Source organism: Leopardus geoffroyi, chromosome C2 (genome assembly GCF_018350155.1).
Source record: "Leopardus geoffroyi isolate Oge1 chromosome C2, O.geoffroyi_Oge1_pat1.0, whole genome shotgun sequence".
Lineage (NCBI taxonomy): Eukaryota > Metazoa > Chordata > Mammalia > Carnivora > Felidae > Leopardus > Leopardus geoffroyi.
In genome coordinates this window covers 146,639,196-146,767,409 of record NC_059333.1, presented here as the reverse complement: position 1 = coordinate 146,767,409, position 128,214 = coordinate 146,639,196, and the positions used below count along the sequence as shown (strand labels likewise).

Below are 128,214 nucleotides of genomic sequence, written 5' to 3'. Positions count from 1 at the left end.
ATCATTTTGAACTGGGCAGCACCAAATAAAAAGTAGTTGTGCTCTACCAACGAGGGCTAGAGGTAAGATTCTATAGAGAAGACACAGAAGCAGAAAAGGAAATTATTTGATTGGCTACAGCTTAAGTGATTGCATTATTTAGGAAACACTGGTTTGCTGTTTATGATTGCTTGTTCTTTTTAACCTTGAGGCATTTATAGGAATTAACTCTGGGTTAAGTTTTGGTTTGCCTACTAGACTCCCAAGGCATTTCAGCCACCTCAATCTGATGGCATCTTTGTTTGATTACTTTAACATGTGATAAACACTACAAGATTGATATGTATCCACATAGATGGATTTCAAAAACATAATCTTAAGTAAAGAAAATAAGGAAGTAGAACAACACGTATACAGTTCCACTTCTGGAAATTAAAAATTATACACAGAAGATAACACTCGATTACAGGTACTTGCATAGGTGGGAAAGATCCACATTTAAGCCGTAATAGAGGGGGACCTGGGAAGATGGGTAGGAACAGGGATTAGGAACTAAGGACAGCTACCAAGATTGTGGTGACATTTATAGTATTTTGTTTCTTTTTCAAATGAAAGGCTAAGTTCTGAATCAAATTCAGAACCAGTGCATTTATGAAGTCTGGATATATGGTATAGGCCTGGGTATATGCTGAATTATTAATATTTTCCTAATAAAAAAATGAATGAGAACAAAAACAGCATGAAGAAAACACCACCGACAACAAATAACAAGCCATAATGTTAACAAAAATTCTGGGAATTGAGAAGTATTAACATTAATTAGAAGTAACAGTATCTATAGCAGCCTTGCACTGAAACTTGGATAATGGAGCAAAATAGTACAGAAGTAGTTTCTATTACAAGGACAAATATACTGGATCCTGATGGAAATAACACAAATCGATCATAAATGAGTTTCTTGCCCTCATCTATCTCTTGAGCAATTAGAAAAAATATGATCTTTCCAGAGCACCTGAGTGGCTATCAGTTAAGCGTCTGACTCTTGGTTTCGGCTCAGGTCATGATCTCATAGTTTGTGAGTTTGAGCCCCACATCAGGCTCTTTGCTGACAGTCTGTTTGGGATTCTCTGTCTGTCTTTCTGTCCCTTCCCCCACTTGTGCTCTCTCTCTCTCTCAAATAAATAAACATTAAAAAAATTCTAAGGGAAAATATAAATAATCTTCCCTCAAGCCCACTCCATACACCTAAATACATTCTAGAGAAAATAATTACTAAAAGATAATGTCACAGAAAATCTTTAAGAAAATAGCGTCGGTTCTTTATTGGCTTTTTGGAAAGACGGTTGCTTTCTAAATATGAAGGCAGGAGAATTCATAAGGAAGTAGAGTGAATGATTTAACTCTATACAAATTTTAAAATTTGTATATATTAAATACACATTAGCAAAATGAAGAGGGAAATAAAAGCTGGAAAAGTATGGCAAATACTATAATTTTTAAAATCATTTAGGTGTAATAGATAAATATGTAAAGGGCATGACAGATAATTTTCTCTCTTTTTTTTTTTTTTTTTGGATTTGTCCCTTAGTTTTTTTGTTTGTTTTGTTTTGTTTTTAATTTACATCCAAGTTAGTTAGCATATAGTGCAACAGTGATTTCAGGAGTAGATTCCTTAATGCCCCTTACCCACTTATCCCATCCCCCCTCCCATAATGCCTCCAGTAACCCTCTGTTTGTTCTCCACATTTAAGAGTCTCTCGTGTTTTGTTTCCCTCCCCATGACAGATAATTGTCAATGATAAAAGCATAATCTCTAAACAGACATATGAAAAGAATTCAACCTTTTATCAATAAAAGAAATGCAAATATCAATGATGATGTATAATCACAGAATATTAAATTAACAAAAAATGATAATATGTAAAGCTGGTGAATGTGCTGTTAAACACATGTTCTTGTGTACTGTTGGTGGGAATATAAACAGACACAATTACTCTGGGAAATATTTTTGACAGAGATGACAAGACCCATGAAAATACTCATAACTTCTTATAATCTATTTTATTTTTATTAAAAAAAATTTTTAACATTTATTTATTTTTGAGAGACAGAGAAAGAGCATGAGCAGGGGAGGGGGAGAAAGAGAGAGAGATACAGAATCTGAAGCAGGCTCCAGGCTCTGAACTATTTGTTAGCACAGAGCCTGACGCGGGGCTTGAATTCACGAACCACAAGACCATGAACTGAGCAGAAGTCAGATGCTCAACCGACTGAGCCACCCAGGTGCCCTAGTTCTTATCTATTTTAAAGAAATGGAAAATATACGAATGCTAACTTATATAAAGATATTCATTGCACCAATATTCATAATGCTGAAAAATGGCAATGTGAGAATGGGAAATTCATGAGTACAGGTAGATGTGAAAGACACACAAAAAAATTTAAAACAGGGTAAAAGTATGTTTTCCATGATTCTTTTCCACTTGACCTTAGGTCATGCATAGCAGTCTACATAACATGATTCTCCTCTGACTGTAATTTACTCAATCACTTCTATAATATTGACTGTTAAATTTTGAATGTCCAATGTTTGAATTTAGACTGAGGATTAGCCTTTTAAGAAATCACATTTAGTATCAGTTACAGAAGATTTATAACTTGTGAATGATTTAATGTCTTTACACAGTGCTAGAGTATGAATGATTTAATTTCCCAACACAGTATCTTTATTGTTAATACAATACTTGTCTCCTAAAACAAAACCACAAGGTATTGCCTGCATTAACAGCTTTTTCCTGTCCTGTGTGTGCCAAAAGCAATGATATTCCTTCCAGTAATCGTGACTCAGCATAGTCCACTGGAAGCTAGAGTGAGGAGGCATTCTAACCAAACCAGTTGTGTTCCAGAAGTAGGGTCTTATCTAATATCCCAACCAGGAAAAGCGGAAGAAAGTATATTGCTTCCCGAGTTTGGAAGATTCTCAGCGGATTCCATTCAGTCCCAAACAAGTTCAAGTGTGGAGGCTGAGAAGCTGGGATTTCAGCTAAATACCACCACCATTATCTTTCCAGGCATCCAGTGCCTTCCACTCCAACCTGAAGGGCTCCTGAGTGCCCTGGGAGTTGTAGTCTGTACTTGACTTTAAAATACTTTAGTACGTACATTCGAGATACATATATGACGTAAATTAACTTGAACATATATTCCTAGGATGGATGGCTGCTCCAATCTCAATAAATATTACAAGGATGATTAATTCATATGTAATTAAATGGCACACTTCACAGACTGACTACAAGCATTTCCCCTACCGTTATTTCATGAGAGCAGAGGTTTTGTTAGTTATCATAATGGATGTACAAATGAGCGTTCGTTGGTGAAATGGTGGTGTTCAAGATGTGTGAACAGACTAAAAAAATTCTGAAGCTTCTCCCTGTCTTCCTGTGAACAAAAATCCAACTGGCTTAGAAGTCTAGCTCCTTCAGACTGTTATTTGAGGTAGGCTTCTAAAACAGTGTTCAGGTACTGATTTTGAAAATTCTGGTTGTTGGGTATCATTATAAAGGTGCTACACCCGCGCCCCCCCCCCAACACACACCTCTGGAATGTCGCCAAGTATGGTGACAGCACTAAGAAGAGAGATCTGGGACTTTTTTTTTTGAGGCCATGGAGCAGTTTGTGACTCCTTTTGTACCATCTGAGACTTGTTTTCATTAAAATCTGCTGGTAAGATTGTTGGGGAAACCTGTAGCCTCAATAAGCTGTTAACCATCAGAAGCTACCGATAGCCAACAGAGTCTGATAATTATGGCTGGCAAAATTACTCAGGTTAACTCGCAACAAATGAGGCCTAGGAAAAAGCTCTTGGGGGCCCAGGGGCCACTCCTTGTTGACGTTCAGAGGCCAATAGACTGCTATGGATAGGAGCTTCTCACCAGATTCTTAATGTGAAAGACTATTGATATAATTCCTTGGCACAGAAGGCGTGAAGTACTCACTAGAGTAGACCCTAGAGGTTCTAGAATTTCTGACTCTGTATCCATGCTGTTCCATAGGCGGACAAAATGTCACACTAATGGGGACTGGGTGTCTTTAAATCATTCAGTCTCTCAACTTCAGTCTGTGTGGTTCCTCCAAGATCTCTAGCACACTGGTCCCAGGCCTGGACATTTATTCTCCTCATTGTTCTTTTGTCTCCCCTAGACTGAGGAATTTTGACTACACTTGGTGGTATAATGACAAGAAGTTTTGTTCTGCTGATACCTGTCTTCCTCTTTGCTTTGAGTCCACCGTAAGCTTTTGAAATTTGAAATTGCCTTTTCTTCTCTTCAGCTTTAATAACCATACCCTGAAATCATGCTTCACTATATCATGCCCCATGATCTAGTGTGAATGGGATGGGCATACAAAGAAATATCATGATTAAGAAACTTACTGGTATGTGTATGTGTGTGTGTATATATGCATATATGGATAAGGTTTGGGAGATATCTCCCAACATATGTAAATATAGATAGATAGATCTCCATATATATATATATATATATATATATATATATATATATATATATATTTTTTTTTTTTTTTTTTTTTCCTCTCCCAAACTTTATCCAAAACCTCTGGAGTCAGATTGATTTAGAAATCTAGACTTTTGGGCAATTTTAGAAAGATAATAAGATGAATGTTACGTGACACCCTAAAGCATAGTACAGGTGACAGCCCCAAAATCAAACATTAATATTTCTGCCACACAACATAAATATTTACCCTAAATGGGATAAATAATGACTATAAGTCAGGTTTAGAAACCAAATGAGTTAGGAAATTTATTCATATGTTTCAGAGGTTTCGGATTTGAAATGGCAAATAAGGGATTATGGACCTGTATGGTCTCATCCCAACAGTAAATACCAGATCCACCATTTTGTTTTCTTTTTGGTATTTCTTCTATGCTATCAGCCATGAAAGAGACTGTTGTCCCTCAGACCCAGGAGGTTTAGGAAATGGTTGCACACAGACTCAAGAAAACTATCAGATGGAAGTTTGAGTCCCTTTATTATACTGGAGGATATACAATGCATATAAATAAGGCTGATATATTCTTCTGTGTCAAGATGTGAACATCCACTCTTCTTATGGAAAAATAATCAATTGGTTTTTCACTTTGTGTTTTTTTTCTTTCTTCTTCTTTGCTTTCTCTGAAGCATTAGAAGAATGGAATGCAAATATTTTCTTCTCCAGGGAAAGTTTGAAGATTACATGAACTAGTTATTTGGTTGCTAATGATTCAGACTCCCAAGTCGATAGGCCATCAAAATCTAGTAACAAATGGGCAGGAGCGGAGCTTGGATACAGGAAACATGGAGGATAGAGAAGTCCTAGCACCTGAAGGAATGACAGTTGTGTTAGTCTCTGGAGCTGAGGACCGGAACCTGAGGATATGGTAGGTTTTAAGGGAGTAGCCCAGGTGTACCAGGAAGCAAATCTAGACCCATGGCACTCAAGCTTTCCCAAGAAAAATGCCAAGTCGCCAGCAAGGCAAGGCACCAGAGGAAAGACAGACCTGAACAAACCCAGCAAATGGGATAATGGGCATCTTGGAAGTAAATCAGGCTTCACTGATAACTGGGAACCAGAACTATCCAACCCCTTGCTCCTTGTTCTCATTGCAGGAAGCCTGAAACAATGGTAAATCTCCAGGAGTTAGCGGGGAGAATAGCCCCCCCCCCCAAAGGGCTGGATTTCCTGCCAGTCCAGCAGGATAGGGGCTCAGAATCAAAGTTAGGTTTCTTACTTATAGAAAAATAAGACACAGGACATGTCTGGCACACTCAAGTTTGTAATCTTGAGATGTATAACCACTACAGTTGAATTAGGAGATTAACTTTTACTACTACATAGCATGTTTAGTTATAATGGGAACTGATGCCTCTTAAAAATAAGATTCCAGAATGTCCTTCTGGCTTGTTTAATTCTGGGGAAAAGTTTCCCCATACATAACACATACACAGACAACATAAACACCACACGTAGAAAACAACTCTAAAAATACGGAGAAGACTAGGAAGTCTATTGGAATGGAAACTTTTCTCTCTTTTCCCCCTAATTTTATGTAATATGGTTATTTTGTGACATAAAGGAAAGGAAATATTTTTGAATATATAAATATTAATGTGAGTCCATTAAGATAAATATAGGAAAGTACTTCATAAACTCTGAGAATTTTAAGAAGAATCTTAGAGATAATGTGGTTCCATTTTACAGATGAGAGACTGAGACCCACATACAGTAAAGTACCTGTGGTAGTTTTTAGGCATTGCCTAAAATTGTCACTTCTCGCATTGAGAGGTTTAAGACCCTCCCCTTGTCTTTGATTTCGAGTTACTTGCAACTGCTTGGTTCAAGAGTATGGGAAAAGTGATGTTATAAGATTTCCAAGAAGATGCCATAAATGTCCATGCAGTTTCTGCCTGGTTCTCTTGGCCCATTCACCCTACAGGGAGCCGGCTGCCGTGTAAGAACACTAGTGCCCTGATACCCCCAGGTGGAAAGGCCACCTGGTGTAGCTGTGCTAGATGATGGTCCCAGCTGAGCTCCCAGCCAATAACCAGCTTTAACTGCCAAGTGAGGTATCTTAGCCGTCCAGCTCAACTGAGCCATCAGATGATTCTAATGAGTCATGAGTCAATGGGATCTAATGATCTAATGATCCCATGAGTCAACATGGGAGTTCAATGGCAGAAGAGACCCCAAGGGAGCTCTGTCCAGCCCCAGCTTTCCTCAAATTTCTGATCCACAAAATTTAAGTAAAATGGTTGATTTAAGCCATTAGGTCTTACAGTCACTTGCTATGCTAGAATAATTACTAGAATACCCAAGCTCATGGAGGTAAGGGACTAAGAAATAGGCTAGAACCTGACTGACAAGGTTCTCATCCTTTCTGACTTCAAAGGAATGAGATGGGGCATTGGAACAAGGCAACTGAATATTTTCAATTGTCACAGTTTATTTCTAAGTTTGGCACTGGTGTGAAACTCCATAATATTGTTGGAGAACCATGAATTGCTCCCTACATGGTAGCAGGGGCTGTTAAACACAGGGTGGCATCCAAGGGAGGTATAGTGGGTGGGAAAAGAGTTGCCAACTTCACCTCATTCTCATATTTCTGGAGGACAAAATTCCTAACTGCTAGAAAAATGATAGGTGTATAAAAAGGATATGAAGTCACTGAGATAAACAGTAATCCTTAAGTGATATTTTAATTACCGTATAGTATAAACATACCGTGTGTGTGTGTGTGTGTGTATGTGTGTGTGTGTGCACACGGCATATGTGTGTGTGTGTGTGTGTGTGTGTGTTAAGATAGAAAATGAAACAAATGAAATTTGTGAATCTGTCAGGGTCATCTTTAGGAATGCTTCAAGTGACCAAAGGGAGAGTGTTGGACTTGAGATCTTCTCATCTTGGCAAGAATTGATATCAGAGGAATTGGCTAATGCTCTGTATTGGGTTGAATGATGGTCCCCCCCACCCCCCTCCCCCGCAAATGTATCCATGTCCTGATCCCCAGAACCTGTGACTGTGACCTTATTTGGAAAAAGGGTCTTTGCAGATGGAATTTAGTTAAGAATCACGAGATGAGATCATCCTGGATTACCTAGGTGGGCTGTAACTCAAATGAAAACAATACTTACAAGACACACACAGAGAAGCAAATAAAAAGGTAATGTGAAGATTGAGGCCCACTTGAGTGTCGTGGCCAAAAGCCAAGAACTGCCATGAAATGCCTGGGGCCAATGGGATCTGGACACATCAAGCAGTTAGTCCTAACTATTCCCTAGAGACTTCAGAGGGAACGCGGTCCTGCTGACACCTCGATTTTGGACTTCCAGACTCCAGAACTGTGGAAGAATACATTTCTGTTGGTTCGGATTGTGCACATTTGTTACAGCAGCCCTGGGGAACTAACACAAGCTCCTTGAGAGAGAGTTCTTAGGGAATTGAACGAGCAAGTCCACGCTGTCAGGGATAGCCATGGTGGCTGGAGCATTTCATACATGGCAGATAAGGGACAGCACTCAGGCTCTTGCTAAGCAGTTCTCCGCAAAACCTAGGCATTTTTGGCCTCAGGCTATTTCACTCCAACAGGCATTACGAATTAGGACCTCCTGAGCGCGTGCTGTTTATTTGAATGTCTGTGTCTTCTGTCGGATTGTGAACTTCCAAAGGCCAAGAGGCTTATTTTCTTCCTTCAGTGAAAGTTATTGAACAACTGTTATGTGCTCCACTCTGTGCTAGATGCTGGTATAAAACGCTGAGTAGCAACACATAGTTTTTGTCTTCAAGCTGCCAGCAGACCTTGGGTGGTACGCTATTCTGCATTCAATTAACGTATGCTGAATGAAGGAAATAAATATGGACAAAACAGCTTGCCGGAGCGGATGGTTTGCACTTGGGAGAGACTGGGTGTAAACTGTAAACTTGCACAAGATACTTATTTCCATTTCCTTAACTGCAAAATGGAAAAAAAAAAAAAATAATTCCTCCCTTCCAGGATTGCTGGCATGATGATCGTATACACATATAATGTTATTAACAAAAGAGAATCTAATGTTCCAGCAAAATCTCAGTGTATCTCTCCATGTCCAAAAAAGGTAATAAATTCCTTCTTGCATCAATACTATCCGGTACTTTTCCCATGCATTTTTACTTATTATGTCATTTGATTCGTCTCCAGCTTTCTACTGTGGGCAGGACAGGGAAGAGCCTCAGGTGAGTCTCAAGAGCAAGAGACCAAAGTCATGGACAAACAGGGCGGTGGCTGGTGAAGCCAGACTAGACCCCAGGCTTTCCTGCCTCCCAGAGCCCTGTATTTACCACCACAGCCGTGCCAGGCTGAGTGAAAATCTCCTCAACCATATGGGGTGGTCTGCTCATAGTTACAGATGTAAATAGGGCTCGTCTTCCTCAAGAGACCATTTTGCCCCCAAATTTGGGGCACAGCATGTCTGGGAAATATTATGACAGAGCTTCATTTTAAAGCAGAATGCAAAAAAAAAAAAAAAATGATCATCATCCTAACAACTAGTTCTTATGTGCACCAGGCTCTGTTCTTTTTTTTTTATTATTATTAAATATAATTTATTGTCAAATTGGTTTCCATACAACACCCAGCGCTCATCCCAACAGGTGCCCTCCTCAATGCCCATCACCCACTTTCCCCTCTCCCCCACCCCTCATCAACCGTCGGCTTGTTCTCAGTATTTAAGAGTCTCTTGTGGTTTGCCTCCCTCCCTCTCTGTAACTCTTTTTTTTTTCCCCTTCCCCTCCCCCCTGGTCTTCTGTTAAGTTTCTCAGGATCCACATAGGAGTGAAAACATGTGGTATCTGTCTTTCTCTGCCTGACTTATTTCACTTAGCATAACACTCTCCAGTTCCATCCACGTTGCTGCAAATGGCCGGATTTCATTCTTTCTCATTGCCAAGTAGTATTCCATTGTATATATAAACCGCATCGTCTTTATCCATTCGTCAGTTGATGGGCATTTAGGCTCTTTCCATAATTTGGCTATTGTTGAAAGTGCTGCTGTAAACATTGGGGTACAAGTGCCCCTATGCATCAGCACTCCTGTATCCCTTGGGTAGATTCCTAGTGGTGCTATTGCTGGGTCATAGGGCAGATCTATTTTTAATTTTTTTGAGGAACCTCCACACTGTTTTCCAGAGTGGCTGCACCAGTTTGCATTCCCACCAACAGTGCAAGAGGGTTTCCCATTTCTCCACATCCTCGCCAGCATCTATAGTCTCCTGATTTGTTCATTTTAGCCACTCTGACTGGCGTGAGGTGGTATCTGAGTGTGGTTTTGATTTGTATTTCCCTGATAAGGAGCGACGTTGAGCATGTTTTCATGTGCCTGTTGACCATCCGGATGTCTTCTTTAGAGAAGTGTCTATTCATGTCTTCTGCCCATTTCTTCACTGGATTATTTGTTTTTCAGGTGTGGAGTTTGGTGAGTTCTTTATAGATTTTGGATACTAGCCCTTTATCTGATATGTCATTTGCAAATATTTTTTCCCATTCCGTCAGTTGCCTTTTAGTTTTGTTGATTGTTTCCTTTGCAGTGCAGAAGCTTTCTATCTTGATGAGGTCCCAATAGTTTATTTTTGCTTTTAATTCCCTTGCCTTTGGAGATGTGTCAAGTAAGAAACTGCTGCGGCTGAGGTCAGAGAGGTTTTTCCCTGCTTTCTCCTGTAGGGTTTTGATGGTTTCCTGTCTCACATTCAGGTTCTTCATCCATTTTGAGTTTATCTTTGTGAGTTGTGTAAGAAAGTGGTCTAGTTTCATCCTTCTGCATGTTGCTGTCCAGTTCTCCCAGCATCATTTGTTAAAGAGACTGTCTTTTTTCCATTGAATATTCTTTCCTGCTCTGTCAAAGATGAGTTGGCCATACATTTGTGGGTCCACTTCTGGAGTCTCTCTTCTATTCCATTGGTCTATGTGTCTGTTTTTGTGCCAAGACCATACTGTCTTGATGATTACAGCTTTGTAGTAGAGGCTAAAGTCTGGGATTGTGATGCCTCCCACTTTGGTTTTCTTCTTCAATATTACTTTGGCTATTGGGGGTCTTTTGTGGTTCCATACAAATTTTAGGATTGCTTGTTTTAGCTTTGAGAAGAATGCTGGTGCGATTTTGATTGGGATTGCATTGAATGTGTAGATTGCTTTGGGTAATACTGACATTTTAACAATATTTATTCTTCCAGCCCATGAGCACAGAATGTTTTTCCACTTCTTTCTTTCTTCTTCAATTTCCTTCATAAGCTTTCTATAGTTTTCAGCATACAGATATTTTACATCTTGGTTAGGTTTATTCCTACGTATTTTATGATTCTTGGTGCAATTGTGAATGGGATCAGTTTCTTTATTTCTCTTTCTGTTGCTTCATTATTGGTGTATAAGAATGCAACCGATTTCTGTACATTAATTTTGTATCCTGCAACTTTGCTGCATTCATGTATCATTCTAGCAGACTTTTGTTGAAGTCTGTCGGGTTTTCCATGTAGAGTATCATGTCAGCTGCAAAAAGTGAAAGTTTGACTTCACCTTTGCTAATTTTGATGCCTTTGATTTCCTTTTGTTGTCTGATTGCTGATGCTAGGACTTCCAACACTATGTTAAACAACAGCGGTGAGAGAGGACATCCTTGTCGTGTTCCTGATCTCAGGGGGGAAAGCTCTCAGTTTTTCCTCATTGAGGATGATATTAGCTGTGGGCTTTTCATAAATGGCTTTTATGATCTTTAAGTATGTTCCTTCTATCCCGACTTTCTCGGGGGTTTTTATTAAGAAAGGATGCTGTGTTTTGTCAAATGCTTTTTCTGCATCTACTGAAAGGATATGGTTCTTTTCTTTCATTCATGTGATGTATCACATTGATTGATTTGTGAATATTGAACCAGCCCTGCAACACCAGGCTCTGTTCTAACCACTTTTTTTTTTTTTTTTTTTAATTTTTTTTCAACGTTTATTTATTTTTGGGACAGAGAGAGACAGAGCATGAATGGGGGAGGGGCAGAGAGAGAGGGAGACACAGAATCGGAAACAGGCTCCAGGCTCTGAGCCATCAGCCCAGAGCCTGATGCGGGGCTCGAACTCACGGACCGCGAGATCATGACCTGGCTGAAGTCGGACGCTTAACCGACTGCGCCACCCAGGCGCCCCTCCACTTTTAAAACAGGAGCGCTACTCTCACGGCAACCCTTACTGCTCTCCCAGGAAGGTCCTATCGCCAACCCCATTTTACATGGAAAGAAGCCGAAGGAATACAGTGGTTAAGAGGCTGGCACCAACTTGTGTCGGTGGTTGGTGGCAGAGCTAGGATTTGAACCAAGAGAGTCTCGCTCTCGAGGACCCAATTTTAATGATTTTGTTATGAATACTTAGACGCAACATGAAAATTCAAAGGCATTTTATCTTTTTTGATGACCCAATGGCATCAGGGCTATAGTCATTCTGTCATTTGCTATTGTGGGCATGGGTGGAGAGAAGGCTCTGAGGACATTTGCAGAAGCTGTGTACTTCACAGGCTGCACACAGAAGAGATTTTTAAGGACCACTTTGTGTGTGTGTGTGTGCGCGCGCACGTGCACTCATGTGCATAGAGTGAAAGAGAACAAGCATTTCAGTGTGTACAATTTCAGCTTAATTAGAATAGGAAGACTCTTAGGTTATTTTTAAATGCAGCAAAGATCTGGAGGTGTGCTAGAATGAAATTACACTGTGTGAGGGTGACTGGCAGGCCATGTATTATGGGAAAGTTCACAATCTTGTCTTTATCAGCACAGTTTGCAAAACAGGCCTGAAAAGCCACGGCCCCAAACCCATCGTCTGGAGCTATAATTATTCAAGTTAAAAAAAAAAAAAAAGGAATTGGAAATGTGATTAGCAATGAGTAGAAGGCCTATTTCAGGAAGAAAATGAACAGAATGAGAGACACCAACGGCGGTGAGTTTGGTGAAAAAGGACGGACGCACTGGTTTAAATGAAGTTTCCTGTCACCTAGGGGAGGGATTTCCCTCAGGACCGTGCCATTAGCGAGTGTCGTTTGCAAAGAGGGCTTACAACAAAGCCCCCACCCCAAAACAGAAGCTCGTGGGCTCTGAGAGTGCCTGCATTCAAAAGCTGGGGACTGGCGCAAGAGACCATGGGTCTGCTGAGGGCGCTTGGGGACTTTCGGCCAACCAGGAAAGCGCCTGACCTTGCAGTAACCAGAACTGAAATAACCCCAGCAAAACGGAGCCTGCGAAGGGGGTCAGAAGACCTTGGCTCCTGTTTTGGCCGAAGCTCTTGGACTGGAGCCCAGAGTCCATGTGACTTTGAGGAATGGCTTTCTCTCCCTTGGCTCCCTTATGGCCAACCCCTTGCCCTCCAAACTGCACCTTACTCTTCCCTAGTTTAGGCTAACGAATCAGACCTTGGAGCATGCCAGAGGCTCCCCCTTTCTCTTTTACGCCACCTCTCTTTCGTGTTCGAGATGGGAGGATGGGCTCTGGAATCTCATCGCTTCAGTTCAAATCCTCGCCTAAGGATCGCGAACTGTGGAACTCTCTGGAATACTTCACGCTCTGCCTCAGTTTCCTCACCGCTAACATGGAGGTAAGGCTCCCTCGCAGGTTTGGGGCGAAGATTAAAGCAGATAAAGAAGGTAGAAGAGAGAACAGGGTTTGGTGCTTGTGAGTACTCCATACATGTTAGTGATTAATATGGATTGATATTTGTGAAACCCGAGGCTTAAAGTGTTAATTTTTGCCGCTGACTGTATGTTAAAATAAGAACAGTATAGGGGCTCCTGGGGGTCTTAGTTGGTGAAGCGTCTGACTCTTGCTTTCGGCTCAGGTCGTGATCTCACCGTTTGTCATCCGGCTACGCGCTGACGGTGCGGAGTCTGCTTGGGATTCTCTCTCTCCCCCTTTCTCGGCCCCTCCCCGCCTGCTCTTGTCTCTCTCTCAAGATAAACTTAAAAAAATCTTTTTTTAATTAAATAAGAACAGGCCCACTAAAACCACGTTTTTAAGGGTTGTCACAATCTAGAATCATCTGAAGTACCAGTGTCCGTGCCACACATTAGGCAACGCTGTCCACACATATTCATTCATCTTCCAGTTCTCATCAAGGCTTTAGATGACATTTATCATGTGGGTGGAGAGTCAGTGGATTACATAGATGAAGCAACATTTTCCTGATCTCCACTGAGCAGTCAACTCCACGGGCAGGGGAGATGAGAACAGTGACCATGCTGTGTACGCGGAGGAGAACATTTCATCATGGGATGGCCCTCTTGTTCCAACGTACAAGCCAGTTCCCTCAGGAGACAGTATGACTTGGAGAAAAGAACCAAGCATTATTCCAAATTATTCCAAATTCTAAGACAACTTGGCCCGCCACCCAGATCCTACCCCTGTGAAACCCTAGGCTTCTTTCTTAAGTTCTGTCAGGATGATTTCTCATCTGTAAAGGGGACATACTATCTACCTCAGGGCGCGGGTGGGGGATTCAATTTGATGAGATGGCAGGTACTCAGGGAATGGGAGCTCGCCTCAGATTATCGACATACAGGCCGGGGAGCACGCGCCCAGGTCTCTTCGGTGATGTTAATGCTCTCTAGGGTCTACCTCAAAATCTACCTCATTGGGAAAGCAGCCGTTGGCCTACTATACCAATTTAGTATTGGCCAGTATGCACTGCAGGCTTTCCAAGTTCAAGACACAACTCCAAAAGCTTTTGCGTGTATTCCTATCACAATGGTATACTGTATAGGATGAGGTCTGTAAAATCCCATTTTACATTTGAAGCTGAAGCATGAAGCATATAATTATGCAGGTCACAAAGCTGATAAATGGAGGAGCAGATAACCACTAAAATTGTCGAGCTACTAGTTAACATAGGACTATAACTCATGCCCACAGGACTATAGGACCACATCATCTAGTTCAGTGATTCCAAGAGTGATTTTGTTCCCTAGGGGACATTTGGCAATGTTTGGCAACATTTTTCGTTGTCACAGCTGGGAGGTGGGGGCAAGGGATGCTGTCTACAATGCACAGGACAGGCCCACTCCCCAAAGAACTATCTGATCAAAACATCAGTAGTGTTGAGGTTTAGAAACCCAACGTAGGGGGCAGGCACCTGGGTGGCCCTGTCAGTTGAGCAACTGACTCCAACTCAGGTCATGATCTCGCGGTTCATGGGTTCGAGCCCCACATCGGGCCATGTGCTGACAGCTCAGAGCCTGGAGCCTGCTTTTGGTTCTGTGTCTCCCTCTCTCTCTGCCCCTCCCCTGCTCATGCTCTCTCTCTCTCTCTCTCAAAAATAAACATTAAAAAAATAAAAAAAAGAAAGCCCAATATTTAGAACTGTAACTATTTAGAACTCAGTTAATAACTTAGAAGAAGCCATCGAATCTCTGAGATTCCAAAACCGGAAGGCCAAAGGTTGGGCAGCAAATCACAGACATTGTTACCAGAAATCCTTCCAGCAAGGACCTGGAGCCAACTGCCTAAGGCATAGTCATCTGGTGATGAAGATAAACTGATTAAAAGCCCTAAGTAAGATGCTGTGGATGAGTAGAAAGGAAGAGGGAGGAAGCATAAGTGACAATAGTCAAAAAGATAGTCAAGGGCCTGCTATGCGAGGGAAGGAGCCTAGAAGACGAAGTCATGTGAATGGAGGCAGTTTCTGGAACAGGCAAGATCGTAGCCAGGAGACGTAGAGACTTCATGTCCCGACCACCAATGACATTTGGTGCATCTCTTGTGATGGCACTTTTGTGATTGCGTTTTTAAAAAAAGGACTTGAGACTGCCACTTGAAGAAGACAACAAATTGGAAAATTTGTGACTTTTCCCACAATAACCGAGTGTGGTTAAATGGCTTAATCACGATGAACAGGATCAAAAGGTAGGAAGCTGACCTGAGTATTTTTGCTTTATTCCATCTAATAAACATTTTATTTATATAAAAGACAAACGATGCATAGAATGAAAATAAGTGCTTGAGACATTTGATATAAAGAGTATATAGCATTCACATTCCTATTTTAATACATGAGTACTGAAGTGTTCCATAAAAGAATAAAACTTTCCCTTTATGTATAGTAGTAAAAAAAAAAAAAATCAGTATTTTTAGGAACTACAGAATGTTATTCCTTGGTCTTTTTCTTGACAAGGAAAAAAAAAAAAGCCACAGTATCATCTGACACTACATTCCAGTTTATGCTGATGACCACCCAGAAGTGATAAAGCTCTTTTGAATCTTGGAAAATCCCATTAATGGACCAGTATTCTAGAAATTCACCACTAGAGGTCAATGAGCAACAGCTATTGGGACAGCATCTAAGCCCTAAGGTGCAAAGGAATTTCCGGGCACTTCCAAGGTACTGCAGACAGACTGTCCCGAACTCTCTCAGCCCACCCCCACTGAGAAGGGTGCCTACAAGGTTCATCTAATCCCAAATCTCAGCCTATCTGCTAAAACTTCAATGAGAGGAGACCTTCCAAAATCCGAATGGAACTGATTTGCTCACTGCCACTCCTAATATTCCTATTTGGCTGAAAATAGGTAGCTTCAACATTAAAAAAGAGAGATTATTTGCAGCATTAATATTTGTGGATTAACAAATTCCTATGGAGTATTAAAGCTCATTCTTTGTTCTTGCCCATTCGGACACAGACTTCCTAAATGCAAAAGGGACTGTGTCCCACATTCAAGTCCTTGCTAGCAAATCCTGCAAAGGGCGGGGAAGGCTGGTATGGTGGAGAGACTGATAACCCTGGCAAAAGCTTCTAGGTAAGAGGTCCCCTCCGTAATGTGCAGGGGAAAGCTCTTAACATATAGGCAAAATAGATTTGGCTTAACTGGGACCACTTGAGGGGGTCCCCTTCAGTCCAGAAAAACCCACCAACTTAAAATCTTAACACCAGACCAGGAAGAGAGAGGCAATCAAACTCCTATGATCTAGCCAGAGAATGGCTGACGTAACGCACATTTCTTACAAGGGGCCTTGGTTACGGGCAGGTTTAATTCCTAGCCTGGGATGGGGTGGGCAGTGGAAAATGCCAACGTGTACAGCGAGAAGTAAAGCAGCTTTAAAAGTGTGTCCACACCTTTGTCTTGTGAATAATGTGGACTGGGGAGAACTGGAAACCATCTGCTATCTGTCTTCACTTGGGAGGATCCAGATTTTCTGTTTTGCAAAATCTCCAAATATTTAAAAAGTGGCTCAATTTTGTTCAACGCTGTGCTGGCCAAGCAAAACACATGTTCAGAGTGCCTGAGGAAACAGCTCTGACCATGGCAGTGTCATGCAGCTCGAATCCTTCTGACTAGGCCAACATGTACTGAAGCATCCAGGAGCCCAGAGAGATGGAAAACTCTTGGCGTTTGCACAGAAAGCTAGAGACTCAAACCGAGCCTGATGAGAAAATGAACACAACGAACCCTCGACAGGAGACGTATTCCCTTTAAGGAAAGGGAATCTGGGTGGGAGGAGAGAAGAGTAACATAGATATGGCAGGGGGATTAACAAACAGAAAGAACGATCTGTCATTAGAATATGCGGCCACTTCCTAAGTGGGGAAATCTGTTCTGATTTTTATGCCCGTGAAGCCTGGGAAGCTAAAAGCTCTTGGAGATGGGACAGGGTTTCTGAGCTGGTCGAGGAAGGTGACTCACAAACCGATCGTGGGCTTGAAGCTCAAGTGAGAAGTCCAGGAGACCCAGTCTCCCAGGATCTGGTCCCCAAACGGCGTGACTCTAATTAGCTCCATGGCCAGAAAAGGAGCTAATTCCACGTGCACAGAGTTATTAGTTTGCAAAAGCGAGTGCAGCGTGGCCACGGCTGGCTCGGAGCCTCGGAGCCCCTCTCCTGATGCAGAGCCCCCACCTTGTGTAGTCAGAGAACCAGCGCACGTGTGATTGTCAAATGCTAATGCTGTCACGGATCCCTTCCTTCTGTGCCTGGTTCCGGAGCGCTCCAAACAAACCAATTTCCTGGGATGTTTGATCTTTTTTTCCTTGTCTCTTTCCAGAGTATGGCTGTATATATATATAGATATAGACATATATAGATATATATAAAACATAGCTATTCCATATTTATATACAGGCATTAATAAAGTGCACGTTATTGGCTATTGTAAAAATCAATCTCATTTCCTGAGGAAGTGCTAACACAGCTTATCCTATGACAATGTCAAAGGCGTAGAATGCTTCATGATACCCACTCCCTGCTGCTGGTGTTTCTGCTCACGCCCACAGCTCACGGGGAGGGGAGTGGCCCCCGGGGCCTCCAGGAAGCATTGGTTCAGGGTCAGGGGCAGCTTCCCGCTGCCTCTGTTCTTTGGTGACAGGGGCAGCCTCTTTAGATCAGCGCAGCCTGCCCCGAGAGAGCTATTTGGTAGTGTTCAACGAGCCATCTTCGGGAATCTTCTCCTCGGAGCAGCTCCTCCCCGAGAGCCTGTCCAGGTGCTGCAGTTCACTGAAGCGCTCTGCCACGCACTGGGCCGTGAGCCGGGCCTCCGGGTCATGGTCCCAGCACTCGGTCAGAGTCTCGCACACCATCTGGATGCCCTGCGGTGGGAGAGAAGTCACAGAAGTCACGGTCACGCGGAGCTGCTGGTCTGGGGGGCTCCTGCTGACCTCGCCCCTGCGGTGCTGGCTGGTTGTGCCAGCCCCACGTCCCGACTGAGCACCCACGAGGCGGGGCCGGCCACTCGCCTGTGGAACAAAGGGGCGTGCGCTGTCCCGGAAACCTGCTCTACCCATCCGCTCCTGCACCGTGGCATCACGACAGGTCGTGAGATGGAGAGCCGGCACGTCTGATCGCGACAAAGACTCTCCAGGAGGCCTCTGAGGTGCAGTAGCATCCCCGGTACCGGAAAATGCCCATGAAGTGGCCCCTGATACCCTGTCGCACCTTCCTATTTCTTTAGAGCGGTTTTTGGCCTTATTGTTTAGGGTGGTCTTAGGTTCATAGCAAAACTAAGCGGAAAGCACAGAGGGTTTCCGAACACCTCCTCCCCTGACACGGATAGCGTCCCCCACTACGGACATCTCGCATCGTGTGGTACGTTTATTCCAGTCAAGGAACCAACGTGGACGCATCGCTACCAACCGAAGTCCGTGGTTTATACCGGGGGACGCGCTGGGGGTTCTGCCGAATGTACGACGGCACGGAGGCACATGGTCATAGCCCACCGAGTAAGTTCCCTGCCCTTAAAGTCCCCTGTACCCCACCACCCCTCCTTCCTCTTTCCCTGAGCCCCTGGAGACCACTGATCTTCCTGCGTCTATGGTTTTGCCTTTTGAGAGCGTCTTATAGTTGGAATCACAGACACCCTTCTATTTAAACAGGGTTAAATACCCCAGTCAGAGTAAAGTCCAAACCTTGGGCTGGTTTCCTCCTGTGAAGTCCCACGTTCTCTGGCCAGCTTCCGGCAGCTGCCAAGGATGACCCCTCGTGCCCCGCTCCTCCCAGCGACATCAGGCTGCACCCTAGGAAGCAGCTGTCTTTGTAAGTCAGCTGTGCTAGACTCCAGGCTCTGTCAGGTTTCGTCCAGCCCCATAAAGACGCCGTTCAAAAGGGCCATTCAGGGGCGCCTGGGTGGCTCAGCTGGCTAAGCGTCCGACTTGGGCTCAGATCATGATCTCACGGTCCGTGAGTTCAAGCCCCGAGTCGGGCTCTGTGCGGACAGCTCGGAGCCCGCTTCAGATTCGGTGTCTCCCTCTCTCTCTGTCCCTCCCCTACTCGCACTCTGTATCAAAAACTTAAAAAAAAAATTTTAAAAAAAGGAGGGGGTGGCATTCAGGAAATGCTGCCCAGTACGGTGGCAAGGGTCTTCTCTCACGGGTGTAATTTTTATTTTGCAGTGCAAACACGTTTATCATTTCAAGTCCTTTTTGTCAACCAAGCAGGCAGGGGTTAAACAGAGAGGCAGACGTAGAGCGTGCGTCTGACAGTTAGAGGCTCCCCATGGTCACTGGTGATCTTTGATACAAGTGGCCCAGGTGGGACGGATATATACCCCAGCACCTGCCCCGAGAACCGGCACGTTGCTGTTGAGCATCTACCACAGGTAACTTTCCCAACACACCTAGGAGCCTCTCCTTCCCTTCCTGCCCTGTGAGTGAATTCATGATGTTGAATTAATTGTAAAATTCACCTAATTGACGGTATTGATTGATGGCCTGTTAAGAGTGCAGTGGTACTGTTGGTACACAAGTAACATTTATTTTATTCTGGCCCTGTAATTACAGGCAGTAAATTAAATTAAATATTAAGCATTAACGTGAAATCAATAGGGCAACAAATCTCATTAAAAGAAAAAATGTATTATGCAAATTCTTTCCAGAATTTTATCATCATGAATAATGGCTTCATTACAAGAACCATACAGCAGAGGAGGCAACGGGGTTTGAAAGAAATAAGCCCAGTGCCTGCTGACTTCGGAAAGAACACAAAACAGCCTTGCATTTTCAGCCAAAGAGGGTTTGCCCGAAACCCCGGGGAAGCCCTGGGCTACCGGGGCCTGGTTCAAGCTCTACCCCGACTTTATTAGGGACTGTCGGCTGAAGTGGCTCCGGGCCAGGATTGGCACCGACCAGGCTTCTGGCTCCATCTGTCTTCCTGATTGTGCGTGATTTGTGGTTTCTGTTGCTTATCTCAATTTGCCTTGCCCTTCGGAAAACCTACGACTTAGCCCAGCCTTCACTGGATAAGGGAATTCTTCCAAAGGAGGCCATCAGAGGGTCTACCCAGGAGAAAGATCAGCTCTGTCCGTGAGACAGGAGCACATGGCTCCCTCTCGTCCTTCCTTCACGCTCTCTCCCGCGTCTGTCACACAGCTCTCTTGCCCTGGCAACCTATCGCTCACTTTCTTCTTCTTCTCTGATGACCGCTCTCGTCAAAATGCCCCCAAAGGATCTGGACGGTTCACCCCGAAAGTCCAGAACCGCTGCCCTTCCACAGATGCCCTTGCCTACCACCTCTTGGAAAAAGAAAAGAAAAAGCAGCAGCCCTGAGGATGCTCCCCACAGACAGATTTCCTATTTGTTCACCTGGACCTTCCTACTTCTCCCGGCTTTCTTTTATTGCAGAGCTGGTGTCCTTCCAAACCCAGTGTGCGCGGCCTGCACACGGCCATGAGCACACGGCACCCGCCCCCCAGTCCCACTGGGGGACAGATCTGCTTGCTTCTCACTCTTAGAGCGGAAGATTCCCAGGAGACGACACTTGGAACCCAGAAGGGGACAAAACATAAACACGCTACGTAAAGGCTTGGGGGGGGGGAGGGGCAGAGGCTGCAAACAAAATATTTTAACGCCAGACCCAAGCGGGCTTGCGTAATGGGACGATGGCCTGCAAACGATTACTGGAGAGCCCTCTTTGAATGGTGTGTCTGCCGTGTGAGTCCACTTTAGTGACGTTTTCTCTAGAAACCAAACCTAACAGGATCGTGGAGCACCAAGCGACCCGCCCTCCGACTGAAGCCCAATATCCTAAAATTCTCTCCTCTACTAGAGGCTACTTCAGACAAATCTGCTTCTCCCTTCAAAACAGCAACTCCTTACCTGGTGGTTGAGCCAGGAGCTGGGAATTTCTGGTCGTCCTCGGTCTCTCAGCACATTGTCCTTCATGCTCTCAACACAGGGATGCTCCCGCACCTTGGAACCAAATGGAGGCTCGTACTCTTTCACCTCTGTTAAAGAGAGCAGGTGAACAAGGCCGCTGAGAAGGGCGTGGGCAGCTTGGGGACGAGAACAAGGTGAGCAGCCTGGCTGAGTACCCTGAGCCACTGAGCATCAAAATATACCTGTGATTCCTCTGAGAGCAATGCTTAAAGAAGAGTGGATTAAAATAAGAAAGAAGGAGTAGTTGTGGAAAGAGCCAGAGAAATAATGGATAATTGTTGAGCTCTTGCCACGTGCTAGGGACTGTGCTAATGGCTGCGGACAGTGAAGAATGGGACCAACAAGGTCCCTCAGCTTACATTTTCAAGCAGGCATTCTCAGGGGGATGATGTTGCCCCAAGAAGGCAACACTGGTTCTTGGGAGGTGGAGAAATCTTACACATTACGATGGTTTGTAGCCCTACAAAGGTCCCTAGGACACACACAGGTTTAATAGGTGGTGGCAAACTTGATGGGGATACCCAGCCTAAAAATGAATGAAATTCTCACACAAGTTACAAAGTAGATGAACCTCAAGCATATTATGTTAAGTGAAAGAAGGCAATCCCGAAAGGAGAAATATCATCTGATTCCATTTACATGAGGCACCTAAAATGGACTAATTCATAGAGACAGAAGGTAGACTGGTGGTTGCTGGGGACTGGGAGGGTGCGTGTGTGTGGGAGAGAGATGGAGGGTTATTGTTTAATGGGTACAGAGTTTCAGTTGGGGAAGATGAGAAAGTTCTGGAAATAGGTAATGGGGATGGTTAAACATCACTGTGAATGTACTTAGCGCTAGTGAATTCTACACTTAAAAATGATTGAGACAGTGAATTTTAGATTATGTATGTTCTTCCAGGAAGGAAAATCACTGATGCAGAGTAAGGATTAAGAAAAAAAAAAACTGTTGGGGCGCCTGGCTGGCCCAGTCGGTAAAGCATGCGACTCTTGATATGAGGGTCATAGTTCAAACCCCACCTTAAGTGTGGAGCCTACTTAAAATTAAAACACACACACACACACACACACACAAAAGAGAAGAAAAGAAAAAAAATGTCTATAAAGACTCCTAAGGCCAGCAATGATGACAAAAACATTGAGCAATGCTGTTTAGTGGGATCGCAGAGGAGAGAGGTTGACAACACATCAACAAACAAAATTTAAAAAGGTAATTTTCCTTTAGTGGTACATGTGACAAAGATGATCAGAGAGGATATGCTGTACTCCTTCCCTAGGGCTTCAGATTTGAACTAAAGTGAATCTCTTTATAGAAACTTCCTTGAATATCCTTCAAGACATTCCTGGCTAGATGTCCTGGGCAGAGCTCTATGTTAGCATGTATCATATTTTGCTATAGTCAAATTTATTGGTCTCATCTAACAAGATTGTGTGCATCTGAGAGTAGGTTCAGACTCCCTTTGGTCATCCTTGTATTCCCAGCACCCCTGGTAGGGCCTCCTCTACAAGAGGCTCTCAATTAATACTTTGTTGAGGGATGGATGGATGGATGGATGGATGAATCTTAGATCCCGTCCAAAGTGGCAATGCCTAAACTCTAAGTGAATACTAAAACAACGCAGTAAGTGGGTGGGGATCCCCTACATGTCGGTATGGCACAGGACAGCCTAAAAGGCTGAAGACACTCCTGTATTAAAACATATCTGAGGGCACCTGGGTGGCTCAGTGGGTTAAGCATCTGACTTCAGCTCAGGTCATGATCGCCTGTGAGTTTGAGCCCTGCGTTGGGCTCTGTGCTGACAGCTAGGAGCCTTGAGGAGCCTGCTTTTGGCTCTGTGTCTCCCCCTCTCTCTGCCCCTCCCCCACTCGTACTCTCTCTCAAAAAAATGAATAAATGTCAAAAAATAAAAATGAGTAAAACATGTCTGTGCTGGAAATGGAGGATGGGCTGGATCCAACATTTTCCCGACAGAAACCAGGACCTTGGGCTTTTAGCAAAATAATCTTGTTTAATGAGTAAAACTTTCAATAAGTTGCCCTTCCAGGCTAAGAACTGAAGAAGCTTTTGAGGCAAATGACATTTTGAAAATGGATTGCCTGTTCTTATTTGTTTGTTTTCTCCCCTTTCCCAGAACCCTACTTGCAGATTCATCTTCTGTGGCACCCCCTCTAGCCCCCAAATAGAAGATCTTTTTTCAGGAAATTTGTGATGAAGGCTTCCCATCACATTGAGGTGAGCACAGACCATCCTTTGGGGTGTCCACTTTTGCCCCTCCAGTGCCACAGCACTTAACCCTTACTGCTCTCGAGGTGAGACCTGAATTTTGATCTGCATAATATTTCTTTCTTCCATTCCCTTATCTTCTTCTACAGACTGTACATTCCTAAGGCCCAAGGCAGAGGCTGAGTCTAGTGTCCTCTGATTCTCTGCTCAGTGCTACAAATTGTGCCATATACATAGCAGGCATTCGACAGATATGAGTTGGGTCGAATTCTAGAAGCCGAGGACTGGTAATCAGAGCTGGTTCTCAGTACAGTTTACTCTGATCTAAATATTGTCTTCTATAAAAGGAAGGGGCTGAAGTGGATGACCTCCCTGTCGCCCTCTGGATTATCTTGTAATCCAACCTAGTCAAATAATATGATGCCCTCTTACTTCCATGTCTTGAGGTATGCATCTTCTAATACAATATAATGGGATAGGATTTGTATATGATATAAAGTATTCCTTAGATAATGTATCAGTCCACACACTCTCCATTTCCAACTGTTTTGGCTGCCATAGCTGGCATTGTTGGCTCCCTGGCTCTATACCTTAACCAAGCCGAGAGCACCAGCCCCCAGCTGCCACAGGTGTTGAGTCCTAAGAGGCCACAACTTCACCCTCCTCTGGAGGATTGCCCTTCGCTGATGAGAGCTGCCTGGCCTAGAGATTTCCAGAAAGCCTCACCCTGAGAGACAGCCGGCAGCCAATGATAAATTAACGTGGGAGTATTAATAGTCTAACCCTCTTGCCTCTGCAGGGAGATAACCATGGTACAGTTCATACTCTAGAGTTCCCCATGAGATGAGGCTGAGGCTAGACCTCTCCTGAAACTACAGGCTTCCTGGGGTTCTCCCCTTCCCTCACTCCCTTCTCCTGAGACCTCATCCTCAGTAAACCACTGCACAAAACTCTTTGTGTTAGATTAGTTCTAGGAAAGCCAGCCTAAGACAGCAGTCAAAGAAGTGTTTTCTCTTCAGGTCAATCTCTCAGCTAAACTGCACCACCGGACCCTGGTTGCAAAGTCACCCTGAGGAAGCCTTGACAGGGCTTCTTCTTGAGAAAGTGAACGTACTAACCCATCAACAATTCCCACGGCAGAGTGCTCAGAAAGGGGCGGGGGATGACTGCAGTCAGGGAAGGAAAATGGCGGGATCAGAATCAATCCCAGGTGTGGAGTTCATGGCTAAGATTCCTAGAGAACAAAGAAAAAAAGGCTCCAGAGTTGAGGTGGTTATCACCCAGGGCCCATTTATTTAATTTCCAGTTCTAATCTTCAAAGTTCCGCAGACCGCAGGTTTCCATGGGGGAGGGGGGCGAGCTGAGGATGCATTAGGCTCGGGCTTGTTTTCTGCTTAAAGAAAAGGTAATGAATGCCCCTCTGGAAAAGAAGACAAAGGCAACAGTCCTTTCCCAGAGTGAAGAGAATTTTAATGGGATTACTTCCTCCGTTTCCTAAAGCCTTGGGAAGCTGTGAGATTTGTCAGATTCCCTGGTATCCCTGAGAGGTAGGAGTCTGTGACCTGTGGGAGATAACGTAGGCAGGTGAGGTCAAGGGCAGTCTGAAGGTGGCTGGCAAAGGAATGGATTCTCTGAGCTGAACTGGGAGAGTGTGGATCTATGAATCTCCTTTGAAGTTTAAATTAGACAAGTCTGCGGGCGCCTGGGTGGCTCAGTCGGTTGAGCGTCCGACTTCGGCTCAGGTCATGATCTCACGGTCCGTGAGTTCGAGCCCGCGTCGGACTCTGTGCCGACAGCTCAGAGCCTGGAGCCTGGTTCAGATTCTGTGTCTCCGTCTCTGTCTCTGTCTCTCTCTCTGTGTCTCTCCCCCGCTCATGCTCTGTCTCTGTCTCAAAAATAAATAAAAACATTTTAAATAAATAAATAAATAAATAAGACGCGTCTGGGGCACCTGGGTGGCTTAGTTAAGCGTCTGACTTAGCTCTGGTCATGATCTCACAGTTTGTGAGTTCGAGCCCTGCACTAGGCTCGCTGCTGTCAGCGCAGAGCCGGCTTCGTGTCCTCTGTCCCCCTCTCTCTCTGCCCCTCCCCCACTTGCACGTTCTCTCTCAAAGATAAACACTAAAAAAAAAAAATAGACAAGTCTGGGTGACCATGCTGTGACCCACACTGGCACACCCCCATCCCTTAATAAGGAGGTAGTCTTTCCAGTGAGGAAACGGGATGGAGACTTAAAGTATATGCATGTTAAAAAAAAAATAAAACTAAAGTGTATGCATATTTTCAGCTGACTTTTCTTCAACTCCTGGTGAATGTCATATTTACATAACATGTATTTTTCAAAACAGCTAAGCGGGCTTTTTGTCTTGAGGATTTCTGCAATTCCTCTTTCTTTGCTTTTCGCCCTCAGTTTAGACGTACGCACTCCCACCCAGTTTTTTAAATCATGCCCTATAACACGTAAAGATGACCTGTGCTTGGCAGCATTTGTCCCTCTGCCTCTCGGTCACCGGCTTGAATCTCTGATCGTGGAGACCACTGTCTGCCAACATTCTTTTCCTTTTTTTCCCTTCTGTGGCTGTGAAGGCAATGCCTTCTCAGGTCTCTAATCAGGTTGTGGAGGATGACCGTGGACAGACATTGTAAGAGAGGCTGTTTCTTTCTTCCTGGAGGCCAGGTGCTAACTGCTCCTCGGGTCTGCTCAGAGGCCCTCAGGATACCGTGCATATTTTCTTTGCTTCAGCAGGAGGAGGCGGCCACAGAGACCGAGGTGGAGGTCTAAGCCCTGGGGCAGGTGGTTGAGGGCAGGAAGCCTCTGTCAGCCAGTTGGGCACCAATGGTCCTTCCTGGGATGAAACCTCGAGCACTGAAACCCAGACGGTCCGGGGACTCGAGCAGACGTGGTGACTGGCCAAACCAGAGGTTGGTTTTCAGCTCCAACTTTCTCCCACGGTTTCAGGCAACTAGGGGCTGAGATGCTTCATCCACTCTGGCAAAATTGCTCAGTCCAGGTTACATGTCTTTTATCCCCATCTCTTTATCTTTTGTCCTTATCTGTTTTTCATGTTGGTGCTTAAAATGCTTTTATTTTAGAAAATGCATGTGTTTAAAACTCCAAAATTACTAAGTAGATGGATATAGGCAAAAGCAAATCTTTGTCCCACTCCTCATCCTTAGTCTCACAAAAGTGGCTTAGGTGCGATGCCGGGATTAAAAGTGATTAAGGGCATCTGGGTGGCTCCGTCGGTTAAGCATGTGACCCTCGATCTCGGCTCAGGTCATGACCTCACGGTGGGTGACTTCAGGCCGAGTCTGGCTCCATGCTGACAGCATATAACCTGCTTGGGATTCTCTCTCTCCCTCCGTCTCTGCCCCTCCCTGCTCACGCAAATGCTCTCTCTCTCAAAGACAAACTTCCCAAAAAAGTGATTTAAATTTGCCTCTTACTGTTTATGATGAGTGCGTCTCAATCTATCTCTTTTTGATAAAAGACTAGATAGATGTTTTGCCCCCCAATTCACTGGGGACTGAAGCTTGGGTAAAACACTGTAGAAAATTACAGTAAGAAGGAATGCCATTTGGGTGTCCTGGGCAACCCCAGACTGCTATCAGAGTCACTGCACCCCCGCTCTGTCCTCATCATGTCGCAAATCTGAAACAACCCGTCCGAGGGCCAGCACCCTCTGCAGCCCATGCTCTCAGCAGGACTGTTGTACGTGTTTTGCAAGGAATGGGAGTTGCGTCTTGACAGAGGAACTGAATGCAAGTTACTAAACATACTTTCAACATTTCAAATGAGTCAGACAGAGAATGCTGAAGAAGAGTCTTGAGAGATGTGATCCAACAGTTCATTTTCCAGTTGCGAAAACCGAGGCCAGAAAGCACGCTGGATTCCGCGAAGAACGCTCAGAATCGCGGGCTGTATTACTGTTCCTCTGATGAACTGGCTTTGCCTTTTTAGGAAGCCTGCATGCTTTCTCCTCTCTACTAAGCGTTTCGGTGAGTTCTTTCTCCCCCCTGGCCAGAACAAGCCCAGCTGGGGCAGCCCCAGGTGGGAACGTGCCTGTCACAAATGTGACAAACGTGTCCCTTCCTGCCTTGGCCGGCCCCTCCGCACCGCATGGCTCCGAGAAGGGGAACCTTATGGAAATCTGTCGGATGGTTACGGTGTGTAATTTCTAAATGAGTTACACAAAAGAACAAAAGAGCCAACGAGAAAACCCCTCACTGATGGCAACGAGCAGCCTTCTCCCTAACTGCTTTTATTGACCAGCATGAAACCCAAACGCTGATCCATTCTGGGTTTTGGCGAAACAGGTGGGCTGGTGGCGGTAGAGGTGGGGGAAGAGGACCCCATCACAACCTGTGCCGCGAGCACCAGATCAGGGCGGTGTTGGCCGCGGCGTCAATGCGTGATTTTCTGGAGGTGCCGTCTGTGCATCTGAACAAAGGATGCCACGGCTCAGGCCTCCCTTCTGCGAGGAACTGTCATCACGCCAGTTAAGGGGGGAGCGGGCTCCCTGCACCATTACTCCATATACTCCCAGAAGGCCGCCGGCCACGCGGCTGTCCACGCCCGCTGGCCCAACACAGGTGGAACCCGCTGGGCAGGTTGTGTTCGCCCTTCGGACTCGCCCCGGGAGCGACCTTGAACCCACGATGGATGGGGTTTGGGAGGAAAACGGCCGGCTTGCCCGTGGGTCGGACGGTGTGCTCCCGGGGCGTGTGTGTGTGTGTGTGTGTGTGTGTGTGTGTGTGTGTGTGTCTGCTCCCGGAGTCCCAGGCAGGACTCTGTTCCAGCTGCCCGCAGCGATGGCCTGCTTGATGACCTGCCATTTCCCGGCTTCCTCCCCTTTCCTGACTCGCTTCTGCCTTCGCTTACTGGCATTTCCTGGGATCTCTTCCCAAATAAACCACTCAGGCTCAATTCTTGTTCCAGGCTCTGAGGCAACCAACCCCAGGCAGACGTCCCCATGACAGAACTGTTCACTCGGACCCAGTCTCCGTCCCACCCTCAGGCTGCTTCCCACGCCAGGCGCACCAGGGCCCGACAGGACACCTCGGGATCTCCCCGGCTGACTCAAACAACATCTTGTCTGCGGAACTTCTTTATGGTGTACGGGGCTTGCTCTCCTTTCCGGCTCCCCTCTCCCAGGCTTTCCCCAGAGTCTTTCCACTGATGGAAGCCATCCCTCCCAGACCCTGGCAGCTTCCTTTCATGTCTCTCAGGAGGCTCTTAAGAGAAACCACCCTTGCCTCTCCCCCCTCCCCCCGCCCCCCGGATTTTGCGCACGCAGAGGGCAAGTCTCTGGGACATGATGCTCTTCCTCTGGAAGTCGGCATCTGGAACACAGCTGTTGTTCTGATGCAGTTCCAACTTCACAGAGCAGGCTGACAGTGGGCCTCGAGGCAGCACCCCTGAGTTTTGTATCTGCTTCTAAATGATGCTCCCCTGAAACCCAGGAAAACTTCGAGCGCCTCTTATCCTCTCTTCAGCCCTCCTCCCCCACCCCTCTTCGTTGTTGTTGTTGTTTTTCTCTTTTGCCTTTCTTTTTGACTCATGTGACTTTCTGTCTTCCAGGCCTGTGGCAGGCAGACAGGATGCTTAAGAGCTACGTCTCTCCCCTTGTTAAACGCCCGCTCCGCGGGCTGCCATGCGTCAGTTTCTATTCAAAGACCTCAGTGGCCAGGGATTTATTTGGAAGTCGGTTTTCTGGTGGGTCCATTTTGGCTGGGGGTGATGTGCATATTGTGTCTGCTGTGCTCGCCAGAGGGGGGCCCCCGAAAGGGTCCCCGCCGTCCTCCGCCTCCCACGCACCGCAAACGCTTGCATGAACACCGAATAAACCAAAAGCCGGACAGAGATTTCTTTGTAAAGCAGGGCCCATCTCCGGGTCTGTCCTTGCCGAAGGACGATTTCACGACTTCCCTCCTTTCTAAGACAGTCACAGACCAATCACCTCCTGCGATCGGCTCCTTCTTCAAACAACTCTGAAAGACCTGTTTTCCTGACTTCCGTGTTCTTTCAGGTGATCCGAGTGTCCGAGATGATGCGCTCTGTCATGATCTGTCCCTCTTTATTTTGCTTTCTAAATTCATTATCTGCCTACTCCCACCCCGGTGCTGTAATCACATATCTGTTTGTTCATCACCCCTCTTTCTACAATATTAGTTCTTCACAGACTCCTTGTCTCTGGAGGACAGAGAAGGCATTTTTTGTTTCTTTTTTTTCTTGCCCCCCCCCGCCACTGCTGTGTCCTTAGCATTTGAATAATGCCTGCCCTACAACTGGTACTCAATAAATATTTGTTACGAGAAGGAATGAATGAATAAACAGATCTTCAGAGAAATAAGGATAAAGAAGTTATCTCAGACTTTAAGGCACTGAGTCGGTAACATGCTCAGAAATTAAGAGCTTTAGGAATCTGTTAATAGAGATGCACCCAGAGGAGATGGGAAAGTCCATCCCTGGAGACTTTCACGAGTGAGGCCATCACTGAACGTTCCTCAAGTGTGACAGTCTTGCTGGCTACTTCCAGAAAGACATTGAATTAGAGGCCAGGATGCACAAGGTAGCACTGGCTGCCCAATCCGTGATGTCCTTTCTTTACGACGTCCTCCACTGGTCAGGCCAGCAGTGTCGTGGCCACACGGCTTTCCCACTTCCCGAAGCCTCAGTTTTCCCACCTGTAAAATGCAGCATTTAATACCAGTGCCCGAGAGTGCTCGGTAGGCTGGACGAGCTGACCCATGAAGCAAGTGCCCAGGGAATGGTGGCTACTGCTTCGTGGCTTTCTTCATGATCAGAGCTGCTTCCACCAGGACGCCTTTCCACTTGGACCACCCTCTTCAATGACTGCAGCCCACCTCTCGAGCTCCTCCGTGTGAAGGGGGCTGTACCAGTTGGCTTCGGAAGAGTGCTGTGATCAACTGCTGCCATTCTGTAATCTGATAAGAAAGACTTGACTTGTCCAGTGGGGTGGTAGTGCTCTTTCTCTGTTCCCCTCGGGCCACTTCGCAGAGACAGGCTGATAAAGAAGTAACTCAAGAGGACAGTCCTAAGTCTTACGCATCCTTCCAGAGCCCTCCCTGCCCGACCCTACTGTCTCGCTCCCCTCAGCTGACGTGGGCTTTTGGGGCCCCGCGTCCTTGCCTTACCTTCGTTCAGCACTGGTCACAACTGACCTGCACTTGAGTGTTTAGAAGTCTACTTCGGTCCCAGTCAATAGCACGAGACAAAGCCTAGGGTTGAGACCTAAAAGGCATTCACAGAAGACGTGCCGTGTGGAATGACAGTGCTATGGGGAGATGAGGCTAGAAAGGCGAGCGAGGGCCAGGCTTAGCATTCACATGAAGAGTCTGGGCTCAACCGTAAGAACAGAATGGCGTCCCTTAACGGCAGGACAGCTGGGGTTTCACATTCCCTACAAGACTGTCCCCTAATGGTTAGCATCCTTCCGCATGCAGTTAGATGCCTGCTACTCAGAATAAAACTCGATGGAATGGAATATTAGTTGACCTATGTGGCAAAATACAATCTCAATCTCTAATTCGCCATACCAAGTTAAGCTTCAGATTCCACATTTCCTTTTTTGAAATCAGATGGTCAGTAAAAGATAGTAATTACACACATTGCATTTCAAGTGAGAGAAAAGAAGGTTTAAGCTTAAGGAAAGCTTTTTCCACATCCCACCCTCTTTCTTAGACCTTCAAAATTAAAGCCTAACATCAACTGGGGGGAATTATAATTGATTTTATTTCTAAGGCAAGAAATTGATGAATTTGTAAATTTTTTTTTAAAGTAAAGAAAAAAAAAAGTCTGTCTCATCAGTCAAGCTTCCTGAGGGCAAGACCTGTCCTTCTACCTGTGTCTCTACAACAGCTGGGAGGGAATGTGTCTATCTGCCGACTCTATGTTCTTTCCATGGGACTCCTGAAATACAGAAGAAAAGTCTCTGAAAAGCACCTGGGTGGCTCAGTCAGTTGAGCATCCGACTTTGGCTCAGGTCATCATGATCTCATGGTTTGTGAGTTCAAGCCCCGCATCGGGCTCTGTGCTGACATCACAGATCCCGCTTGAAATTCTCTCTCCCTCTCTCTGTGCCCCTCCCCTGCTCGTGCTCTCATGTTCTCTCTTTCTCTCTCTCAAAATAAGAAAACTTAAAAAATATTAAAAAAAAGGAAAAGTCTCTGAGATTAAGATGAAGCAAAGAATCTGTCTTTAATGTTTTTAAGATACATTCCACCCCCTTCGAAAAAAAACAAAAAACAAAAAACCTCTAAACCAAAAAAACCCAAAAAAATCCACAATGCTTTCCAAAAGAAGGTAAAGAAAAGGGCTCAATACGTGAGTTCACACGCTAAATCAAGTGAAGGGCTTTCAGCTGGATCCAAGTGAGGAGAGATAAATAACTTGAGTTTCTGCAGCCTGAGCGGAGATGAGAGACGCAGGACTGTGGGCTTAAGATCAAACAAAATGAGAACCGGGATGGCCTCTTTCCGGTTCCCCAAAACCCATCCGTTCTTATCCTGAAGGTTATGAAAGGTTTTCTGAGACTAGCTGAGCAAATGAGATCCTGTTCCTTCCTTGGGAAAACTTGTTTATACTGTATCCATTTTTAGACCTCGTAAAAGTTGGTGAACTCAGTTCTTCCCCATTAGCCCGAATTCTTCCACACTCAGCAAATATCAACAGGAAAGGGCTTCAGTCATTGATAACAATGAAAGCAGAGAGTTCACATAGGGCCTTAATAAGCTGGCTGCGCTGACAGAGGGAAAGACAGAGACACAATCTCCAGCTCATGTTTATAGAATAACGGGTTTGAAAGGATAGAAAAGATACCGAAATCTAGGTAAATTTATTCTGACGGTGACAACAGCACCGTCTCTTATACAACTCATACTGGTCGAAGGATTCGTTTTGGAACTGTCAAAGCTTTCAAGCAGAAAATTATTCTCAGGGGCTGAAACTTGGTTAAACAAATTTCACTGTGCAAGGAAAAACCAAGTTAGTTTTGGATGTGCCACGGGGGGAAGGCAGGCAGGCAGGCAAGCAGCAGAAAATAACGGGGTCGGTCGGCCAGACAGGAAGTGCCGTCCCCACACAGGGACCCAGGCAAATAGGTGATGGGTTTAAAAACCTTCAAGTATAAAAACAAACAAAAATCCGATATTTTTCCTAACAACATGATCTATTTGACAAACAGGAATTCTTATAAATATTACTAGTGTTCATCTCTTGCCAGATATTTAAATATCCGTGGAGAGATGTGTCGAGAGAAAAGTAATTATACTGTAAAGAAGGGGGTAGAAAGCCTTCTGCTCCAAACATGGTTTTCAGCTGAAAAATCTAGGCTTTTTAGCACAATTCTCAGTCATTCTGGAACGGCTGTGTCCTAACCGATCTCAGCTAGCTCTCACTGTGGGGTTAACTCTGTCGTACCCCTGGAATCACGCTTGAAGCGAACAACGTGACATCATTTTGAAGACACGTCTACCCCCGCAGTATGAGAGGGGTCCATACATACCTCCCACCGCATTACAGCGAGATGTCATTTCCCAGAGGACCAGAGCCATGGAGTAGACATCCGTCTGCTTAAAGGACTCAACATTCTCCAAATTCATCCTGGACTCTAGGACTTCTGGAGCCATGTATCTTGCAGTTCCCACCTAAAGCAAAAATAGACATTGAGGCCCATCGTGTAATCCAGCTGCATTTTTTATTCTAAAAATATAACTGATGTTTGTTCTCTACACATGCAGATGATCTTTGAAAAGCACACCGCTCATTTAAATAATGAGACTGGTACAGAAAGGGACAGCCTCTGAAATTGTTTTTAAAAATAGTTTTTCTCTCCCTGAACACAGTTTTAAAAATATAAACAAAGCACGCCAAAATAAGGAAATGTCAAACCCCAGGGCTGCTTTCTCTCACTTCATGATATATGTCATTGTATTATACAATAACATCCTCACAGATAACTGGGGAGACGACATCTGTGATATGTTAGAACTTTATTTTTGCTTTTGCAAATAACTATTTTCTCATTCCTGAAACACCAAGATTTATGACGAAAGTAAGAATAATCGCCATTAGTTTCTGTCACTTAAGGACGGCCTCAATATTCTTTGTTTACTCCGTGGTACATTCTAGTGTGCCAAGAATGTAGTGTACCTCCATAAAATCTCTACTAAACTAAGCTGCGTGACAGTATCTCTATAGTAGAAGGCCAAATCTAGATCATTTTATAATTGTGATGAGTATGCTATGCAGTCTTCTTTGGACAATGGCTGATAATGCAGAAACAGTGGTAAACACAGGAAAAAAGGAGAAAGCTATTTCTAGGGAAGCAATCACTTAAATGTCTGATTTTGCAGTATCTACAGCTTAACTAAATAACAGTGAGGTCCTTACCTTTTCAAGAATCTAGGGCAGGTCATGTGAATTGATATTACTATCCCAAGGAATGTTTCTTAATCGTGTGTATCAGAGGGAATTCTTCTTTTCAATAGGTCATTGCATGACTCACTACCCTGCCATCTTAATCTGTCCATGTTGCATTCCATATGTTTACCTCGACAATGCCTGTGCAGCCATGGACCCAAGAGGCCAGACCGAGGAGTAACTGAATGCTTCAGAAGCACATACCCCCACTTTCTCAGAGGAAACAACGGTGCTTTCCAGACTCTACTATCATCCACATCAAGCTTCCAGTGTGTGAAAACATGGAGCGCCGTCATTCGTGAAGGATGGCCTGGTGATTTCTAGTGACTTTCCAATACCTCCTTACCCAAAAAGGTTTCTATTTTCATCTATGAGATGCTTCAAAAAAACTGGAGAACTGTATATTCACTCAGTCTGTCAACTCACTCAATAAGTCTCTATTGGTCACTTTCACTGTTCAAGGCTTTGTGCTAGATATGACCAAATGGATGTGCATTTGGGCTTCAAGGAGGTTGCCTTCTAGAATGGTAAAAAGAAAACAATGTGGCCACCAACAGTACCGAGTAGGAAGTGCTCAGCAGAAGAGTGAGAGAGGGGGAAAAAATAGAGGCAAAGCACTAATGGTGTTAGAAGCAATGAAATGTACTCTGCAAACGGGAGAAAAATGAAGACCGACTCGAGGAGAAGAATGTCTGTCGTGAATTGGAAGAGGTCTGCAGAAACAGGAGGAGAAATGCTGTCCATTAGTAACGACACCCTGGCAGAAGACAGTGGGGCATTCCCAGGGCCAACTCCCGACCTCGGCTACATTCCCTTGACAGGTGTGCAGGGCACAGGGCCGTTGGAGACGAAAGACACGGGAGATGGATGGAGAGGTAGGGCGGGGCCCCCTCCAAGTAAGGGGATCCAGGTCTAACTTACCTGCCCGCTGTTGGCCAGGTCATCCACAGACAGGGTCGGGTCCAGACGCAGGGAAAGCCCAAAGTCACACAGGCAGCAGGTCAGATCGTTCTTGACGAGGATATTGGAGCTCTTGAGGTCCCTGTGCACGATGGGCATCTTGGGCCTCCCGCACAGGGTGTGGTCGCTGTGCAGGTGGGCAATGCCCCGGGCGAGGGAGCTGCCCAGCGTGCGCAGGTCCTCCCAGCTGATGACGTGCCGCGTCAGGTACTCCTGCAGGTTGCCCTTGGCGTGGAAGGCCGTGATCAGCCAGTACTGCTTCCCCAGCTCCGTCTTGCGCTCCTCGGCCGTCAGGAACTGCAGTATGTTCTCGTGCTTCAGGTTGATGTCTGAGAAAATGTCCTTCTCCGTCTTCCAGGAGGCGTACTCCTCGTAAGGGAAGATCTTGACCGCCACGGTCTCGAACTGTTCCGAAGTGTTCTGCTTCAGCTTGGCCTTGTAGACCTCGGCGAAGCGGCCTTTCCCCACCAGGGTGTCCAGCTCAATGGGCAGCAGCTCTGTGTTGTGGTTGATGTTGTTGGCGCAGGTAGAGCTGATGTCAGAGCGGTCGTCTTCCAGAATGATGGCAAGGTGCTCGCTGAACTCCATGAGCTTTCGTGGCTTGCTGGTATCCCAGGATGGGCTCAGCTTCTGCTGCCGGTGCACACGGTAGCAGTAGAAGATGACGATGACGGCTATGGCGATCCCCAGCGGGGGCAGGAGGCTGACGCCTGTCACTTGGAATATGACTAACAACAGGTCAGGGTTGTTGGTGGCGTATTCTGATGCGGAAGCAAAACAAGGGAGAGAAGAAGTTGGGTTCAGCGGGTATACACGGTCAGGGAGCGGGTCCACGCCTTAGGCATCTAGAGGGTTTGACACCTGCATTATTGGTGTGGATAATATATCGTGACTTTTTGTTCCAGGGATGGGTGCATCTGCGCAGTCTTCCCCGCCTCTGGCCACCTATTCAATGTCTCCCACTCATCCCTCAAACTTCAGCTTCGATGTCACTCTCTAAAGGAAATCCAGGAAAATGTGGGAAAACGTTTTGTTTTATATCTTCTCATGACGCTCTACGTTTTTCCTATGCGACAACTTAGCACGATTTGAATTAAATAGCTATGACTTTGGTTACTGGTTTCACATCTGCCTTTCTCTACTTCCCCCACCCTCAGTGGACTGAGAACTCCATGCCGGCAGGGGCCGTGTCTTTCTCCGGCACTATTGTAAACAGTGCCTAGCACACGTCAGGTCTCGGCAAGTGCTCACTAAACGGACAAAGCATTTACTGAGGATTAACTAAGCCCAAGGCTGAGCAGGAGGCTTCGGTAATATAGAAAGAATGACCTTTGTTCTTTTCTAAACAAAGAATGTCTTTGTTCTTTTCTAAACTCTAGCTTGTCCTGTTCTGACCGACACCCAAGCCATCCTTAAACACAGGTGGTGGGGAGAGGAATCGATGCAAAGGGTCTTTTTGGAAGGCAGGTACCTTATACCCACCCAACATCCCTCTTTTGAACGTGCATGTGAGGTGCAGTTTCCTAGAATAGGGATTCTTACTAGCAACAGTGCAAATAGTCTTTTAAAAAAAAAAAATTAATGTTTATTTTGAGAGAGAAAGAGAGAGCAGGGAAAGGGCAGAGAGGGAGGGAGAGAGAAGACCCCAAGCAGACTGGTGCTGTCATTGCAGAGCCCAATGCGGGGCTCAAACTCACGAACTGTGAGATCACGACCTGAGCCAAAATTGAGAGTTGGACCCAGGCGCCCCACAACAGTGGAAATATTACTACAAAGCTGAGAAGAGTAAAAAGAAAGGCAGCCATTTTTCTAGCTTGGACCACTGAAGCATGCCTGGGGATTGATGGAGGGGAGTCCTTAGCACCAGCTATCTGACCACATACAATGTCTTGTATGTCAAACTCTGGGTCATGTGCTAGCCTGGCCTGGCTCTGGGGAGAAGAGCATAGATGGAAATAATCCGTGGCAGAAGACAGAGAAAGGCAGTCATGGTTCAGTGAGACCTTTGTGTTAGCTTGTCTCCACTGGACTAGAATGCCAGAATTCTACTGGTTTTATACGTCGTTCGTTCCCCTCACAGGTACCTGTGAAGAAGCAGTCCTCGTGATCAGAGACTAGATTCACTCATTGAACACAGCACTGTTGGATGCCACTGTGGGCATGGCGTTGCCCTCAAAGAGGCTATAACCCAGGAGAGGATTAGGGCACGTGGACAGATGCATAGAGATAATACAGCAAGCGGGGACGGGGCTAAATGTGTGCTACAGTCTATGTGTTGGCAGAATATAGAAAAGCTTGGAGAAACAGGGAACCGCAGTGGCAAGGACTACCTTTGAACTGGTCAACGAAAAATGGGAAAAAGTGAGTGGTGACCAGAAGAAATGTTCTGTTAAAAAATAAGAATATATGATTTGAGGAAGAGTAGTTTTCCCAAACCAATAGCTCCACACAAGGAAACAGAAAGAAAAAAGGTTGGGTAGGTGACACGGAACCGGAGAGCACGTCAGAGAGAGTACGTATAGTTGTTCAAATGGCAGTTTTCACCTACTATAGGCGTTTGATGAGAATACAGTGATGAGAATACAGTTCAGGTACGAGGGAGAGAACCATCACCTTTCAAAGAGAATCCATCACCTAAATCATGTCTGGTATCGTCCGTCAACAAAGCTCAGTGAGAAAGGAAGCTTGTAGCAAGCCAGTTTGGAGTGGTTAGGTTTCACACGATGTACCGCTGAGTCTTGAGGTCAGTTCTGAGTGGGAACACCAACTTCAACTGCCTGTATGTTCTAGATGAAAACTTCAGATCTTAAGGAGATGCCACAAAACGCTGGAAGAGCAACCCCACACATCTGAATTTCAGCAACCAAGAGGGGAAAAAAAAAGTCACTCTTTTGGGGAAAGGTCTCTTGGTGCATTTAAAACAAAATTTTTTTTTAACATTTATTTATTTTTGAGACAATGCGACAGAGTGCAAGCAGCGGAGGGGCAGACACAGGGAGACAGAGAATCCGAAGCGGGCTCCAGGCTCTGAGCTATCAGCCCAGAGTCCGACGCGGGGCTCGAACTCATGAACTGTGAGATCATGCCCTGAGCTGAAGGTGGACGCTTAACCGAGCGAGCCACTCAGGCGCCCCTGGTGCATTTTTAAAAAAAGAAGAGGAAAAGGGAAACAATATGGCAATTGACTCTTGCAAACCCAAATTCTTGCTCATACTGGAAGGCATGAATAGGACAAAGGACAGGTGAGACACCGTAAGGGACAGTGGCACAAGGCAGTGGCAGAAAGGGCTGGAACTGCAAGCGAAGAGAGTTCCTGTGGAGTCAGTACAGACTGTCCCCATCTTTCAACAAAGTATGAGCCTGGAGAGCAAGGTTAAGGAGGGGGGGCAGATGAAGGAATAGAGCAGAAAACAACATTCCCTCCTGGTAACTCTGCCTCTATTATCTCAAGTATCCCATGAATGTGTCTGCTTCAAGCACCCACTTGTCTGTAACTACACGATGCCTTATGATCATAGATCGGTTTGATCCCTGCATCGCTGGTTTCCCCCAAGAGAAAGTGAGCTCTTTATGGGTAAATCTATGTATCGATCGCCGTCCTTATACCCAGTGCCAGGCTGAGGAAGGGGCACTTACACTACTCAGCAAGTGTTGGCTATAGAAGCTGGATGGATGACGACTTCACAGGACAACAGCCCTCACACGTTTTCCGTTCTGCAGCAGGGGCTGGCAAACCACAGCCCAAGGCTTATTTTTGTACAGCCCTGTGGGCTACAGACATTTGTTGCTTTATTTGTTTGTGAAAGAGTTGCTTAGAAAAAGAAAGAGACTAACAAGTGCATGCAGCGGAGATGATATCTGGCCCAGAAAGCCTAAAATACTTCCTACCTCGCTCTAAAATAGACTAAGTTTGCGGGCCCCTCTTGTGTGGGTGTTTTTTTTTTTTAACGACCTGTAAGACACTGGCGGAATTTGGGGAGAGTTCACTTTGGCCCAAGGTGAATACATTCTGTTTTACATATGGGGCAGCAATACAATTATAAAATATATAAATATAAATTAATATATAAATTATAAAACATATAATTATATATATATATACATTAAAAATAGAAAATATAAATATAAAATTTTTAGAATATTTTAGAAAATATTTTAAAATATTTTATTTTATTATTTTATTAAAATATTTTAAAATATTTTAGAAAATATAAAATATTACAAAAACAATTTTTTTTAATGTTTATCGTAGGAGAGAGAGAGAGAGCAAGTGGGCACGAGCAGGGGAGGAGCAGAGAGAGAGGGAGACACAGAGTCCGAAGCAGGTTCCAGGCTCTGAATTGTCAGCACACAGCCCAATGCAGGGCTCATGAACCGAGAGATCATGACCTGAGCTGAAGTCGGCGCTTAACTGACTGAGCCACCCAGGTGCCCCTAAGATACTTTTTATAAAATGTAAAAATATAAATACTGCATATTTACTTGGCTGTGTCTTCAATTCATCAAAGTGTGCAAAACATTCAAATGAACTGTTTATTTATTGCTGATGATTTTTTAGAATTCCTGGCCATAGATGAAAAGGATCTTCCTTGCTAATTTCTATTCTTTTCCAGGCTAAGGGAAACACAAAAACAGAAATCCCCTGAAATTTATGTCTGAAGAAGATTCTAGAAATCCCCAACCGCGCCCCCCCCCCCGCCCCCCAGTTCAGTGTCAGAAACCAAAAGTTTTACTTTCCCCTCAAATTTCCTGTGATTTCTTTTTGAAAACCTACATGTAAAAATTTGATGGGGCGGGAATTACTGAATAACATCTGTCAATCTTGAAACTTCAAAGAGGTGGTGGAAAACCCTAACAATAGCAAACAGGGTTAAAAGGGAGCTCTGGGATGTGGTTTTATCTAAATAGGAGCCACCCACACCCTCTCAGTATTAACCCTTGGGCTGCTACAAAAGCAGATTCAGGTATAGGCACAAGCTGGCATTTCCTTTACTCAGAGACTACCAGGAGATGGTATTTCTTTTCACCAACCCTCAATTACACAAGAACTAAGATACTGAATACTTAGTATGAGCCTGGCTATGTGCTAACTTTTATTTATTTATATATATATATATATATATATATATATATATATATATAATGTATGTACATAATATATATGTGTATATATAATAAAATATATATATAATATAAAATATATATAATATAATATATATAATATATATTATATATATATTTTTTAATGTTTATTTATTTTTGAGACAGACAGAGCATGAATGGGGGAGGGTCAGAGAGAGAGGGAGACACAGAATCTGAAGCAGGCTCCAGGCTCTGAGCTGTCAGCACAGAGCCCGACGCGAGGCTCGAACCCACGAACCATGAGACCATGACCTGAGCCGAAGTGGGATGCTCAACCAACTGAGCTACCCAGGCGCCCCAATTTTATATCATATTTTTTTAATCTACAGAAAAACCCTAGGAGGTAGATATTACTATTATTATAAGCCCCATTATACAGATAGGGAAGCTAAGGGTTATATGGATTAAATGATTTCCCAAGATCATAAATTGAGGCAGCAGCAAAGCTACTATGTGAAACGAACGGTCTGATTGGAGCCCCGCCATGTTGTCTCTACACTTCACATTGGTGAAAGCCAATGAAGAATGAATTTATAAAACCCCTTAGCTTGATAAACTCGTTGCCTTCAATGGGCACTAGGCGATTTTAGAAACATCTATTAAGTGATATTGGCAGTTCTTAGATAACACATCCCAAACGGCATGTTCTAGATGTGCAGGTGATTCTCTTTGGTTTGTAACTAAGAACCACAGTTGAGTAGTGTCCCCATGAATATGTGTCTTTTCCCTGCCTGGGAAGAAAAGTCTTACATGAGGGAGAACCTAAAATCTCTTTTGTCAGAGTCTACCCCAGGGCCTTTGACAACATAGGACGCTCAAGATGTAACTGCCGAACCACTGGAATTTCTACATAATAAATTGTTGCCTGGATGTCAGGTAACTAGTGCCCTGACAATCCCATTGCGCTCCCTTGTCATGTACCATCCAGTTAGACACAGGTGTTCGCTACTTCTTAAACGTTCCTGTTAAGTCACTGGCTTTTTACACAAGATCTACACTAGTACCTGTTTATGCTAACTGAAAGAAATCCAGAGAGTATTCTGACTTCTATGAAAGAAGGCAAAAAGAGAAAACAGCATCCAGTGTGTGTTTTGAAGTGAGCTGTTGTAGAGTAGGCACCCCCACCCCCGACCCCCACCCCAGCAGTGAGACCAGCCCTGCCAAGCCCCTTCCCTGGGAACCACACTCAGCAGCTCAGCCTCAGGCCGCCATAGCTTCGAACTCTGTGAACATCTGTGCTTTATCTCAATTTATTTTGTGCATCTGTTAGCAAGATGTGTCCCACAGTATCAGAAAAGCCTGAAAAGTGATTATTTGGGGGAACGTGGAATGCTCAAAAATGTTTCCAAATAAGTTAATGGTAATTGCTTCTTTGCTTTACGTCATTTTGGCTTACGAAAGGTTTCATTGGAATGCTCTGCTTTTGGGTGGTGGAGGAAAGCATATACTTCTGGGAGGGGAGGAGTGCAAATAAGAGAATTTCTTTAAGATTCATAAAAAATAAGTCTCTACACTCTAATAGAAAAGTTATTAACCTGGGCTCAATGGACAGAATTCAGTAGATCTGTGAATTTAAATGGGCAGAAATAACATCTTTTTATTTTCTCCAACTATTGGCTAAAGTAACATTTCCTACGAGTAGCTGTAGCTATGACTTTGTTACCAATAGAAACCACAGGTATTTTCATGCCATGTTGCATTTATCATAAGATGTCTTTGTATATCATTTATACTCATCACTTAATATACTTCAGTGTCTTAGATCTGATGCTAGATCTTGTTAAAGCATTATTACAGAAGCACATATTACTATATCACAAATGTAGTTTTTAAAACATTTGATAATTATATTTCAATATCATTAATTTTCCTTGGAATCCTGCATATTATATTTTATGCATTTAAAAACATCCTTTTGAGAAGCGGTCCACTGGGTTCACCGGACTTCCAAGAAGTCTATGGACTTTTGTCCGTGGCACATGCACAAAAAAAGCAAGGAGCCCACGGCAGAGGGAAGTCACTGGAGCACCAGTATCTGCCAGGATTTCCTAGAGCAGTGATTCTGAGATTGGGCTGTTTCTCCAGGAAGTTACTAAGGGAGGAAGCTGGTGCCAGTGATAGATCCTAACTCCGAATTCCATCAGAGCTGCTGTCTCCCTTGCCCCGCATGAAGGGAGGTCTGCAATGGGTAATGGTGGGAAGCCCTCCATTGGAATCCCAACAATAAGGAAAATGATCATAAAATGTGCTTTATTGAACTAGGCACTGAGCAATTCACTTTATAAGCACCATTTCACTTTATTTCTCCAACAACCAAGTCAGGTTCCCTTAATAGCCCTGTTTTACAGACGAGGTTATTGAGCCTCGGTTGGTTCTACAACATTCTTTTAGCTTACCTAGAAAACTAAGTAAAAGTTGTCCCTAGTATCAAGTTTCCTGCCAATTTTCTCTGGCACAGCCAAAGCTGAAGTATAGTTATTAAAGAGACACATTTTTTGCTCACCATCATAATGCTCACAGCCAGACACAAAGATAAGGAGACAAGTCAAGTTTGTTGAGTGAATGAATGAATGTATGTGATGAATCAACCTGATGAGGAATATTTCTGCAAAGCTGACTGCCTCTTCTCCAGAGGTCAAATTCCATGAGTGAGCCAGACCTGACTCTGCTCACATACAGTCTCCCTGTAATTTGTGCATGGCATGTGGGGACTGTTAGCTTGAGTACCTGGAATGTGGTGCGAAAGAAGGAGCACTAGATTAGAGATCAGGAGACTGAGACTGAGATTATATTCCTGTATCTGTCATTAATCACCCATGAAATCCGAGGCAAGTCATTTCACCTCACAAGGACTCAGTTTCCTATGAAAGCTATGGTTCTTGGTTCCCACTTGAGGAAAAAAGAAATGCCTCATCAATAGAAGGCTTCCAACAGAAGACATCTTGGCTTCTTGGCAAAATGGCCAATTCTAGGTCTGGGACTGGAAATAATAAGTTTGGAATATTTTGTTATACCACATAGCAAAGAGGTGATCACAGACTACTCAGGTCATGACCAAAGGACCCAGAAGCTATCATGAAGAGACTCTCTGACCAAGACAGGATAATGAAGATTTTTAAAAAGCAACACACTGGGACTCAATTAAGTACGTTTCAACTTATGATATAAGAATGATTGACACATAAATTTATCAACTTCTGAGGGCAACAGGATGTCAACTCATTATACTGAAAACTAGAACATGAAGAGAAACATCAAGCATGCATCTTGCCATTTCCATCAGACCACAGCACTGGATAACCAAAGAGCTGAATAAAGCATCTCCTTGTTAAATTATTCTAGCAAATGAGTGCAAATGAGTTGGAAGAGACAGATGATCCTTTTTTTTAACCCTTTATGAATTAAATGGATCTAGGCAACAAGCATCCACGCCAACCAATGTAACAAAATCAGAGATGGTCGGATATCACCCCTGATGGAGGAGAATAACTGTACCTATAGACTTGCCAAAGAGATCTAAGTGGGGTCTGATGAAACCTCCAGATCCAGCTGCCAATTTTCAAACAATACAGCGAATGGAGAAATGCTATGGATTGCACCATGAATGCCACCAGCAAAATCCGCACTGTAAAATAGTACAGGTCAACGTGGTTCTTCAATAGATACGATGTAGGGGAAAAAGGAACTGGGGAGAGCAGATTTAAAAAAAAGAACCTGTAGGTATATCAAATTACCAAAATAATAATAAGAAGAAGAAGAGGAAGAATAGGTAGGACTATGCTAGTGTTTGCCAGATGCAAACGTGGATGATAAAGCTATTTAAGAAAACACAAGTAAGTGATGATTATAGAAGAAAAATAGCGGTTACTTTGGAGGGAAGGAGGGATCTATGATTGAGTTGAAGAACACATAGAACTTGTAGGATATCTGGCAAAATTATTTATTTTTGGCCTGGGCAGGGGTTATAAGAATGTTAGCCCCATTTGCTAAGCAGGACATTTGTTTTATGTGCTTTTCTGTGTTTGTATTTTATTTTATTTTGCAAGATTCTTTCTCTTTTCAAAAGAGAGAAATCAGAAGAATAATTGTGGACGCCACACCTTGCTCCTGGGCTAAGTAAATTATTTTGGATGCTGTTAGGGGAAAAGAAAAGGGAAGATAAAACTCTTTTTTTTTTTTTTTTCTGGAGCACTTACTATGTGCCAAAAATTTCAGATACATAATCTCATTTGATATTCAGAACACCCCTTCAAGTATTCACCCCATCTTAGGGGTGAAGAAATTAAATTCCTTGTCCAAATATACCATAATATATTTATCCATTCTACCACTATTGGTCCTTTTGAGCTATGACTGATGTTGCCAGAAACATTCTTGTAATGTGGAGGGAGAGAGGGAAGGGAGGAAGGAAGGGAACTTGAGAGTTATGATGAATCACTCAAGGGCAAATAGGGGAGCCTGTTTCTCTCAACTTTGAGTGACCCCAAAGCCTTTGTTCTTTCCATGCCACCAAACTGTCTCCCTAGAAATGAACCCGGAGGTCTCTTTAATAATTCTGAAAATTTCCAACCAAATGTGCCCCACATACAGAGCCCAGACTTAGTTGCAAATAAGGAACCATTTGCAAATGTCAGAGCCTTGATGATAAATATTTTTTAAAGACAAATGTCAAAGATAAATGTTAGTATGCCATAAAAAAATACAAACTGGCAGAAAACCTCAAGGGGAAATTTCATGGTATACATTCCTTTGGAGTGATTTAAAAGTAAACAAGTTGCCTAGTAACACACACACACACACACACACACACACACCAATGAAGACAGGTTGTCCCAGCCTCTTTCAAGTCCTTTGTTATGCCCCAATCGAACACTGGTTACTAAAAGGAACTTAAAAGTAAACCTCTATAATTCACAGTTTCAAAAGAAAAATCAAACCGTAACACAGACAATAAATAAGACCAATATAGTAAAAAAGCCACAGGTGGGTCAGTTAATGTGTCTTGAGAAAAGCCAAATCACCACAGATGAATTTGAGAGATGGGCTCCTATTTTAATATTTGAAGTAGTTTTGGCAATTCCTCCACTTAATGAGGGAGTTTCAGGCACAACTTTACCAAGAAACTAATTTATCCAAGCAATACAAAGGGATAAGGATGATTGTTCCACACACTCCTTGCTGCATGGGCTTACGAATGAACACCACAGGACAACCCTGAGATTCTTGAAGCTGGTGGTAGGTAGCAGTCTAACTGCTAAGCTTTCACACGCCAATACCGTCTAAAGCAACAGGATATACATGCAACTGGCCCAGATCCAAAGAAGGAAACTGCTAGAGAGAGAGAGGCCTGTGGGGGGAGGGAGAACTTCCTGTCTTAAGTCATTCTGTTCACTATAATGGTGACAAGCCCAGCACTCGTCTACTAAGCTTCTACTTAATGCCAAACACTATGTTTTATACCACAAATTATGTTGAATCCTGCAGCCACACAGCTAGTTATGTAGTATTTATTTCCACCTCGCAGAAGTGGGAACTGGGAAAATGTACAGGAAGTGAGCTGGGATCAAAGCAGAGGAGCTCTGATGGCAGGTAGGGGTGCACACGGAGGGGTGGGCTTCCCGAAGAGGGATGCTCCTGGCAGCTCTGGGGATCTTTAGCCAACACAGGGTTCCACACAGAGAAGAGGGCACGAGCTCTAGGAAGAGCCTAGAAAGAGGATGATGTTAGAGAACCGAAGGAAAGAATAGTGAACCTAACGATTGAAATCGTGAAGCAGGAATAAAGACACAAGGGGCAGGGATCAACAACACCCTAAATTGGTTGTGGATACTGACTAATACAGTATGCAAGCCTCTGTGCAGCTGTTAAGGCAAAAAGGCAAAGGCACAGAGGGGGTGTAATTACAAGCACAGCAAAGATTCAAAGGATCATGAGACCTTTTTGCTAATAAATTTAAACACTTAGACAACAATGGTCATAAGTCCTGAAAATAATATATGTGTAATTTACCAAAACCGACCCAAGAAAAACTATGAGACTTGGATAATCTCATAAATATTAAAGAAACTGAATGAGTAATTCAAAATTTTCCTAATTTCTGAATTTTTTTCTCTCTCTTCTTTTGTAGCCTTTCACTATCAAATTAGCTTCCTTGGTATTAACACGTCTGAATACACATCTCAGAATACGATTTTTCCGGAACTGTCAACCCCCTCCCCACCCCAAACTTTCCTACAATAAAAACACCAGTAGAATCCTTACAGAAATGTTTGGTTTGAATCTAATCCATCTCAAGGAAATGAAACACTATCTCTAAGAGACAGATGCACCCCAGTGTTTATTGCAACATTATGTACATTATTTAATGTTCCAAGACGTGGAAACAACCAAAGTGTCCATCAGTGGATGAATTTATAAAGAAAACACGATATATCTATATAAATATATAAATACACACTCAGTAGGATACTATTAAGCCATAAAAAGAAGGACGTCTTGCCATTTATGGCAACATGGATGGCCCCTAAGTGCATTGTGCTCGGTGAAACAAGTCTGACAGAGAACAACTAGTACTTTATCGTTTCAGTTACATGTGGAATTAAAGAAACAAAACAAAACTAAACCCATAGATGCAGAGAACACACTGGTGGTTGCCAGAAGTGGGAGGTATAAGGTAGGATAAATGAGTGAAGGTGGTCAAGAGGTACAAAGTTGCAGTTATAAAATATGTCTGGAGGATATAATGTACACCCTAGTGACGCTAGTTACAAATACTGCACTGCATATTTGAAAGTTGCTAAGAGAGTAAATCTTAAAGTTCTCATCACAAGAAAAATATGCTTGTAACCACGTGCCGTGAGGAATGTTAACTAGACTTACTGTCATGATCACTTTGCAATATATACATACAATGAATCATCATGTTGTACACCTGAAACTAATATAATGTCAAGTGTCAATTATATCTCGATCAGCAAAAAGAATCTCATTAAGCAGGAACCGTCAGACAAATCCAGAATAAAATAAACGGGTCGGCCTGTTCCAAGTCAATGTCATGAAAAACAAGAAACAGGTGGATGAGGTAAAACAACTACATACAATGTGTGGTTCTTGCCTGGATCCTGAATTTAAGCAACAGCAGCAACACCACAGCTTTGGGGAAACTTGAATATTGACTACGATATACCCATACGCACGCACGCGCGCGCACACACACACACACACACACACACACAGGCACACAGAAACGAGGAAGTAGTAAAATGTTAACACAGGGTAAATACTGAGGAAGGGACAGGGTATACAAGTGTACATTATGCCACCCTTTCAACTTTTCTACAAGTTTAAATTTTGTTTAAATAAGAGGTGGGGGAAGGGTGCCTGGGTGACCCTGTCAGTTAAGCGTCTGACTTTGGCTCAGGTCATGATCTCACGGTTTGTGAGTTCGAAGCCCGCATCGGGCTGTCTGGTGTCAGCACAGAGCCTGTTTCAGATCCTCTGTCTCCCTCTCTCTCTCTCAAAAATAAATAAAACATTTAAAAAAAAAAAGGAAAAATATGAAGTAGGGGAAAAAAGTAACCGAAAATATTTGAGCAATAGTGTCCCCCCCCCCCCCACCGGCAAAGCCCTAAACTCATACCAGTCCCAGCTGAACCAAACTTGTGAGGAACAGACCCATTCAATATCACACAAACGCTTGCAGAGAACAGGAAAGATTGTACCATGGTTCAATTCATTCCATGAAAATAGAACAACCAAAAGCAAACAAGGAGAGTATGAGAAAAGAGAATTACAGAACAATCTCACTCACGTACTGTGATTTAAACAAATAATTCTAACTAAACAGCAAGCCAAACCCATTAAAGGATATGAAAAGATAAGAGGGGCACCTGGGTGGTTAAGACAACTGAGCATCTGATTCTTGGTGTTGGTTCAGGTCATGATCCCAAGGTCATGGGATCGAGTCCCACGTTGGGCTTCGTAAGCTGCTTAAGATTCTCCCTCTCTCTCCCTCTGCCCCTCTCCCCTGCTTGGGCTTGCTCTCTCCCTCTCTAAACTGAAATAAAAATAAATAGAAAGATAAGACAGCAGGACCAGGTTACCAGGAGAGCATGTTTTAGCACGAGAAACAAACAAAACCACCTACTGTCACTTACCCCATTAATAAATTACAGCAGAAAAACTACATGATCAATTCAGTGGACACAGAGGAAGTATATGATGACGCTGAACACCTTGATAAGGAAAACATACCAATGGTCTTCAGCAAACTTGATTCTAACGGGGAAATGGCAGATGCATTTCTTTTAAAAACAGGAACAGGATGCCAACCACAGCTCTCTCTACTGAACATGAACTGGAGATCGGAACCAGCACAGTGAAACAAAATGGAGGCATCTGTGTTACAAGATAAAGAATTTTTATAAATCTACAGGCTCATCCAGCTCAGTCCTTTACACCTGGGCTCAGTGACTCTTGGTGTCCAGGTGTCCCCATGCTAGTTCAATCTGCTCTACAACCAGATGCACGGACATGTGGCTTCTTTTCTCATGAAATAACACACACGCAAACAATGATGTAGGTATCGGGAAGGACAAGTGGTTCATGGCATGAAAAGGACTCTTTCTTCCAGTCAAGAAACTATTATTTCCAAACAGACCAACACAGAGTACATTTTGTTGAAACAGCTTATTTGGGGATTTTTATCCCAAGTCTCCCAATGTAACCCAGAATCACCTTTCTTTGCCACGCCCTTTGCTGCCTGGGATTTAAGGTCCCTTTTCTTCCCTTAAACTATTTAGCAGTATCTCCTACAGCAGCCACCACATGTAAAATCCTGAAGTCCCTGCTGCTTTGGGAAGGGGAGTTCTTTGGAGTGTTCCAGGATGAAGCGATGGACTAGTAGCTTTCATGCTACTTTACCTTCTAGACACCACACTGACCTGGGATCCAGTGCCGTGACTTTTTCCAAGTCCATGCACGCTGAAAAGCTGACTTTGTTTGCAATCTGCAGGGGGTATGGGGGGGGGGTGGGGCGGAAACTAGCTCTAGATTCAAACTAGTAACACTTCACCAGGCAACAGAAAGCTCCCAAAACAAAGTAGATCCCGAGCCTGAAAAATTTACATGAAAAGCAGCATAACTGGGTTTTTAAAAACTCTGCAACCTGATTTTACGGCCAGCTTTGTTTCTTTCTGCCTCCTCACCTGCAGAATGAAGACAACCCAGAAATAACCCCACTAGGTTCTTTATAAGACTCACAAGAGATTTCTGGCAATCTCATAAGTATCTGTCAAGCTCTTTAAGTTAGGTAAAAAAAAAAAAAAGAAAACATTCGATAAATATGTTTGTATTATTTTGTGATAAACTCTAGCCAAAAAATAATAGTTCTCGTTAGTAACATATTTCACAGGTTTCCAACCAGAAAAAAAAAATCCCCATCTGGTAAAGAAGCATTAAAATTTCACTAGGTTTGTGGCTTGACTGCAGTTTTGCCTGGCTTCTTTTTGTAACATGTCCTATGATAATGCTGCTTTTAGAGAACCCATTTCCCCCATGACTATCTGAGCTGTGAGATTCTCTTTCTTGAGAAAGTGAAGCAATATGCCCTTGTCAGAAATAAGTTTAAGAGAGCGTATGCTGACGAGTTTGAAGTGCAATAGCAAAAAGAAGGTGGAAGGCTTATTTAGGGAAGTCGGAAGACAGTCTGGCTGTACTGGGAAAACGGAGGCATGCGCATTTGGGTTTGGATGTTGTCCTCCCAGGGACATAACTCGGTTGAACCATATGTCTAAGGAAGTTGGACCCGGTTACAATAAAGAAAAGGATGAAAGTGAACCAAAAATACGGATGTCTCCTCTTCATTCATGAATATGTTTCGTGCATGTTCATTCAATATGCAAGGGAAGCATTACTGAACCACAGCACTCTCCAGGCACAGACACGCCAGGGTCCCCAGAGAACAAGATAAGGGACTGCATAAGAAGCAAAACAGATTGCATCTCTTTATTTGTTACATTGCATATCCGTACAGCTTTCCTCTGTTCTTGCCCCATCACATACACCAAGCCACCATATTTTATACACACACACACACACACACACACACACACACACACACACTTGCTAATTGAGGAGTTCTAATATCTTACCAGCATTTTCTGTATCAAAAAAAAAAAAAATCTGGTGGCATGATACAGAAAGACTCTCTTGGCTCTCTGCTGCTCAAAGGGTGTTCCCAGTTGTACACCTGAAACTAACATAACACTGTATGTCAACCATACTCAAATAAAACAACGACGACAACAAAGTGTGTCCCCCAGAGTAGCAGCCAGGGCAGGCGTCACCTGGGGACGTATCTGAAATGCAGAATCTCAGGCCTGTCCTAAATTCCTGAATCAGAACCTGCATCTTACAAAGTTCCCTCCTGCTTCATTTACACAGTAGACCTTGAGAAGTGGGGCTTCAGCAAACATGGAATAAGTTCCTTGGTCCTCTGCCACAGAGAGGTTTCCCTCTCCCATAGCAAATTCGTAAAGGACCTGTTTGCAAAGCCCTCGTAGAACTGTATTCAGTGTTAGCCAGTGAGAAAAGGGTCTCTGAGAATTTACTAGTGGAATCAGCTGCTGCAGGAGACAGGATTCTTCATTCATTGTCTCAGTAAAAAGCAAACAACTAGATTCAGGCAAACAAAAAGAAATCATTCTAATTAAACAAAAGAAGGACAGTGAGCTCACTGGGCATAGACGACTGAATTTAACTTCTAGAATATTGACAGGACTGTCTGACATTCTGGACAGACGCTGAGGATAATTCTTCCTAAAATAATGGAAGATGTCTTCCCTCCAGGCCACGTGGTTGTTTTATTCCAATTACACATATTTCAAAACTAAGCCATTCCCTAGCCCTTGCACCCCTTCTGTGGTCTCCCTTACATTATTTCCTTCCACCTCTCTCCCCAACAAAAGGGCCTTATTGGTAGTCTCCTTGGGTATGACCACCTCTTCTGGAATATTCTCGAGAGGTAGAGATAAAACCTCTAGTCAAAATGTCACAACAGAGAGACCCCACTCCTCTGTAAATCATTCCATAATCTAATGCCAATAGATCCAGCTGGAGATCTATTAGGATAAAGTCTGAACACTGGGATAGTTTATTATTTATTCTTTATATTAAGCTTATTCTTTGTATTAAATCAAATGTGGCCATCTATTTACTGGTTTTCATGCTGTTCTCTAGAGTAAAAGACAACAGAATGGCTTCTTCTTCTATGGGACAGATGACAGCTCTTAAACTCTTGGTAAGTATGTCACCCTCTTCCCTAAATCATTTCTTTTTCAGGTTGAACATCTCCGTTTCCTTCAATTGCTCTTCAAAAGATCTATGTGTCAGACTCTAAAGTCGGCCTGCCCAACATATGGCAGGCACCCAAGAAATGCCAGGTCCTTTTTCTAAGTGTGAAGTGATGTATTCTCTGAAATCATTCTTGTTATTCATGATTCTCCATGTTTCTCTAGACCCAGCCACAATACTTGGAATGTTATCTGTGTCGCAAAGTTTAACTGGGACTCTCATGCCCCTTCCTACGAGCACAGTTGAAGACTTGTTGGTTAGTTGGTACTATGGTTTTGTTTTGATGCTCTCGGTCAGATCAGCCTGAATTTAATGTGACCTTAACTCACCTGTAAACCCTGGGGTCTTTATCACATGAACAGATGCCAAGCCAGCTTTTGGTAAGCTACTTTTCTGCAATCAATCGCCTGGACCTATATGCCTGACTTTACATGGATCTGTTAAGTTTCATTATTACTGGCCATCCCAGGCAACTAAAACCCTGATTCTGTTTCTGCTGCGGTAGACAGGCACTCCTTCCACCATGCTCATCGTCCTTCACGTTCCTCCTTGGGATACAGATTCCTGCTACTTCTGTTGCTGTGGCTTTAGGAGGGCAACCAACATTAACAGAGAGCCTAAGTCATGCCAGGCTTTGCCCAAGAAATGATCACCTGTCGTATGAATGCCTGTTTCTCCCCGGGCAGAGCCTCAACCTGACAGATGTTCCATGGGGCCACATTTTTCTTCGTGTTAGTCTTCCGACCACTTTGGAGAAGCATGTTAATTATTCACACTATCAATCCCCCTTCGGTCACTTGAAACACAACTTGCCTCTTTTTCTGGCTTTTTCCACGTGAACCACAGCTTGTTGCAGTTCCTCCCACCTGAGGGTCTCCACCTCCTCCAACTGTGCACACCTCCCCACCTCCCGCCCCACCTTGTCTTTGCCGGGGCAGCGGTACCCCAGTTTTCCATCCTACCTTCCAGTCACACTTTGAGCTTTCAAATGATGCCGTACAAGTTCACCAGTTCTAACACCTCGGATGCCTCCACCCAGTAACGCGCTTGGCCGTGTTCGGGAGTAGCTGCTTGTAAGTTACAGAGAGCACGGTATTACCCTGTGTTAGAGAACCCTCCTGTTCCTCAGGCATGTGGTAATACAGGTATTTTGTTTGGTTGTTTTCCTCTTCCTCTAACCTACAAGGCTGCATTTTAGCTACTTCCTGTGGTGGTTGCCATTCTCTAATTGTTACCATTCTTTTCCAGGTTATATGAGGTACATGGTGAAAAATAGAAAAAATATTTGGCAGAACAAACTGTCTTGAGTTCAGTGGCTCCCAACACTGGCTGCATATTAGAATATCTTAGGGAGTTGTGTTGTGTTTTTTTTTTAATCCTGATACCAGGACTCAGACCAATTAAGTCTGAAACTACAGGGCTAAGACCCAGTTAATGAGTGGTTTTTAAAGCCTCTCAGGTGTTTCCAAAGTGCAGCCAAAGCAGAGAACGACTTCAGCTGGATGGGAGAAATAGGTATTCTGAATAGGATGGGACCTGGAAAAAGAAGGAATGGAAGGAGTTTTAATGCCCACATTTAGGATCAATTGGATTTTTTTAAACTATATTTTTTAAATTTATGTTGAGAGAGACAAAGAACAAGCAGGGGAGGGGCAGAGAGGGAGAGAAAGAATCCCAAGCAGGCTCAGTGCTGTCAGCGTGGAGCCTGATGTGGGGCTTGAACTCACAAACCGTGAGATCATCATGTGAGCCAAAGTCAAGAGCTGAACCCTTAACCAACCGAGCCACCCAGGTGCTCCGGATCAATCGTTCTTGACAATGGAACATGCTATATCCTAATGAGGCAATGCGAGGTACATTTTTTTTTTAAGAAAAAACATGAGTTATGTCCTTAAACTGATGAAATGTTACAATGGATGGACCCCACTCCTCTGTAAATCATTCCACAATCTAATCCCAATAGATCTAGCTGTAGATCTAGGATAAGGTCTAAACACTGGGATATTTAAAATTTATTCCTTACATGAAGTCAAAGTGGACTTCCTGTACATCCACGTATTGGTTTTCATACCGTTCTCTAAAGCAAAAGATAAAAAAAAAAAAAAGGTTCCTTCTTAATGAATGTATAATGATTGCTGGTAAATTTGATATTTACATAATTAGCACCATGCAGGAGTGATTTCAGGATCAGAAAAGGTTTTACAAAATCTTGTCAGCCAGATGTCCAACTGGTGGTAAATACAGCCTCTGGAGTTTCGTATGAGCGGAAATGAAAGTCAATTTCATGGTGGTTAGCTAGCTTCCTGGTGTTTTTCCACTGGTGGGGCGCTGAGACACTTGTAAAATAGCCAAAGGGTCTCTGCGGACCCTTTTCACAGTCACCCATCCATGTGTTGTTTGTACAGCACAAGGAGGTGGTCATGGGGGTGATGAGAGACTACAGACGTCCCACCTTATTGGACCAAATGTTTAACTGGTCACTCACATCCAAGTGGATGGGATTCGAGATTCCACTCTGCCATGATTCACAGTGGAATGAGGTTCCAGTGTAGACAGATTCACAACCAGCAACCACATCCAACCTCAGAGCATCTTTGTTTACTTTGCTGCTTAGGGAAAAAAAAAAAAAAAATCTACAAAGGCGAGTTGCTTTGCCCGGAGACGCCACAAATACATTCTAAGCTGCACTTGACTGAGTCACAATGCCCTCTGGCATGTACGATCTTTATTATTTCCTTGGCCAGACATAGGCCGTATTCACAGATTCAGAGGATGCTTTCTAACCTAGCTCATTCATAACCAAAGGCTCCTTCAGCACTGAATCATCACCTCAAATAACTGACTTCTCTTCCCAGGAATGAAACCAGTGAGTTTAATCCATAATTTTCCTCCTCTTCTAACAACTCTTCACAACCATATTTCCACACTTAACTTTTTTCTCCTACATTGAGACCAGAAAGTAAATCTGGTTTGCTTCTCCTGCAACAAAAACGCACAGCTGGCGGGCCAGCTATTTTGAGTAGCGACTGCACAGTTCAAAGGCAGCACACCCAGGACTCACGGAGCTGCCAAAGCCCCTTTATTCTTCTCATTTCTTCCACGTGAGAACGAAGAGTTTCCCCAAGAAGCCAGCCCCGTGATGCTGGGACGGAACAAACACAAAGTGGGATTTAAGGGAAAGGGGGCGGTGCTCCCAGGTCCTCTCCGACTCAGAAACCGATACGAGTCAATAAAGTGCACGAGGCATGGGATCGATACACGGAGTGCGTGTGCTGGATGGCGCGAGGCCATGTTATTAAGGTCACAATAGGTCCGGGGGGAACCAGCTGGCTGAGATGTTCTGCTAGCAAGTTAAACACAGACAGGAAACCGCGTGTCTGATACTGTAAAAAAATCATTTGTCTTCCTGCCAGAGTTAGGCTTGCAAACCGAAGAGGCTGTTTTCATTTAAAAGAAATTCTACAATGAGAGAGGAAGGAATGGAACTCTGTGGCTACCGGGAGCCCTGGTCTCTCTTCTCTCAGCCTCTCAGGTTCAAGGGCATGCTAACTGCAAAAGTCTGCACGTAGCTGGCACGTCAGCAATGAGACAACACATTGGGTGGCAGCCTGTATCGGACGGTCTGTTTCTCTGTTTAACCACATCGGTTGAACTCTGAGTCAGAAGTGGTTTCTAGAGTCCTCGTTTCTAAGTTGATGACAAATAATTGATGTGTTTACTGATAGTCCCATCCTGTTTAACAACAACAACAACAAAAATCTCATGTCACCTACAGATAGAGACAGTAGGGAAAGAAGACAACAAAAGTAAAAGGCGGGTTGTGGAATGAAGGTAAACAGAAGATAAATGTGGAATACAGGCAGGCAGGGGTGGTGTCAGTAGCCACATTACTTGCTAGATGCTCAACTCAGTTGGTACTGAAGGGGGGTGTACGAAAAACACGCTCTCCATCAGGGGTTGAAGTCTGTTTCTGTAAATGAAGTGTTACTGGAACACAGCTGCATCCACTTGTTTACAGGCTGTCTCTAGCTGCTTCCACGGCAGGACCGAGCAGCCGCAGGAGGCAGACTCTGTGGCCCAGAAAGCCAAAAACTATTTCCCAACTGGTCCTTTAGCAAAAAAGTTTGCTGACCTCTGTTCTATATGCCTCAAAGTGTCCATAAGATCAGACACAAACGGGGCCCCAGAGGGGAACGGTCTTTCTAAGGCAGAGAGCTGAGAGAAATTTCTCCCAGCTTCCTCCTGAAGATACCACCACCATGCAGGGAACAGTTTCCCCAACAGCATTCCTTACCGTGAACATATCACCCTGATTTCAGTGCACAAAGCTCCTTGATCATCTGGCTGAATCCAATGATAAGTAATAGTAATATTTACAGACAACGTTTATTGAAGACTTGCTCTGATCCAGGTACTATTCTAAGTCCCCTAAGTGAATGAAGTCATTTATCCTCACACTTATCCTGGTCATAGGAAACACTATTTCTATCCCTATTTTTCAGAGGGGAAAGCCGAGGCGAAGTAGTCCACTCAAGGGACAGTTTAGAAGTCGCTTAGTTGGGATGTAAACTCGGATCATCTTACTGGGGGGGAACCATGAGCTTCTCAAGAGATGGGCATCCTGCTGGCCATTCTTTACGTGATAAACGTTTCTCACAAACCCACGAACAGTGGAAGCCTGAGGTTGTACTTCGTGCCAAGGACTTGCTGAATGGTGACTGTGTATTGCAGTTCAGTGACCAGTCATGTGCCCACAGAACAGGCAGCCCCTTATGTGAAGGGTGCAAACTTGCACGGGTGTAAGCCTGATTTAAAAAGCATACACGACCCACCCCACCCCCAACCAGACCTGACTGTGGAAGGGTGAGGGCACTCCCTGAAGAAGAGACGAGATTCTCTGATTCTCTGTGGGTAAAAGCTGGAGAACCAACGGTGGGATCTTGGGAAATGCATGCTACTCTCTGGAGACCCATTTCTTTGGGAGTAAAATGAAAAGTGTAGATAAGCTTCTTTCATAGGACTCATTTCAGCCCAAAAAAAAAAAAATGTGACTCAAAAAAAATAGGAGAGGACAAGCACTGGCAAGGAAGGAGAGAAAAGGAAAATGTTGGGACTGCTGGTGGGAAGGTAGCAGCCACTATGGAAAACAGTACGGTGGTTCCTCAAAAAATTAAAAATAGAAATACCATACTATCCAGCAACCTGACTTTGGGGTAAATAACCCAAGGAAATAAAAACAGGTTCTCAAAGACATATCTATACTCCCATATTCACTGCAGGATAAATCCATAATGGCTGAGATATAGAAATAACCTGAGTGTTCATTAATGGGTGACTCAATAAAGAAGATGTGGAATATATCCATATACAGCCATAAGAAGAGAATTCTGCCATTCACAACAACATGGATGGACCTTGAAGGCATTAAGAAAAGTGGTTGCCAGGGCCTGGAGGGTCAGAGAAATGGAGAGAGGTTGATAAAAGGGTACACGTTTTCAGCTACAAAGTGAGTAAGGTCAGAGGATCTAATGTAAAACACAGTGAGTAGAGTTGAAAATGCGGTCTTGAATAATCGGAACTTGCAAGTAGCGTTTAAATGTTCTCACATACAGACAAATAGGTGGGGTATGGATGTGTTTAACTAGATGAGAGGAATCCTTTCATAACGTATGTGTATATTCTAAATGTCTTACAATTGTATTTGTCTATTATGCTTCAATAAAGCTGAAAAAAAATGATGGCAGAAAAAAAAAAAAAAATAGGACTCTGGGAAACAGGACAACATCCCTGCAAGTGGTTAGCCCACGTGGCCAACCGACAGTAGACTCTCAACCCGAAGCAGTGATCACGGCTGCTACTGTTCTAACTGTTCTATGAATTACCACGGCCTGGGCCTCGGACAAGGCTTCAGCTTTCTGGCTCTTCAGTTAAGGAAGGCGTTGGGTCTCTGGCCTTAAAACCAAACTTTTCAAAGTTCACGACTTGAGTTTAATGCTAATTCCCTTTCCTGCAGAGCTCATTTCTAGAATGAGCAGCTCAGCTCCAAGTCAGGACGAAAGGTGGGATGGCCAGGAGCCCAGTCACCTGGGACAGGAAGTTCCTATAAGTCACTTTCTTGTTTTTCAGGTACCCAACTCTGGCAGATGACCATAACAAACAACTGAAGAAGAAACTGATTCAGGTAAACTCTTTGTAAAGTTACTCTATTACTTGTCCAGGGCTCCCCGGGGCTATTAAACATCTCCTCTGTAGACCCAATTGAGAACAACGTCTTAAAAGCATTCCTAAATGTCTTCTTGCTTTGGGAAGTATTAGGGGACAAATCCCACAGACAAATTAGCATAAACATTATCATGCAAACGAAAGAAATGTTACCTAAAACGGGCCTGGTATCTACAGGCAGACGCTAGCACAAAGTCTGTGGAGCGAACAAGACATCAGGTGTGTAAGAAGGTGTATCAAGAAATGAACTTTACCATCACTGTTGAAAAACACTCACATTTCCCTGAGGAGTTCCGTTACGCGATTCATGAATGGACCGAGTACAGTATATTTAGCTCATTTCCAAAGAACCAGGGTTAAGACCAAATGCACTCCTCTTGGGCTGATTAGCTCAGCAAGTTGCCAGCATGAACTTAATGAGACCCATCTCTGGTGCCGTGCCTAGCTGGGTGATTTCACACCAGTGCTTTTCACACTTCAGCGTGCAAACAAATCACCAAGGACACCGTTACAGGGCAGATGCTGATGCAATAGGTCCCGCAGGCTGTGTACATCTAGCAAGCTCCCTGGTAATGCTGGTGTGCCAAGACTCCGTGTATGAAAGGTTTCCACCATGCAGGAGAGCTGTGCTCCTTGGCATGGGGTTCTCCTTCCCCAGGGAGGAAGGAGTAAAACAGAAGGTACCTACTGTGCGCTGGCTACTGAGCTGGGCCCTCCCGGCACCACCTGTAACTCCCAGCCACCCCAGGCCACAGGCCCCCCACTATCAGCACTAGGCGGTCAACAGTGGCAGGCCATTCAGCGAGACGGGCACGTGGCCCCAAGCAAGCGTTGGGCTGGAAAAAAGAAGAGGGGGTGAATCCCTCTAGCAAGGACAGAGTGTGATTACCCTCATCACTAATCTGAAAGGCACTTGTGAGTCTTCCTAGTTTTATTTAGCTGCCTCCTGCTGTGATTCTGAGTCAAAACAGGAACAACGTGCCTAATTTGTAATATTATCCTGCGATGTCAGGGCTGTGGTTAGCTTTGATTAGAAATCCTAGACCCAATACGCTCCCCTTCCTCTGTGAAGGCATGCGGACGATGAGGCTCAGAGTCCAGCAAAGCAAGCCCCTCCGTGTATGCGAGAGGGGTCTCAATGCTCTGCTGGCATGCCATGGTCAAAACCCGACCGCACGACCTCAGTGCCGGAGGAGACCTAGGCACCGCACAGTCCTGGCCCAGGTCTTAACCAAAAGTGCCAAACCTGTACAAAAAGCCCAACGAACTCCAGCAGCGAGGAGTGACTCCCCACGCTGTACTGGGCACTGACGTAAGGGCTCCGCACGCACGCATCTATTCAATTCTGACAACATCACAACACCGCCCCAGCCCCCAACCCTGCCCTTTAATTTCCATTTCATACCCAAGAGGGCTGAAGCAGGGAGACATCAGGTAACTGGCCCAAGGTGGCAAAGCTCATAAGTAGTAGAACAGGCCATCGATGCAGGGAACCCACCTCGGGCTCCCACTCTTAACCAATTACACTACACTGTTTCTCTTTCCTAAAACAGCAAAAAAATCATCTCCTTGCTCTAAGCGCTGAAATTGAGTGTCTTCACTGCACTTGGAAACCGTTTATGGAATGAATAAAGCCGAGTGGTTGCGTTTGATTCTTAAAGTTTCAGTGGGAGATCGATCACCGCGTAATGTCTCTGCAAAGTGGATGTGTCATCTGCAGATAAACAGGACAGCTGTTTGCTCAGGGTTCCCTCCTCCCACATTCTATGCTCGGTCCTGGAGCCTCACAGGTCTCCTCTGACTAGCAGCTGTCACGAGGCCATCAAGAAGGACTAACACAACCACCCGCTCTTCTAGCTGGAATCTTCGGTCTGGGGGAGTCCAGGGGCGGACTGGGACTTCTCGGAATTCTACACAACACCTTTTAGCAAGACAGAATCTTTCAGAGACAGGATTCATTCTCGCTGAATGTCAGCTATCGTGGCTAAGAGCCCTGGAAATAAGATCTACATTTAAAAGGAAAACCATGGGGCTTACTTTTTGCCCTTAAATATTTAAGAACAATGGAAGGTGTGAGTAATTATCACTCACAGTGTTTGCAGATCAGAAATCTGGCCACAAGAACAGAGCACCGTACGAATAAAAATACAGCATAAAACACTTTATAGTGTTTGTGTTTGACATCTTATTTGACATGGAACGGAGAACTAAAAATTGCTTCAAGACATTTCATTCCTCAGCATAAGAAAGAGATGGTGGCAGTAAGAAGGGATGTGGCTCCCCAAATGTTGCTAATTATGTGGCGTTTTACATGGAGGAATTATCCCACTGCAGAGAAGGGAGATGCCTCAAAGGCAAACACTCCCTGGAGCATTTTAAGAGACTTTGAGGTCATCCAGACAATCCAGTCATCAGCTGTGCTGGATTTCCTGCGTTGTAAATGAGAAACTGCCTTTATGCTGATTATCTTACCTCATAAGGAAAGAAACAGTCTGATAATGAGTAAGAGGGAAAGTACAGACATGGGCCCATGATGATCACCTGAGTTGAAATATACTGCAAACTGAAGCCATTAATATCTTCTTCTTCTTCTTTTTTTTTAAAGAAGAATTTTGGCCCCTCTTTTTTTTTTTTTAATGTTTATTTATTTTTGAGAGAGAGAGAGAGAGAGAGAGAGAATGAGAACACAGGCTGGGGTGGGGCAGAGACAGAGAGGGAGACAGAGGATCCAAAGCAGCCTCTGGGCTGTCAGTGCAGAGTCGGATGTGGGGCTCCAACCCATGAACTGTGAGATCATGACCTGGGCCAAAGTTAAGACACCTAGCTGACTGAGCCACCTAGGCGCCCCTGAAGTCATTAATATCTTAAGAGCTTATAGTAATACAACTATATATTCAACTTTGAGGCCATTTACTAACTTTTGTCCCTTCTGGACAGAATAAACTCTCCCACTGTGGATAAACCAGTTTGCAAAAGGAGAGAAAAGTTTCATCGATGGCAATAAACCTGTTTGGATATTCTACTATTAGAGATTAATCCCTTAACCTTAGACTGGGAGTTCTTTGAAAAGGTGAACTACTTGGGGAAGGTTCATGTGTTAAGTCAGTATATCAGGTGTTACCATGCTTTAGTGTGATTTAACACAGTTATATCTTCCCACCTAACTCAAATTACACAAGAAAAATGAGACAAATGGATCATAGGATGAGAAAATAGGAGGGAGGGGTAATTTTCGACAGTGTTGTGCTGACAAGATGAACGTGTCTGACTCTGTACAGAGAATCTGGAATAGGTAAGGGGTTAGACAAGAAGAGGGGAATGGGGGTTGGCGAAAGACACAGAGAGAGAAAAAGGTGGGTCAGCAGTGCTTACGAGCACCATACACAAAGCATGAGACCTCGTTTTCCATCGCTGCGATACACATAGCAGCAGGGATGCTGCGTAAACCCAGAACTTGTGTTCTAAAAGGATTTTTTATTGAATCAGACCTCCTTGGGGCTGAAATCTATCTTACAGAAATATTAGCACAAATGTACAAGACATTTTTGCAACGATATTCAACGTAGGATTAAGTGGAAAAATGGAGACAACTAAATAATCTACCAACAGGGAATGGTTAAATCAGTCATAGAAGATAATCCACATTATGGAACTTCTAGACAATAATTAAAAGGCATGCAGTATATCCATATGTATTGTCTTATTTAAAAGGAGAAGTAAGGGGGCTGGGTGAAAAAATACTGTCAAAAATATTTATAGTATGATCAACTATTTGCACTGAAAGGTGAATGAGGGTATGGGATGGATAGATGGATGGATGGATGGATGGATGGATGGACGGACGGATGGACAGACAGATGCATGGATTGAAGGAAGGAAGGAAGAGAGAGGGAGAGGAAATAGGGAAACAGAGGAGATAAGGAAGGATAATATGAATGGATGACAGAGACAAGCATGCATCCAACAAACTATTCATATTGATTATCTACTGGGTTGGGAGTGAGGAGAGGAAACTTACGTACTTCCATTTAAAATTTTGGGGCGCCTGGGTGGCTCAGTCGGTTAAGCGGCCAACTTCGGCTCAGGTCATGATCTCGCGGTCCGCGAGTTTGAGCCCCACGTTGGGCTCTGTGCTGACAGCTCAGAGCCTGGAGCCTGTTTCAGATTCTGTGTCTCCCTCTCTCTGACCCTCCCCCGTTCATGCTCTGTCTCTCTCTGTCTCAAAAATAAATAAACATTAAAAAAAAAAAAATTTTACAGGCTGTGGATTGTCTGAATTTTTGATAAGGAACACATACTATTTTTGTGGTTAAAAATCACTGAATAGTGGTTTAAACTGAAGGAGTAGTGTGTGCTCTCTTTTTAAGCTGAGTGAATGTTGAACTTCAAAGATGGAGGCAAGACTCTAATCTCATCTTTCCTTATAAACCCTGGGTCATTATTTTCTGTCTGCATTTCAGCTCTCCTCAGAGACGGGGCATTAATAAGCACCCTTCAGACAAATCCTGAGAACAGGTACACAAAACTTCTTGACTTAATTTAAAGTAAGTCTTCAAAGTAAGACAGCCTCCTCCAATCTCTAGACCAGTAGTTCTCATATTTCAGCGGCATCAGAATCGCCTGGGGGGCTTATTCAAACACAGATTGCAGGGCCCGCACCCAGCGTTTCTACTTCCACAGTCTGGCGTGGGGACCCGGAATCTGCGTCGCTGACAAGTTTTCAGGTGATGCCGCCGCGGCTGCTCCAGGGACCGCACGGAGAGCCACCACTGTCGGGGAAGAAACTACTGGTTGCAGGCCAAGAAGAATGTGGGCCCTATGAGCCAGATTGGCTGTGGGCCAGGACCAGCCCTGTTACTCCTTAAGCACCTCGTCCCGCCAGGTGCCTGGTTCCTAATCCACAGAGCGTAAGCTCCCTGTCTAGTCCCAGAAGGATGGAGCCTGAGACTCTGGACACAGAGGAAGCGGGGCTCCAGACACTTAGGGGAAGAGGACTCACCTTCTGAGAAGATGATGTAGTCATTGCATTCATCGGTGCTACAGGAACACATAAAGAAAGTCTCGCCCAACACCTTTTTTTCCTTCATAATACACTTGGGAGAAGCAGAGTCTTCAAGAGCAATTCCATGGTAGGTAACCTTGGGGTCATGGCAAAGCGTCTCTAGGGTTATGTTCTCATCGTTCTTTCTCCTAGGGTGCAAAGGAGAGAAAAAAGAGGACGGATAAATACGGTCTTCTGGGCAGAAAAGCGATCTGGCCTGTGTTGCCTTCACAAAGTCGTTCTAACAATGGCAGCTGGTTCCTGTTCTCCAGCATTAACAGGCTGTCCTCCAGTCCCCTGTGCTTTTTCTACTCATTTTGGTTTTTCCATTGCGTAGTCTCAAAACCCATTTATGTCCGTAAACACGAAGGCTTTCCTTGGAGGCCGTCCTGCTGGAGAATTGTACACATTATGTCTTAATTAAATCAGTAGAAAGGAAGGCACGGTAAACGGAAGATTGCTAGGGACTCAGGATTAAACCTTCCATCCTGAACGCACCACCGGGCTCATGCCGTATCCCCAGTTTATCTGGCAGGATGAGGGTCATGTCTAGCTTCTACAATGTTCTCACCGGGCCCCAGAGCACTATGAGCGAGGGCGTGTTCCGTGTCAGCCGATTGCTGGGCTGAGCAAACGGAACAAACTTCCTAGAGGAAGGACTGGCAGTTTCCCGACTCATAGAAAGGGACAGAAGAGGGGAAAAAAAAAAAAAAAAGAAAACACACAGGAAAGAATTGCAAGGTGTTCTTCATGTACAGTTCGGTGAAATAGTTTATGCTGTCTTAAACAAATTACTTCTACATTTAGTATCCCTTCACATCACATATTTGAAGCTTAACTCAGTGAAGGGCTCAGAGAATCTCCCACGTGGCATTTTACTTAGGCCCTAGAAAATGCTCAGCTGGCTGTATGTGTACATTTTTTTTTTAATTTTTTTTTTAACGTTTATTTATTTTTGAGACAGAGAGAGACAGAGCATGAACAGGGAGGGGCAGAGAGAGAGGGAGACACAGAATCCGAAACGGGCTCCAGGCTCTGAGCGGTCAGCACAGAGCCTGACGTGGGGCTCGAACTCATGGACCGTGAGATCATGACCTGAGCTGAAGTCGGACGCTTAACCGACCAAGCCACCCAGGCGCCCCTGTGTACATTACATTTAAAAGTGACATGATTAATGTCCACTGTTATAACTGCAAAAGCCAAAATAAAACTCTGGCATCCTTGAAAATGTGCATCATTCTCTGCCTGTTTCAATCTGCTCCTCATAAAGTTGCCATCTTGGAGGACTGTGTCCAACACCAAGGTTGGTTTGACCTCTTTCCTCCCATCTCTGACCTCTTCAGATGCAAAATACGTGTGGTCTTGAAAGGTAGTCTCTATATCTGGAGCGGGGGTTGTCTAGGGGTGGGTCTAGGGAAGGCCTCAATGACCATCAATTTGCAAATATAATCTCCCGTGGGAAGGATTCTGAATGCGTGCGACTGAGTGCACACGCGTGCCCACATGCCCACACACACTCACCAGCTGCTCCCCTCCCGGCAACAAGCTCACTGCTTGCAGCAAGGCAAATGGGAGGCAGGTTGGAAGCAAGAAGCAGCTGAGGTACAGCCCTCACCTGGAAAACAGGTAGGCCATGTCCACAGGGGAAGAGCAACTTTAACAGTACCACCGCTAGGGTATTAAATTCCAGGACACTAATGGGCAATATGTCAACAAGGATAAGAAGAGCAGAAGTAAGGGTACAGACAGAACGGTCCAACCAGGAATACAGACAGCGCGTCTGGCATCCACGCAACCTAGGGTTGGCTCCCGCAAACGCAAACTTGGCCCTTGGCGAGAGAGCTCAAGGGTTCTGGAACTAACACTCCAGCAGGCACGAGAGAAGCACGCCCTTGCTGAGCAGGTCCCTCCTGGTAAAGGAAATGCCACAATCGGAATCCTTACTCTAGGGTGGCTAGCAGGGAACAAAGCGAAACCCAACTTGGCATGATCACACAACGAACCATGCCTATTTAAAAAACCCACTTATCCTTCACCCCAAAGCTACTGAAAGTCTTGGCAAAAATGGCAGGCATGAACCAAGAGCACCTCCCTCCCTGCCCCCACCGCGAGGGGGGGTGTGTGTTGTGTGCGTGCCCAGAGATGGTTGCTTTTTGGTTCGGGTAACAAACTGAAGGCTGAGTCTTCTGTGCCCCCCAAGGAAAAGTATGGTGTCTCTTCCTTGTGAAGCTTCTAGAGCCCAAGGAATGGAATGAGGAAGGAACTGTGGGCCGTGAAGGAAAGCTGCTGTATAATCCCTGGGCAGCTCTCTGAGCCTCTTGCCTGTCATCTCCTCGATGCTTAGAGAACTAAAATTGCAGAGAGGAAATTCAATTAGAATACTTGAGTCTGGGGAAAGTCCTTAACTGCTTTCTCCACTCACTCCTGTAACAGTGCTCCCTGGCAGGCAAAGCCGACTCTGAAAAACATCTTTAGATACAGTTGAGCATAGGAAGGGAGAATACGATGGAATAAATACAGACTTCTTTGTGCTGAAACATTTGCTCTGAGCCATTAAAGGGGTTTGTCAACATCCACTCAAAAACAGAAACACAATAATGAAATTAACTTTGGGTCCAAATTATTTTTATCCTTGGCAAGAACGTACGCGTCTGACACGGTATGGGGGCGCAGCTGACATCAGTTAAACGAACAAATGAGTCAATGAACGAATGAAAAGAACACCGCGACGAAAAAGGCACTGGCATGCACGAGCAGGGGTACAGCCTTTCCATGTCCACATCTGGCTGTTAGCTGGGCTTCCCTGGAAACGGACCTTAAGGCGAGATTTCTGCGAGTTTCTGGAGAGGCACCTGTAAGGGATGAAGGAAGGAGCACTTCCCACAGCAATGCTGAGCCACAATGCAGGTCACAGCAAATGACTCCCTGATCCCTCGGAAGATGTAAAGCTAAGATGGCCAGTCAGGGCGGTCCCAAAGGAGGCCACGTGGCCTGGCATTTTGGACCCTGGCGTCAATCGGTCACAGGAGGCTGGCTGCCTATGGGGAGGGGCAAACTTGAGCAGAGGCCAAGTGAGGGCAGAAGCTCCAGTCAGTGGAGGGAGGGAAATTAGCTGGAGGGACTCGGGTGATCCCTCAGCGGCGACTGGTGCCAGCAGCTGAGGGGGTGAGGGCTTCAGTGCGGAGGAGGGTGGGCAAGATGTGCGACAGCACCTCTCACTTCCCTTTCTCTTTACCGACACTCCACCCCCACGGGAGTATTTGTCTTTGCTGAGACAGGTAGAAAAACAACACTGGCTGTATTAACTCTTCATGGTGGGCACACCGAGGAGACAGGGAGGTCTCCTCCCCGCTACACGCTCGCATCCTCTGAGGCAGCGAGTAACGCCTCGTTCCAGAGATTGGAATTTCACAGAGACTCGATTCACGTGCCATCAGTGGGGCTTGGACCACAGGTCAAAATATCTATCAGATGAGCCTGTCTGGGGTCGCAGAAGTAAACTCTCACGTCACGGTGGAGATTTAAGTAAAGGTGATCAGCAGAGACCAGACGCCAAGGAGGAAGCTTTGAGGCCATAACAATCTGGTGCCTCAATCTTTCCTGCATTGGACTCGACGGGTAGTCCCCCAGCCGCCCCTGCACTTTGACTCCTCAGACGAGGAAGCCTGTTTTGCTGGTAGGAAACCACAAGTGTGAAAATGTTCACACTTATACTGCAGGCCGATCCCTTGTTCATCTGACGGATCCTCTTTCTGCCCTTCAGAATTATGGAGAACGAGTTTATTAGAGTTTCCCCTTGAGCGGCCATCCAACGTCTCTCAACACAACCCATGTCTTCTCTTTGCTGGACTCACCACGTCTGATTGGGAGGAACAGCTGGCACATCACAAGCTTCCTAAGCCTGCAAGCGGCCCCTCTTCCTCTGAACACGATCTTTGTCAAAACCCCTTTCGCAAAGACGGTGCTCAGAACTGGACCTGATGAGGTTGGCAGGTGGAGCAAGCCGTCACCACAGCTACTGGCTGTTAACATTCTTAAGAAACTCGTTCATCCCCTGGTATGTATCGAAATTTGCAAGCTTTTCAGATCTATCATCAAGGCTAACTGTATGTGGTCTGGAGAAAGTCTCAAAAGACTTTTTCTCCAAAAGGCGGTGGGGTGGGTGGTGGGGGGCGGTGCAGGGAGACATTTGGGTTTATCTTCTCATTCGCCGGGATGCCGGGGTGGCTCAGTCGGTTAAGCGGCCAGCTTCCGCTCAGGTCATGATCTCACACGGTCTGTGAGTGCGAGCCCCGCGTCGGGCTCTGTGCTGACGGTCAGAGCCTGGAGCCTGCTTTGGATTCTGTGTCCCCCACTGCTCTCTGCCCCTCCCCCACTCGCGCTCTGTTTCGCTCTCTCAAAAATAAATAAATGTTAAAAAAAAACTAAGAAAATAGATAGATAGATACAGATATTCTCATTTGCCAACTGGCCAGGAAACACATAGGTTACTTAAGAAAAAATTGGCTGACAAATTTAAAACATCAGAGGAAGTCTGCAAATGCTGTATTTCATTAATGAATTTATACATTTTATAAAAGAGGACTCTTTTAATCTCTATTTTCCTTTTATCTCTTGCTCTTACTACCAATCCCAAACTATGAATGAATCAAAGGATTTATGAGCACCGTGTGTGTGTGTGTGTGTGTGTGTGTGTGTGCATGTGTTGAAGAGGGAATGAGAGAGAGAGAAAGAGAGAGAGAGAGAGAGAATATGAAGGGAATGTGATCTAAGAAACAAGCAGTTCTGATCCCAGAGCAAGATGGATTATGTAGCCCAGTGGTGCTGTGAGTAACATGGCCAGGACTTCTGACTAATGAATGGGCTGTTTTTCTGGTTCTCCTAAGAACTTCCCTGTTTTTGACAAGGTCTTTCCTCTTTACACGGCCACCTTTCATCCCCTCTCCTCCCATAAAACAAGACTGACATTGCCTCAGAGAAACAAAGCTCCTGGTATCACTCTGGGGTACCGAGCGGGAGGTTGTCAGTTAAAACGACAAGTGGCAAATGTCTCTCCTTCATACAAGGAAGGGGTCCCAGACTTATTGTAAATATTTAAGGCCATCTTATACACTGTCACACCCACATGTAAACAGATCCACAGGGGTGTGTATGTATCTGAAAACATACAGAATATCTCTGGAAGAGAGGCTGCCCGAGGGAAAGGGACAAGTCAGGGGGCCAGGGGACACCCTGACTTTACGCACGGCAGCGCGCATCCCTTAGAAAAGAGTGAAAAGGCAGATTTTTAGAGGCCACCTTACCAGACGGCCAGACAGACTTCGTGTGGCCTCTCGCAGATGGACGTGATGCTGCAGTTGCTCAGGCAGGATTTCTGGCTGTCGCAGGTGGAAGATCTCACATCACAAAATTTGCACAATTGCGGAAACTTGATGATACCGTTGTTGTCGGTGACCATCATGCCATTGTTAACTGGGGAGGGAAAAGCAGGACACATTAAATGAGTATCTAACTGCTAGGCAGCCTGCCAGCGAACCCCTGATGATGTGTTGCAATTTCGAATGAAATAAAAGAATGTCTTTATGTCAGAGCAGAATTTCCTTCACACAGGTGATTCGTAATGAAAGCCATTTCAGGGTGGTGGTGGCCGGGGTGGGGGGACGTCTGAGTAACTTCTTGATTTTGTCAGGGGTTACCTAAGGCACTCTATCTACAAACAATCATTCCATCCAGAAACAACGAACTGATCAGTCTACTGCATAGTTCTGGGTGCTGGAAGCACAGAGAACACTACCTTAAAGAAACCATCATTTAGCTGAGTAGATAGACAAGGAAACAAATGAGGGTAGGGTAACCCAAAATAGAAACACAGAAGATACAGGATCCTAATGAGGGCCACCAGTTAGATGGGTAGAGAGAGGTCAAAATGGAGCAGAGTTGTGCGCTACAAAAGCGTGTTGGCCAACTCAGAGGAGACCCTGTAGGTGAGGCAGGACACTGCCGTCATTCTCCTCACCTGCATGGGAAGAGCTACAAGGGCGTTCTTTGCAAGAGACTGGTTCTAACTTCTCCCCATTGCCTTGAAGGAAATCAGCTAATCAACCAACACTGACTGTCTCTGAGATAGAATCCCCAAAATTGGCAAGGCTCCAGGCACTAGAGTCCTGCAGGTGAGTGAAAGGGGAGTTCTACCTCAAGCATGTACCACCTGCTACCTCTCTGACTTTATCCACCGCCACACCCCCACCAGCCCCTTTACCCCTTACTCGTTGCCTTTTAAGACCCATAGGCCTTCCCCGGAAGAAGCCAAGTTCTTTCCTCCCCAGAGCCTTCCACTTGCTATTCCCTTTGTCTGGCTTTCTGTCACCTTCCTGGGCTCCAGTTAATGTGAGCTCTTCATCCTAAAGCAACCCACAAGTCACTACCACAGAATTCTGTTGTATCCCCTGCACAACTATCTCCGTCACTTACTTGCTTACAATCTATCCACCAAGATGCAAGCTCCGTGAGCTTTCATCTGCCCTGTTTACACACTGTATCTCTAGTGCCAAGAGGACGACCTGCTACATAGAAGGTATCCAAAGTATTTATCAGATGACTACGTGAAGAATGAATACACAAAGGACTAACCATAAGAAGTTCACATTTGGCTCTGTGTATCAAGTGGGAAAGGATACATAACTTCTTCCTTCAGATTGGGGAGTGGCGGGTGTGATTATACATGCAATATTCATTCACAGTCATCAATAACATATTGAAGACAGACTGTTCTTTGCAAGACACATGCTGCATGTTAACAGACCATTAAAAAGGGGATAACACTACCTTCCCCTTATTCTTCCTGCATGAGATCCATTTCTACTGGCAAAAGTGGAAGTTCAATGGATGAGTTTGAGAGTCAAGAGAAGTAAAACAAGGCTACTGCGGGTTGCGGGGGGAGGGCGCCTGGGTGGCTCAGTCGGTTAAGCGTCTGACTTCAGCTCAGGTCATGATCTCACAGTTTGTGAGTTCGAGCCCCACATCCGGCTCTGTGCTGAGAGCCTGGAGCTTGGAGCCTGCTTCAGATTCTGTGTCTCCCTCTCTCTCTGCCCCTCCCCCACTTGTTCTCCCTCCCTCTTTCTCTCTGTCTCTCAAAAATAAATAACATTAAAAAAAATAAAAAATAAAGACAAGGCTACTAGGCATTTGGTCAACAAACATGAACTCAGAGACACTTATCAACTGGACTAAGAAAGATTAGGTGCCTAGACCACCTGTAGCACCATAACAGTCACTGGCCATTAGGAAGCTGGGAGGTACGTTTCTCCCAGGGATTGCCCTTGGAAAGGCCTGAGGAGAGCCTCCCCATCTCCTCCCTGTGTCAAGCATGCTCCTGCCTGAAGCCAGAGGAACGACTTCATCACCCACCCCCTGTCTCTCCCTGTCCTATGAATTTCAGATTTCTGTCATCCACACTTTGCCACGAAACCCTCTTCATCACTTGGGCACAGCACCTGTTTCCTGGGTCTCTAAAAATACAAACATATATAAATTTAAGATTTGCTTTCTTGTGGTAACATTAAATATAGAAGAAGAAGAAGAAGAAGAAGAAGAAGAAGAAGAAGAAGAAGAAAAAAAAAAAAAAAAAAAAAAAAAACAAAAAACCCATTCATCCCTCTCAGGCCTCAAGTTCATTTCAGGAAGTATATTTTTAGGCAACAAACTATTTTGAAATTTGTCTCCCAGACCCAGAGCTCTATGCTAAGCTAAAAATACAGGCTAAAATGCTTTCTGAACCTTGTGTTCAATTTGGGACTAACACGACAATGAGTGTATATATATATATATATATATATATATATATATATATATACATATATATATATATATATATGTATATACACACACACATATATTTGCAATAGTTAGATTTGGTTATATTTATGAAATAACTAACTTAACCCTTTAGATTTCCCTATAAGACGTTTGTAAAATAACAAAAAGCTGGAGCATGTTGGAGCATGTTGTATTTATGTGAATTTTTTTTTTTTTTTGGTATAGAGTATGTTTCAGACAGACAAACATGCATTTGCCAGAAGCTTTGTTCTTTTTAAATATAAAATGAAGCCTCCATGAAATGGAATTAAGCCTTCTAGCATTTTAGGATTTTAGCCTGTATTAGCGGTTACCGACTTTGAGGGCATGTTAGAATCAATCACCTATGGAGCTTTTAAAAGATAATGAGGCCCAGGTCCCACCTCCAGATACACTGATTTAGTTATGCTGGAAGGCAGCCTGAGCATCAGGATTTTAAGAAGCTGCCTGGATGATTCTAACGTGCACCCAAGGCAGAGAATCCTGACCTAGAATTAACTGAAAACAACATGACCGGCGCAAAACAAAACAAACAACCCTCCCACCACACACGCACACACACTTGCGCGCGCGCACACACACACACACACACACACAACTTCTGTGACCGTAATGGAGCAGCCCCTCCATAAAGCCAGGAGTACCAGCCCCTAAAAGGAGTCCTTCTCAGGGATGGCTAGTGCTTTTCTAACACAAGCTAAGAAGTGTGAGAAAAGTCAGGAGAGGAGTGCAAACAGTGAGTCCACTGTTGGAAGCCACCAGGGCAGCCGCAGACCTGTTGACAAGTAGAAGTGCTTTAGATCTGATGCCTACAAAGCACAATCAACAGTGAAGACACCAAAGAGGGCCATCAAAGAAGAGAAAGGCTAGAGAAGGGCCGCCAAGCCACACAGCCCTGGGGGTGGCATTCCGACCGCAGTCTGTGCAAACGGGGCCCCTGGAGACATGCAGGTCTACAAAGCCGGCTGCCTACGGCAAGACCCAGAAAGGGAAGGCCTTTGCAATGAACCCTGAGAAAAAGGCAAACAGCCAACTTCACTCCCTACTTGGAGGTACAGGTGTGTGTGTGTCGCGGGGCGGGGGGGGGGGTGGGGAAAGGGACAGTTTACAGTGGGGATTCATACACATCAAACACCTACTGTGCACCAAAGGATGTTAAGTTATCACATATCGCATCGTAAGTACCCAGTGAAGAGGCCTCATCTTTCTCTTTATTATTGTAAAAGTGACCACTGCTAAGGTGAACAGACTTTTTAAGGTTGAGCAGCTGTTTTTTATGTTTTCGTTTTTCTGAAAAATTTGAAAGCCTTTACCTGGGGCATACTCACTATAATTTCTTGCCCTCCCTTCTCCAGCCAGCCACTCGCTATTCACTGACCTCAGGAGGCTCCCTACCTTGACAACTCCAGCCAGCCAGTAAGCATCAGCCTCTGCTTTAAGCCAGTGTTCTCCCTTGTGAATACGTGGGTTGGTGGCATAGAGCGAAATGTAAGGGGCAAACCTTCTCTTAAGCTTTGTTGGAGGTCATCTAGTCTTGCTAAAAACTTTATGAAGTCACTCTGAAGAGATGGGGGAGACATACTTGGGACGTTTTGGTTATCATTTCAGAGGGCTGACTTACAGACTCCCTGAAGACCCACAAGCCCCCCACGGCCGAAGATTCCAAGGACTAGCCCAGAGTCCTCAAGAATCACCGATAGCACCCTAAGTAGCACACCGCTATTCAGAGTTGGGGGGAGGGGGGTTCCTGGGGGGGGTGCAGGAAGGGCCCTAGTGGCTATTCACCGCGTGCATGATTCCATCTGTGCATTCCAATCAACAGAAGAAGTTACCATTGCAACCTCAGGTATCAAACATCTTGTGTTTGTGAATACGTGTTTGTGAAGCCAAAGTAATGAAAGGTGAGTGGATATATGTGAATTGCCAGGGACAAAGATATTACCCTAAACACCACAATAAAAGCCACCTAATTAACCCCACAGTAGACCCTAACCAACTTCCAAATTACTTCCAATTCGGGTTAAATTACCCTCCTGCATCTTTAGTTAATATGTTCTCATATTAGTGAACATTTTTAGCGTCTCTATGCCCTCTGTGCACAGCTGACCATCTTCAGGGAATTTTCTACCCATACCAGGCAAATCAGCTATTCATAATGTCCCCCGGAAAGAGGTTCCAATAAGAACATCTCTCACCTAGAAAGTCATTCGCTAAAGGAAGTGAGCCTGGGTAGCCTCCTTCAGCATATGATGGGGTCACATGGCACACCGCATTTCACTTCTCTTCAAACAAACCCATGAGTAATACCAAGACCTTCAGTCTAGGTCATACTGCCTTCCTCATTTTAGGGCACATTTTCCCCAAACTCATTGCCTGGAGACACAAGTTCCAGGTCTTGAGAATATGAATTGAGTAAAAGCTTAGCTATGTCTATTTCTGGAACAACACTGTTGTCTTTGAAGGTTAGTGATGAGCAGCCTAATAAGGCTTAGACTTATTCCAGATAAATATTAGATATGACTATCGGATAGGAATTCTTAGTCCGTTATCTTTGGAATGGTGGCAACTGTTAACTGAAGTACTAGGTGAAATCTCAAGATTCTACACATAATCTTAAACCCTTTGCCAGAAATGCACTCCCGTATGTTTGAATTCATGCATCTATCTCTTGTTGCCTAGTGATGCGTTTTGGGGGGCACCTAAGAATGAATTCGTTCTACAAACACCTGTGGAGGTCTTGTTTAGTGCTATTTATTTCAGAGCAGGACCACTAAAATTGATACAATTAGCTGCAGCATCTCAAAGAATAATCCATGACAACTGGTGAACAGAACTCCACATGCTTCTGAGAAGTGCTTCTCAGATGTTACGGTGGGCACAAAGATTTGGGGAATATGTTTAAACCCCCAGGTGTGGGATACTGTATTGGCTCATGCAATTGTGGGGCTTGCAAGTCCAAAATTTAGAGGGCAGGCCAGGGCTTGGAAACCCAGGCAAGAATGAATGCTACAGCACTGAGACAGAATTTCTTCTTGGGGAAACCTCTTCTGCTCCCAAGGCCTTCCAACTGGTTGGATGAGGCCCAATCACATCACCCAGGGTAATGTGACTTGACTTAGAGTCAACTGATTACAGTTGTTAATCACATCTGCAAAGTACCTCCACAGCAACACCCGGGTTAATGTTTGATTGAAGAGCTGGGCCCTGTAACCTAGCCAAGTACTCATTAAACTGAGCATTACAGGTAGAAACTGAGACCGTTCCCAGATTCTGCTGATGCCGCTGGTTCACGTGTTGAGTAGGAAGGCTAGGGGGAGCCCAGTTTTTGCCTGGCCATTATTTCCCCTTCTCCACTCATACTGGATCCAGCAAAATTAAATACCGTTCCTCACCTTTTTTACAGGCATGTCTCATCTTACAGTTCTTTCCATCTGCTTTTCTCTGGAGTCTGGCCTCTTAAACGATCACAGGCCCAGAGGCTCTGATCACCATATGGGCCCAGAATTGAAAGACTTGTTCTCTGAAAGAAGGTTTTTAATTGCAGTTGGCATTTCGGAGTCAGACACTGAGGCGACCATCTGGCAGACAGCCGCCATGGTCTGTGATGCTGGCAACAAATGCCCCACGGCCCCCGAGACCAGGTGGGACAAGTGTATTGGCCCGTCACACACGTCCTCCCCCCAGAACAAAGCAGCAAGTCAAGCAGCCTCAGAGCAGACCCTTCATAACTCTTCACGGAAGAAAGACATTTCCAAGGGAATAAAATACTTTGGCCTATGACTATAAACAAACAAATAACACCTCGTGATTAAGTCGAAGATATTTTAGGAATATTTTTCTTCCCTACAGCATAGCTGGAAATCGTAACACGACACAATGCCTTCTATTTTAGTTTTCAAAGTATTTTAACCGCCATTCCCTAAGCAATTGTAAATATCTGGAGAGGAGGGGAGGTGGGCTCTTCTTCAAGTGATAGTCCCGTACGATCTCTGACGGACCAGGATGAGTCCTAGAGAAACCATCACTTAGTTAACTTGGAGACCAGAGTATGGGCAGGAAAGAAACAGAGACAAGTGGCCTGAATACATCAATTCTTTTCGCGCAAATGTTCTATGATAATACTTTTAAAAAACCTTCCAAGGATGACCGAAACAATACTCGAAAATCTCTCTGAAATGGCGGAAAAAATCATTCTAGTCAAAAACCTAATAAGAAAAGATGTATCCTTTCACATTGAAATTGCCTACCACATGGCCAACCTTTAAGGATCTGTCAAGCGTCTGTGATATTCTCCACGTCCCAAGAGATTTAAAACAAACATCTGCCCTCCTGGGGCTTACCTTCTAGTTGGAGAAGCAAAATTATCAAATGTAACTGACTTGTCTTTAAATGCAGGCATGAGGTCAAAAAAAGGAGAGAGACTGGCACAGGAATACCCAGTTTTGTGGGGGGTGGGGGGTGGGGGGTGGGGATCGGTCCCTGAAGAATGGGTGGCTTTGGCAAGGGAAGGACAAAAAGGCACTCTGGGGGCGCCTGGTGGCTCAGTTGGTTAAGCGTCTGACTTCGGCTCAGGTCATGATCTCATGGTCCGTGAGGTTGAGCCCTGTGTTGGGCTCTGTGCTGACAGCTCGGAGCCTGGAGCCTGCTTCCGATTCTGTGTCTCCCTCTTTCTCTCTCCTCCCCTGCTCATGCTCTGTATCTCTCTTCTCAAAAATAAATAAACGTTAAAAAAAAATTTTTTTTCATTTAAATAAAGGCACTCTGGGCTGAGCAAATAGCTCAGACCAGGAGAGTCTGAGCAGAGATGAGATCTCTGAAGACAGAGAATCATTCATCAAATAGGCATCCTGCATTTGAGTGGCACATGCATGTTCTGGTATGTATGCTATTCACAGGACTGGCTCGATCAAGTGAGATTTACAAAAGGCAAGGAGAGTTGGGAAGGCAGAGCAAAAGCCCCGGGAGCAGAAGCACAGGAGGCAAGAACTGAATCTCAGATGTAGTCTGCCTCCTCTCATAATAGAAATATTCTAATCTAGGAATGAACTGAAGAAACTCCAGGACTGGTTTAAAAACTTAAAAGTCAGGGGCTGGCAAGTAAACTAATGAATCTGGACAGCTGTCAACCATCCTAATAAAACTCCAGCCTAAATTCACTAAAAAGTAGGTAACTGTGAATAAATCGGAGAGGAGGTGTGTGTGTGTGTGTGTGTGCGTGCCTGTGTGTGTGCGTGTGTGTTCCCTCCCTTTTTGATTTGTTCAGTGGAGGAAGTTAGTTTTGAAGGTTTGGGTTTCTTTATTTATTTTTTTCTTTAGCCTTTTTGGCTAAAATGAGTCGAATTGTTCACTATGGATTGTTTCAAGGAAACTGCATAAACCAATGTAGGAACTTGTATTCACCAAACAAATAAATGAAGGGATTAAGCTATGTTTCAAAGGGATTAATCCAATAGGGCATTTTACATTGAAAACTTGACTGTACCTTTAAAGGAGGATTTTAAAATTCTGATTTACAGGGAGATTTTTTAAAGCCATATATAGACTAAAACAAGTTGCAGCTGAATGGAAAAGTAATTGGCATTTTCTAGTGACAAACATAAAATAACCGAGCTAGAGTTTGATTGCAAACTTCTCAACTGAACACTCCCCAACCCCTATAGTTCCAAATAGCTCCCAATATGCACACTCTGTTTTCTTGCTTAGCCCTGAATTTCTTGGATCACTGAGGATGAAGTGCAGCTTGAGTTCTCCGAAAACACTTGCTGCATTTGCTTTTTGGGGGGAGGGGGTGGCGGGTATATGTCCCAGAATCAGGCCACGTATCAGGTGACAAAACCCACACATTTTAAATGACTCTTGCAGATGGAAATATCTATATTACTGCCAAAGGCAGTATTTCCGAATACTAGAATTTTTGCCACAAAGAGCTGAAAAACTCTTAGCTCTCTCAATCATCTTCTTTAATGTTTAACAGGGATCTAGTAGAAAAACAGCCCCCAGAAAGCTGGGCAGGGGTGAGCAGTTGGCAACAAATGCCACTGTCCACACATGGCAATTTTAGTTTACCATTGAGAAAGCTGATTTTCACAGTGTGTTTATCTGGCAAAATCTTAACTCCAGAGACTTTGAAATGAGCCAACACCAGGAGAATGCAGGGGCTGGGGTGGAGGAAAAGAGGAAACCAGTTGAATAAATTAAGCCACAACAATGCAAATGGGATACTATACCAAGTGAAGGAGTACCATTTGACACTATTTCACATACTGTCAAAATAACTATTCTGCTGGGAAATGCTTTAAAGTTAGTTGGTGCTTTATGTAAAGTAATAGTAACTGAGAAAACAATTCTCCCTCAGTTGATGTGACTTGGATGGTATACCGTGACAACAAGCAAAAGCACCCAGAGATTACTGCAAATAAATATGATTAACTCTCTTGGTGACAGTCAAAACAGCATTGGTAAATAGCCTGGCAGAGGCACCATAATGAGCACACGATTTATGGAGTGCTATAGCATTCCAACTCAACTCAAATAATTACCAGAAAAATTAGCCGACATAAGCAAACATGCATTACCTATCTGCTTTGTGAGCGGATATTAAAGCCTTATGGGGGCACGTAGGTGGCTCAGTCGTTTAAGCATCCGACTTCGGCTCAGGTCATGATCTCACGGTTTGTGAGTTCGAGCCCCGTGTCGGGCTCAGTGATGACAGCTCAGAGCCTGGAGCCTGCTTCGAGTTCTGGGTCTCCCTCTCTGTCTCTTTGCCCCTCCCCCACTCATTCTCTACCTCTCTCGCCTTCAAAAATAAATAAACATTAAAAAAAATTTTTAAAAAGAACTCTTATGGAAAGGGTGGACATTATGAGACATAACCCTTTCTTTTCAAGATGCTTACAGTCCTGTAGAGAACCAAAAAAAAAACAAACAAACAAACAAACAAACAGTACTTGTATGATTTTTATCAAAAAAACTTTGGGAATGGAAAGGCTCTTCAGTTTTGTGAAGTATGTGAAAATACTGGTCAAAGCAGATGATTCAGAGGCTCATGCTCTGGAAAAGGGCTGGAAATACGAGAGCACTCAGGTGAAGTACTTCTTTAAGGCGTGAGGTTCGAGATGCTTGGTTTCTGACACCCAAATAAGCTGGGAGTAGACCAGACTGAGAGACATTAAAGCAGGGATTGCATGAGCCACATAGAGTCCACGAATGTGTTGTTTGGCCTAAACTCTTTTCTTTTTAAAATGTGAACCAAGTGAGGGGCGCCTGGGTGGCGCAGTCGGTTAAGCGTCCGACTTCAGCCAGGTCACGATCTCGCGGTCCGTGAGTTCGAGCCCCACGTCAGGCTCTGGGCTGATGGCTCAGAGCCTGGAGCCTGTTTCCGATTCTGTGTCTCCCTCTCTCTCTGCCCCTCCCCCGTTCATGCTCTGTCTCTCTCTGTCCCAAAAATAAATAAACGTTGGAAAAAAAAAAAATTAAAATGTGAATCAAGTGAGGCTCTTAGGTAGCTCAGTAGGTTAAGTGTCTGACTCTTGATTTCAGCGCAGGTCATGATCTCATGGTTCACGGGTTCAAGTCCATGCTGTGCTTGACAGCGTGGAGCCTGCCTGGGATTCTCTCTCTCCCTCTTTCTCTGTCCCTTCCTCACTCTCTGTCTCTCTCAAAAGAAACAAATAAACGTAAAAAAAATGTGAACCAAGTTTTCTTTAAAAAAAATTTTTTTTTAACATTTATTTTTGAGACAGAGAGAGACAGAGCATGAATGGGGGAGGGTCAGAGAGAGGGAGACACAGAATCTGAAACAGGCTCCAGGCTCTGAGCTGTCAGCACAGAGCCCAACGTGGGGCTCGAACCCTCGGACCGCGAGATCATGACCTGAGCTGAAGTCGGCCGCTTAACCGACTGAGCCACCCAGGCGCCCCCCAGGTTTTCAAATTAGGATATTTCACATGAAAAGCTGGATTTCCAACTCCAACTAAGACAATTAAAAGATTGCGTGCCTGGGTGGCTCAGCTGGTTGAACATCCTACTCTTGATTTCAGCTCAGGTCATGATCCCAGGGTCATGGGATCGAGCCCCCACATCCAGCTCAGCGCTGAGCATGGAGGCTGCTTAAGATTCTCTCTCTTGCTCTCCACCTCTTCTCCTCTCCCTCACTTGTTCTCTCTCAAATAAATAAAATGAAAAACAAAAAAGAAAATTAAAAAGATGTGGCAACAGTGGACCTACAGAGTTGCCACGACAACAGTCAGATGTTAGCTAGCAAGGGGTGGTAGGCCCTTGAGGTGGTTCGAGTACCCACTGGCTGGCTTGCCATTCACCGCTCCTCCCTCACGACTCCTACCCCCTGCCCGGCCCCTGCGGCCACCTGAAGCTTTACCACTAATGATTTTTTTAACATATCTGTTCAACTCTCTATTCCAACATTAGAGGTTTAACTGGAACGCCAAAAACTCACGTATAACTCTCTAATATGGTCATTTTCCAATATGTATTTGATTCTCTAACGTGGACACTCACGTTTCAAGAAAAGGAAAATTTTCTACTTTAGAAATCGGAACTGTATGGGAGAATAATAATAATACTAGTTACTTCTACACCGTTTATTGAACGCAGGCCAAATGCCTAGTCCAGTACCAAGAGTGAGGATTATTTCGTTTGCTCATCACAACCACCATGGCATTTTGTCATCACCATTTCACAGATGGGGAAATTAAGGGTCAAAGAGGTGAGAGGACTATTCAAGGTCAATGAGACACAGCTAATGAGAAACAAAGCCACAAGTCACATGAAAACCCTCAGCCTCCCTGACACTAGCAGTGTGACAGATGTCCCCATTGTAAAGGTTCCTGAGAAGCACTTAACAGTCCCTCCAGCAGAAGGCAAAGATACTGAGTGTGGCCAGAAGTAGTAGAGGGTGTCACGTAGGGCCAGGGGGGCAGCACGTTTCTTAGAAAAGAGCTTTGGTTCTTTGCTTATTTTAGGAGACATATAGAATCACAGTCAGCTTGTGAAGTCCAAGGGTTTTAAGGTCAAAGACTTCAGAGTTCAGGATCTGCCACTATTAAGGCTGTAGGACCAAGGCAAGCCACTTCTTGAAACCCCCTTCTCTTGATCAGTGAAATGGTACTCTCTAGGGTCAGGATGAAGTGAAAACATGCTTGAAGTACATGAGAAAATCCTCTGGACAATAAAAAGTGCCACACAAGCACTCTGGTTAGAAAAGTAACACGGCATGCAAACACTCCCTCACAAACGAAAATTACAGGAAAGGCACAAGATAATTAAAAGTCTGGTAAATCTATGCCTCCTCATCACCAGAATGCAGCAGTCTGATGACCTCTACAAAATATTTCAGGAAATTTGAGCGAATAGACAAATTGAAATACGGTAACTTTTTGTTACCAACGACCTGGAGCCAAAGCTTTCAAAGAGATCTAACGGAATCAATCACTGTTTGGTAACAAAGCTCCCAAGAGTGCTTTGGATCTTTAAACACCCTTCTAGAGCCAAACCATCTGGTTTTAAAATCCTGTTCAGAACCAGCTTGGGTCTGGCATCCAGGTAGTGACTGGAGGATCGAGTCCGATTTTCAAATCCTCTGCTGACCCTTGCACCACATTCAACATGAAGAGCTGATCTGCCTTGGCTTTGAGGCACTTCGTGTGTCATCTGGCAACATGCTAATAAAATTAGTGAATTTGACGGGCAGCCGTGGGGAAGCAACGAGGCGCCTTAAGATTATGGAATTCTAAAATGTCGAAATGAAGTTATGTTTGGCCTTCTTTCTCAAGGAAAAACCCAGCACAATGTGATTCACAGCTGATGAGGAACATGGGGAGGAATATAAGCAACAATTTTCCTAGATTTGTAACTATCTATCTAGTTAAGAAGCGTTCTGTGCCATTCAGATACACGGAAAGCAATATTCCTTAATCTCTTTTCCTCGAAGCCGTCTCCTCATGTAAAAATTAATTATGTGACATTGCTATACAGTTTCCCCTCGAGGGGAATTCACGCTGGGAGTAGAAGCGGGTTGCAGTAGAGAAGACGCTGAACTAACTGTGTGCCTGGCTTTGCGTTCTTGGGCAACTACCCGACCACACTGTGCCCATCCTCTGACCGGTCAAACAGGTGGGCCGAACACGACGATCTTGAAGTCCCTTTCGTTTTGGAAAACACTCACAGTTCAACCCCCAAGAGTCAAGAAACCTGAATAATTCAGATGTGCCCCAGCACTGACCTGGCAGTCCTGGTTAAGCAGAATGAGATGCTATGTTTCAGCTTAGAAGAAAAAACGGCTTCAGGACTATCAAGCGGTGTGATTTCAGTTTTGCTGTCTCTGCTCCTTGAGAAACCACACTCTCTGCAACTTTGGGAGGTCCACATCCCCCATTAATACTCAGGCTTAACCCCGATTACTGAAGCTGATCCATCTTGCAGGAACAAACATTTGTGCATCCCGAGGTTAGAAGGAAGGAAAATTATGTCAGATGACAAAGGATCACTTTCCATTCAGCCCGTGTAGGCATTTCCTCTAATTTTATGGGGGATGTGGAGGAAATTCTGGCTTACAGCACAGACATTCACTCTAACCATTTAAAAAAAAAAAACAACCTTCAGCATTAGAAACATCTCTGTTTACTCTGAATCCATTTCTGGGCTCAGCTGGAATGATAAGTAATAATAACATGTATAATTGTACAAAAACATCCCATTACTTGATCTATGCCTTGACTGTGTCTGGCAAGTGGCTATGAGAGATTAGATTATTGCTTCCATCTTACAGAAGAGGGAACTGTTTAAGTAGCTTGCTGAGGCTGGCAGGCAGCAGGATATCAGCATCATGAGGTCAGGGACTATCATCCGTCTTGTTCCAAGATGGACAGCCTCGGCCCAGGGTCTGTCACAGAACAGGGCTCAATAAATGTTGAAGTAAAAGCCAAAATTCAAAACCAAGCTCCTTCTACCAGGCCATCTATTTGAGGCTGAATTTTCCCTCAAATGAAAATTAAGGCAAAGAAATATCGTCGATTTTAAGAAAATGAAAGTAACAACCAGTTCTGGTATAGTTTCAGCATTATGTCTAAAACTGTGACCCACTTGTAAAAGATTCTGGGGAGGCTTTTCATTGACTAGCAGCTGCCAAACTACCTTCGACTAGTTGGCACGAGGAAACTAAAGGGTGCGTTCGGATTCACTTTGGTTTCTAAGATAACAACAAACACTTTGAAGCCTCCCTTCATATTTTTCAAGGAGAGGAAGTGAAATAAAAAAAAAAAAAAAGAAACACGTTTTAAGCAATGGGAAGCCTTCAAGAAGGGACATCACAGGGCAGGAAATTTGAAATGAATTCTGAGAATCTGCTCTTGAACCGAGCAACTCTGTCGCTTTCTCGCAATACAGTTGGATGAGAACGTGTGGGGAGGGTTTATGCCTTTCCTGGGTATTCCTCACCCTTGTCATTAATGCCATTCACAGTAAACAGCATAAAGGGCTCTCATCAGGTAAGTAGCTGTGATCTGTATGATGCTGTCCTCCGATAGGTAAAAAGCCAACTGCCCTCCACGCTGTGACAAGCCCACTGCAGTTGGTAAGAAGAGAGAACAGCCATTTACCAGAGGGTATTGTTTTCACTGTTGTCAACAGGCTGTGGCAGAGTCAAGATAGATCCCAGCAGTCATTTCAGTACAGAAAATGAGAACCACACCCACAGTCCTTGAGGGCTCTTCCCACTGAGTACTGGAATACAGTGGGCTCCTTCCATCTATGGGGACGGCCATATTTGCATATGGCAATAACATTTACTGCTAGGGCTAAGTGTGGAATAAGTAACTTCAACTTTGAAATGTTCTGAATTGTCTTTGACTGGGAGACCAAATTACGACACCTTTTAGTTCTTTAGAAGACTTTTTGTGCCAACTCTCATAGGCAGCTAACTTCTGCACCTTGGATTTGCCCTCGCCCGCCCCCCAACTCAAATAATCTTATTCATTAAACCTAACTAGTGCTGGAAACTACCTAATGGAGTGAGCGGCAAGATGTGTAAAATGCTGCATGGCCCCAGTGGTGAACGAGAAAGCACATTTTGACTACATTTCACCGACTCTCAACCATTTCAGTCTAATCTTTTTACCAACACCAATGGGGTTGTGGACTGGCTTCATTTCTTGAGGAGTCCAATGTAAAAATGTGTGTCTATAGGGGCGCCTGGGTGGCGCAGTCGGTTAAGCGTCCGACTTCAGCCAGGTCACGATCTCGCGGTCCGGGAGTTCGAGCCCCGCGTCAGGCTCTGGGCTGATGGCTCGGAGCCTGGAGCCTGTTTCCGATTCTGTGTCTCCCTCTCTCTCTGCCCCTCCCCCGTTCATGCTCTGTCTCTCTCTGTCCCAAAAATAAATAAACGTTTTAAAAAAAAAAAAATGTGTGTCTATAATGTAAAAAAAAAAAAAAAAAAGAGAGAGAGAGAGAGAAAGAGAGACCAGCAAAGATGAGAGACCATGGGGAAACCGAGAGGGTGTGAAGAGATAACAAGCACGCTCTGGTTTTAGGGCATTTGGACATACTATTCCCTCCACCTAGAACATTCTGAAGATAGATGCCTTTTTCAGATAGGGATATGGTAGCCCTTTTCTAAAATTACACTCAGCCATCAGCCTCTGCTCCTTACTCTGCACTTATTATCCCAACATATTAGTAAAATCCTGTTTCTAGCTGGAGCGTAATGGTCTTTGTTTAGTTCACTGCTGTCCTCTAGAATCTTCAACGCTGCCTGGCACGTAGTAGCTGGCATGCAATAAACACTTGTTTCCACTTTTCCATTTCCCTCCATCCTGCAACACCAAGTTTCACATCCCTTCCTTAGGTTCCCGGAGAAAAGTTCTACTGTTTCTGACAAATTCCTCTTATTTGTTAAAAAGTAAATTAATGCGTATTTGTAGCTGTTGGACAAGGAATAAAGATACACTCACAGAGGAAATAAGACAATAGAAAAAAAAAAAATTGGCATGTTGAACCCAGAACCCAGGTGTGGAGAGTGTGAATCGTCTGTGCAGTGTCTAAAACGATAAAAAAATAAAAAGCTCAAGATTTCAATAATCAAAGTTAGCAGTATAAAGAAGTTAGTTCAGAGGTCAAGAGAGTTTCCTTCCTGGGAAGAGCTCGTTCATGAAGGTAGAGGACCACGGGGCACCCAAGACAAGATGCTCTTGTCAAGGCACGTTGTTCTGAAGTCGAGGGCTCAGTCTGGAGCTGCGCTGTGTAATATGGTAGCCAGAAGTCCACGCGGCTTTCTAAATTTAAACTTAAATAACTAAACTAACACACGTAAATAACTGAAGTTAAATAAAATCATATATTCACTTTCATGTAGCACTAGCCATCTTCAAGTGCTTCGTAGCCACATATTGCCAGGAGAGATCCAGAACATTTTCATCACAGCATAAAGTTCCATTGGACAAACACTGATCTGAAAAAATCCGAACAGACCTGGGCTCCTCAGCTTCCAGGGAGCTCTGAAATCAGAAGCTGCAAGGGACATGGAAGGAGAAGTAGGGCAGAGCCAGAAAAGAAGTCCCATGGGGAAGAGACTGGCTTGGACGTCATTTGTAATTAACGGTCCACCCTGACTTCTTTTGTTTTTTTTTTTTTAAGCTTATTTTATTTATTTTGAGAGAGAGAGAGAGAGAGAGAGAGAGAGAGAGAGAACACACGGGAGAGGGAGAGAGAGAATCCCAAGCAGGCTCTGCTTTATCAGTGCAGAGCCCAATGCGGGGCTCGAACTCACTAACTGTGAGATCATGACCTGAGTGGAAACAGGAGTCGGATGCTTAACCAATGGAGCTACTCAGGTGCCCCAACATTCCATCCCGACTTCTTAAGGGATGTGTTATATATGAAATGATTGGCTATCTGTAGTATTACTGCTGAGGTAGGGACAGGAGACAATTAGGGACAGGGACTAGATCTCCTCAGTAAACCCATAAGCCATGAGTGGCAGCAACAGAAGGTCCCAGAAGTGAGAAAAATGGACCAAACTAGGTTTGCAACAAGCTGGAACCTGTAGAGGCTCAAGTCAGCTGGCACGACCTCTCAAAATGCAAATCCCTGTGCCTAAGATAAAAGACTGTTTAAAAAAAAAAAAAGTGAGGCTCATCTGACTCCTAAGGTATCAAGTAATTCTTATTAAGCCCCATTTCAATGACTGAAACATAATGCAGAGCCGAGGCGCACAGATTGAGTTTCCAGTCAAAGCCTACATAAGCCTAAAGCAAGGAAATTAACATTTTAGAAAAAATACTGGCTTCTTTTCCAAGGTTTTTTGGAGGGTTTAAGTCATGGCATGCCAAGTAAGGCTGAGTTTCTAGAAGAACATAGCAGAGAGGTGACCGATGGCGGAGAGAATTTATTCACAGGGGAAAATCCCAATGCCCTCAGGGAAAGCCACCTTGCTAGACTCTTCTGATGGAAGCTAAATCTAATTAAAAGCATTCCTCCAGGGCAAGTTTTCTCCTTGGAGATTTCTACCTGCCTCTTTAACTTCTCTTTATCCAGTATTTCCAGGAGGAGTTTGAATGTTTCATAATCCCTACCGCTCCACAGGCATTGACGTTAAGCATATTTTTTTCTCCCACAAAATAATACTATTTTTATAGCCCTTTTAAGATTAAAACTAAAAACACAGATGATAAAAGAGGCCCCGGCTGGATCCTCCTAGAACAAAGTATTATAATTAAAGCGTACTACGCTAAAGAGTATTTTCGTAAACATTAGAATATCATATATCCAAGACAGAAACAGCCTACAATTCCAAAGTACAGGACTGGAAAGGTATAAATAATGTAATCTGCCTATGATTATAGGTGCTAAGAAATTATCTGATTGTGCTTCATCAGAGGACTTGAAGGGAATGAGGATTTTAAGGATATTCTATAACTGTTCTGTCCATGATGGAAGCCAATAGCCACAGGCGGTCATTTACATTTAAGTGTAACTGAGATAAAATAACATTTAAAACCCAGTTCCTTAGCTGCACCAGCCACCTTTGAAGGCACAGGTGGCTAATGGTTAGCACAGTGGAGAGCACAGACATTAGATATTGTCACCACTGCAGAAAGTTCCAGCAAACAAGTGCTTGCTCTCTAAGAGGGCTATACAATTTGTCCCAATGTTGTCATGGTGATTATGAAGTAAAAAGCTCCCTAAATACCACATTTCTCAGCTATTGGCATCGTTCTCCACTCTAGTAAATGCCTTGCAGTGGTTTATATACGTTGTCCAATCAATCCAACCTCCCTAGTCTCAAGCCCATTAAAATGGCATTAGATATAATAAAAGTATTCCATTGAGGCTCTACCCAACTGAAACTCTAAATTCTTCAGATTTCTAAAAGTATGAGGCATATGTTTGAGATACTTGGGGTGTGAACACGTCAGGAAAGCATCTATAAGTGAGGTCTGGCAAAAGAAAGTGCCCCCTTGGAATTAATGAATTTGTGCCCCTGTTTGGTTTGCTCATACCTCATTCCAGAAGAGTCGGCAGACTACTTTGTATGAAGCGAGATCAGCACAGAACCTAAAGATAAGGTGGAGACAGTAGAGGTTCTGCGATGCTTAAGAGCTTCCGCCTATATCTTCTGAGGTCCAACGAAAGAACTGTTCTTTTTTTTAAAAAAACCATTAAGTGCCGGTGATGACACCCTAACCCTGATGTGGGATCAGAATCCAGAAGGGTGCAGGTGCTGACCAGGTGCACAGGCAGGTTGGGATGGGTTCCGCTGCCCTCTGCTAGCTGCAGAGGCATCAGAGGAAAAGAGAAGAAAGGCATTCACAGCCTTCCCATCACAAACGTCTGGCCTGGGGATGGTTCGATTACGTCCCTGCTTACAATCTGCCAGTGACTCGGAGAATTAAGCCCAACTACATGGCCTGGCATTTAAGGCCCCGATGATCTGAGTATCTTTCTGCTGAACGACGTCTTATCAGAACCCCTATGATATGTTCACCCTTTCTTCCTTTTCCACCCCCAGCGTGTCCGCCTCCGCATAAGATCTACCATCCCCAACGTGGTCTGCCCAGGCCTCAGAGAGAGGGCAGTGCCTCTGCCAGCAGCTGGAAAGGAACTCAGAGAATGGCCTCTCCAAGGACACCTGGCATCTGACACCTTCCCCAAGGAGAGGCCCAACTCAGTGAGTGTGCCGACTGTCCGCTCTGGAGGGTGGAGTCGCTCGGGAGAACCAGAAGAGTCCTGGCTGTGGTTGCTGGGTATATATACACTGCAAGCAGGCATCCCCCCAGCTTCCCTTGGTTCCCTTGAAGCAGGTGCACGAATACAACCACTGAGGAGGGCCCAGCGCTCCGATTCCTTCGGCCTTGGTATTTTAACCACCTGTACTGTGAGACAGGCTTTTGGATGGGTGTGTGTTTAACCCCACTCTGCCGATGAGTTTCCAGAAGTAAAGGGATTTTGATTCTCCCCTCATTCTCCAACAAAGCCTTGCCCTTATTTGTTAATACTGGATTTAGAGTCAGGAGTCATAAATGGTACTACTTTGTTGCGGGACATTAAGTGAACCCCTCGACTTCTCTGTGCAAATTCTCCATTTGTAGAAATCAGTCTGTCTCAACCTGGGTTCCACAACAGAATCATCGGGGGATCTTTTAAAACAATTATCGATGCTCGGGCCCTCCACCAGGGCGAATGCATCAGAACTTCAGGCGTTTGGCTCAGGCACTGGGATTATTTTAAAAGCTCCCCATATGATTCTAATGTGCAGCCGGAAGTAAAAAAAGTAAATACAGCTCAGGAAAGGATTTATTGTGTATGGAGTAAAGAGCTAAACAGGAACAAGCTCAGGGGTTAGAGATAGGGAGCAAGGCAGTCTGCGAGAGAGGAGGGCCTGCCTGCAAACCATGCCTCTCAACTTGGCCTGGCTGCGGGGAAAGTTGCAAACTGCATTATTAACAGAACATTTTTATCAACGTACACGGGTTGGGTCAAACCCAACCCAAGTGATTTTCTTATGTGACTCAAACTCCAGTAATGTTTTGGGATAGGGCAAGGATCATAAACATAATCGGTCCCAAGGCATTTGGTTGCTGTTGTACAAATTCTCCCTTGGAAGGTCACTTTTATTTATTTTTTTGTTTTTCTTTTCTTAATGTTTATTTATTTGTTTTGAGAGACAGAGAGAGAGCATGAGCAGGGGAGAGGGGGAGAGAGGGAATTGTAAGCAGGCTCCACACTGTCAGCACAGAGCCCCACGCCCGGCTTAAACTCACAAACCGTGAGATTGTGATCTGAGCCAAAATCAAGAGTCAGACCCTCAATCAACTGAGTCATCCGAGCCAACTGAGCCAGGTGCCCCTGGAAGGTCATTTTAGGTTAATTTTTTAGTAGGGATTTTACATATTCCTATGTTTTTAAAGGGTGGAAATCCTTGGTCAATCACCAAGGGCATGAGTTTGAAGGGAGATCTGTTTGAAGACCTAAGGGGCAGGCTTCCTGAGAAAGCTGAATTTCTAAAGGGCTTTGACTCCACAAGGCAAAATGAATAATGACTTCAAAAAGTCCAACATAAGAAAGTGTTATCTCCTTTCAGATGCACTACCAAAGGAGTTAATAAGATAAACAGCTCCTAGATCAGAGTTCGCGGCTGTGGACAAGTTTTTCCTTCAGATAATCACAAAGCTAAATAGATAGAACACATAAAAAAATAAATTTTAAGTCAATATAGTCCTACAGCTTAACTTCTCTTCTTTGTCTCTGTGGTATATTTTCTTTCTTTTAACAGATATATACTGAGTACTATCTCACCAGATCTGAAGAAGGATCACCTCTGAGATGTTCAAAATTTGAATATTCTTCTAAATACAGTTACATCTGCCTTAACAGGAATCGGTATGCACAAATTACCATTTTTAAAAGGATTATATAATAGGTAGTATTCTAGAAGATTTACTATGAAATCCCTTTTAAACAAGAAGTACATGAAAAGTAACACTGAAATCCATTCTAATTTGAAGAAGATCTGATTCTAATATAAATTCATGAACCCAGTCATTACTTAAGGAAGATCATCTTTTCTAGGAAATTTTCCCAGAGATGGAAAGATCAGAATAATCCTCAGTCCCAAGTCCACTGGAAAAGAAAAAAAAAAAAAAAAAAAAAACAATGGTAGAAAAGAAGATAAAGAAGTCCATACTATAGTGTGGGAGCTGATTTGATTTGTTTCCTTAACCAAAATTAAGTAAAATGACATCATGACTCAAGTTCTCTTTTTATGTTGTGGGGGAAATGGCATTTCTGGAACAAATTGCAGGCAAGCAGGAGTGTCCGTTAGCTTTGTGTAGCTCGCAAGCTGAGTGCAGTTTCTGCCAATCAAGGTCATTCTTTACCATATCCTTTGAAAATGTCAGTCAAATAAGTCGGCTTTGCTACTCCTCAAGATAGAAGCTACTGTATACAAAAGTAATTTATTTTTTTACTTTTACTTACGTATTTATTTATTTAAATAGTTTATTGTCAAGTTGGCTCACATACAGTGTATACAGTGTGCTCTTGGTTTTAGGGTACAAAAGTAATTTAGGATACCCAGTAATACTGGATGCCTGTGTTTCTTGTGTTCTGCCAGTCAAAACAATCTTGTTCTTCTCCGTATCTTTACTCAGACATTCATCTCTAAGAAGTTCTGGGAAAGGAAGCCAAGGACAATACTTGACCTCTATGCCTATATGGTGAAGACACACCCTTCCTGTGTGATTATGGGAAGCATCCCAAAACTCTGAAGACGAGCACAACTACAAGACTGTGGCAAAGCCATAGTCTTTTATAAATGGCGACATGTGCCTACTGGCAATGGTGATATAACCCTCGGGAAGGCAGACCGCATGGTGTTTAAGAGAAAAACTGCCCTACAAGAAAAGGAGAACGAGAAAAATAACTCATTATATAGCTTCAGCTCTAGGAAGACCGGTGACAAAACCCTCAAAGAAGTGTATCTTGAAGGAGGGTATTCGCCAGTCCCAAATATGGTTTCCAATTTTTGAGGCAAAGAAAAGGCTTCCGATGTCAATCCTACGATCCCGTCTTCCTCAATTTGGCTACTGAAATATAAAAACATGACAGGACCATAGCGTTTGTCTCACATTTTCTTAGAAATTAAGCAGCCAGGGGTACGATGACTAAAAGATGGTAAAATGACAAAAACACACACTTGTGATGCTTTACAATGCCTTAGACGGTTTCATCTTTCTGGGCTTCCATTTCCATATTATTGGTAAAACAGGGTAATTATACCCACTCAGAGGGTCGTTTCCAAAATGAAATATGATATCCAGGTGAAACTCTTTTACAGATAATAAAGCACTCTATTAACATAAGGGATTATTTAAAAATCGTTATAACCAGACATGGGCAATATGTTTTCTTCAAAGTTATCGGACTAGACTCTTTTCCCCACTGGTACTCTTTCCCCCATAAGTCTCAGAACTCATAAAGTTATTCAAATCACTGCTCTTTTCTGTTTTCCTGACACTAGTTTTTTTATCTGCCTGGACAATTGGCAATGACTATTTTTACAACGTTTGTTGTGCTTTTCATCTTCATTTAACAGCTATTTGAACAACAAAAGACATTTTCCGTGTTCCCAAGAGATATGCACCAGGGAGGGCTGTGGGCAGAAATGTTCACCACAATCAGGACGTTCTGCCACAGCCCTGGTCACTGCTGATAAAGGGCACACGAGTGGCTTTCAACCAGCACAATCATCAGCTGCTCACTCTGATCCCTTCATTTTCCCCTAACTTCAAAGACACGTCAATTCAGAGAGCACGAGTGCCAAGGTGGGCTCTGTGGTCACTTTGTGTAACAAGGGAAGTAGATTTAAGATCAGGGACACAGGATCAATCAGACATTCAGGGGCTCCCTCTAAATACTCCTTTATTATTATTATTATTAATTGACGTATACTCAACATACAATATTGTATTAGTTTCAGGTGTACAACACAGTGATTTGACAATTATATACATTATCAAATGCTCACCGTAACTCACTTTCACACACGTTTTATTAAAGTACTGATTGTAATCAAAACAGTACTTTGTATCAGAGCTCACGGTGAAGATTCCCTTCCCAGAACTTAAAGATGAATTACAGAACTCTCTATGAAAAGAGAGAAGAAGAAAACTGTTTTGATTAGCAGAAGATGACTAACAGAGGCATCTAACGTTTAGTCAATTGCTTTTAAGAGGAGTTATACCTTGAGGAGTAACAAAGCCAGTGAGCTCCGAACAGAGTTAACTGTAGCCCCGACAGTTATCCAACAAGTAAATATGAAACTAGTAGGAAACTAGATTCCTTCCTTGGCCCTGAAGATAAGTATTTCATTAATAAACTGGTAACAGGAGACGCTCTGAGTTTGACAAAATGCTTTGCACAGTGATGCATAACCGATTATATAATTGCCACAAACATCCTCACCAACTTCATTGTCAAAATCTTGAAAGATAAAAGGTTTTCAGCAGTTTTGAAAGCTAATCAACATCCATCAAATTAAAACCATTTCCTGTAAGTGCGACGGAATACTAAGACATAAAATTCTTATTTCATCTCCCTTTCTCCCTGGATAGAACAGAAAGGGCATTGCTAGCCATGCCTAATGTTATGAACTCATGGGTAGCTCCAAAATTTCCCTGGAGGAGGGGGGTCTATGGGTGACAATCCAGCTGGAAGAGAGCTAGGGGCCATGTCTACAGCCTTTCCAGAAGGTGCAGCCAGGAGTCATCTTTGCAATATGGGATGTCCTCCCTTGGGCAGGTGGAAGGGTGTTTTCGGACACTCTCCATTGCACTAAGACTCCTTCATTCAACTGTCCCTTCCCCAACTATCCCAACGGCAGGAGATAACCCACAATTCATAAAAATGAAAGGCAGGAGTGGCAAAAATAAATAAATAAATAAATAAAAACCTGTCCTGAGTCTGATGGTATTATGATTTCCTTTATGACTTTTTCTGGCTTCTACAGTCACAACACGTTGGGCCGTCTACAAAAGATTCACACACAAGAGGATAAATGAACCAAAGGCGGTCTGTGACGGACGGAAAAACAACAGGCTATAACACCCACAGACTACAGCTCCCCCAAGTTCACAGAAGCTAAAGACAGAAGACAGGGGATCCTCCACTGCAAAGAGCAACTTACACGTATCAGATGGTTTAAATTTTCCCACAAGCCCAAGGTGCCCTCAAGGTGGCAATAAATGACAAGACCACTGATGACACACTTGGTGGTGAAAGGGTAAACAGTCTAGAAAAAAATATTTAAATTTATATAAAAAAATATCTATAGTTAATATTATAGATATAGATCTATCCATCCCATCTTGGATTTATAAGCAGTTTCCCTGGTCTTTAAAAGCAATAAATTCTAAACAGCAACTACCTTTCAGTGAGAATACACACTGAGTGCCAGGAAAAATCAGACAGAAGGTTCGCCCTCAAAGAATTTTCATTCTAATAAGGGGCACGTAATACAGCCAAGAGTAGCTTGGCCACCAAAGCCACCTGAGTGTGGAAGCCAGGCCTGTTAGAGAGGCTGCAAGGAGAAGAAAGGAGATCTGACGGGATAATAAGCTGAAAACCCAACAGAGGGAGTGGCATTTGGTCAGGCATTATTTCAGCATGGTGGAGGTGTTGTAGGACATGGGTAGAGAATGGGAAAACGTGGGGGAGCAGAACAGTCAAACATAGAAAATCTAAAAGCAAAAGGATGTGTGAGGAGACCCAGTCTGAATGGAACCAGGGTCCATAGCATGCTTGAGAGAAGAAGGGGAAATGGGGGAGAGGACTGGCCTCATTCACACATGCAATCATCAAACCCATCCTGTGAGTCTTAGGAACCATCAGTGAGTCTTAGGAACCAAGGATACTGATGCAGCGCCTGACCTCAAACAGAAAGCAAGGGCCATGTAATCAATCCCCGAGATCGACAGAGAAGATCCATGGAAGGCTTTCTAGCAGGGGTCACCTGTTCAAAATGAAGTCTGGGGAGAAGATTTAACTGATGGCCATGTATATTTATTAAAGAGAAAAGGGACAGAGGGTGTCCATGGGCAGAAACCACTGAGCTTCTTACAGACGGCAGAAGGTAAGAGTTCAGATTTTCATTATGGTAGCATGATTTAAGAGCAAATATGAAAGCAAATGGTTATGCATTTCATGTAATTAGGTTCCTGTTGTAAATAAACATCTGCTTAAGAGATTTGAGGTATTAAGATTTACAGTTATCCTGCTGAATAAGTTGACATTTGATATAAAAGGCAGCAACATGAGATACAAGTTTCAATGGAAAGTTTTTTCAGTTTTTTGTTTATTTTGGTTTTTGCCAAATACAGTTAAATTGTCAAGAAGAAGAAAAAAGTCAGAAGATAAAGTTATTTGAAAAAAATAAGATCAGGAAGAGGTATGAGAATTGGTTGTTGTTGTAACTGCTAGTGACCCAAAATTCTTAAAGATGAAAGTAACCAAGGTGCAAAAAAACCTGCCTTATGGTAAATAAAATACAGACACCAATCACAGAAAAAGCCCATGGTGGTGCTTAGAACATCTAAAATAAATGTTGATGGATTCAAGAAAAATTTAGTGAGTTCTCACTCAGCATCAACCAAATAAGTTTCTCAAGGCAAAAGAATTTTTTTTTTTAATGTTGAAGAGGAAAACCATGTCCCGAAAAACCGGGCATTTATTCATTACTTTACTGGGTACATACTTTATATACAGCACAGTGCCACCCACTTTCAGAAATGCCAAGGTATGATAGCTCTTAATTAAGGCCTACAAATGTCAAGGTAGTCTGTGGTTAAAAGCCTAATGAGTAAACGTGATAAATGCCATGAGTTCAGCAGAGAAATGGATCCCTGGGATCTTGGTTGTTGGTCAACGGTAGAGCCATGGAAGACGCTTTGGGTAAACAGGGTGAAACTGACTCAGTAATTGACCTGAAGCGCTGTCAGAGCATTCCAGTCTGCTAGCCTTGGAGCATTAGTTACATACGGTTTAAAGGGGGCCTTGTAGCTAGGGAGGACTCAAAACACCCTCCGAAAACCAGGAGCTACTACTCCCCTGGAATCCTTCTCCTCCTCAGTGGCAGAAGCAAGTCTGATCTGATCTCCCAAAATCACTGTAGATCCTTTGACTCCTCTGTGCAAAATGCTTTAATGCTACCGGAGCAGGACTTCTCAAGTATGTACATGAATCACCCCTGGATCTTGTTAAAATGCAGATTCTGGACCACCCGTTGAGTAGCCAGGTATTAGAACATCTTCAGTTGCTGTTATCAGGCGATGATGTAAAAGCAATGTTTTGGTGTCAGAATGCTTGAGCTCAAGATCTGAACCTCAATCTGTATTATAACACATGAAAAGTAGATGTTAAATGAGGTTCGTGAAGGGGTGAGCAACTAGGACAAGCAGGGCTTGCTGGAGGTGATGGAAAACAGAAAATAGCAAAAAAGGAAAAGACTGGTTGGCCTGTGGCTCCTTGCAGTAAATAAACAGGTGATAAGAGGCAATAAAAATTATATGATTAATTATAATAGAAATGATAAGAATAAGAGAGTGCTCAGGATGGGCTGAGACTGTTAGAAAGTATTTTACAACAATAGGATTTAAGGGATTCCACAATGTGACCGTGGGGTTTTTTTTTTTCCTTTTCACATATTTGAGGTCAAATTTTATCAACATTTTCCCCCAATCCTATGGGTTTTGGGGAACAACATATAAAAGCGAGATGTAGTAATAAGATAGTCATTCTAAGGAATAGTTAGAAGATTCCTCTTTTGTGCTAACTGGTGTCTGCAGACACTACAGAAATGTAATTACGGGGCTCATAGCTACTCTTCTGCCTAAAAAAAGCAGTCTGCAATCTGCCAATCTGTAGCAAATTCTGTCTTTTCTGAGACTATGTTAAGAAAAGTGGTAGAGAAATCTTTGAAAGGCAGGAGAAGACTAAATATATTCAGACGAGTTTCCTTTCTCTTCCCAAAAAACCCATAGAAGCTCCTTTAGGACGTTCTTTTCCTAGATACAGCAAAGCATTTCATAATTGTCTTCCTCAGGAAAAGCCTTCCCAGACATTGTAACCAATTCAGGGGAAAGCGGGAATGAGAACGCCATAATTAACCAAAGAGAAATGGTATTACCACCAAACCAAGTAAGCCTTTTCTTCAGCAAAGAAGAAGTGCTAGGTTCAAGCAAACATGCTATTTAGTCAGGGTGTATGCTCAGGCACCTGTACCAAGAAATTTTCAAAATAACTATGGTTTCTTTTTCTTTTTTCAAGAGTAGTCATCTCCAACAAACTCCAAGTGGATGTTTATCTGTCAGTTCTGACCTGTCATGACTTTTGAGTTTTCTGCTTAGATTAGTTAAGGATTATGTTTTCTAAGTCAGTTTCAATGATTTCCTCCACTAAGCTACAAAATGAAACATTTCAAAACAGAAAAAAACTGGAAATATCATCTAGTCCAATTCTTGCCACTGTATGCAGAAAAAAATTAGACCTAGTGGGGCCGAGGGACTTAGGCAAGTCACCCAGACACCTTGGTTGTCATAACACACTTTAGTCTTCCTCAGCTGTCTCCCAGGCAGAATCATCACTCAAACTAACGGTCAGATCTGGGTTTCATTCAAGATCAAGGTTCTGTGATAATTACATATTTACAATTTCTTTTCTACTTGGCATGGGGCCTCCAAACTAGGGAAATGATGAAGGGTTTAGCTAAGCGTGGAGGGGGGGGGGAAGTTTGGGTTTGGTGATGTAACAATGCAGACTTCAGTCTCTGTTTATATGGGGGTGGGGGTGGGGAAGGAGGCACTTCTATTTACTTTTTAGGCCAAAAAGCAAATCCTACCATTAAGCATAGAGTTGGATCTTATGAAGCTTTTAAATTTCAGGGCATTTTTTAAGGAAAAGAATACAAAAATTAAAAATAGAAATTTAGGTATGAAAGCAAATATTTAGGATTTAAAATGGCATCTTACAAGTTACAAATTTTAAAAAGCTACAAATACCACAAACATGAAATTAAAAAAAAACAGTTTTTATTAACTGACATACCTTTGAAATATCTTTGCTACCTTTTTTGATTGCATATTCTTTGATCACCTCTTCCAATGATATTTTACAATACTCTCTATAGAGATAATAGAAAAATAATTCAGGGGTGCCTGGCTGGCTCAGTTGGTTAAGCATGACCTTTGGCTCAGGTCATGATCTCACGGTTCAGGAGTTTTAGCCCCGCCTCGGGCTCTGTGCTGACAGCTTAGAGGCTGGAGCCTGCTTAGGATTCTGTGCCTCCCACTCTCTCTACTCCTTCCCTGCTCATGCTTTGTCTCTTTCTCTCTCACACAAATAAACATTAAAAAGAAAGAAAGAAAGAACTCAATCTTTGCTCTAGAACTGCTGATCAGAATTTGTAATTTTTTAAAAAATATTTAAACTTATTTATTTTGAGAGAGAGAGAGAAAAAGCAAAAGCAGGGGAGGGACAGAGAGAGAGAGAAAGAGAGAGAGAATTCCAAGCAGGCTCTGCACTGTCAGTGCAGAGGCTGACACAGGGCTTGAACTCATGAACCACAAGATCATGACCTGAGCCGAAACCAAGAGTTGGACACTTAACAGACTGAGCCACCCAGGCGCCCCTGTAATTTATTGTTTAACAGCTTGGAAAAAGTTTATTTCAGCTTCGTAAGTCATTTTAAGTGATATCCTATAAATATTTGAATTGCCTCTAAATTTGGGAAAACCTCCATCAAGTTTCTTTTATACGTGAGCCGTGATATTTAGGGCACCGCAAGATTTCTTAAATATTCTTCAACTTGATGACACTCGCTAACCACATTGCCAGTCCCCCTTCCAGAGCCAGAGATGGGCCTATACCAAGGATAAGCCTTGCAAGTCACATCCCACCTTGGCACACCATATATATTCCCTACATACTTACACATCCTTGAATTCCCCCCCAGTCCTCCCAAATAAAGGGCCGGTTTTGCTCCTTGATGACATAAATATTCCACAATGCATCAATGGATGTATATATTTCATTTTCCTACTGAGGTCACAAGACAGGCATGATGTCTGATTACTTGGCGTATGAATCAAGCACTATTTTATTTAGCTAAAGAGATTAAATGGGATAATAAATGAAAAAAACACTAAAGCGTCAGAAAAATGTTGGATATAATCATTATTTTTCTCAGCCTCTATGTCCCCCCCCCCCCACCACCCCTGCTACAATAGAGAAACTACTTATGTCAATTTAGGCAACCTCGCCTTCCTATAGTATGTAATGTAACAACTGGGAAACCAGGTGTCTAAACCAAACCATCTTGGTTCCAATCCCAGCATAATCATTTGCTACCCAGGCAGACTTCGCTAAGTTTCCCAAACTCCGGAGGACTTACAATGAGCATTATAAAATCTACCTCATAGAGTTGTTTTGAAGGTTAACTAATAGAGGGGCGCCTGGGTGGCTCAGTCGGTTGAGCGTCCCACTTTGGCTCAGGTCAGGACCTCACAGTTTGTGGGTTTGAGCCCCGCATCGGGCTCTGTGCTGACAGCTCAGAGTCTGGAGCTTCTTTCTTCATATTCTGTATCTCCTCTCTCTCTGCTCTTCCCCAACTCGTGCTCTGTCTCTCTCTTCCGCTCTCAAAAATAAATAAACATTAAAAAATTTTGTTGAAGGTTAACTAATAGAGATGTGATGCTCAGCATGATCCAGGAAGTAGCAAGATCTCAAGAAGCGAGCTACACACATTATTGGGAAACCTGTTCATGAAGGTTCCTGAATAAAGCTTCCTGGAGAGAGAGAACTTCCTCACTCACAGGGAGCATGAGGCCAATTTGATATCCCTGTGTAGAAAAGTTTCACAGAGTTTTCGGATGGCCAGTCATATCCACAAAGAGCCGACTGAGTTTCCTTCCAAGTCAGTGAATTCTCTGTAATGATTTACAGCTTTCTCAGATAAGCCCTGCTGTGGCCTATGCTCTAAGTATGTACCAGACTTCATATTCTCCTTCGAAACGTTCCTGTTTGTTCTGCCAACTCCCCGGCTCCCCAACATGCATAGTTTGGGCAATCTATACCTTTGACAGGGTCAGAAGGGCTTCTTCCTTCTTAGCACTGTTCTACTGTTCTTGTTTTCCTTACAGAGGCTTGAGAGGGCCGTGGATACTCATGTAAAAATATTTACAGTAGTGGAAGAAAACATCTAGATAAGTCTCACCCTGCCCTAGTGTTCCCGACACATGGAGGAAATGCAACTAGGCATTGGGAAATCTTTAAAAAAAAAAAAAAATGTATACGTGAAATAGCACACAGAACAAGTCAAATGAATAGAACTAAAGTTTCCTTCAAGAAAATACTATAAGAAACTGAACTGCACAAAAAAAAAATACATTATAATTACAAACAGTCTTAGCTTTTTCATGAATGACCAGTCTCTCCAGGGAAAATATAATACAATCCACAAAAACTAAGTTTGTACCCCACACCTCTGCAAAGGAATGTTCTTGAGGCCAGATGCATCCCCAGCACTGGAAGAGCCAGGGCCAGGACAAATAGAGGCCCACACACCACAGGTCAAAATAGTGGACGTTCTAAATTAAGCTGAGAAACTATTCAGTAAAATGGGTTTTGTCCTACTTCCACTGACAAAATATAACTTCATAACACTTTGCAGGACCAAGTATCATTTTAAAACTCTTGCACTACTCAAATCCCTCCCTAGAACTGGGTGTTTTGGGTAAACATTGTCCGGGGCCTGGCCAACAACATAGCTTCCTCTTTCCACTGCCCCTTCCATCCTACATCAAGAGGGACCTTGTAAGACATGTACAGACACACAAAGCTGTAACACTCCCCTGAACACACCCCATACACACACAGCTGCCCCTTAGCCATCGCTCAGGTGCACAGACTAGTGGCTATATGGGCCCTCACCAAAATGGGCCAAAGGTCCATATAGTCTGTCAAAGCTAACAGGGCCATCTGGACAGCGAATTGTGGTTCCCAGGTACCCGAAACGTGACCTAAAAGAGGGAGGAATTTGGATTCACAGGCCCACAGTCTCCTCACCCCATGGACAAGGGGTCTGACTTGAGAAGAATAAAGGTAGTGCCCTCTACAACCAAGGGCAGAGGACCCTTTTGCCCATACATTAGGCCTATATTTTAACTGAGCTGAAATAAACTGGGAGGGGGAGGAGATCTCATCACAAAGGAAGGAAGGAAGGAAGGAAGGAAGGAAGGAAGGAAGGAAGGAAGGAAGGGAAAGTGGAGGAGGTGAGGAGGCAAGGAGGGAAAGAAGTGGGGGGAGGAGGGGAGGAAGGAGGGTGGGAAGGAGGGAGGGAGGGAAGGAGAGAGGGAAGGTGGGAGGGAAGGTGGGAGGGAAGGTGGGAGGGAGGGGGTGAGTGAGCTGCATATTTTCAGAGCAGGCAGTCTTTCCCACTCACAGCCTCACTAGTCATAGGCACTTAGTCTGCAGCTAAAGCCATCCTAAAGAGCTGTGCTTCGGCCCCATAAACAAAACAAAGATGTTAGGGAACCCATAAGAGCCTAAGCAAGCCATGCTGAGTTGACTACATGTAAGGAGGCAGTTGCTTCCTGCTGAGTGCCAAGACCTAAAAAGCTGATCATAGCAAGTAAAAGGCCGGAACTTATCATGAGGAGAAGAATCTTAACCACCTGCAAGCCTTCAGATTGGGTGGACCTCAACAGTCGAATCTTCCCCGTTTGGTATGCCTGATAAAGTCTGTTCCTTCTGCTCTCACCAACAGTCATTTGTGGCCTGTACGCAGAGGCTGAGCCTACGTGCCTGGAATTTGGGCAGAGGCCCCTTTTGCCCACACGCTAGGCCTGGATGGTGCTTGTCCAATCGCCGCCAACAGTCAAACCGTGGGTCACATGAAGGCCTCTGTGATCAGACTAGAAGAGTAGAGTTTCCTTGCAAAGAGACTGCCCTATCTTGATTTTCTGTAGTACAAAGAGAGTCAGGAAGGAGGCAGATCACGTAAGCAGAGCAAATCATGAAATCAGAAGCACTGAACTGATCCTATCAGAGGGTCAGTTTCCCCTTGCTGAAACACGGGGACTCTTCACCCCCTCCCGAACTTCATCTCAACTTCTGTACTCACAGATACACCACGTAAAAGAGCCAAGCAGAATGCAAGCCGGGCAAACTTTGAATACACACACACACAAACCTCGAGTGACCTTGAGCAGACTCCATCTTCCCCATTTATAAATAAAGATAGCAGGCTTCTTCTGAAGATTAAATTAGATCAGCCATGTCAAGCAGCCGGCTGCGAGCAGATTTTCAAATGCTGGTTTCCCTTCTCCCCACTTCTCCCTGAAATGAGCTAATGTGCCCGCTCGGCCTTCTAAACCCTCCTGACATGCCAGGCAAGGAAGGAGAATGATCGCGGTGCCCAGGTCAGAAGCAACAGTACACGTGGGGGGACACAACATTACACGGAAAACAGGTAGCACAAAACACGTGGTGAGTGTTCTTACTGCTAATGCTTCTCTGCTAAGTCACTTCCCCTGAGAATCATGCGTTAAATCGGCCAAAGCTGTAAGTGAGGACCCAGAGAGCGGAAGGTAACAAGGTAGCGGAGTTATGCTTTTATGTGGAAATTGGCTAAATAATGCCATGCTCTAGCCAGGAAGTAGGTTTCCTCTGCACCCTATTTTAAACTGTTTTGGTGGTTTGCATCAGACCTAAATAACATCCACACAGCTCTGCAGCAGAGAGAGACTGCTCGAGGGCCACTCTGCCCTTAGACCAACTCTGCGTCACTGCTTATAAACCAAAACATAAAACCCTGATGAAAAAAGAAACTTAAAAGCTATATTTAGATTTCAGCACTTCATTTTTAATGAAAGTCTCCTTTCGACAACCTTCTAGAACAAAAAAAAAGGAGAGAGAATTCAGGATTTACTGGAGAATTTCTTCGGTGGAAACCCTAACGTTTTGGAAGGGCTTAGAATGCCTAATGCTAATTCAAAATGCATAGCTGAAGGGATTGGATGAGAACTTTCCATCAGAAAGTTGTCAGAAGTTGAAGCCTCTTATGCCATATCTGACCAGAATAAGAAAACAAGGACATAGGATAAAAACAGCCACACTGCCCACTTAGATCAGAGCCAAAACGATCCCTTTCCTTTTTAAATGTTTATTTATTTTTGAAAGAGAGAGCGAGCAAGCAGGGGAGGGACAGAGAGAGGGGGGTATAGAGGATCTAAAGTGGGTTCTGTGCTGACAGCAGACAGCCCGATGTGGGGCTTGAACTCATGAACCAAACTCACAAACTCTGACCTCAGCCGACATCAGAAGCTCAACCAACTGAGCCACCTAGGCACCCCGGAGCCAAAACTATTCTAACCAAAAGTAAGATTTTACCATTCAGACAAACTCCCAATACATAGTGATTGCCTGGTTGTTAAAATGCTTGACCTGGATTGTTCCAGCAGCTCAGCTCAACATTTCCTGGGTGGTAAGGTCTTGGCTCAACCTGGGGTTGAGGTTTCTTTAGGCAGATGACATTTGAGCAAAGTGTTGTTGTTGTTTTTAAGTTTATTTATTTTGAGGGGTGGGGGGAGAGCATGAGCAAGGGGCAGAGAGAAAGGGAGAGAGAATCCCAAGCAGACTCTGTGCCATCAGACAGAGCCCAACACGGGACTTGACCCCACGACCCTGGGATCAGGCCTTGAGCAGAAGTCAAGAGTCAGACAGACGCCTAACTGACTGAGCCACCCAGGTACCTCTACACTTGAGTGCAGTCTTAAAGACAAGGGAAAGTTATTCAGGGAGCAGGAGGTGTGAACAGAGAGCAGCTTGAACAAAGACACTAACTAAAAGGGCTAAACTATTCAGGGCGTGTGTATACAGGATGACAGGGGTACACTGGGAAAATGTGACACTTGGTGGGATGCAGTCTCAGAATCAAAGGACAACCAGATCATGGAGCATCTTGTGAGGCCTGATTGAGGACTTAATAATAATAATAATAATGAAAGCTGCTATTTATTGAGCATTTACTATGCTGTGGGCACTGTGTTAAGCACTTCAAAGCTTTATTTCATTTAATCTTTACCATGGCTCCATAATCCCCATTTTACAAATGAGGGAGGGCACTGAGGATGAGAGAGGAAGGTTTCTACATCAGGCAACACAGCCAGTAAGCAGGAGATGGTTCTGGAACCCAGGAGGCCTCGATTCCAAAGCTTGTATCTCTAAGCCTATCCTCAAAAGAAAGACTGGATGGCCACATTGGGTCTACCACAATGGCTACCGAGTGGGGAACCAGGGTGGCCCAAGTGGGGACCTACAACATGGCAGGTATAGAAAAGGACAGATCAATGGAAAGAACAGATGTTCAGAGGGACGGAGGAAAAAAAAAAACATTCAACAGGCACTCCTATAAGAACATTCAACAAGCAAATGGGCTTTTGAAAGAGGGGTCTAGGAAATAAACCACCAGGGTTCATTAACGCCTCCAAGTGCACAGGGTTAAACTATGTGTCCTTGTTTATGGAGGCCTTTCTTTTTTTTTTTTTTTTTTTTTTTCAACGTTTATTTATTTTTGGGACAGAGAGAGACAGAGCATGAACGGGGGAGGGGCAGAGAGAGAGGGAGACACAGAATCGGAAACAGGCTCCAGGCTCTGAGCCATCAGCCCAGAGCCTGACGCGGGGCTCGAACTCACGGACCGCGAGATCGTGACCCGGCTGAAGTCGGACGCTTAACCGACTGCGCCACCCAGGCGCCCCTATGGAGGCCTTTCAAAGCCCTTGCACGAGGCCTTTCACACCCTCCCAAACGTTAAACTCAATGAGAGCAAAGACCAAGTCCCATCTTATTCATTCAGGACAGTGTCCTCAGGTCTGAGCCTGGCACAAGAACATACTCCATAAATAACTGAGAAGGCAGAATGAGTACTGGCCACTTTTTACAATGGCACCAATGAGGTATCATTCTTCATTGGAAAATTAGGGTTACAAAAAATAAAGAAAAAATTTTAAAGTAGCATTGATAACAAAGGATTGCTAAATTAAAATGGAAACCACGTGCGACACCTGGGTGGCTCAGTCAGTTAAGCGTTCGACTTCGGCCGAGGTCATGATCTCACAGTTCATGGGTTCGAACCCCGTGTTGGGCTCTGTGCGGACAGCTCAGATCCTGGAGCCTGCTTCGGATTCTGTGTCTCCCTCTCTCTCTCTCTGTCCCTTCCCCGCTCACACTCTGTCTCTCTCTCTCTCTCTCTCTCTCTCTCTCTCTCTCAAGAATAAAGAAACATTTAAAAAAATAAAATGGAAACCTTGTAGCAGTTATGGTAGCTGCACAGACTGTAATGAGGACTCATCACCATGGGGTGCTACCTTGATAAAAGGCAATAAATCCAAACTATGATGAGTTTTTTGTATAAACCATAACTGGTGAAAAGTAAGCTGTTATTAAAGGAAGTGGCCTAGGGGTATAAATGTGTTTTCTGAAAAGCAATAGGACCAAAGATCAAATTCCGGGCCTAGCAATCTCTAGTCTCTGACCTTGACAAAGTAAGTACATAACATGATTTCAGGAAAGAAGTTTATCTGTGTGACACTTTTACCAACACTGAGACCGCCACAGAAATCTCTTGTTAGGTATTTGAAAAGTACAAGTGGCATTTTTCAGATCTGAAGAGTTTTTTGACATTTAAGATTTTCCCCTAAAGAGTAATTACTTAATTTGGGGCATTCGGGAAGAGTGGGTCTATGAAACAAACAAACAAACAAACAAACAAAAAAGGATTTAAGAACATTTCTTCGGGAAGTTTGTTCTTACACTGAAATCCTTTGCCCACTTATCAGTCTGCCAAACAGAAGATGGGACTTACTTAGGTGACCTAACAAGACACGGTCAACAATCTCATTTCCTCCCATCTTATCACACATTAAGCTGCTCTGAAAAAACCTGGACAGTTTACCAGTTATTTTAGAAAAATCCTGAAACCGTTTACTTACATGGAAAATTAAAATGCAAGTGGAAGGTAGGTTTCTTGTTTTCATTATAGCTACCTTCAACCTTCAACTATCCTTGAAAGTTTAATTTCAAATGAATCCAAATTCAAAGTGATTCCTTAGTTCAAATTCGGAAACTTTAATTCCATCAAAATATGAAACCTGTGGGTTTTGCAAAACTGTTCAAAAGCCCGAATGAAAAGCCACTAGGCTCTTAAGCTAATTGTTTAAAAATGTGTATACAGATGAAATGAAACGGACTCATGAAGTACTGAGTCTGGAATTTGAAAATTCATAAATCTTATCCTCGTAAACAAAACCTAACGAAATCAGGGCCTGCTGATTTCCTTCTTTCGTAATCTGAAACGAAGAGTTTTAATGACTTCTAACGTACTCGGAAAATGAAGGGTGCTGTTTCAAATCTTTACTAGCAAAATATAGTTCAGTTTTTAAGTGTCTGGAATATAATCAGAGACAGTTGAACATTGTGGTGCTGCAACGTAGGAAAACATCCAAGAATGAAATACTAGGATCTTATTAAACTCAAATGCGCGTTAGGACGTTATGTTTACAACAGTTCTTCTGCCTTATTCCACTGAAAACTCCCATCTCCATGCCACGTTCCGTATGAAGCATCATTTTAAAAAGTTCTCAATCCACTTCAAATCCTCTGAAAGGTACCATGTAGAACCCGGTGCTTCTCTCTTCTGGACAAACATAAAGGTCAAGTCTGCCTGCGGCCCCTTGGGAAAAACAAGCAAGTACCTGAAGGTGACGTGGCCTGTCAGATCCTCTACACTCCCTCCCAAATCTACCTACACAAGGCATCTCCAAATCACCGAAGGGGAAAGGCAGCGACAAGCGCTACCAATGAAAGGGATGTAAAACTATCCCAATGTAACCATTTTACAAATGAAGGAACTGAGGCCTTGAAAGGTCCAAATACTCAGTTCACCTTGACCCCAGCTGCAGACACTCAGTTGTCGGAATCACAGCTGCAAAAACTTTAACTTTTAAGGTCCCGGGGGTTCCGCACTTTCCCCAGCAAGTCAGTAAGAACTCAATTCCTGCATTTTCACCTTCAGAAACCTCTAGGAAGCGTACGGACGGTCAGGAATCGAACCTTTCCAGAACCCATCAACTCAGGGAAGGCAGGGCTATCTTGCTCCAGGCCCCATCTCCAGCACCCAGCACCTAGTAGGCACTGAGTTCGTAATTCTCCGCCTTCCACCTGACCATCCCTGCTCCCCTCCCCGTCCACGCCCAGCCATCAGCGGGGCCAGAGAGCTTTCCTTGGGAAATTGTTTCTTTCCTTGAAACTTGCAGACAGTGACTGCGGGCCGAGAAGCCGGCCTGGGGCGACGTGCGGCGCCTCCCCCGAGCGAAGGCTGGACTCGCTGGCCACTGAGGGGGGTGGCTCGGCCAGAGCCGGGTGGGCGCGCGCCTTCGGCCCGGGCCGCGGCGACCCCAGGTGCGCCAGCTGCTCTGGCTGCTCGGCGGCCTCGGCTCCGGGCCGCGCGGCTCCCCTGCCTCCTTCGGATGCCCAAGCAACTTCTCAAACTTCCCTTTCCGGGGGTGGGGGCGCGCCTCGGACGCGGCCGGCGCAACGCCTTTCCTGCCCGCACAAAGGGGGCCCGACGTGCCCCGCGCCCCCTTCCCCTCGAATTTTCCTCCTCTTCTGAAAGAGAAACGCACACCCCGGCGCCCCTCGGGGAGCCGGGCTGCGTGGGTGCCGCCGAGGGAACTTTCCCGTTTCCGCCCGAGCGCCGGGCACCCGGGGCCGCCTGTCAAGCGCAGCGGGGACCCCCGGCGCCCCGCCGAGCCCGCCTGGGGCGAGGGGGGGGCCACTCACCGGACTTCAGAACGTGCGGCGGGATCGTGCTGGCGATGCGCGTCCACAGGACGATGTGCAGCGGCCACAGGCCCCGGAGCAGCCCCCGACCCATGGCAGCCCCCGCCGCTCGTCATAGACCGAGCCCGGAGCGCAGCGGACGGCGCCTCCCGGAGCCCCGGCTGCGCCCCCGCGCCGCGCCCTCTCGGGACCCTGCGCCGGCCGGCCGGGCAGATGCGCGGGCCAGATGCGGCGCCGCTCGCCAGCCGGGAGGGGGCCTGGAGGCCGGCGGGGCGCGGGGAGGCCCCCGGCGGCCGAGGGGAGCTGCGCAGGAGGCCGGCTCCTGCCCCCGGCGAGTGCGCGCGCGGGGGTGTCGTCGGTCGGTGCGCGCGAGTGACTCACTCAACTTCGCCCGGGCGCCGCGGGGGAAACAGGAAACTCCTCGCCAACAGCTGGGCAGGACCTCTCGCCGCCCGAGAGCCTTCTCCCTCCGCTCGGCTTTCAGCCCTCGCTCTCTCTCCTGCCTGCCAATCACGTCCCTGAGACCGGCCCCTCCGAGGGCTTTGGCAAACTTTCAGCTGCCCCCGCCGCCCTCAGGAGTTGCTGGCTCCGAGCATTTGCCCCCCCGCGTGACTAAGGGCACGCGTCTCAGAAAGTAGCCGAACACAGCGAGTCTGCACGCTTTGCACGAGCTCCCGCACCAAGCATCCTCCCCCTCCGCACACCCCCCTTTGCATTGTTCCCGGGTGCCCCGGAATCGTGTGTTCAGCCCCCCAAGTGCGGCCCCCGCGAGCGGATGCCGAAATCTGAGGCGTGAGCGCAGTTTTGTTTCAAATAAAATAGCAAGCAGTGCCTCGAGAAACTTTTGTTTCGTTGTGAAATGTTTTCCTTACTGTAGGTCCAAGTCCGGAAGTTTTTTTTTTTTTTTCCTTTTTTTCCCCCCCTTTTTTTCCCTCAAGCTTTAATGTGCGTGTTAACCAAATGAGTATCTTGCTAAGATGTAAAATTTGTGATCCAGGACCCCCAAGCTGCAGCGTTTCCGAGGAGCTCTGGGGTGCTGCCTCCCGTTTTGAACTGCCCCTTCCTGGGGGGTGGGGGTGGGGGCGCTTCAGTGAGTGTGAAGGAGCAGCCACCACAGAGGGATAGTGGTGGGACATTTCATGTGCAGAATGGATGGAGTCTGGCAGTAAATGTTAATATCAAAGTGGCCCAGGAGTGAGAGAAGTGCCAGGGTTTGCACGCCCATACTGCCTGTGAAGAGAGAATCCTTAGCGCCTCTGCAAAAGGGAAAGCTGGGGCAACTTGGAACCCTCCCTTCTTGCTAGGGTGACCAGGTTTGCCGGAAAAGAACCATGTGCACACCTGTTTTGAAGTTCGATCATTCAAGGAGCCCCTTTTCCTTTCCCAAGCGTCTTGGTTGGGTAGGGAATTATATGCTCATCCCAGTTCCAACCGTGTACCATTCTCTGGGCAGGAGATCTTCCAGCAGGTTACACAATGAACTTATTTTCTTTATCTGAGAGAAACATTTGCAGAGGCAGGTGGCCAGGTTCATTGGGAATAAAAGCAAATAGCTCTCCCAGGAAACCCAACACCGGAAAACCTCCCTGTCAATCTAAGAGTTCATTTGCTTGATCCTGAAGCCATCAGCCTTGTCACCATTGTTCCACCCAACACGGAAGCTGCCTCTGAATGTCTCTTAGGAAAAGGCCACTTCCCAGCCCTCTTGTGTTCCGGATGCTGGAAGCGCAGGGAAACCAGGAGGGGCTGGGCATCTTCTTGCTCAACCACAGCCTCGCCAAAGCTGGTGCCACTTGAGCCGCCAAGGAGAGTGGAGTTCGAAATCTGCTTCTTGCCATTTTCTCCACTGCCAACCCTTGGGCGGGAGTCTCCCAACCACCCATCCCCAGGCCTGGCCATTCTGGGCCCCCAATTTCTCAAATCAGAGCTAACGTCCATTTTTCAAAGTGCAAACCTAATTATCCCAGTCCTCTGATTAAATGCATTCAGTGGCTTCCCACTGCTCTTGAGAGAGGGTAGAAATTGGATCCTTCAAGGCCCTTCCTCTCCTGCTGAGAGCCTTCTCCAAATTCCCTAGAGCATGTCCACTGTCCCTCTTGTACAGAGCCACCCCTAGGGCCCCCTTCCTTCTCTCTGTTCTTCCTTTCTTCTGCACCCAGCCAATTCCTCGTCTTCTTGGTAAATCCCAACTTCCTTGATGGACACGATTTCCCTAACCTCTCTGAATAGACTTTTTATTATATGTTCTCTTGGCACCCTTATGCTTCTCATTTTTCACACTTACTACAGGTATCGTTGTGTCATTATCGGTGTCACTCTTTCACTTCTATTCCTCTCCCCAGCTCAAGTCCAAATTTTTTGAGGACAGGGATTAAATTTTTCCCTCTGCTCACCATTGTGAGCTTAGTTCCTAGCATGTAACAGGTGTTTAAGAAATAGCTGTTGGATAAATGAAAGAATGAGTTAATAAAGATTTAGAAGAAAATTGGACTTCAGTGCCCTACGTAGTCCACAACTCTGGAAAGGCATTCTATTGCCTAATAAATTGAGATGTAAACAGGCTAGTTTTTAGCGACAGGTGATGTCACTATTACTTCCTCTTCTTTAAAAAGGAGAAGTGTGTGGGTATTTTCTTTCTTCTTTTTTGTCTAAATTTGCCCAAGTTCCTCTGGACAGCTTACATATACTTCCTTACTCCTCCAGACATACTGAGAAGCAAATAAATGCCCAGGTGATCCCAAAGGCTTTTTTCCCCCTAGATTTAATGCAAAGACAGATGTTTTACATTGGCAGAGGCCAGGTTTAAGATACTCAGTTCCGTGGCAGAGAATTTAACTGGAGGGCCTTTGCCATCATGTGTTAGTAATGTTGACTTTAAAGTTGTTTGCCTTTAACATTTCTGATTTAATCCCCAATCTCCTGTGAAATTGAGAATCTGAATTTGCCAAATGCAAACTCATCCTTTAGAAACCATCAGCCCGATGAAATCAGAGGCCTGTAAACTCACACATACTGCAATTTGGCAATCTTAAACATTTGTCAGTTTGACCTTCCTTTTGGGATTCTCGCCGTAAAAGAAGTCTGATACTCTCAGTTAAAACATTGCTTTCACGCAGAGTTTTATATTTGACTCAATATAATTTTCAGTTAATAGACATATGCAAAACTTGGGGCCATTTGCAGATAGAAGCAAAAATTAAAACCCCAACTCCTCGGGACTTAAAAAACAAAGAGTAATTTTTAGGCCCTTACCAATTTGAAAAACAATAAAAACCAAGTTGAACCAAAGTTAAACGGCTTGAGTGTCTTCACATTTCCAGTTTTACAACCTCTGAGCACGCGCGCACGCACACACACACACACACAATTGCACTGAATCAAAATGGTTAATTTAAGCCCTGCATTTTCCAGTTGTGATAAGCCAGAACTTTCCACTCCCCTCAACTTTTTGACACGCAGCTGCTGAGGTTACTGGCAACCAAAGCAGTTGACAGAAGACTGCTCTTCATAGAAATCAATCATATTCTGCATTCTCAGCTCTTATCTCTTGACCAATTCTCCTTCTATTGTGAAACAGGCCAATGAACATTGAGACGATACTGAATGTGTGAGAACCACCCACCCCTTTCAGAATCTTACGTGATGTTAGCTCCTCCAGGAAATATTTTGTGATTCCTCCAGCTTCAAATGATCTCTCCTCTCCCAGAGGGAACCCAAGGAGCATTTCGTTTATTTGACCTATTTTGTAATGTTTATCCCATTCTGACACGGAGTGTGTTATAATTATTCATTATTTTTTTTGGAATTCTACCCCCCCACACACACATACTTGTAAAACCCTTGGAAACATAGATTATTCATTTTTCAAATTTGAACCACACTTTGCGCCCTACGGTACTCCATGTATGTTTCCTGTCTTCGATAAAGGGAAAAAATGAGAATATCTGTTTTTCTCATCCATCCCCTTGTTTGCAGTTCTCTACAGATATTAATAAAACCTGCTATTATACCACATGTTTAGAGAAAGCAGGAATTGTTTCTTTTGGAGAAAACATAGTTGTGTTTTAAATTGCAAAAATAGGGGCGCCTGGGTGGCGCAGTCGGTTAAGCGTCCGACTTCAGCCAGGTCATGATCTCATGGTCCGTGAGTTCGAGCCCCGCATCAGGCTCTGGGCTGATGGCTCAGAGCCTGGAGCCTGTTTCCGATTCTGTGTCTCCCTCTCTCTCTGCCCCTCCCCCGTTCATGCTCTGTCTCTCTCTGTCCCAAAAATAAATAAACGTTGAAAAAAAATTTTTTTTTAATAAATTGCAAAAATAATGTATATTCACTTTAGGTGGAAAAAAACCTAAAATAGAGATAAGCCAAAGGCAGAAATCAATAAAAAGATCCTTCACTCTATCACCCAAATATAATCACTTGTTAACATTTGGGAGCACGTCCTTGCAGTACTGATCTGAGTTTCACTTTACGGGTGAAGAAACTGAGGATTATAGAGATTAGAGAGTTGGCAAAGTTCACGTAGCTAGTAAGGGACAGAGCCCAGGTTTACACTGACGCCTGTCTAGCTCCAGAGTCTACACTCTAGAATAAGTTGATCAAGTGGTCGATCCTAACCACCTGACCAGCCTGATCACTGAACACTGAACACTATTTTGGGTGACGATGGGCTGGTGAGAGCCCACCCTCTCCTATCACTACTTCCTCCCTCACTCATTGGTCAGCCCATGGCAGTCACCTCTCCGTTGGAAAGTACTTTTGCTTAGCTCACATCTTGTCTTTAACTTGTGCCACGGATGGGCGTATTCCAATCAGGGGCTTACCTGCCTTCTTGCTCTATTACCTTGGGTAGTAGGAGCCTGCTCACCTCTCTCCCTTGGCATTCTCTCTCCTTTGACTTCAGTGTTGCTCTTCCATTCCTATGTTATGGACTAAATAATATCCTCCCCAATTCATACGTTGAAACCCTAACCTACAATATGACTAAATTTGATGATAGGAGCTTTGAAGAGATAATTAACATTGAAAGAGCTCATGAGGTTAGGGTCCTAACCCCACGCGATTGATATCGTCATAAAAAGAGTTGCCAGGGAGGCAGAAGTGCACACACAGAGAAAACGCCAGTGAAGACACCGTGGAAGGCAGTCAGTCACCTGCAAGCCCAGAACAGAGGTCTCAGGAGAAACCGAACCACCAACGCCTTGACCTTGGACTTCCAGCCTCTGAAAGTGTGAGAAGTAGATATCTGCTGTTTAAGCTGCCCAGTCTATGATATTTTGTTATGGGAGTGCTAGCCGATTAGTGCGCCCAATTTCCTGCTGTTCCTTCTCAATATCTTGACAGGTTTGTTTTCCTCCGCTCATTGGTCTCATGCTAGTGCTTACCAACTCTGTGTTCTCTGCCCCTCTCTCACTCCTCCTGGGAACACATGCATTTGTATGGCTTCACTAATACATGATGATTTCCAAATCTAATCATCAAGCTCTAATTTCACCTAAGCTAGCATTATTCCATTTGCCTACTCGACTCTTCACGGATGTTCCACTGGCATCGCACACACTCATAATTTTAAAATTGGGCTCCAAAGTGCATGTCCCCTTGGTACATTCCCCATATGGAGAAAAGGCTCTATCTTTAAAAAAATTTTTTTTATAAATGTTAAAAAGGGTGCCTGGGTGGCTCAGTTGGCTGAGCATCCAACTCTTGATTTTGGCTCAGGTCACGATCTCAGGGTCAGGGGACTGAGCCTCCATGATCAGTGCAGAGCCTGCTTGGGATTCTCCCCCTCTCTCTCTGACCCTTCCCTCCTCCTTTACCTCTTTCTAAAGTTAAAATTGAGAGAAAATTGTATAAAGGCTCCAACTCCAATGGATAGCCCAAGCTAGAAACATTAAAAATCAGCTAAGAGTTTACTTCTATTTTACCCTCTTGAACTAAGTGGGCATTAGGGTCTATCTATTTACTGTCTGCATATCTCGAGTCTGTTCTGTTCTCATCCCCCATTTGCATGTTTTAGTTCTGCCTCTTGTTATGAGGATTACTTTAGATTCTTCACCGGCTTTCCTCTCTAGTTTCACCACATCCCACTACATCTTCCCCTGTGACCAAATATTCTTCTCCAAAGATACCAGAATAGCAATCACATTTAAAATTGTTCAATGGCTTCCCATTGCCTTCAGGACAGAATTTCAGCCTGGTGTCCATCCATTTATGCATCTCACCAGCATTTGATTCTGTACTATGACCCAAATACTGTATTAAGCACTGAAAGCATGAGGACTCAGAAAATGTAATCCCAGCCTTAACTGAAGGGCAGGAGGCTGTCCTTATCCGATGTGAAACATAGATAAGTAGAAAAATAATGTGAATAGCCCTGATAATATAATTGTCACAACGGTGATAAGCTCAGGCTACGACAGAAGCAGGCACTAGGGTCCAAGAACCAGCCTGAGAGTGAGAGAAGACCGCAGGGAAGGAGTGCCTTTTGAGCTGAATCCTGAAGCATGGTCAGGCCATGAAGGCCTGAGGAAGCGTGTTGCAGATACACAGATCAGCCATGAGAAGACAAGGGGAAGTACGAGCGTAGACTGGGCCAGGAAATACAAGGAGTTTAAAATGCCCAGAGTACAGATTTGAAGGGATTTTAGGTTGTATTTTTTGGCCCCAGTTCTGCCCCCCTCCCTGAATTCATGTTCTTTGCCCTTTGAGTGTGGAGTTCCTCCCGCTAGAGGCAAAGGGTTCTCACAGGCAAAAACCATCATGGGGTCCATCATGGGGCTGGAGGTGAGGAGGGCAAGGCAGCTTTAATTTAGATTCTTGGCATCATCTACACATATGATTATTTAGGAAGTTATAGAATACAGCCAACACCATGGCTGGCTTGCGCAAAATTTATTCTTCCCCTTCCTGCTTTGTTATCAGAGTCTAATTTTGTTTAGGATATGGATTTAACTGTGTCTTAGGGAAAGAGCCTGTCCTGGTTTGTCTGGGCAAAGAAATATAAAAAGGAATACTACTGGGGCTTGTGAGAAAGTTTTCTTTCCAAGGAAAGCCACTCTTCCCGCTCCGGTTTCTTACCTTTAAACATAATTAGGGGAGGCTGAAGCAGTTACAGGGATACAGTCACCTTTCCACAATGACAGAAGGCCAAAAGTATCCCAAAGTAGAACTACTGAACCAATATAAGTAACCACCTCAACTTAGACATTATCTGAGTATGGTAGGTAGTCTTCACGATGGCTATGACCCTTTCCTTTCCTCACTGGCTTACGGTTGCTCCTCAAGAGGTGGGATGGATCCTATTTTCTCTTTTCCCTCTCCTTGAATCCAGGCTAGCTTTATAACTTACTTTCGCCTATAGAACATGGTAGAAATGATACAGTGCCCGTTCTAGGGCTGGCCTCAAAGAGAGACTTCTCTCAGAAACCAGTTAGCAGGTAAGAAGTCTGAATACCCTGCAGCCATATGCTGTGAGGAGGCCCAAGTGAACCCCCTAAGAGGCCACATGGAGAAAGATACCCAACCAGCCACCAGCTATTCCAGTCCTCCTGGCAGAGGCATCAAACACAGGAGTGAAGAAGCCATCTTGGACTTCCCAGCCCCAGCAAATGCCAGAGGGGATAGAAATCAGCAAGGTGATCCCAGTCCAGATTGCAGAATCACAAGACATCATAACTGATATCATGTCAACTGTCAGTTCCAGTCAAAATTCTAACTAATACAGAGAAGTCCACTAATGAAATGGAAAGAAGGAGATGTTCCAGTCACCACATGGCTGTCAATCTGTGTACCAAATACAGAATCACATCAATTATGCCTTAACTGTATGATTTCTCCAATTATCTTGGAAATCACACAATTACATTTTTTATGTATTTGTATTCATAAAGAAATGCATATTTACATGTATATGTTTGCTTATACATAGCAAACGTGTAAGTGAACCAAAATTTCGTTATTTCATTTTAGTAGTTATCTAGTTGTGGACATTAACAGGGAATCTCAAAACCCAATAGTGGCCCAGAGTAGCTTGGGCTTGGAGAAGCCCTTTTTTTTTTTTTTTTTTATGTCAAGCTAAAGAGTTTATATTTCATATGTCAGGTGATGAAAACATTGAAGGAAATTTTGATCAAGGGAGGGAGATGATCAGAACTAATCAGATAAGATTTTCAAAATAGTGATTAAAAGTCTGAAGGATGCATCTGAGGGTGTAAGACTATGTCGGGCAAACAACGGTGAAATAACAAGTCTGAGCCAAAGGAGCATGGGAATGGAGGGAAATCAATGGATAAGAAATATATAAAGAGCTCAGTTTGTCAGAAACTGGTGTCTGAATTGACATGGGACGAAGCAGAGGGATAGTCTTGCAGAAGATGGTTCCCAAAACATCCTGCTTAATAATTGTAACCAACATTGGTCGCCCAGCACATTTTATGTTGCACACTGTTCTGAGTTTTTAATATAAATAAATGCCCATAGCCCTCACTGCAATCCTATGAGGTACATGGTATTATCATACCCACTTTACAGGTTGGGATACTAAACCACACAGAGGTTAAGTAACAACAGAGCCAGAATTCCAGCCCAGTAGAGACCAGCTGCATATCCCAGGCTCTAAGCCACTTTGTCATCTCCCGTCCTTACAGTGGCCACCCCTTAGATTTCCCCATAGACTGTGGCATTCTTGAGGCAGGAACTGTGGTTTTCACATCTTTAGCTTCCTGTGCATGATTTATGTTTGTTGCTCAATAAATACCCATGAATGATAAGATGATGCAATGAATAGACTCCATAATCTGTAATATTAAAAAACTGAGACTCTACAGATTGTGAATCTGGGAGATAAAATCCATAACACCCTCAATGCCTGACTACCAAATGAGGCTAGAAATACCTGCCATGGAATTTAAACACCAGCATAAACTTCCTCTTAAGTTGTTGAAAAATGCTTCACATAAGTGAAAATGGTATAAATAAATGAAAATAGATTTTATCTCCCAAGAGAACGTTTATATTTTTGATAGTTACATTGATCAATTTCACCCTGGTAAATGTTCATCTCTGATTTTTAAGTTTAAAAAAAAAAAAAAGAAAACTACAACAAAAGAGGTTTCATTTTTTATTTTTAAAATTTTATTATGATTATCATTCAGTTGAATAAGTAGTTATTAACCAAATGATATTATAAGACTTGAATGTTAGACACTTAGTCAAACTTAAGTTATTGCTTTAAATTACAACAAACTGTTTTAGTTGTTCATTTCGCAGAAATACAAAATTACTTAGTGGTACTGGTTCATCGGCTTACAAAATTATACCTTAACGTGGGTTTATTTAGTTGGTCTCAGAAAAATAATGATATAACCATATGAAAAGCTACATTTAATTTTTACTTTGATTTCATGGTATTACACATCTCAGAGCATGTAATACGCATGTGTGCTAATTAGACTCGATGAATATTTGAGATCTTCTGATAAAACTTTTGTACCCTAGTCAAAGGGAAATATTTTGTGAGTAATGGTAGCATCTAGAAAGCTCTTATCGAGACTGCACCCCTAAGCAGTTTTTGCCATATTTATCTTAGATCAACTCCAGACGGTTTGCTAAGTGTCATGTGCAAGTCAGAAATGAATTTTTGTTGGTGAAATGATTGTTGCTCCAGATATATAAATTGGCTTAAAGAGGGAGCCCCAGGCCTAACCCGGTATCCTGTGTTTGGCTTCTGTTGGAAGGTTCTGACCCTTGATCTCAGGTTAACTGAATCCTACTGCTAGAAAACGGTCACATTTTCCTGGAGTGACTATTTCCTGCAAAATACTTTCAGAGTTGTGTGAAAGGACAGAGAGCAGAGACTTCACTTTTCCACAGAGGAGGTGGACATTGGTTTGCTTAATAAATACACACACGTGTAGCAGAATTCAGTTTGAGACTTGCTTCCAGTGTTAAGTTTTACCTGGTGGCAAGGATATGGGGAGACCTTGGGTTCTCAACCCATTTCTAATTTCCCCCATCCACCAAACATATGCAAATGTTTGGCAATGACAAAATGCCTTGAATCAGTTCACAGCAGTTCTATAAACGCAGAAGCTTTAGTTTAACAGCTAAGAACAATTGCAAAGAATATTTGGTAACAAAACACTTATGCTTTAGCGTATCAGAGGTGAAGAATTCACAGTGTGAAATGCGCTTTTGCATAATCATTTGCAAAAGTCTCAAGAGGTGATTAATTATTAACCCACTGAATCATTGGAAAAGCATGTGCTACATGTGCCTTCGGGCATTTCAAAGGGGTGCCTCCTTCCTGAAGTTGACAATAGACCCATTGGTTCTTGTTTAGAATTGCCATGGTGAATGCTTATCACCAAGTCATAACAACATCAAACCATCTGCTTCTTGCAGTCATTCCTCACCTACAGGCTATCAGAATTCCAGAGGAAGTAGTTCAGAGAGGCTGCCTTTGAAATTTATCATTATCTTTTGCCTCCACACACAAAATCAACTCCCGAAAGACAATTAAAACATTGGGCTATTTTCCCAATACTTCATGTTTTATTTGACTGATTTTATAGACACCTTTTGTTATGCTCTACTTTTCCTTCATCTCAACCATCTGCTCCCATGAAACATACTTGTTTCTTTCATGGGGAACACCCATATTCCCCAGGACATTTTTCTCTAAGTAAAGAAAACTCGATCTTGGTTTTACCATAGACCTTTTATAGGTTTTCAGATCAGGGCTTTTACATGAATATCTTTTACAGAAAAATAACGATTCTGTAGATAAAATTCTACTTCTGGGTGAAGTGTACAATCTCCAGCCAGACCTAAAAATAATGCTGGTGTAGTATTTTCCAATTCACAAAGAGTCCCCACACACCAGATCTTATTTTTGCCTCACGAAAACCACATGATGTTGACAGGGCGAGAATTATGAACTCCATTTTGCAGACGATGAAAGCGAGATTCCAAGACATTAGTGACTTGCCTGAGGCTACACAGCTAGGAAGAGCCAGAACACCAATTGGTTACCTGACTTTTCTTTCTTCTGTTCCTCAGGGACTTCTTCAACTCTCTTTTTCGCTGACGTACATGTCCCTACACTGGGCTCTCACGTCTGCTCCTGGCTCAGGGTATACCGATATGCTTAAGTCCACCCCAAAATTTCAAGTACTGTCACTTGCTCCCTATCCAGAAGGGGCCAGAGTGCTCTGGAGCCAGAATGCCCTGGGAGCATTTCTACAGCCCATGCATCATGGTGATTGACAATTAGTGGACAGTGTCTTCACACACAGAGGAGCCCAGTGGAACTGCCTGTCCGGGAGAGTCATCCCTGGAGACTCCTGGGATGGGAGATGCGGTGGGGGTAGACAGTAGAGCGCTGAAAAGGTAGGGGGATACCATCCAGTTTAACCCCCTACTCTTGGCACTCCCATGATGCCCCCATGGTTGCCCTCTCCTTGCTGCATGGCCTCACAGCCGTCTGATCCTGAGGTCAGTTCTTGGACCAGTGAATGACCATTTAGGATGTGATTCTTTGCTGCTGCTTCATAAGTGTGGCCTCTCTCTTCCCTACATGCAAGCCTACAGCATACTTTTCTCCAAAACAGGAGATCTTAATCTGGAATTCATGGAATTTACCATGATGTGCAACAATTTGTATGAATTCATGTACACGTGTTTGTCAAAAGAAGGGATCATAGCTTCCATCAGATTTTCAAAGGGGTTTTTGATTAAAAAAAAAGTTTACTAATAATATTTAGAGTGAATGATAGATCTGGGAACCAGACCCAATCCGTCTCACGTCAGAGTCCTTATTCTTGACCCTTTTTTCCTATCTTCCACCTTCTAGGTTGGAGACCCTGAGCAATTTATCCAACATTTCTGAGCCTGATTGATTTTAAGTTTAAAGTCAAGTTGATAATCACATCAGACTTCCACTTCAAAGATGGCTTAGAGCTACTTTTCCCTATACCTCCTGATTAGCACAAGTAAAAACCTTGGACTCTATATGTAGGAAAACATAGGAAGACTAGGGAAGGTGGAAAGAAGTAAAACCAACTAGGGACCTCGAACCTGAGGAACCACATGGTGGTGAGTTTCTCAGTCCTCCCCTCTGCCCCTCCCCAAAAGCTCATACTCGGAGCTAAAGAAGCCAACAACCAGGAAACATCAACAGGTAAGACTAAAAAACAAAAACAAAACTCCAGCCAAAAGACTAGAAAGGAGGCAATCTAGCAAAATAGAAAAATTTTAGACGGTAACTGCTATACTCCATCAAAATACCACATAAGATATTGTGGTTCCACCCATACTAGCAAAGACCAAAAGGGGAGCATAGATTTCCATGCTTGTGTAGTTTTTTTTAAAATTTTTTTTTTTAACATTTATTTATTTTTGAGACAGAGAGAGACAGAGCATGAACGGGGGAGGGTCAGAGAGAGGGAGACACAGAATCTGAAACAGGTTCCAGGCTCCGAGCTGTCAGCACAGAGCCCGACGTGGGGCTCGATCTCACGGACCGCGAGATCATGACCTGAGCCGAAGTCAGCCGCTTAACCAGCTGAGCCACCCAGGCGCCCCCATGCTTGTGTAGTTTTAATGAGGGATCCCAACCCCCCCTACTAAGGTGGGGTCAGAGGAGGCCAAGTAGAAAGACAGGACTTTCATCGCCACTGGCCAGTAGAGCGCCCCATTCTGTCCCTTCCTACTTCTGTGCTGTGAGTGGAGACCATGTAGAGAGCCTGGATTTCTACCCCTATCCTGCAGTGATAAGGTGTCTCTACCGTTTCCCGTTGGGGTGCTATCAGACAAGAGCTCATGGAGAATCGGGACTTTTACTATTGCCCAGGAGTAAGAAGGCTACCTCTACTTTCCCGTCAGTGGATACCACATGGGAGCCGGAACTCCTAACTGCACCCAGCAATGAGAGTCTCCCCACACCACAGCCAGGTGTCAGTGGAGGTCAAATGGGCAGCCTGGACTTTGACTTCTACCTGTCAGTAACAGTGCGGTGCCCCTCAACCTATTGGAGCGGTATTGAAAGCCAAGCAGACACACACACACACACACACACACACACACACACACACACCAAACAAACAAAACCCTTAAACAGAAGATTTAAACAAGATCCAGACTTTCACAACACAATTGAAAAAGTCCAGGTTTCTATAGAATATCACTCATATCAAACACCAGGAATATCTCAAACTGAATGGGAAAAGATAACAAACGCCAACACCAAGAAAATGGTGCTATTACAATTATCTACCAAAGATTTTAAAGCATCCATGATAAAAATGCTTCAACAAGAAATTAGAAATATACCTAAAAATAAATGAAAAATAAAAACAGGAAAACTCAGCAAAGAACGAGAAATATAAAGAAGAATTAAATGGTGGGGCGCCTGGGTGGCGCAGTCGGTTAAGCATCCGACTTCAGCCAGGTCACGATCTCGCGGTCCCTGAGTTCGAGCCCCGCGTCGGGCTCTGGGCTGATGGCTCAGAGCCTGGAGCCTGTTTCCGATTCTGTGTCTCCCTCTCTCTCTGCCCCTCCCCCATTCATGCTCTGTCTCTCTCTGTCCCAAAAATAAAAATAAAAACGTTGGGAAAAAAAAAAAATTAAAAAAAAAAAAAGAATTAAATGGAAATTTAGAACTGAAAAATATAATAACTGAAATAAAAAGCTCATTTGATGGGTTCCACAGATTAGAAATGATGGAAGAATGAATCAGTGAATTAGAATAGAACAATAGCAATTACTGTCCCTATTTTCAGATGACATGATTGTCTATGTAGAAAATCCCATCTACAAAAACTTTCCTGGAAATAATGTGAGTTCAGCAAGGTCACAAGATATAAGATAAACACATAAATATCAATTATATTTCTATGCAGTAGCAATGGACATGTAGACACTGAAATGAAAACTACAATGCCAGTTACATAGCTCAAAAATGAAACACATAGGTATAAATTTAACAAAACACGTACAGAATTGTATGCTGAAAACTATACAACATTCATGAAAGAAATTAGGAGAGGCCCAAATACAGGGAGAGACACACAAGATCCACTGATTGGAATACTTGAAGTAGTGAAGACACCAATTCTCTTTAAATTGATATACGCTTTTAAATCAATTCCGGTCAAAATACTAGCATGATCTTTTGTTGGCGTGGAAAAATGTCCTGAAAGAAAAACCTGTTCTAAAATGTACACGGAAAGGCAAAGGAACCTAAATACCTAAGCCGATTTTGAAAAAGAATAATAAAATGAGAGGCCTCGGTCTATCTGATTTCCAGCTACAGTAATCAAGACTTCGTGGTAATGGCAGAAAGAGGAAGACACATAGATCAGTGAATCAGAACCCAGAAATAGACCCGTATAAATGTGCCCAAGTGATGTGTTGCAAACATACAAAAGCAATTCAACAGAGAGAAGATAGCCTTTTCAACAAATCATGCTAGAGCATGTGGACTTCCTTAGGTAAAAACCAAATCCGAAAGAAAATAAGCAAAACTTGGACCTAACTCCCCCATCTTATATAAAAACTGAGTCAAAATGGATCACAGACTTAAATGTAGAGGGTAAAGCTATACGAAGTTTGGAAAAGTAAGCATAGGAGGAGAAATCTTTGCAATGTAGCTCTAGCCCAGTATTGTTAGTCTTGAGAACAAAAGGACATCCATAAGAGAGAAGAGTTGATAAATTAGACTTCATCAAAATGAAAATGTCTGCTCTATGAAAGACCCTTTGAAAAAATGAATAGATAAGCTACAGGTGAGTAAAAATATTTACGATTCACATAGCTGATAAAGAACAACTATCTAGAACATATAAAGAATTCTCAAAATTATTTGAGAATGTATAACACTACAAAGCAGTAAGGACATGGGCAAACAAAACCAGAAGACATTTGACCAAGAACGACCCACAGATGACAAATAAGCACATAAAAAGATGCTCAACAACAATAGCCATTGGGGAATTGCAGATTAAAGCCGCAATGAGATATCACTACATACCTGTGAGCATAGCTAAAGTAAAAAATAAGGGCAACACCAAATGTTGGCGAGGACATGGAGAAATTGGATCACTCAAACATTATTGGTGGGAATGTAAAATGGTATGGCCACTTTGGAAAACAATGTGGCAGTTTCTTAAATAACTAAATCTACAACTCCGGCATAATTGAGCAATTCCACTTCTCGGCATCTATCCCATATGAATGAAGATATTCGTTCACAAAGAAAAAGGGGCAAGAACATTTGTAGTAGCCCCAAAGTGGAAATAACACAGATACCTTTCAACAAGTGAGTGATTGAATACATTGTGATACATCTATACCATGGACTAGTACTATTGGCTGCATCAACGTCAATATCATGGTTGAAATATTGTAATAGCTTTGCAATGTTGCCATTGATCGATAACTGGATTTAGAGTACCTGGAATCTCTTTGTATTATGTCTTATAGCCATGTGAATCTACAATTATCTTAAAATATAAGTTTAGTTAAAGGGTTATGCCTTGGCATGTCTGGGTGGCTCGGTTGGTTAAGCGTTTTGACTTCGGCTGGTGTCATGATCTTGTGGCTTGTGAGTTCATGCCCCACATCAGGCTCTCTGCTGTCAGCACAGAGCCCACTTAGGATCCTCTTTCTCTCTCCTCTCTCTCTCTCTCTCTCAAAAATAAATACATTAAAAAAAGGGCGGGGGGTTATGTCTCACTCTGTCTCTTGTGAATCAAGCTTGATAATGTCTATGAAAATTCTTTATAACTTATAAAGCTCTGACAGATGTTAACTTTATATATATAATAAATATATACAGAAAATAAATTATATATATGTGTGTGTGTATATATATATATATATATATAATTTATTATCAAAATAGCACCAACATTAAGCTTTTCTTTGCATGTATTTGGATGTGATATGTTATCAGTCTATTTCACTCAACGCATTTTCATGCACTTAATTTTCAGGTCCTTTAGCGTATATAAATGAGACAAAGTTAATGAGTTTGCAGGTCTGATTCTAATGATAACAAGAGAAAACCTCACTCCTGAGTTAACATAAACAATGTGGCTTTTGTGTTTGAGGATGCTGCTGCCAACAATGTAATTAACTATCAGTGATGCGCCAGTGAATGGATTCCAAAATTGGCTTCAAAAGCAATGGTTGGAGATCACTGGGCAACTATCTTGTAGCAGGGTTTGGAAGATTACATAACATGGGGCGCCTGGGTGGCTCAGTCAGTTAAAGTCCAACTCTCGGTTTTGGCTCAGGTCATGATCTCATGGTTTGTGGGTTCAAGCCCCACATCAGGCTCTGTGCTGACAGCTCAGAGCTTGCTTTGGATTCTCTCTCTCTCTCTCTCTGCCCCTCCCCTGCTTGCTCTCTGTCTGTCTATCTCTCTCAAAAATAAATAAATAAATAAATAAATAAATAAATAAATAAATAATTTTAAGAAGATTACACAATAATGCTTGTAATGGATTGAGCTCATACCCAAGGGCACAGTAGGTATACAGTAAATATTTGTTGAATGAATGAATGACATACTACTAAACAATAGCAGATTGTACTACAATTAAGTCTGTACTGGAATGTTCTGAAGACACCTTAAACTCATAATTCCCATCCTTGAACTTGGCATCTCTGCCCTGCAATCTAACCAGACACTTCCCTTTTATTCTTGTGCTAGCAAATGACACATCTATCCACAGATACTGTTGTGTCATACCAGAAAGTTCAATCTTTCTAGACTTCCTGATACAATTGGAAACTAAGTCCTTAGCAACTACTTAATTATATACTATCTCCAGCCCCATAGCCTCTGGCCCCCTTCCTTCCCTTGTCATTTGTCATCTAGGAACGTTCACAATGCTTCTGTTTTCAACACTCAGACTGGTGCATCCTCTAGTGTGATTTTTTTCCACATCACACTAATCTTCTATAGATAGCAGCATTAGTAACTATTTATTGAGCCCTTGCACATACTGCACACTAACTGTGGGATAAGCTCCTTTCATACACTAACTGTGAGTTTGGTTTCGTGGGCATTTGGGTAGATTTTCCCAAATCTATCTGGTCCATGCTTGTCTCCACCTCCAACTCTACATAACTTTTCCTTCCTGAATTTTGGTTAAAAGTTTTGTTTATCCACATGTTCTGGGATAAAGTCCTTTCTCTGCATATTTCAAGAGGATGAACCTTGATGAGTCTGGGCCAAGGATACCATTCTACTAGCTCTACCAGACAGAAGTTAAGATGTGGACATATGGTACAATTCTGGCCAAACAAGATGTTTGCTGATGGCAAGGTGACAAATGGCTTCTGCCCAAGAGTTTTGTTGCTCGCCACAGAGATGCATGACTTCCTTTTTCGTCTTATGGGTGTGGCTGGTCATCTAGCAAACACAAAAGGCTAATACTGAAGGAAAATACCAACATACACAAGGAATTTTGGTCCTTAATGAGGTCACCAAGTGACCGAATTATCAATTCTGGTCTTCTGTAACGTGAGGTCATTGTTCTTATGGTGAAAGAATTTGAATTTTGTTTCTTGTTACTTGCAGCTGAACTCACCACGAATAATAAGATCTTATCCCCATTTTGTTGCTGAGGAAATGTGTCGAAGGCATCCACAACTCAGATCCAAGCTTTTGAAGCCCCAGATAATTCCAAGACTGTGTTTCTATTGCTCACAGTACTTACCACACAATAGTACATTTATTGGTCACTTCACCATCTCCTCCCCAGACTGCGATTCCTTATTGGGTAAGTTTTACACCATCAAATCTGTGAGTTTTTCCCGTGCTGGGACCTTACATTGTCATGGTTTTATGACTGGACATGACATTAAGGCAAGTAAATACTGCACTTTAGAAATATACATCTTTTTTATCTTCTTTGGTAATGAATATTCTGGTGGCCTCTCGAAAATTTGTTTCATTCCCTTTCCCCTGAATAGCAGACACAAGGTTTATGTGAGATTAACCAGGCCCCTAGGTCTAGAGGTCAGAATTGGCCCAGGTCAATCAAGATAATTCTAACTTCCTGTGACATTTATAGTTTTAGAGATGCTAAAACACTGAAGGATGATACAATGTGAAGCTTAACACTCTTAACTCATGGTTTGGGGAAAAGCAGTATCCCTCACCTGGAAGTGAAGACTCCAGTATGGAGTTCTGGAAAACGCTGGCGGCCATCTTCCTACCACGAGGCGAGCCAGCCTAAGGATGAAATGAAAGCACAAAGGAGGGAGAAGCTGAAAGAACTGAAGGAAAATGAGGCTTGATGATATTGTGAGTCTTTGGGTCAAACAAAACCCAAAGCTTGCCTTAACTCTGAACTTTCCAATTTTGTGAGTCAATACAGTCTTTCATTACATTTGAGTTGGGCTTCCTATGGTGTACAATATAAAGAGTCCTTTCTGATATAATCTTAATTACATTTTAAATTAAAACCTATTCCAAATAAAAGATCACATTGCAAATAGTGTAAATATAGACCCTCGTCTGCATTATCCAGCTACAATAATGGGATTTATTACTTGTGCTCCTTTTCAGTTACATTCCTGAAGTATTATAATTTTATATCTAATTTTGTATTTCTTGGCTATAAACCATTTAAGAATTTTAGGAAGCGAAGTGTGAATATTAACCTTAAAGAAGAAAAATGAAATTTTATCTATGTACAATTAATTCTCCTTTGCGTATCTGTCAAGTCAGGATTCGGGCATAAATACAAATCCTTCATAAGAAAGAGACACAAGGTCAGTATTTAATTGCAGCTAAAGCTGGGATTCTGAACACATGACCCTCTTATTCATTGTGGAAACTTAAATCCAATAACCGGTGGAGCTCTGTTCCTTTTCTTAGAAACGAAATGTTTCTAAGGGAGCCTTTTCTTTTACCTCTAAGCATTTATATGCACACACACACAACCATATACACACATGTGCATGTATACTTATGAGGTTCATTTATGTTTTCCTGACGAAGGCAGAAGTTTGCAGTTTGGAGATCTTGCTACTATATCTGCGGAAGGGATTACTGAAACCTGACAAAGATTTCTGGTTCAGATTTTATAAAGAGTTCAAGCAGCCTTAAGTTCAGTTTATTTGGGGGATCTGCCTTTGGAAAAATTGAGGGATTTGTTTGGCGACAATATGGAGATGCTTCTTGACTGTTCTGGTTTAAAAACTGAAATCCATATGTAAAGCTCACAGGCAAGGAATTGATATTTAAGAGGGGAAAAAAAATCCCTTCTTTGTTGTGTTGAAAGTGAGTTCAATAGCCATGAGGCTGCTATTGAAGCTGGCAGCACAACGCTGTGAAATAAATGGACTCTTTCTATTGGCTCTACTGTTAAGAGAGTTTTATAACCTTTCACAATCAAAATTTAACCATAGGGCAGTGATAGGACTTCTCGCTCTTGCTCGCAAGCGGGTAGCTAAATGGCTTTAATGCTGCCTATCTACTTTGATCTGCTTTTATCTCTCTGATTCTTCCACTTGACTTTGCTCTTGATAAAGAATTAATGTTTGAGCCAGTCTTCAAAAGGAATGGCAGACCAAAAGAAAGAGTGATTGGCAGGTAATGAGACCAGAGAGGTAGCCAGGCCTGATCATGGAGGACTTTTATTTTATCTTTATCAAGATACCTCTAGGGTGCCTCCAAGGAACTGAAACAAGAAAGAGCCCCTTGGTGTGGTCAGGTTTGATTATTCCCTTAATGGAGGTTGGTGTGGTTCTAAAAGAGAGTCCTCCTTCTCCCCAAACCCTCTCCTACCCTCCTGTGGTCTGTTTTACTTTCCCTTTTCTGTTCATTCCCCAATTCCAATCCTGGACACTCTATCTTCTTCCACAGGCCAGGGATTTCCAAAAAAATTTTAATTACCTTTAACAGTTAAAAAAAAAAAAAAAGTGAAAACACACTAATTTTATCGCACACAGAAAAAGCCCCGAGACTCACCTTCCAGAGTGTCATAAGCTTTTTCTATCTTTCTGCTCCCATATCCTTTCTGTGGTTTCCATCCTCAAAGCAACAAGATGGCTACTGTGGCTCTAGCCATCACGTCTGGGCCCAAGAAGGAATAAAAGGAAGAGCAAGATCAAAAGGACTGTATTTCTAGCTTTCTGTTCTCTCTTTCAAGGAAGCCTCCCAGAAGTTCCATCTAAGGTCTTCATCTAAGTGTCCGGAATGTGGTCACTTGACTGTACATAGTTGCAAAGGAGGCTGGGGACTGTAGTACCTTGGTGGGACACACTACCACAGCCAACAAATATCACTGAAGAAAAGAAAGCTTTCCTGCCAGTTTGCTTTGGAATCTATTTTTTTCCAGTCAAAACAGCCACAGCTCCTCTCCAAAACGTTTTAAGCAATGCATCATCTTTTGTAATAGTTTCCCAAAATGTATTTCTTCATGGATCTCTGTGTCACAAAGGGATTTAGTAAATAGTGTAAACAGAGACAAGTATTTTTATTCAACTGCACAGCGCCTTCCCACATTGCATCATTCGTTGTAACGGTTGTCTCTTTCACATCCTCTCCATCATGTGCTCTGTGCATTTTCCTGTAAGTTTGTTGGCAAACGCCTTTTAGTCTGTTGCCACGTTGCACCTTAATGTCGTTTCAGCCATTTTTATTTTGGAAATAAAAAATAAGCAGTTATAATTGTTGAGCGGCATTTTGTAAAACACTAGATTGAGCATGCGGTGACTTAAACTTCACTGGATATCCTGGATATTTAGTTTTTAGCTGTCTGGTTAGTCATGTTTTCATACTAATATTAGCTCTAAATCCAAACTCCTGCACCTTAATGAATTTTTGGCATGAGCTTCCAAGTCTGGCTCCTATGTTATTAGTATGACACAGCCCTATGCCTTCAACTGCTCAGATAAGTACTAACAGCGATTTAATAGAAGCCATGTTTGTATTTTAATATTTCTAGGAGCCACATTAGTAAGTATAAAAATAAACATGTCAGATTAATTGTAATAACCTAGTAGATCTAAAATATTATAATTTCAAAGCATAATTTAATAAAAATTGTTAATGAGATACTTCATATAAGTATTTTATTTTCATTGTATATTTCAGGTTTTATCACGCATGCAAGTTGAAACTACATTTTAATGCTCAATAGCCACATGTGACAAATGGCCAGCGTACTGGTCAGCACAGGCCTGTAACATGGGGGATAAACACCTAGCTATATCCTGGGGATGGGGACATGGGTCCTGTAACCTCCTAATCTCAATGTCAGTTCAAGAATACATTTCTCAGGTAATTCCCTTGAGGATTAAGCTGTTTCTCTATTGTAATGTAAGACGGTGGTGAAGATATGTAGACATTGGACCCAACTCCTCCCCTTCCCCCCTCATGTGTCTCAATGGTCATACAATTTTGTTAGTAGATACAAATCTCACTCACCTGGCTTAACTTACTAGCATATGCAAATAAGATCTCTCATATTCAACATACCCTCAGAAATTATTATCCCAGGAATATCCTTGTTCTTTCCTGAGTCCAAGATCACTTTGCTCTAGGTCTCATAGCAGCCATCAAAACCTGCAGCCCCTGCCGTGTGTGTTTTCTGACTCAGATTTCCCAGCAAAATCCATTAGCCTCCATGTCCTAACTCAGGAAGTTTCAGCTAGAAGTAGTAGAAAAACCTTACCCATACTGTATTCAAACACAAGAGCTCATACTGGTTCACACAATTGGAAGAACAGAGAGGGCGGGTGTCAGGCACGGTTTAATCATGCTTTCAGGCACCGTCTTCGGTTGGGTTCCCAAGAAAGATAATGTGAAACAGGGGTTTGAGTCCAAATGGTTTGTGGAGGAAGAACCCTCAGGAGAAAGGAAGTGAATGAATCAAGAGGCAGAAAGAGGAGCTAAGCAGAGACATGATAACCTCTGTAGCATGAATGGTACCATGAAGCCAGTCTTAACTATGAGTTAGGAAGGTAGCCTCTTGTATTCCTGTGCTAGTCAGTCATTTGCTGTCCGTTATTTTAGGGATGGAAGGGTGCATACCTTTTGGGAGGGGGCAGTCGGGCATCTCATCCACAGACAGCAACTCTCAGGAGAAAAGGGCAGCTGTCAGCTCTCTGCAGCCAACACTCCCAGCAGTGGCATGTGTCAGTGTGGGGTCAGGGCAGGGTACCCACAGCATCTACTACAGCTGCATTCGTCTATGCTTCTCTCCTTAGACTCTCCTCTGTGTATGGATTTTGCCTTTAGCATTTCTTGTCTCCTGGCTTCACGATGGCTGCAGCAACCCCTGGGGAAACCCGCTTTTCAATTCTTATTCCTGGGGCGGGGAGGGCAGAGTATTGGAATCCCTATGAGTCTCCCAAATGAGTTAGGAAAACTCCCAGAAGCCCCCACCAATTTTCTCCTATGGTTTATTGGCCAAAATCTAGCCACATGATCATTCCTGAACATTTCCTTAGCAAGAAGAGTGAGATTACATTGAAACCAGTCAGGTTCACACCTGATCTGAGGTCACTCCCCACTGAAGGAAGTGGAATAGATAATGGGACACTAGCCTCCAGGCACACAACTCACTCTGAGAGAGCCTGAGAAATCAATTTCTGTCGAAATGTAAGTAACTGTTAATGGTTTCTAGGAAGGTGGTCTTTTCAGGGACTTTTCTCTCTTATCACACAAAAAGGGGAGGATTCAGCCTAAAAATATATTCATGGAACTTAGCATCATATAGTACAAATGTGACCTGGGACATAGTACAAATTGCAACTTTATGTTTCCTTTAAAAAAAAAATTAACGTTTATTTACTTTTTGAGAGACAGAGACAGAGCATGAATGGGGGAGGGACAGAGAGAGAGGGAGACACAGAATCCGAAGCAGGCTCCAGGCTCTGAGCTGTC

General features: G+C 43.9%; 1 protein-coding gene and 1 long non-coding RNA gene across 2 annotated transcripts; one reads left to right on the top strand and one right to left on the bottom strand.

Moving 5' to 3' along the window:
* Window positions 1-15,443: 15,443 nt before the first annotated feature.
* On the bottom strand, window positions 15,444-105,799 carry TGFBR2 (transforming growth factor beta receptor 2). Its single transcript, XM_045436415.1, has 7 exons — window positions 105,308-105,799; window positions 67,852-68,020; window positions 62,507-62,697; window positions 34,753-35,552; window positions 32,915-33,056; window positions 21,105-21,232; window positions 15,444-18,104 (listed from the first exon to the last, which is right to left on the bottom strand). Exons 1-7 carry the CDS (start codon window positions 105,399-105,401, stop codon window positions 17,925-17,927), a joined length of 1,704 nt encoding a protein of 567 aa, XP_045292371.1. The 5' UTR covers window positions 105,402-105,799; the 3' UTR covers window positions 15,444-17,924.
* Window positions 27,132-29,743, top strand: LOC123575739. The gene is made up of 2 exons (XR_006700968.1): window positions 27,132-27,386; window positions 28,327-29,743. It is a non-coding gene; the product is annotated as an uncharacterized LOC123575739 (long non-coding RNA).
* Window positions 105,800-128,214: the final 22,415 nt, after the last annotated feature.

Coding starts and splice junctions, on each gene's coding strand:
- TGFBR2 (XM_045436415.1), bottom strand. CDS start 105,401: ATGGGTCGGGGGCTGCTCCGGGGCCTGTGGCCGCTGCACATCGTCCTG. Junction 62,698..67,851: donor GAAGTCTGTCTGGCCGTCTG/GTAAGGTGGCCT, acceptor TTTGCACCCTAG/GAGAAAGAACGATGAGAACA. Junction 18,105..21,104: donor GCTCCTGGCTCAACCACCAG/GTAAGGAGTTGC, acceptor CTCCCACCGCAG/GGCATCCAGATGGTGTGCGA.